We start from the raw sequence: 123889 nt of genomic DNA on the forward strand, positions 1-123889 counted from the left end.
TGCCTTCCGATCAGTCGCCGTTCGCTTACAGTGGCATGCAGCTTTTCTGCAATAACCAAAATGCCCATTTGACCTCAGTGGTGTTTCTTCTTCGTTACGAGGGCAGTGAAGCAATGTCAGTGTCACAGAGTTGGCTTAGATTGGTTGGTGCAGATTGCAGAAAACCCCAGCTAGCTAGCTACTTAATGAAGCTACTCTGAGATCCTAAACAATTGCAGTGATTAAAATGGACCCCTGGCCCTGCTGAAAACGACACTAGGATTGCTGCGTTAGATATTCGCAATCTAACGTCGAAATTCATCGATCTCCCCAAAATATAGCCACACTAGCTCCAAACCTACTGTTGTTTTCTTTGCCTACTTAATTTTTTTTTTTTGGTCTGATTTGCCTACTTGATTATGCCTTGCTTTGGTTTCAAGAATGGGATCATATTCTATTTGACTGCATTTTACTGGTCACTGTGTTTCAGTGATTGGTGTAATAGTGTAATGGGCTGCCAATCATCCAAGTAAATTTGAATCGTATCTTATCAAAAGAGGAAAATTGCTTTTTTGTTTGTTTATTGTGATAAGAGATTTAGAACACCGACGTGCACTTACTCTAACATAAATGGATGGTTGAATAATATTAAGTGTATTTTTTTGTTATTAAAAGAAAATTAACTACAAATATTAAGAGCTGAGATCACCTAATAAGTGTTAAGTCGTTTGTACTACACTACTACTGATGCATAGAAGAATTTTCGATTTTATTTTTACTGTGTAGACTTGACCTAAAAATGGATTCAAGGGAAGAGCGTATCTAAGTTCTAAGAGACCAGGATGCAACATGTTTTTTTATTTATTTTTTTAATTTTTTTATGCAACATGTTTGTATGCTTTTAAGTTAAAATGGAGGTGGAATGTACAAAATCATCTCTGCCAATTAACCTCCCCCACTATATTTCATGTCATGGTAGATTAAAGGGTCTCTCGGAATTAAAACATTAGTAAACCAAGTACTTCAAGCATTAGTAGTTCGCAGCACTTCACAAACATTCATAAATTGCAACTTGAAGATCTGACATCGAATTATCATTTTTTCATACCTCGACAAATTAGATTAGAAACCAACGAATGTTCAATTAGTGTCTTAAAGTAAGTTTTTATTGTCATTTAAATTGTTAATGGCTAAATATTATTTTATTACAGTAATGGTTAAATATTTCCATGTATATCTTTGCCATTATAAAAATAAAAAAAATAAAAAATAAAAAAGGGAAATGATGGAAAAGGTCATATTAGAGTGTGAAATGATAAAAAGATCACCTAGTTTCTCACTTGATAAAATGATCCAGTATGAATTGTTAATAATATTAATTTAGTCCTTATGAATAATGAGGTAATGTTAAGAAAGGTTAGTTTTCCATTTTTTTGATTCCGATTCTACCCTTAAAGCCTGATACACGTTTATAACTTTATATTGAAGAATCTCATAGCTCAAATCTTCTTCGTTTTGATCAGAAATCCCAAATAGAGCTCCGATTAGAAATCCAAAAGACTATTATCTGATCAAAACCTAAAACCTTGATCCGATTTTGATCGGAGCTTTTTTTTTTTTATCCCAACTCTCTCTGTCTCTCTCTCTCTCTCTCTCCAATGGCGTGCTTCTTCTTCTTCTCTGTTTCTCTGCCCTCGCTTCGCATCCGGAGCCGGACGACGTTGTTTGGATTTGAAATCGATTTCGAGCTCGGAAAATGTTGAAAATGGAGCACGCGGTCGTTCCCCTGAGAGGTGCTGGAGCACGTGTTCTCGTTCCTGCAGTCAGACGGCGACCAAAACTCGACCTCGATGGTGTGCAAGTCGTGGTAGATGATCGAGCGGTGAGTTGAAAATTCAGAGCTTTGGTTTTTGCATTATCGGTAATATGTGAGTGCTTCTTATCCTTTCTTCAATCGCATTGGAAATTTTCGTTTTTACTATTCTCGCTGTTCCTTTGTGTTTTGTATGATTATTGGTAACTTCTCTGTGAAACTGTGAAAGAGGAAAATGAAGCAACATGTTTGATCTAGAAGAATTTGTCTAGATGATTTAGCATCATGCGATTTTCTTTGGTTTGAGTAGTTTTGAATCATGAACACTTCGATGAAGCAATCCGATGAAGAATATGGCCGGAGGTTGCAGGAATTTCAGGCCGAATTAATTAAGCATAGATTTTTGTGCAGATAAGGTGTTTGATGAGATGCTTGTGAGAAATAGTAGTGACCGCGATTGTAGATTGACTCTGTTTTTCGGTTTCTGATTGTGTTTGTTTTGGTTTGGTGAAGGTAAGTTACCTTCATAATGATAATACTATGCTGGAGAACAAGCAAAAAGAGCTGAAGGGATACATAGCTTACTTCAGTCTATGGAAACTTTCGTGAATGCCTATGAGGTTTGTGTTTGTGTTTGCGTGCCGATTATTAATGCCTGTCAGTTTATGTATGTAGTTCAGGAACTTAATGTGAAGTGTTTGTAAACCCTAGGCTATTGTAGACATAATGTAGGAGCCATATATTTTTGGAAGGAATAAAGTTCAAACAAATGCTCAATGGCCATGAATGTGGGAGCCAATCACAAAGCTGTGCATCATGAAGATGGCAAAAAGATAACCAGGTTTGGATATGATATTATACGTTGAGATCTCTCTTTTGCATTCCTAACAAACCGAGTCTTTCACATTTATTTGTAATGCTTCTAACTGATGCGCTATTTTAAAAGAGGGACTGACCTGGAGAGTATGACCATAGTTCAACGTGATGCTTTACTGGTTTTCCGAACCCTGTGGTTTGTGTTTTTGTACACTATCTTCTAATTGTTGAGTTAATTAAGCAACTTGAAGCCTCCTATATGAATTTCGAAACTTGGTCTGCAGATGGGCATGAAGGAAGATAACAATGAAGTCACTTTTAAGACGAGGATTTTATCTCTTGAGCTTCTGCAGGTTATATTAAAGATTATTTGTGATTTTAAGTGCATGATTTTATGGCTAGATGCTTACATACAAAGCAGCTAATACTGTTAAATACCTTGAAAGTTTTATTTAAAAGTAATTTCTTGAACTTATTAAGTATGAGCTTCCTCTTTCTAAGACTATGGATGGAGAAAGGAAGATATGTATAATCCATGAAGATGACTTCCTATTCATTGACTTATATAAGGAGCTTTCCTTTTACTTATTTTCAGTGTTTTTTGAATAATATGATTTATTACTTGGTCTTTCAGGGTTTGTTGGAAGGAGTTGGTCATCCATTTACTAGGAATTTCCATTTTATTGATTCACTGAAAGCATACCTATCAATCTATCATATGCTTTGTTGCTAGCTTCAGTTTCACCGTCCCCTATCATATTACAGGTTTACATATATTCTTCATCGGATTTAGGTAGAATATTCTATGAGATTTTTGCTTTTGATCATTAGTTTCCTTCCTGCAGTATGCAACTGGAATTTTTTTGTAGTGCTTTTGTTGCGGTTTAGAGAAAGTCTCAAGGTGCGTCTATGATCTACACAAATAGTTACAGAAATTACATTGACATATTATGTTCTTTACGCCAACAATTTTTATTCAGGGTGAAATATGCATCTTCTTTCCTTTGATAGTTCTCCGGTCCCTGAATGGCTTGGATTTACCCATGAACCAAAAACTGAGTGTCCTTAGGTATTGCCTTTTCGGGTTATCACATTGCTAGTATCTTGAACATGTTACTCTCAGTTTTCACATGGCTAATGTGATCACTATGATTTTGAATTTCTTTTTGTGGTCGTCTAATGAGGTGTGGGCTTGCAGGATGGTTGAAAAGGTTTGCAAGGATCTTCATATACTTGTTGACATATTTGTGAACTATGACTGTGATCTTGAGGCACCGAACTTGTTTGAGCGGATGGTATAATTTACCTACTGTTTCCCAATGATGTTCTTCATACTTTCCAAATATGGTATTCTTGTACATCTAATACTGCAAGGTATTCTGACTCTTCATTTGGTTACAACTCTATCCAGAATATCTCAAGGGATGCAAAATGCAGATCCAATATGGCTGTTGCGTCCCAGACTACTTCAATAAAGGGTTTATCTCTTCTGGTAAGTTTAACGATTTACTCCTTTCTCAGTTTTGGCTAGTTCATCATATGCTTTCTTGCTGCTATATATTCATTGATGGTAGCACAGGTTGCTGGATGACCTCTTTTTCCTTGACCTTGCCAGTGTCTTGTGAATGTGCTTAAATCACTCGTAGATTAGGAAAAGTCATGTGGAGAATCAGATAGAATAAAAACACTCAGTCTCTGGAAGGAGATGCTTCAGCTAAAGAGTCTGTTGATGTGAAAAGCAGGCAAGATGCAACCACTAACTTTGAGAAGGCAAAAGCTCATAAGTCTACAGTGGAAGCTGCCATATCTGAGGTGGAATAAAGTGATGCTGTATTACTAATACTTTTGTATCTCAAGTGCATTTTTATAAATGGAATAAAGAGAGAAAACACCATAATTTTGTTGGTGGTTATATACTTTTTTGTTTGATTTATAATGAATGTAATGCAGCTGTTAGAACATATGTCTTGCAGTATTTGTCTAACTTTAGGTGAGAAATTCTTAGAAGAGGTTCATAGTCTGATGGTTAGACAATACAACAAGGTTCTTAGAAGATGATCAGTGACTTTGACAGTCACATGATCAGTGACATGTCAGTTACATGATCAGTGACATGTTCACGACTGTGACATGGCCAGTGACTTAAGGTTAATAATGACTTAACTAACTAGGTACCTGGCCTGACTAGTGAATTGGTCAGTGACATATGTATAACAGTGACATGGTCAGTGACGTACAATGTCACATAACTAATGTGACATAGATATAACAGTGACTTGGTAAGTGACAGTGATTTTGAGAGTTACATGATTACTGACATGGTCAGTGACATGACCAGTAACTTGGCCAGTGGCATAGCCAGTAACTTGGTCAGGAATTGACAGTGACATGGTCAGTGATGTGTATAACAATGACATGGTAAGTGACATGGTCAGTGACGTGTGTTAACCTCATGTCACAGATTATGTAACTGATCATGTAACTTACAACGTATGTAACTGAACATGTAACTAATCATGTAACTGAACATGTAACTGATCATGTAACTGAACATGTAACTGACCATGTAACTTACAATGTATGTAACTGAACATGTAACTGAACATGTAACTAACAATGATCAAAATTACTTTCACGGGTAAATTGGTTCAATTCTTGCTCCTCACTCAGATTCCTCTCGAGGAGATTTCTACTCACCTAGATTCACCTCGAGAGGATTATTCCTCACCCATATTGGTTTTGAGGTGATTTCTCCTAACACCCATATTAGCCTTGAGAGGATTTCTTCTCACACATATTCGTCTTTAGGGAATTACTTTACTCCTCACCCAAATTTTCTTTAAGAGGATATCTCCTCACCTAGATTTCCCTTGAGGGGATTACTCCTCACCCATATTAGCTTTGAGAGGATTTATTCTCACACAGATTAGCCTTTAGGGAATTACTTTACTCTTCACCCAAATTTTCTTTAAGGGGATATCTCCTCACCCAGATTTCCCTTGAGGAGATTACTCCTCACCCATATTAGCCTTGAGAGGATTTCTTCTCACACAGATTAGCCTTTAGGGAATTATTTTACTCCTCACCCAAATTTTACTTGAAGGGATATCCATCATCCAGATTTTCCTTAAGGAGATTACTCACTCATATTGGTCTTGAGGGGATATCTCCTCATTCAGATTTCCCTTGATGAGATTACTATATATGAATATGCAATGCAATATGACTTGGTCAGTGACAAGTGTATAACAGTGACATGGTCAATGATGCAATGTGACTTGGCCAGTGACTTGTATTACAGTGAAATGCAATATGACCTGACCAGTGACATGAATATAACAGTAACTTGGCAAGTGATATGCAATTGCAAGTGACTTGTCTACTGACTTGTGATCAACCTTGAACATGGTCAGTGACATTGACTTGTTGAATTCAAAAGATGCCGAAAATTAGAATGTGTTATAAAAGATCTATAAAAGTAATGTTTTATCAAGGAAAACTAAACATAACAGTGACATCATAAAAGATACAAAAAGCTAATTTATTTAATAAACTGGAGTTTACAATTCACCAGTGACTTGCATCCTAAGCCCTAGGCAAATTTCTAAAACTCTAAATCTGCAGAGATCCAATTGTGCCTATGTTCCGCAAATATCTTGATTATATGAGCTTTATATTGCAAAATATCCTTGCTGAGTTTCTTCTGAATCCCCTCCTCTTTCGAAAGTTTCTCCATGTAGTTCACCTCTGTCTTGGAAAAATCAAGTGCCGGTTGTGATATTTCAAGCCCTTCCTTTCGAACAATGGACACATACCGAGAAGTGTTGTAGAAGAAGAACAATATAGAGTTTGAGCAACAGAGTTTTACAATAGTTCAAATGCAAGCAAGCATCCTAACTTTGCTAAAAGGAAATGCAGCTACAGTACCGTTGAGGATTGAAATTGTCAACTCCAAGGTCCTCATCCCGTAGAAGAATGCGACTATATTGATCAACTATATCAGGATGTAAGAAACGCTTTGCGAACCACCTAGGCATCAAGAAAGCTATCACTCAGAAACGCATCTAAAATAAGCCAACTTCTAATACAAATGAAATGATTGAAGGCATGAAGATAAGTCCTGTGTACCATTTTGTTTGATTGACTGCAGACACATAAATGACAAGATCATTCCATTGAAATTGCTTCCACTCATCAACGTTACCATCATAATGAAAAAGCATCACAACAAAACCACTTGACAAAAACTGCATTACGGTGTATAAGATCAAACACAAAGCCAATTCAATAGAATGTCAATGCAATATAATCTATTAAATATCACATTCCAACTATGAAAAAGGCATGAAACATCAAATAACATAATTATAAAAATTTCAAATCAGCAACAGTAGTTTATTAGTTCAAGAACCTGGAAACTTTGAAACGTTCTTTATGAGTTTTCGTGCCAAAGCCAATGAGTCTAGAAGAAAAAAAAAACTTAGAAGTGGATCGAGTTTGGATTAATATTTTGAAGAGAATGAGAGAGTCAGAGCCTTTACTAAATTAGGGAGATTGGAGGGATTGGAATCGAAGAGCCAATGGATCTGCATGAGGCATTTTTTGTGAGAGAGGAGTTGGTTTCTTTATCTTCATATTACTTAAATATCTTCTAGCCTAGATGATCCTACTTGGTGATCAATAGCTAATGCAAGTCCAAAAGGCAACCATTGAAAAAGCTTTTGGAACAATATTCTTATAGATAGAAAAAGGCAACAAACCCATCGTTCATAGGGTTTGAAAGAACCACATACATATTTTCACATTTTTGAATTCAAGCTTCAAACTCGGATTCATAGAAAAAGGCAACAAACCAATCAACTTCAAGCATATTCAATGAAGTTCATAGAATTCAATCTCGGATTCAAAACAAAACAGATATTCAACTCCAAAACGATCAAATTCAAAGCTCGATAAGGAGAGAATCAACTTCGATTTCATTTAGAGAAATCGAGCGAGTAAGAATCGAAAATCAAAATCGCTTAAGCTATACGAGATTGAAATTTACCAATCGACGAGGCCGACTTGATCTTCGTAAAGCGAAAGAGTGAGATTTGTGAGAGATATCACATAAACAATAACAATCAAGCAAGGACAGTGCCGAAGGGGCTTTCATCAAATTTCAACAATCAAAGCACCACAGATAGTCAAATTCATCGCTAAACCATCAAAATTGAGAGAGCAAAAATCAGAAAGTGCCTTACATGTGCTTCGAACATGGTTGCGAATCGAACCGATGGACGATCGGCTGGATTATCACCTCAGCAAAGTACCAGATTTGACACAATCAGCAAAATGGTCTTCGGTGAGTACTTGGTGAGCGGAGGGATGATCTTGCGGAAGAGAGAGACATTCCTCTGTGGCAAGTTGAGCCTGGACTCGTCGTGGCCCCAGCGGTGACAATGCAGAGATCGGAGACGTACTGGACGCCATTGGAGAGAGAGAGAGATATTTTGGTTCAGATAAGGGTTCAGATGGGCTTGGATAACCGGAGGGGGAAGAGAGAGAGCTGCCAGTGGCAGTTTTTGTAATTAAGTTTAACTCTAGTGGTAGGTTGTAAAGAGGTGACCTTAATTATCATAGGGACATTTGTGTATTCTGAATTATAATAAGACACTTTAAAATGACCTCTTTTATCATTGGCCCAAATAAAAACCATGATTTGCAGAGATTTGTACAAAGTCATAAATGTCTTTATACAAAATTGGGTGAAATAAAAAATATCCTATTTTTCGAATCCACAACTATCCCTTACAAATATTTCCAAGGAATTAGGTTTTTTTGAGAATGTTTCCAAGGATTAGGTTAAAGGCTGATCACCTGAAGATTTTGTCCCCGCAATTGAAGGGTAAAACCATTATTACCACAGTTGATATTTTAGGAAACCAAGATCTACAAGAAACCTAAATATCGCTGAGAACATTAAAACCTCATAATTCTGATGCTAAATTTGGGACAGGAAAGCAAAACCCCACATTACAAGGTGGGTCCTACTAACGGCCCGGATGTTCCAACTCCAGAAGAGAAGAAAACTATCATGCTACGGCAGTCCGCCAGTCCACACACAATATCAAGTAGCCACGGCTCACATCAAAGAGCTTAAATTTTTTTTAAAACTATCGAAATTTTTGTCATTATTTTGAACCAATTATTCAAGTAACTTAAAAGTTATTCATTTTTTTTTGTCTACATCAATATTTGCTGATATCTATCAATATTTCAGTCAATAAATTTCCGCCAAGCTTAATATATTCAATTGAAGTAAACCTCCTCATGATGTTTACAAGTTAAATGTTGATGGCACAAGAAGTGGTATTTTTGAGAAGATTGGTGCTGGCGGTATTATAAGAAATTCTATAGGTGATTGGACCGAAGAATTAGTCCTTAAGCCTAAAATTTTATTTTTTTGATTACAAGGCCTAAAAGTTTTTTAAAATACCTTGACATTGTCAAACAAAAAATACAGAAATTTTCATGAAACTAATTGTATGATTGTATCCAACACAATAGAATACAGTGATGATGAGCTGGAGTGTAGTGACGGTGGTCCAAAGCCGTAATTACTCATATCTATATATAAATTTGTATACGTAACAATAATAACACACACTCACTTCCTTCCAACAGTCCAACAGAACTTTCTAAATATCGGTTACAGCTCACCCTCTTTGGCTCTTGCTTCCCGCACAAGCGTGGAGGAGGAGTGCAGGACATGGCTCCTCCCCATTAATAAATACAGCAGATTTAAAACAAAAGGAAAGGAAAAAACCCATTCCCCAACGCTTTATTAAATTATTATCTTTTAAAATTGAAAATGGTTTTTGGAGGGTCTTGCCTTTTAAGTGACACCTAAGTCCGAATATTTCACTCTCTCTAGTCTCTACTACGCTCGGTCTCTCGCAACCACAACCACAACCACCATCACCATCACCATCACCATCACCATTTCTCTCTCTCTAGCTTTTTTCTCTCTCTCTCTCTCTCCTCTTCCAGAACCTGCGACTCCGTCGGTCAGTTTCTCTCTCCGATAACCAAAACGAGCCGGAGCAACTGATTCTGACTTCGGATCTCCATTCCGGATAGTCGGTGAGTGCTCCGACTCCGATACTCGCTATCGGCTGCGACTGTTGCCGAAGCTGCATTTGCTCCGGTAAGCCGATTTCGCCGTCATTTGGTCGTCGCCGACTTGTTTACTAGAAGATTCTGAAATTAGAGAATGAAAAAGAAAAAAAAAATTCAAAAAGAAGAAATGCGGTTTTTGTGCTTTGAAAATTCGTTTGGTTTCTGTTTTCTGAAAGCAAACTCTGGATTTATTTGAGTTTTTTTTTTCTTTATCGAATTGGAATTTTATTATTCTATCTTTTTTCTGTCGGTGAGGTTTTGCTGCTAAAATTAGTGGATTCTTATTCCCTAGCTGTTCATCCTTGCTTTTGCTTCTGTGCTAATTTTTACTTTCTTTTGCTGTTTGGATTGCCAATTTGGCTAGCTATTTGAGGAAATAAACAGCTATAGGTTTTGTTGAGCTTTTCAGTGTCAGACTATTGCTTGTTGGTTAGCAGATTTTTGATGAAATTGGATCGAATGTGGCTCTAGAAGTTTTCTTTTATGGATGTTTATTTAGTTTTTCGTTATTTAAAGACTGGATTACTGTACCGGCGGTTTTCAAATCTATAGGATCTCCAGAAAACAAGAGATCTCGGCGTATTTTCTTTTGCATTAGTTGACATGTCGTTTTTTTTTTTTATATGATTTGTATGTGTAATTATGATGGTGCTATAATTTTCCTTGATCATGATATTAGTGGTCATTAAGTTCCTTGTAATTTGGTTTCCTAATCAGTGTTTTGTGTCAATAAATTCCTTTGTTTTAGTGTTTTCTCTCAACTGATCATCTCATTGTGGATTTTTGCAGAGCTTAGAGTCTAAATATGGACCGACGGAGTTGGCCGTGGAAGAAAAAATCATCATCAGACAAAGCTGCAACCGAGAAGGCCTTAGCAGTAGCAGAGTCTGTGCCGACGCCTCAGGCAGAGAAAGTATGTTCAGTAAAATAATTGAATCCTGGTTCTCTATTCCCTTTTGATAAATGCTGCATTTGCGTTAATTTGATGGAATTATCTAATATGTAGTATACGTGTTAGTGGGGAAAAGATTTTTTTATCTAGATGTTTGGCATTATTTTTGTCATCGAGCTTTCTAGTTTGTTGTTACTTTGGTGCAGTATATGTAGTAATCTTGTTTCTGGTTTTCCTCTTGTTGAATCAGGATAACTACAAGAAACCAAATTATGTTCAACTTTCGGTGGAGCAATATTCGCATCTCACTGGTTTGGAGGATCAAGTGAAGAATTATCAGAGTCAAGTGAAGAATTATGAGAATCAAGTGAATGCATATGAGGATCAAGTGAAGACGTACGAGGACCAATTTCAGACATTGGAGGATCAAATTACAGATTTGAATGAACAGCTGTCCACAGCCCACTCAGAGATCAGTACCCAGGAGGGCCTCGTTAAACAGCATGCTAAAGTTGCCGAAGAAGCTGTGTCAGGTACGACTGTGATGTAATCCTACTACGTGGAAGAATAAGGCTCTTGATCAAATGCTGATTGAAAGTTTCTTGATTTGAGACCTTTTAATTTAAGATACATATTTTACGCAGGTTGGGAAAAGGCTGAAGCCGAAGCTCTTGCGTTAAAAACTCATTTAGAATCTGTGACGCTTTTGAAGCTGACTGCTGAAGATCGGGCATCCCATTTAGATGGTGCTCTCAAAGAGTGCATGCGACAGATTAGAAATCTGAAGGAAGATCATGAACAGAAATTGCAAGAAGTTGTTTTCACCAAAACGAAGCAATGTGACAAAATCAAGCATGAGCTCGAAACAAGGATAGATAATTTAGACCAAGAGCTCCTAAGGTCTGCTGCTGAAAATGCTGCTATTTCAAGGTCTTTACAAGAGCGGTCAAACATGCTATACAAGATAAACGAAGAAAAGTCACAAGCTGAGGCAGAAATTGAGCGTTTCAAGAGCAACATTGAATCTTGTGAAAGGGAAATAAACTCTCTGAAATATGAACTTCATATTGCTTCCAAGGAGCTGGAAATTCGTACAGAGGAAAAGAACATGAGTGTGAGGTCTGCAGATGCAGCCAACAAGCAGCATATGGAGGGTGTGAAAAAAATAACTAAGCTAGAAGCAGAGTGCCAAAGATTACGTGGTCTTGTGCGGAAGAAGTTGCCTGGTCCTGCTGCACTTGCCCAAATGAAGCTTGAGGTTGAGAGTTTAGGCCGAGATTATGGAGAAACTCGATTGAAGAGATCTCCTGTTAAGGCTTCTAGTCCACATATGTCCCAAGTGACTGAGTTTTCCCTTGACAATGTACAGAAGTTTCAGAAGGAGAATGAATTTCTGACAGAACGGTTATTAGCAATGGAAGAAGAAACAAAAATGCTTAAAGAAGCTTTGTCAAAACGTAACAGCGAATTGCAGGCTTCTAGGAGTATTTGTGCGAAGACAGTCAGCAAGCTTCAAGCATTAGAAGCACAGCTTCAAATCAGTGGTCAACAGAAAGGTTCCCCAACATCTGTTGTTCACATCACCACTGAAGGTTCCTTGAGTCAGAATGCAAGCAATCCACCAAGTTTCACCTCCATGTCTGAAGATGGAAATGATGATGACAGAAGCTGTGCTGAGTCTTGGGGCACAACATTGACCTCTGATGTCTCACACATCAAGAAGGAGAAGAACAATGAAAAGTCGAGCAAAGCTGAAAATCAAAATCATTTGAATCTTATGGATGACTTTCTGGAGATGGAGAAGTTGGCTTGCTTGCCTAATGACTCAAATGGAGATCTCTCTGTTTCAGATAGTCCAAACAATAAGACATCTGAAATAGAGACCAATGATGCATCAGGAGAAGTCACTGCCGCAAAAGATATACAATCTGAGCAGCAGCATGATTCAAGTCCACTGGCAAAGCATCAAGCATCTTCCAACGGGAACCTGACAGTGCTCAGTCCTGGAGCTAATGAAAACAAGCTGCCTCTGGTGAAGCTCCGATCAAGAATCTCGGTGCTGTTAGAGTTATTATCCAAGGACACTGATTTTGGTAAAGTTATTGAGGATATCAAGCATGTGGTTCAGGAAGCACAAGCTACTCTGCACCCTCACACTGTAAACTGTGTTTCTGAAGAAATTCACAGCTCTGATGCCATATGTGATAGGCAGGCACACCCTGAGGGCTCTGTTCTAACTACAGAAAAGGAAACCATGACTGCAATAACTGAAGAACTAGCATTTGCCATATCCTTGATCCATGACTTTGTGCTGCTCTTAGGAAAAAAAGTGGTGGGAGTGCATGACACATTTCCTGATGGCAATGAATTAAGTCAGAAGATTGAAGAATTTTCTGGCACATATAGTAAAGTTATTCATGGGAACTTGAGTTTGGTTGATTTGGTTCTTGACCTTTCTCATGTGTTAGCAAATGCCAGTGAACTCAAGTTTAATGTTATAGGTTTCCAGGGTGTTGAAGCAGGAAGGAATAGTCCTGATTGTATTGACAAGGTAGCCTTACCAGAGAATAAGGTAGTTGAGAAGGATTCATCAGAAAGATATCAAAATCATTGTGTCGACATTTCTAATCATTCTAACCCTGAAGTTCCTGATGATGGAAATCTAGTCTCCAGCTTTGGGTCAAATGCCACCCCATGCAAAATCTCAGTGGAGGAGTTTGAGCAATTGAAATCAGAGAAAGATAACCTGTCTATAGATTTGGCAAGATGCGCGGAAAATCTGGAGATGAATACGTCCAAGTTACAGGAAACCGAGCAGCTTCTTGCAGAAGCTAAAACACAATTTGCTTCTGCTCAAAATTCAAACAGCTTAAATGAGACGCAGCTGAAATGTATGGCAGAATCATACAGGTCACTGGAATCACGAGCCCATGAGTTAGAAACTGAACTGAAGCTACTACAAGTCAGAACTGAAACTGTGGAGAAGGAGCTGCAAGAAGAAAAGAGGAATCATCAAGATGCTTTGGCTAGATGCACAGAACTTCAAGAAGAGTTGAAAAGGTTAGTTGCATTATTTGTTTAATAAGGTGGCATCTGCCATATGTCCTCTTGAAACTGATGAATCAGTCTAACATGCTATTGCCTTACCTCTCACATCAAAATTAGTAGTTTCAGGAATATTTTAGTTATTTCGTGGACTTGCATGAAACTGTTTCTTGAAAGCGACTGAAAAACATGCTATTGCATTACCTCTAACTTCTGCATCTCTCAATAATATTTCAGGCAGGAGACCTTAGCAGCCGAGACAGCAGCTGAGACGGAATTCAAGACCAAACAGGTTAGGCTACATTCACTTTGTCTAACATCCCATATTTTGAATAGGAAAATAAAAATAATAAGTCTTCCACCAAGGAACCCTGTGACTTCAACTAGATGTTGTGTTCAAAGTTCAAATGAACATATCTTTATTCCTAACTCCCAACTACTTTAAGTAAGCTGCGATGATCTACCCTGACATACTCCTAATAGTTGAACATTTCTTGTGTCATCACAGGACATGGAATTGGCGGATGCAGCAGAGAAGCTTGCCGAGTGTCAAGAAACCATATTTCTTCTCGGCAAGCAGTTGAAATCTTTGCATCCTCAACCAGAGACCATGGGATCTCCATACAGTGAGAGGAGTCAAAAGGTTGAAGGGTTCACTGAGGATGAACCCACCACTACCAAAGCCATGAATTTGCACGACTCGGATCAAGCTGAGATTGAAGGTGCTGCTTCTCCCAATGTTCTTAGAGCGGGTGGCGAGTCACCCATCTATCTGTACAATGCCCCATGCAGCCCATCTGATACAGATGGGAACAATCTCTTGAAATCTCCTGGCAATGCCAAAACCTCAAAACACAGGCCCACAAAGTCGAGTTCCTCATCTGGCGGCTCTTCTAACCCAACACCGGAGAAACATCCACGCGGATTCAGCAGGTTTTTCTCCTCCAAAGGAAAGAATGGTTACTAGGCTTGCAGCTCGAGAGCCTGGATCAATGTGAAAGACCGGTGAAAGTAATAATTAGAAGAAGCACCAAAGATGGAGACCTCCTTCATTCGTGTTATAGACATCATTTCTGGGAATTCCCAGGTGTGAAGAAGCTTTAATATGAGGGGGATGGATACTTGTGAAGAAGGTTAGGTGGTAATTTTGTAACTAGTGGCTGTATATGATATCCATATCTGTTAATTTGTTATTCTCTTCTGTATTTTGTTCAATTGAGAACGATGGCATAGTTTATGAAGTGTTTCGAAACAGCTTGAATACAATGTGTGTCACCGTTTTTTTATAAATGAACGTTTCCTTCTTCTCGGCAGGCTGTCTCCCAGTTATTTGCTTTCAATATATATTGAACCTCAGTTGTGATGGGCCTTTAGACTCACTAAACCACTTTATGAGGGAATCCCAAGCTCACTTCATCTTTCTTTCTTTCTCCTTTTTAAAATAATAATAATAATAATAAAATAAATTCAAGACAGGTGTTTGGGAATTTGCTAGAAGGTGAAATGTGGTAACTTAGGGAAATCCCAATTCATGGGCCTTTCGATACAATCAAATAGAAAGCTTCAAGGGCATCATATTCTAGGAGTTCAAACTATGTGATTGAATAAATCCTCCTCTATCTGTTGCAAGTCGAGGACTCCTCCTTCTTCCTCTTCTTCAAACTCAAACTTCGATTCGTATCGTCATATAAAAATCTCTGATTAACGATAGAACAAGACCAATTTTACATCATATCTAGGGTATTCCTTGGTTCGGGCTGAATAAGCAATGTCACTTGATCATTATTGGTTTTGCTCAGTTTGTACTATGTGAAAGAGGTGATTTTATTTAAATTATTATTATAATTTATAACAAACAACTAAATCCGTGAGTCTAGCTTCGGTTGTGACTTGGATAAGATAGGATTATGCCTGCTAGACCCTAAGGATGGCAATGGGGCGGGTTAGGGATGGGGATCACAATATCATCTCCATCCCCGAGGTCATTTTCCACCCCCATCCCTGCCCCAATCCCCAATAAAAATATATTGGGGATTCCCCGTCCCCATCTCCACTGGGGACTAAGCCTCCAAACCCGCCCCAAATCCCCAATAAGAATGTAATAAATAAAATATTTTTTTTCTCATATTGTCTTTTTTAAAATCAAAATCTACAACAAATAAAATTAAAACATGATTAAATTCATAAATCATAATTCAGTGAGTGCAAAAGTAAAAAAAAAAACTATTAAAGTAAAAGTGTAGTCATTAAAGTAAAGTAATAAATGTATATATTTGTGATTTATATAATAAAAAATAAATTTTTATATATATATATATATATCAGATCTTATCCAGAGCGAGGCCTCGCTCTGAAATTAAAGTGCGAGGTTGGAGTTTAGGGTCACTTTTCGGTCGCATATCCACATCTCGACCGTTCAGTTTTTAGGTACTAATGTATAGATCATCTCTGCAAAATTTCAGCTAAATTGATAGTCGTTAAGGCATTGATAACTGCCTTAAAGCTAGTACGGTTCAGGTTTGACAGATTCAGTTCGTCCATTGGTTTAAGCGAGTTAGATACCTTAAAGATCATCAATTTAGCTGAAATTTTGCAGAGATGATCTACACATTAGTACCTAAAAACTGAACGGTCGAGATGTGGATATGCGACCGAAAAGTGACCATAAACTCCAACCTTGCACTTTAATTTCAGAGCGATGCCTCGCTCTATATATATATATTCTTGGGGCGGGTTTGGGGATGGGGATCACAATACCATCCCCGCCCCATCCCCAATCTTAGATAGCGGGGATTGGGGATCCCCATCCCTATTTGTCCCTGAATTCTCCCCCCATTAGAGGCAGGTATCCAATGAAGCTCCGTCCCGTTGGCGATTTTTGTCATCCCTACTAGACCCTTTGGGTGTCATATTTTAGCCGTGTTTACCGTATCTCTGGCCCCCAATGTTACGCGACTGAAGTATTTTGTTATGTTCCACCACTTTTATGCAGGAAGGTAGAATGAGCTCCGGATGCCCTTCATCATCTAAGAATGTTTCAAAATTCTCTGCGAAATTGGAGGCTAATGCCATTAAGAACAAATAATACTGGGCTCTTCCTTTAGCCTCCGACTACATAACTGTTTTATGGGCTAGGCTTTTAGTTTGTCTATTTCACCTCTGTAAGCCCATGTTTTGTATGGCCGAACTGCCTTATTTTATGTTTGGTTATGGAACTTCCATGAAAATGGCTCTTCGATTTGCAGTACTATATATATATATATACAGTACAATACTACTCGCAGGTCTGAATTAGATATTAGCTTAATTAGCTCAAACAAGCAGATTAGACTCTCAGCACTCAGATTCTTTCATGATTGATCTCCACTCTGGTTTCGTACGTGTTGACTCTTCAAGAAATTAACATGTACGTCGGATTGAACAATTAGCTGCAAGAAGAAAAATTTGAGGTTTAAGATGGATGAATAATATATAGAAACGTGAATGTTTGGCAGGAACGCAGAAAATTAAGTTGAAATTGTGGATGGATCGAATCGATGATATTATCCAACATGCCTACCCTACTGCTTCGCCCACCTCCCAACATAGATGGCTCTCCTTGTCCAGCACCCACTGCGTCTATCAACCTCTCTCTGGATCTGACTCTTCCAATGGAAAACAATTAATCGAAATGTACGTGTTCATGTTAAGTCAATGACAGATATAAAGAGATCGACCGGCCACGTATTGATCACACAAGGTGCAAGCTAAAATCGATCATTGTCATGAATACTATTAGCCATGCACATTTATGATCGTGTACGTACTTGTTCAGCTCTGCCTCTTTTCATGTTGGGAGGAAGAGCATCTTCTTCATGTCAACCTCGATCTATTCAGCTTTGGACTCTGAGGGAAAATATCAGTAAATTAAAGAAAAAGATTTAAACAAAGAAAATATGTTTCTAGTAGACTTTGATAGTGGAGTGGACCTTTCTTTAATTATCAATGTCTCCTTTTTTCTTTCCTTTCAGAAGTGAAAAACATCTGAATCTGGGAAAAATGAGTACTGGAGTAAAATCTTTTACTCTTCACGCGAAAGATATCGCCTTTTCGAAGGCATGAAATTTATCTTTTAGCAAAAAAGTTCCTTGTCAATTCCAATCCATAATTGAATTATTAATCCCCTGATTAAAGAAAGTTTCTTTTTCTATTTGTTCAATCAATTATGAATTATGCTATGCATTAGCATGCTTGCTGGCTTCTGATGATGATCGATGCAATGCGTAATAATGCGACTTGATAACTACTTTGATTTGATCATGCTCACATGGATCATAATGGAGTATTAGACTGAAGGAATATTAATTTTGGCTATAATCTAGTTCAAAAAAGTACATGAAGACATGCATAATGCAAAAATCTAAAGACTAATAATAGAAACGGATAGATTATATATCATCATCAATAGCTAATTGGAACTTGGAATAGATCTAGTATGGTCGATTCTTGTTGGCTTGTTGCAGATAAGGACTGGTTCATATTGCTCAACAGTGGACCTTGTGAACTATTTGGGTTAGAGAAAGATTAAGATCTCATGCAGATTATGTAACTGGCCGTAAATTTTTACTCTTAATTTATTTCTAATCCTACTCTTTCCCAGATCATCCTCTCCTATTGCACATGTGAACTTTGTCGGCTTTTCAACACAAGGTTAGGGTCTCGATTAAGCTAGCTAGCCAATAAACTTCTCTTAATTTGGCTTTAGTACCGAATGATTAATTAAATCCGCAATCTATGGCTACCATGTTTTGCTAATGATCAGAGAAATTACTTGTTAGAGTAAAATTCACATCTTGATAAGGTCAGAAAGTCATGCATGTACTGCTGCTTGCTGACTCCTCCTCTTAGGCTGAAGAATATAGAAGAAGCTAGGTCCTGATTCATGGTTGAGATTAGTTGAATTAAAGGTAGCTTCTTAACTAATTAGAAGTAGTTAGTACGTGATACTATATGATAAAATTCATGTATGATTGGAATTGAATACAGCAGAAAACTTTGTGGATTCAGTGAATTAAGTCCATTCTTAATTCTCATGTTAGCTCAACTTGTTCATGCTTTCCTAGTAAACCTAGCTACTTCTCAGAAGAGTAGTCAGAGTCAGTCCTATTCCACTAGGCCAAGTAGCCATGTTCTTCACTGCTTAACATTGGAAGTTCTGCTGATTGAACAGTATGTATATATAATAATTACAGCTCCCTCCAGGTCAAAGATTTAAGAAGATCTTAGTTGGGGCCTGCGTTATATATCAGAGATTATGAAATTCAAATCCTTCAGGGACTTCTAGGCTTTGACCTTTTGTATTTTGGGTTTGAATAATTTACTCTTTTGTAAGACTGGTTATAGCCAAACCATGAGAATGATTATGTTCATAGAATATGTGTTTCCGTTCTCTAGTTGAGTTGTGTTGAACTTGAGATATGAATTGAGATAGCTCATTCTTAATTACTTGATGTATTTGCGACTCTTATTTTGTATATGTTTTTGTATTTCAGAAATGAAATTAATTCGAACACCTAACCTCATTTAACATTAATGAACTGGACTAATAAACGGCTATAAAAAATTGAAAAATTAAACCAATGGTTGTTGGATAATTTACGCTTTGCTTTGACTTTGTAGCCTAACCTAGCACTAGACCCAGTTTTTGGATTTCCTATACTTTCTATGTGGAGATGGAATCCTATCAACAGTATATTCCATTACCATCATCCTTCATCCATCTTTCCCCCATCAAAACTTATTTACCATATGAGAAATAATGGACAATGGATTCCTGGAAGATAAAATGAGTGACCCTCAGCTTTGAAGGAACTAAATTACCAACCATTCCTCTTCTCTTTAGTGAGATTTCTAAATATGGAGTGAAATAGTGAATGACTTCGTTTCTAGCATGAACTCGGTAGACTTTTGTATGAATGACTATGACGTGTTTACATTTTTATTTCCCGTAAATAAATAATAAAATACCACCTTTTACTTCAACTTTTGCTCTCTGCAAAAGCCAAAAATGAAAAGGATCAAAGAAACTTATGATTTTTTAAGATATTACAACAAAAAAGCAAACTTTTAATATCCAACAACTAGCAACATATATTCAGTTAGTTCAAGGGCACAAAAACTATATACTATCCATGTAAAAAAATACCAAGCATCTTTATAATTCTGGTCCTAGCACTAGGCAATGATAAGAAATCAGTATTTATTTGAGACTGACTCGTGGGTCTCAAACCATGAACCATCCAATTGGTGGGTCAGCAATTTAAGGTGCTATAATACAACTTACTTTTTGGACCAATATACAGCATGCTGATTGACCAGGGGGTAGTGTTCAGTAATTTGAAGACCCCATTGAATCTAAAACAGTAGAAGTAATTTATACCAAGAGCAAAGAGTAGTACTAATGCTTATTGAAATTTGTATAAATTAAGCTCCCAAAAGTGGCTTTTCTGGACGGTGCTTGTTGCAAAATTAGTATGTGGCTTTGGCTGCTTTGGAAAAAGGAAGTAATTTTCTTAAAAAATGAAGAAGAAAACAAGAGATCGAATGATATATTTCTTTTATCACCGTTAACATTGTGCAATTGTTAGTAGATTTTTGGAATATTCGCAGCATTAAAATTTCAAAAATATGAATCGCTAGATTAATTTGTAATATATATAGCAAGCACAACACAAACACATATGGTGAATACTGAATAGACCAACGACTCCCTCCCGTACTCAAGTACAGGGGCGGATCCACTTAGAGGGCTGTATGGGCTCAAGCCTAGACGAAATTTTGGGCTAAAAACCCGTAGGTATATATATATATCAGCCCATTCCAGCCCAAAGTAAAAAAAAAAAAAATTATAGTGTGAAGAGTTCAGTAACTCGTCGCGTGTTCCCAGTCGAACTGTTGAAGTACTCATCTTTCCTGGCTTCCTCTGCTTCCGCTGCGAGCCGCACTCTAGGGACTGGGTACACCGTACACGGCGCCAACAGTCCAACACAGGTATGATTGTATGAAGCTCTATGCATCTATCGATCTCCGATTCTTCGGTTCTTCCTGCTCGGTTTTTCCGATCTGGGATTTAGCAGTTTTCTGGGAATCTGGTATAAGTTGAGGATTGGGAGGGAGAGAGAGAGAGAGAGAGGTCTGACCAGTGGTGGCGGATTCAGATTTCGCCCCATTTTCGACCATCAAATTTCAACTTCTGAATTCTGATCTTATGCTTCTAGTGCTTTGTAGACTGTTATTGCTGATTTGCTGAAGAACCGGTCTAAACATTCTGAAACAGAGCAGAGAAGGAGGAGCAACTGAGCAAGATTAATGAGAGGCTGAGAGGCAAGCTTAAGCTCAATTACTGATGTTATTATGTTAATCATGTTATATATATATATATATATATTTTTTTTTTTCAGTTCTGATTTGTATTTGATTTTGTATTTAGAAATTAGAATATGTGTCGGGTTTAATATCCAAGATTGTATATGTGAAGGGTCTATGACTATGAGTAGTCACTGTCATATGAGTGTTATTTTAGTTTTTTGAATAAATGACACCTTGCAAACATTTTCACAGTGTTAGTGTGTTACTTGAATTGTTGGAGTTTTGGTACTCAAATTAGATGTTGTTTTACTGGTCTGAATCTTATTACTGCATATGTTGTGATTAGTTTTTATTTAAAGATGTGCATTTTGTGTAATTGTGTTGCAGATTTGCAGATTGGAGAATTTTTATTTGAGTCTTTTGGTGTGAGTGTCTGGATTTATGCATAATACCGAAATTTGAAAAAAAAAAAATTTGTGCCCTTGTAATTAGCCTAGACAAGAATTTTGTCCTGGATCCGCCACTGCTCAAGTACTCTACAAAGTACTACAGAACTTTACCCTAGAATCGAAGAAATGTATCTTCTGCAACCATAGAATCAAGACTAAAACATAAGTAGATCTGCTTCATTACAGAGGAGGAATTGCTTGCTCATCAGAATATTAATTCCGTATACAACAGCTGTCCCGTCCGTTGAAGAATCTCTGTTGGTATACAACAGTTTTAACCGTTAAACTGTTTGAGGAGTTATAATAATAACTTAACCAGAGAGTCACAGATTACCAGAAAATTTTATTTATATTGAATATATACACAGGCACACCAGACAAAACCCAGAAAACAAGAAGAAAGTTAGAGAGCAGAGACAAACAAAAGTGTGACACTGATAATAATAATTTTAAGACAAGCTCAGATATATTAATTATAAATATGATATTAGTTTCTTCCACAGGGTTACATTGGTACTACAAATCCCCACAACCACCACCGTGAGATGAGAATTCCTCAAACTTTGATATAACATTTACATTTCCAAACCCAGATAGTAATAGAATCATAGTATCCATCTGGGTTTTTGAATTTGTTCTCGGGTCAGAGTCAATTTTTGAATTCGCAAAGAGAAAATCTGAAAAAAGAAACAGAGAAGCAAGTAAAGCAGCTTCATCTTGTTCTTGAGCCATTTTCTCACAAAAAGGGTAGTAGATCAATCATGAAAAGCCTTCCTAAGCGCTGAGCATGGACGTTAGCGACTGAAAAACTTCTTCCTCGCAAGGAATGGTAAGGCCCATGTCGTGATCGAACCCGAACTCCTCCTCGGCTTGGTGAAGCAGGCTCTGGAACTCAGGTCGGGTCAGGAAAGAGATGGGTACTATGTACCTGCTTCTGTTTTCCCCAACATAAACCACAAAATGTCCCTTTGGCACGTCCAAAGGGTGCCCCTGTTCGTCATACTGCTGCTTCTTCCCCAAGCTGGAGCACCTCTTCAGAATCTGCTTCAGCACCGCAGTTTGCGTAAGCCGGTTGGCTTTTCTGATCGCCATTCCTCTCTAAGATTTGTGGGTTGAGAACTAAAAGCTATAGAGAAATGAAGAGGCTGTGAAGTGAAAAAATGAGGAGGTTAATTCTGAGGGGGGTTTGAAGGGGTATATAAAGGAGGGTGAGGACTGAGGAACAGAGTCATGTGGGGTTGTGGGGACAAAACGACCGGCGTAGGGTGTGTTTTGAGGTCTGAAACAAGTGAGAGCCTTGGGGTTTACATCCGCTTGTTCCACTCATAAAAGACAACTTGGTCCCTCTCTCTTCACTTGGTCATATTTCAAACCCTAATTTTTTTCATCAATTTTCAAGTAAGGGTTTTTGGTCTTCATGGTTATTGTACACTATGAACCTTGGATATTGAGAAACATCCCACCACTTTCCTACTATGCTAAATTAGTATTTTAGCTTCTTCCATTCAAATTTTCCCCAAGAGGATATAAAGGATTTAGTGAAATTTCCAGAAAATTGGTTGTAGTGGAATTTATATTTTTTCGGCGGTGTTTTTTCGGTTTAGCCAACATTGTAAAGGCTTTGTTTTCATTCATGAGATCTTTTTGGCCAACTAGGTATTGGTAAATATTACGTACAAGGATACGTTACGTATATATCTTTCCCTCAATTTCAACTACAAACACGCATATTTTTTTTGTTCTTATGTTATATCCGGTCAGTGAGATTTTACGCTTATCTTATGTGAAATCTGACACTAAACATATGGAAATAACTATATTTATTCTCAAAGGTAAACAAAAAAAACTAAGTTGGACGGCCCAGTACCATTTGGTCTAGTGACATAAGTCTCATCTTTGTAAGTGAGAGGTTGTGAGTTCGACTCACTCGACTCACAAAAAGACTAGTTGTTGATGTGATAAAAAAAAAAAAAAAAAAAAAACGAAGTTGGACGATAAGGTAATTAACCCAATTTCTGACTTTGTGACTGGCAGTTTAATTTTTGACTATAAAAGAGGGGTGAATTTAATTTTGACTGCCTGCTCTATATTGCAATGACTTTTGGCAGTTTACTACTTTACTAGCTAGGAGGCTATTGTCTAGCAACAACTTTTTTCATATGCATTGTTGAACTCAACTCAACTGGTCTGTTTGAACTCAACTTTTTTCATAAGATGCAGATTTTGGTTTGTCTCCTCTTTTTGGGTTGTTTGACACATAACTCTTTGTTTCATAATTGAGGCTTTTTTGGCTTTGGAATCCCCCCCCCCCCCTCCCAAAACCAGAAGAAGACTAGACTAGACTACTTATAGCTCTACTTTTACCACATTGCACAATAAGAAAATCCTCAACATCTTTATATATAATCCATCCACATTATATATCCGGACTATTGATTTAGGGAAAGTGCTTAATTAGCTGCTAAATTGTAGTTGTGTTAGATATCGAAAATTTTTGTATGCAAGTGATATTGCAACTATTATGTGATATCAGTCTTAATATTTATAGTCAACATTTTTTTAATAACAAAAAAATACATTTGATATTATCTAGTCGTCTATTTATGTTGGTGCAAGTGCATATCGGTGTTCTGAATGCCTTCTCGCTATATACTTTACTGTCTTAATTTGGAGGTCAATAAACAGTAAAATTAGTAACTATGTAAAATTAGACATTTGCAAGGTATTAAAACTCGATATTAATAAAGATGCAGTGGATGTGAAAATACAAAACTACGAAAAATTATTGACTAGACTTTGCATTATAATTATACTACTTTTTCGCATATGCACATGGCATTATCATCCACTGTAAAAATCACCTGCGCCCACTTTTCCCCCGTGACATTACTTACCGGCTATTCCAACAAATTCAATATTTTGATCATTGATATTGAGGTATCTATTAATTCAAGGTATCCCATGGATATATAGTAGTTGCTGGATCTATTAATTCTTCCTTGGAAATGATATATGCATGTGTTGAAGTGGTCCTTGTGCTGGTACGAACTCGTAGCAGCAGTACGTACAGATCGAGTGATCGAATAGGGAGGAGCATAGTCTTAATCACAAATAAATTCAAAAATTGAATGAGAGCCCCGGCCACCACCGCTAGCCTGGCATGGCTGGCTCTATCTATTATATACGATCCCCCCCCCCCCCCCCCCCCCTAATGTTCTGAGGCCAAGAAAACAAACGCTGTGGATCGAGTGTGGACGTGCTTCTTCTTCTAAATATTTATCTCTACCATCAATGCCCTATTTTCGCTTCTTCGTTCATTCACACCTTCATTCATTAATGCACGCTCGGGAAACATACGGCTCGATCTGTCCGGCAAACACGACCGACCTCTCGGAACATACATGCATATTGGTTCGAGTTCGACCATGGAGCGCGCGGCGCGGGTGAACATGTATGGCCATAATAGTCGAATTATAGTTGCATGGGTTTGTAATTAAATGCATGTATGGCCATAATAGTCGAATTATATATGATGTTCTTAATTATGTTACGTACCCTAGCCTGTACTTAACACACAACATACAGTTGATCGATTGGATTTGCTTTTGGATTTTGAGCCATATATATTTTGTTACAAACCGCGTTCATATTATCTGTCGAAGATTAGAAAGACTCCAAATTAAGTTTAGGCAGCTTAAATTAGCCGGTCCTTTTGGTGTTGATCCATCTGAATCAAGATGCTAACATTGCCGTGTTAGGGAGAAGCTAGCTCGATCAAGCTGGCCGGTGAGAAAATAAATTCAAGGCTATGGAGTATTGGTCAGTACTGCTTTATTTAACTGGGGCCAAATGATTACAGCTAGCTAGTCTTCCTTCAAAAGACTGTAAGGTACGGGGTACACCCATGTTCTACGATTCAAAATAAAGCTAAGGTTTACTGTTCTTTGCTTCTTCCTCTTCGAAATTGACCCGACTTCTGCACATGGCTTTGCCCCCATGAATTCAAATTCAGGACCTCTTTTTCTGTAATGGCAGCACTGCACGCTTTCAACCTCTTTGAGCAAACTGGTTCAGACATAACCCCAAGTACGTAAAGATCAAATTTATGTACGTAAGAGTTAGTGGAGATCATGAGAAATGAGATGGTGGTCGGTGCAGTGGAGTATGCGTGCCTCTTATATATGGTATGGGCGTGATAGAAAAAGTTTAAGAAAATCGAGCACAATCAAGCTTTTGCTGTTTTGCTCTCTTTTTACAAATTAGTTGAGGCATCCATTCAATACATGGTTTCTCTCTTTGTATAACGTGAGCTTGATCCAGAGAAGCATAGTGTGTGTCAACAAGCTAGAAAGTTGAGCATAGGCATGCCGTAGGCACACGTGCTATAACGCGCGTTCTCTTAGTTGAGACGTTTTCTTACAGACTTTTTATCATTTTTTCTTGAATATTTTGTCAATCATTAAATACCTTGGCTTAAAATATCCAATCATCATATCTTCCTTAACTTTATCTTAGTTGTGATATTTCATTAAATACACAAGCTTTAGAGCTAATTATTGGTTATTACCCTATGGTTTAGATCCAAAATTAATGCAGTCTCTGGACTACTAATTTCATCAAAAACACCCATGTACTCTCAATTTTAATTTAATAGGTCCAATCATTAATCTTCCACTAAGTGAGTCCGTTAACTTACTGCCGTGATTCATGTGGAGCCATTTTTGGTTGGGTTATTTGTTGAAAAACTTTTTATTTGATAGATTTCTAAAAGTTAAAAGTGAGACTCACTCCTAAGCTGACTATGCATGCCACCTCAACACAACATCATAAAATATAGGCCCCATATGAGCCACGACAGCAATTTAACAGACTCACTTAACGGAAGACTAACAGATTGGACTTATTATGTCAAAATTAAGAGTGCAGAGATGTTTTTGATGAAATTAGAAATTCAGGGATTGAATTAATTTTGAACCTAAACTACAGAGTATTAATCAGTATTTAGCCCTAAGCTTTATTTCCGTCTTAGAGAAAAAGTATCATTTCACCAACACATTGCTCATTTCCTTTGAAAGTAAAATTCTGTATGATTGCATAATGGAAAACAAAAGAAGTAAACTAGCTAGACCCCATGGCAGCTCCGCCATCCTAACTGCAACTTTAATTGAGGGCCTTGCCTAAGATGACCTATGAATCTATATATGGTCAAGAACTTGGTTGATGCAGATTGAATGGAAAACGATCCATCACAAAAAGTGAGTTATTATGCTCCAGACTAGTCCCTAGAAAATTGTCTTTCAATCGGTGCCAGTAGCTTAGCCATCTATTTCCCTTAAACACGAATAATCACACATAACTGAAAATAAAAAGAATAATCACACATCAATTAGCATCTACAAAAGTCATATAACAACCCTAAACTTCAAAACGGACCCATCACAGCTAAGCTTGGAAGGTCAAGAAGCAAAGGACGACCATTGATGTACCTGAACCATATGAAGGCGCACATGTACTGTATTTCTCATGGGGGGAAATTCTCTGGAGCTCAAATCAGTCTGAAACATAAGCGACCCACCACAACAACAGGGACAACATTGTTCTATTTTCAGGGGGTCCAAGCCAGGTTGGAGAATTATTTGGAGGCTCAATATATGGGAGCAATGAAATATAATGAAGAACCTTGTTTTTTCAGGGAGCTTGATTATGAAGTTGGGCAAAGTTTCATGGCCTAGCTAGGTAGATTTCAATGGGGACTACCCGTATAAGTTGGGGTTTAAATAGATGTGTCAACCACCTTTTGATTGAGGCAGGAAAGAAACAAAGGAAAAAGGAAAAGATTTCAACGCTTTTACAGTGGGATAATAGCTTCGGGTACACCAATAATGTACAAAATGTGAGTCTGTGATATGGTTTCTAGATCTGAAAACTGAGTAGGTATTGTTATCAACATGAACATGTGATAGGATTAGCATGTTTTTGGAAAAATATGCTACTTTTGTATCTCTGTTTCTCTTGTAATATAACGAATATTTCCAGTGTTCAATAATATCTCACGGTGGGAATATATAATGTCTACTCTGGTGCAAGGTTAATTCTGAGGACTTTTCAGTGAAACAATAGCCATCCAATATTTGTTCATGTTGATGAAATTTTATATTAACTTGGGCAAATAAAAGTGAAGCAAGTAATTAAGCAACCGCCTTGTTTTCTAATTCCGAGTCCATAAAGAAATTCAATTTGGTCTAATCCGTTTTGGAAGAATATTAAGGGCGTATTTTGGAAGATTTAATCTTTTGGCCCCTTCTTTGATTCCTTTAAGAGCCCAATATCCCTACCATTTCTTTCATTCCTTTCAAGTCATCCTGTTCATATAATCTCATAATCAGACCCAAAAAAAAACACGTAAAAAAATTGGAGGACCAAAAAAAATCAACTAGTTACAAGCATCTGATGCGATGCGGTTACCGGAATGAAAAACAGAGACCCTTGTGCTGGATCGGTTATAATTTGCCTAGTGACTAAGCTTTTCCCTGCTAGACCTCAATGACCTTAACCGAAGAGAATGCTCTGCAACTCATCATATACATCTAAGTAGATAAAACAGCTTGCTGCTGCGATGACTCTTCTGTTTGCAAGCTCTCGTAGTAGTTCACTAGAACCTTCCATCCTCCGGGACACATAAAACCATCAGGAGGGTTTTCGCCGGTCTTTGCATAAGTCCGCATCTGAAACACCAAGTGAGGTGTGAAACTATAGTAACAGGAAATGTGTAACCAATATGGTTCATTACTGATAAACCTATAGCAATTTCAATGAAGCAGGATACACTCCTGACATTGAATTGAAATTCAGTTCCTACCTTGGTCCCAGAGATGAAGAGGAAATCTTTTGCACGTGAAGGATCAAAAAATGCCATCTTCTTCTCCACAGTGTCATAAGCAGCCACCTGCCATTTATAAGTAAATCAAAGATTAATCAGCATGCAGAGCGGAGGATATTACAGTATCTGATATCAATTGTTGATTCCAGCAACCACTACTAAAAGTACCAAGTCATATTGGAAAAGATACAACAGTCTCAAAGGTCAAATCTACTTAACATGTAACTAAGTCTTGCAAGACAGACAACCCAAGTAAGAATTCATCAAATGTGAGTAAGTAGAAGTCTGATGTAACGCAATCATAGAAATTGCAGCAGAGATTAGAAATTGTGACAATTTCACCTACCCTGAATGGCAAAATATTGAGCTTCTCAAGGCCAGGTGCCATGCTCAACACCTTTTTCCCATGATCAGGGTCATACAAGTCTCTCTTCTCTGTTGGGTGTCCCATACCAGCAGGATCACGCCCCACAATGTAAAAATTTGCGCCTGCATTTATCCGTGCTTTTGCATGCCATTGTACCTCAGTTGGACCTGCATAGTGCATAGGTGATGGGAATATGCCCACAATGGTAGTTTCAGGGTCGAGAACTCCATCCTCTAGTACCTGAGCAGAAGCAAAACATTTAGTAACAAACACCCAATTTGGAGTTTGGACATCTACTGCTGCAATGATTTCAACAAATATATGGTTACTTGAGAGCAGAGGTGAAACAACGTAAACAGATAATTTGTAGGGTACAGAAAAAAAGACGGTTATATTCTATACTGATAGCTTGTCAGGTCATTTTGTTACTATAGCTTGGTCACCTTAGATCAAACTCAGAAGTTATTAACTGACATATATGTCACTGACCTTGCTATGTTGCTCCATCCGAACATCCAAGGGCACATCATCCGGCTTTGTGAAACCTCCTAAAGGATGAAGCAGTAGAATTGGATTCTTGTAACCCATTTCCAAGAGTCGCCGGCGTGTATCATTCATCAACAGAGCATGACCATTATGTACAGGATTTCTCAACTGAAACGCAAAAACTGCGTCCGCCTGGCGCCTATCAAATTCGTTTCGGAGTTGTTGAGGAGAGAGTCTGTAGTTATCGAGCCCATCATTGTATTTGATACGCTCTAGTACTTCTAAATCTCCGCCAATAAGCCAGTTTCCAGCTGGAGTGATGGCCTCTTCAACGTACGGCAATCCTGGTGCAGTTGACCCCCAAGTCCTGGCAATCCTTTCTTCTTTGTTATGCTTGTATATCTCAATGCTGCCACAAATAAGAAAAGCTCAAAGGTGAAGAAAATAATAAAGCTGATGAGCTTTTAGCCTTTTACGCCAAATGAAAATCTGGTTCCCATGAACGTGTAGAGTTTAGTCTTTAGAAGTACAGATACACAGTCAACCAAAGATTCAACACAGACTAGCATGAGCATGCACATTATGTGCGAGTCATGAAGTCGACAATCCGAAACTGAACATGATTAGTTCTGTTGCATAATATAAAATACAAGTAGAATTTCCACTGCGCTAATACATGTTATGAAATAAAATAAACCAGTTGACTTTCTATATATAAAATCAGAATCCAAGTCTATATATTCCATTCTGCTAAACTTACAGTAACTATGACAGTAATGAGTGATTACAAAATCATCTTTAACAAACAAAAAGCATATAATAAATTTAATCCAAACAGTATAAATTTCCATGTGCAGGTTTTCAGAAGTAGCACTGGGATTTCATCCGAATCAAGTGGAATATAGGAATCAAACATTTCAAACACTAAAAACAGTGATTAAACTACATTATCGAGTTTTTTTTATCATTGACTGACCTCCTTAATATCCCAATCAAATCTCCATTAGGTCCAACCAACCCCACATTCGGCGACGTCCCGATTCTCTCCCTGGTCTCGTCGTCAATGGCCAACACAATGGGAAGCGACATGTTGACCACAGACCCGTCCTTGACTCTCAACGAATTGAAGTGCAAGCTCTGCAAGTACTGGTCCTCCCTCATGAACCCTCTTAAAGGGCTAGCCCATCCCTCGCTGATCACATGCACCCACTCCAGATCAATCTTGGTCAGGCTCACCTTCGGCAGCGACTCGGCCTCGAGGGCCTTGCTCCCGCGCTCGCTTTCCGGCACCACGAGATCGACCAAGGCCCCGCCGTCCGGCTCGATCAGCGAGCTCTTGATGGTGGTGGATCGAGCCGGCTCATGCATTGTTGTGGGTTTCTGTTTATACACGAGGCACAATAATGAGTCAGAATGGTAAATGGGTTTGGTGGTGGTTCTTAACCTGGGGAGGGTTGGTCTTTTGATTGTGGTGATGTTGAGGTGGGAGGTGGTAACGTGAAGCTTAATAGTCAGAGACATGGTTTTGGGGAGTTGGGTTTTTGCTGGAAGTGGGTTCTGGAGATCCGGTTAATCTGGGAAACTCTAGTGTCGCTTCTACATTTGGCGAACATCTTGGTTGGTTATGGTGGTGTCATGGGAGTGTGAACTGTGAAGCAACAACAGCCTAGTTTTTGTTTGGACCGAGAGAGACCACACGTTAAAGCTTAGCCTTCATGGCTGGTGGTTCACAAGTGGTCCGGGGATTTAATATGGGCCTGGAGTTGAAAAAGCAACGGTGAGTGATGGTGAAATGAAGCCCAACCATCCACACAGAGAACGGGAAAAGCTTTTGACTTCATATTGGTCACTTTCTATTATTGTACTGTACTTGATTCTCTTATTGTTCCAGTGTAGAGTTTGTGCAAACGAATTGAGACCGCATTGTTGTATATGTACATTCTATTCATGTTCTGATTACAGAACTAGTCGTGATTCCTTGTTCTTGTAGTGGCAATTGGTGGTGGTGGGGGTGCGGAATGAGGATGATTAATCAAAGGAAGAAGGTACACCATTGTCATACAAGCTGTAAATGTCTTTAGAAATTTCAAATTTGATGGATCTGATTAATTTTTTTATTTCGTTCACTTCATGTCCAAACAAAGCGCAATTAGTCTTATCGCAAAATTGCTAGAAAAAATACATCATATTGCGTACAACTATCTCCACATGATCATCATCATTGTAGAAACTAAAGTATAAGGATTCAAAATCTATCATAGATTTAATGACTATCATCAATATGGATTAAAACTCTACTGTTGATGATCGGTTGAACGTTTAGAAAATAAAATAATGTTCAATCTTAAAAGGGCTGCTCAAGTGCTCACCTAATAGACAGTTTTTAAGGTATTGTGAGGGACAAACGAATCTGACAGCTAAAAACAAATACACTGTTTTAAATTGTTATAATTTTCAGCTTTTAAATTTAATACATGTGGTTGAAATGCATTTGTCTCCCATAGTCCCTTTAAACTGTCCCTTAAGTGAGCAAGACTACCACTATTAATGGTTCAATAAATCAGATCACATGCCTACGTATCTATCTATACTATTATTAAGAGAAGAGAGCTTGCTCTCCAAAACAGATTTTTTTTACCAATTTAACCTTTATATATTAAAAAACTATGAAGTATAATTAATCAATAAGAATAATATGGTAAATTGTAAAATAGAAAGAAAAAAAATTAAAAAGCAGAAAATGTGGTAGTTGTACGGAAAGTGTTTCCACTACTTTAACTTCTTTCCACACACATAGTGGGTGAGGCTTGCTAGTATATAAGTATATAACCACAATACCTTAAGGCTTGAATTTTTAACAAACTCATAGCCGCACAAACTGTGCTAGAGAGTGACGTCCAAAATCCTAACGACCTCGTCCGGCGGTGATCAACGATGTATGGGCGTGGGACTTATTGTTGTTGTGTTGCTGCCATACGGAAATTGTGCTATTGCTCCTAGTCTAGGATAGGTGGACTTGAAGTTGAGAGGGATTGATAAACAATGTTTATGGTGTAAAGTACCTCGGTGGCAAGGCTTTCGTTTAGCAGTGGTGCAAGACCTATGACTGGCAGCATGTTGGGTTTTGGGTGTGTTCCAACTTTACCAGACGACGGTGGAGGCAATTGGGGGATGGTGGGAGCAGTTTATGGGTTGGTGCGTCGAGGTCCGAATCTGTTTATGGATTTGTGACTGCTGCACTAATTATGAGGCGGTTCTCAGGTGATGGCATCGATGCAATATGGTGGCGGGTTTTGTGAGATCGTGATGGAGTGACGAGCCGTAATGATGGTGGAGCAGCGCATGTGAAGGCCTAGCGATAGGGAGTGGAAGCTGGAAGCTGGAATGGAATTGGGCTGAGCTAATCTTGCTAGACTTTGGGCTCTACCATTTTCTTTGGGCCTTGGGCTCCTATTTTAATTTAGTTTAGTTTAATTTTCTAATAATTCTCTGCTTTTTCAATGACCTATGCTCGTTAGTTCTCAGTGAGCACTAATGAGTATAGTTTTGGCCATAAAGAATTTAGGAGCAGGTTCCGATGATGAAATCCATTCACAAGAACCCAACCAAGTCACATATCTCCACCAATTCACCAAAGATTGGAACATCACAACTCTCGGCCAAATAAAACCTCCAATAAACGAACCCAAGCACTTTAGACAGACTCCAACAACAACCTCAACAAATCTTACGAGGCGGCCACGAAACCTTAGAAGCTATCTATCTTACCACGCTCGTTGCTAAACCCTATTGGAACTTTTGCAACTTTTTATTCAAAATTCTTCCAACATTTTACAATAAATATCAAATATTTGACTAGGCAGTAATAACCTGATAACCGTAAAAATACTAGCGCGAGAATAAATACACACATGTCTCTAACTAATGTCAGAAAAATAAATTTTCTCTAGACATATAAAATCAGTTCAGGGCCGATGGACATGCCCAAGTCCAACCCCTATAGGCTATAGGTATGTGCGTCCGAAGTCCGAACTCTGAAGTGAACATTCCCCCGCGGCAAAACACTCGAGCTTCTCATGATACATTCAGATATTTTGCTGTCGACCAAAGAAAAGATATAAAAAAAGAACTATTCCAAACAACAATATCCCTAACCGACCTTATTTCCGTGGTGTAAATACATAAACACCCCCATATACACCAACGATCCACACTTCTCTTGTATTGACCGGGGACAGTATCGCCATTCCCCACTTTCTTACCCTAATTCGGAGCGAACCATTTTGCTAAGCTGCCAAACAAAATCACACTCGGCGCGCGGTTTGTTCCTTCTCCTATTCAATTCAGAGTTTCAGTCTCAGCCTAGGGTTTCGATTCGGCCTCCGATTTCCGATAGAGAAACAGGGAGATCTGCTGGGCTCGGAGCTTAGCGCGATCGGCAATGGGAGTTCCAGCTTTCTACAGATGGCTAGCGGAGAAGTATCCACTCGTCGTCGTCGATGTGGTGGAAGAAGAACCAGTTGTAATCGACGACGTTTCGATTCCGGTCGACACCAGTAAGCCAAACCCTAACGGCGAGTATGACAATCTGTACCTCGACATGAATGGGATTATTCACCCCTGTTTTCACCCTGAGGATAGGGTACGCTTCTCTAATTTTCTTTTCCGTGCTGTTCATCTTATAGATATAACAATTGTGGTGCTTTCGAGGTTGTGAAATTTAATCAGGTGTTACTGTTTTTGTTACTGGATTCGCTTCGTGTGTGGAATTTAGTTTGTGAGTTTGTGAAATTTTAATCAGCTTTTACTGTATTCTATGAAGAAATCAATATGAGCTGCTCTGTTTGTTTCTGTTCAGAAATGGCATACCATGTATTATTGATTGTTTTCCCCTTGATTTGATGGACATTATGTATTGAGTCGGTCGGTGTCACATTCCTGTGATTAATTTTTGCTTGGACCTGTAAATTGTTAATCGATATCTATGTTATTCTTGAATGTGGTTTCTGCAAGTGTTATGCCTTTAACATTTTGTTTTACTTTGCAGCCTTCACCAACTACCTTTGATGAGGTATTTCAGTGCATGTTTGACTACATAGATAGGCTTTTTGTGATGGTGCGGCCTCGGAAGCTACTGTACATGGCAATTGGTGAGTGTTGGAATTGGCACTGAAATTTCCGTTAAGCTGCCATTTACCACTGAATTCAATGTTTTATGTAGTTTTTGCAATACTAATTGTTGGATTCAATTGATAGATGGTGTTGCCCCTAGGGCGAAAATGAATCAACAGAGATCCCGGCGGTTTAGAGCTGCTAAAGATGCAGCAGATGCGGTACGTCCTTTTGTGGATACTAGGTGGGTCCTCCATGTGTTTGCACGTGAAGGGCTTTGTGTTATTGGTCTCCAAGTATTATAACTCTTAACTTCGCATTCTTCTGCAAAATAAACTTCTACCTGTGGATGAATAAATCTGCTTTCGGGAATACACAGTAATTAAAACCATTTGTAGGACTCCGGGACACTATTCTCCATCTTATCATATCTATCTGTTTGATTGATTTGCCAAGTCCTTGCTTGCTGCACATGTCAAGTAATGTTTGCGTGCCTCCAAATTAAATAGAAAATAACCAATTCTTTCCATTATTGATTTTGCAGGCAGCTGAAGAAGAAAGGCTGCGTGAGGAGTTTGAAATGGAGGGAAGAAAGCTTCCACCTAAACTGCATTCGCAAACTTTTGATTCCAATGTCATTACTCCTGGAACTCCATTTATGGCTGTTTTGTCAATTGCATTGCAGTACTATATTCATCTTAGATTAAATAACGATCCTGGATGGAAAAATGTTAAGGTATTTTTCTTTTTGTTCATATTTCTTTTTCTAATTGCATTATGACTATTTTGCAGTTAGAGATTTTAGATTACTCCTTGGTTAAATTCTTAATGCTGATAAGTGTTTGTTACTAAATGTTTCAATTTTTGAAGGTCATTCTTTCCGATGCAAATGTTCCGGGTGAAGGGGAGCACAAGGTTATGTCATACATTCGTCTTCAAAGAAATCTTCCTGGTTATGATCCAAATACACGTCATTGCCTGTATGGTTTGGTATATATCTTTCCTTTCATTTATAAGTGAAGGTTACTCTTACCCCTTTCTGTATTGCCTTGAGACCACCCTGATTGTGGTATAAATTTATCTTCTCAATGACAGGATGCCGATTTAATTATGCTTGCCTTGGCCACCCATGAAGTTCATTTCTCCATTCTTCGAGAGGTTTGTATTTATGATTTTGTATTTTTTAATAAAACCGATTTTGCTTCTTTACAGTTACATTTTGTTAGAAGGTACTGATTCGAAGAATTGTGTGGATTGCATGTTGCTTCCCTACCGCAATACATTTGTTTTTTGTCAATTTGTTGTGTGGTTTCCTTGTTTCCAACTAATGATTTTGGCCTTTGGCAATACAATATTTCAGGTTGTTTTCGTCGCTGGACAGCAGGACAAGTGCTTCCTGTGTGGTCAGGTGGGTCATTTAGCTGCCAGTTGTGAAGGAAAGGCAAAACGGAAGGCTGGAGAGCTTGATGAGAAAGGTGATGCCGAGGCTGTGGCCAAGAAGCCGTACCAGGTTAGAATTTTTGCAATACATTTTTGGTAGCGTATCGAGAGGTTTATAAAAGAATCTTTGAAATTTATATATTTTCCAAAAGCCTCAGTTTGAAGGCTTTTCATTTTTGCAATCAATACAATTACTATATTTAATAATTGTTGATCTTTATATGTATATCTCATTATATATATCGGATGATTTATGAAAAATAATATATGATATATATATATTTTTTTGAGATCTTACATGTTGCACTTTTCGGCAGTTTCTCAATATTTGGACCCTTAGAGAATATTTGGAATATGAGATGCGGATTCCAGGTGCCCCATTTGAGATTGATATTGAGCGCATTGTGGATGACTTTATATTCCTTTGTTTCTTTGTCGGAAATGATTTCTTACCTCATATGCCTACACTGGAGATTCGGGAGGTATGTTGATGCATAGCAAATATGACATTCCTGGACACCTTTTTTTTTTCTTTCCATTTTATCTTGCAATGCACAAAAGTGTTTGCATCACACTTGGGGTTTTCTCCAAGAATGATCTTTAAAATATACTTGCAGAGGTAAATATGCTCAATTGTTGATTTTTCAGGGTGCAATCAACTTGCTTTTGGCTGTATATAAAAAGGAATTTAGGGGAATGGGGGGATATCTGACTAATGCAAGCAAGGTAATTATTGTTCTCTTGTTTACTTTGCTAGGATAATTTTGGCAGGTTTCTTTTAGAATATTGTTAGTGACTTCTTTTTGTTTCTTAGCCAAATTTGAGGCGGGTGGAGCATTTCATTCAGGCAGTTGGAAGTTATGAAGATAAAATATTCCAGAAAAGAGCTCAACTGCATCTGGTTTGTTCTCTTTTTTGAATAGACATTGTAAATCATTAAAAATCATTGTATGTTCTTTTCACTTGCCAAAATATAGAGATGATTTGTTTCATCATTTGCAGCTTTCATGATGGTGCCATCTATTCTTCTTCTTCTTATATTTTTTTTTTGTGGGAAGGAACTTAGTTTCCAAAAAAATTGTTTGCTTATTTTTCCAGTTAAATGGTCATTTACTATCTTTATCTGTGTTTTGGTGTGGGAGGTATTGTCTTTTTTAACTTTACTATAGTATGAAACATTTATATTTACTCAATTTTCTTCTATCTTCAGAAGCAAGCAGAAAGAATAAAGCGTCAAAAGGCACAAGCTCGAAGAGGAGATGACGCAGAGCCCCAAGTGCAACCAGATTCTTTAGTTGCAGTTAATCGGTTTCATGGTTCTCGTCTTGCTTCAGGTCCTTCACCTGTGCCGTTTCAACAATCTGGATCTGGTAGAGGAAATCCTCAAAAGGTTGCACGCTTGTCCAAAGAGGCATCAACTGTCGGTGCTGCTATTGTTGAAGCTGAGAACATTCTTGAAGATGTATGTTTTTATATATATTTTTCCTTCCGACTGATTTGTGACAGCTGTAAATATGAATCATTTATTGTACTATATGTTTGAGAGTTGCCTTAATAATTAACATTTAATTATGTGAGCTCTCTTTTTTTTTTTTTTTTGTTGGTCTCACAGGTTCATGAAAACAAAGAAGATTTGAAAATAAAGCTCAAGGAGGTTCTTCGTGAGAAATCTGATGCTTTTAACTCTAAAAATCCTGAAGAAGACAAGGTTTGTGATATGTGATGCTCAAGGCATTTTTTTTATTTGAATCGGTAGATAACATACTCATACCATATAAAGCATTTGAATGCAATTCTTGAGATATTATTGATTATTAATGTGGTCTTTATTGACATAAGGTTCTTGTTACTATTATTTTTTTAAGTGAATCTGATATGTTCAAATCATTTTAATGCATATTGCAAGGAATGTCTTTGATACAAATGGCTAAAAGTAAATGAAAAAACTGTGCTGCACTGAATGTTCACTTTCTTGTGTGACTAATTTTAGGTAGCTAAGGTTGTATTGATGATATGAGTGCTTTCAGTTTTACTATGGTATTCATAGTACTATTCAGTTGCATCATATTGGGTATGTTGAGAATTGGATATGTAGGGTTATTCTAAAGGTGTTGGTCTGTTCTTTATTTCATGACTTTCTGTTGTGTGTTTTCCATTCTGTTATTATTTTAAAACACTGCATGCAAGTCCTTATACTATCGTTAATTGCATTACTTATCAAGCAGCCTTGATATCCTAATTTTGCTAGGTTAAATTGGGTGAACCTGGATGGAGAGAGAGGTATTATGAAGAGAAGTTTAATGCAAAAACTCCCGAAGAACGTGAAGCAATTCGAAGAGATGTTGTAAGTTAATGACTATTACTGCTATTAGTTATTGCAGAACCATTTTTTCTGTCTTATATTTTGTGCTTTGTGGTTAGGTTTTGCGTTACACTGAAGGTCTGTGTTGGGTGATGCACTATTATTATGAAGGGGTTTGTTCATGGCAGTGGTGCGTATTTTGTTCAACCTTCCTTGACCATCTTGCTTATACTTTATTACGGCTAAAAGTTTCTGATTTTAATTGTGCTTTGAATTCTTTGTACGATCAGTAAAAGTAGGCACATGTTGAGTACATGCGATGGTTGTCCAACCATATAGCCTTTATATTGCAACCTTTTGTTGACTCCCAATTTTAAATTGGGCGTGCTCAAGTTGTTGTGCTCTATAAGGATTGGTATATGTACGTTCAGGGTCTGCTTAGCCTAGCAAAAAAAAAAGGAAATTTTAGCATATTGACTAGATTGACTTTGTTCATTTTTCTTGTAAAATGTTGTCTCGAATTACTAAGACGATAGTGTTCATATCTTGATCCCTTATGTTTGTTGTGTCACTGAAGAATCGTCTTTTCAGGTTTTACCCTTACCATTATGCGCCCTTTGCTTCTGATCTCAAGGACCTCGGTCAACTAGATATAAGTTTTGAATTGGGCAGTCCCTTTAAACCGTTCAATCAGCTGTTAGGGGTTTTTCCTGCTGCAAGGTATTCTGAAGAATAATTTTTTATGTGTAAATTGTCAAGCTACTAAGGTAGTAAGGTACTAATAAAAGTTCCTTTGCAGTGCCCATGCCCTTCCTGAGGCATACAGGAAGCTGATGACTGATCCAAACTCACCTCTTATTGATTTTTACCCTACTGGTATGCTCTATGTCTACTTGTTTTGGTGATCTAGATCTTATTTCGTTTCAACTTAGTGAGCTGCTGTTCTAAACCTTTCTTTTTGTCAGACTTTGAAGTGGATATGAATGGGAAACGATTTGCATGGCAGGTGGGTTTCTATAATATTCCATCTTGATTATGATGATGATGATGTATTTGTGATCATATAATGTGGATTCTTTGACATCATCTTTCTGTTCTTTAGGGTATTGCAAAACTCCCTTTCATTGATGAAGTCCGTCTTCTTTCTGAGGTTGAAAAACTTGAACATACATTAACGGTACGGTATTTTTTTTTAGTTTGCATTACATGAGAACACGTCCAATTTCACCTTTATACCCTCAATGTCTTCCTTTAATGAAAATTCAATTTCTGGGTGCAGGAGGAGGAATCACGCAGAAACAGTGTGATGTTTGAGATGCTCTTTGTTACATCTTCTCATCCTCTCTCTGTGTGCATATATTCTCTTGACAATCGCTGTAAACAATTGACAGACAAAGAGCGTGTTGAGTTTAAGGAACAAATTGATCCCAAATACAGGTTTGTGCAGTAATTCATTAGGTTTACTCTTAGCTTTGGAGCAACAACGGACGTTTATTCTCTTTAAGCTTTTGTTATAACAGAGGGGTCCCTTCCAAAATGTAATTTGACTTTTGCTCCATTTTAACGTGGGTGAATTCTCTTCCATCAAATTTGCACCCCAGAACTGTTCACTGCTAAAGCTTGCGCTTATCAGTGTCTGGTTTTGACTCTTTTGAATGCTTGATCTATCTGATTGGGAAAAACATGATTAATTATTCTGTTACTGCTGATAGCAGAATCATGATCTATTTGGGGCACTCTACTGTGTTTAAATATCAGTATTTATAATAAATCAAATATTTGGAATATGATGAACAAGTTTCTTTCGTCTTTATTTCTTATGTTGACCATACTTTTAAGAACTTGTTGGACTATTTTCTGATTTTATTTAGGGATACATGCAGTGAAGGGATGAACGGCTATCTATCTCCATGTGCTGGTGAGCCTTGTCCTCCCGTTTTCCGATCTCCTGTTGAAAGCATGGAGGATATAATGGACAACCAAGTCATGTATGTTTTTCAAAAGTTCATCTGCTCTATCTATATATATTTGTTGGGCACATTTTATTTTGCATCCCCAAGTAATTCCAGGATCATCATTGTTTTATCTGATAATGAAACAAGAATTTTGCTTTCTTTTAGAAAATGCATTTAAGGGAATTGTTATACACACCCTAAATTGTTACAAACAGAAGCCTTATAAAAAATAGGGGGAAATATTATTATTATTATTATTATTATTATCTTTTAATTGCAGGGATGTCGTGTAATGTATTAGAAATAGGAGAACCTGATTTGTGTGGTCTAATCTATGTTTCATGTTTGATATTCAGATGCGCAATATACAGACTACCAGATGTACATGAGCATATAACTCGACCACCAGCAGGGGTCATTTTCCCTAAGAAGGTATTTTTGTGACTACTAAGCTCTCTCTGCTTGTTGATTCTTTTATTTTTTTCACTTGAGCTTAACCTGCTTAATCAGGGTTTTGCTAGGTAAAAATAGTAAAATACACTTGCAATGGCCAATTCATCATTGAGGTCCAGTGGATATTATATAGCAATGGCCAGTTACTATTGTTTATTTCGTATGTAGTTTTGCTGTTGATGGTTATAGCCATTTTATGGAAAAGTGTTATGTGGTTCTGGAAGTCTAATGTTCTTGTAACAAATCGATTTACATCAAATTGTTATTTTCAGATTGTGTCATCGGGGGACATGAAGCCTGCACCTGTTTTGTGGCATGAGGATTCAGGGAGGAAGCCATGGCATGACAATTCGGGGAGGAGGCCATATGAAAGTTCTAGGTAAATCCTCTCTCTTTGTCCATATTCACTTTATCCAATTTCCTGTGCTTGTTCTTACATCTCTTCCTTTCTGCCCTCTGCATTCAGGCAGCACCCTCCTGGAGCCATTTCTGGAAGACAGCTTGGCGATGCCGCTCATCGACTTGTTGTTAATAGCTTACATGTTAAGGCAAACAGCAATGGGTATGGCAATCAGATGCCTGCCCATCAACCATATGCCGAACCTCCATATTACCCACCACGCGCTTCCTACGCAAGTAATGGAAGCTATGATCAGGGACACCACAGTATGGCACCACCTAGAACATTCCAGCATCCTCAAGTGCAACACCAAAATACCTACCACCCTCCGAATAGACCTCATTCTCAGCATTATGAAAGAAATTCTGGTCACTCATACTATCAGTCGGCCCGTCATCAGAATGGTGGAATTGCTTACCCCCAGAGACCAATTACACCAGCTCCACCAGGGGTCAATCCAGGTCCCTATCCAGTTGGTTATAACAACTATCAGAGTTTAGGGCCGCCTGGTTATCAAGGCATTGATGCCTGGGATCCACCGCCCCAGAATATGGGCAGAGGATATGGTCGTCCTCAGCAATCTGGAAACCCATACTCTGGATTGGACAGAAGAGGAAATAGGAGACCACCTCCATCCCAGCATGGCCGCAAGTAGAAGAGTGAGCTGCTTGTATAATATTGTTGTATTATAGTTGGGTCTTCATTCCTTAATGCCCTTGTATTCTTTATTGGTAAGTTGAGAGCGGATCGTTCAAGGGGATCTCCTCAGTCACATAAAAGAGGCGACGCAGAAGACTCCAGGATAAACGTTTCGAGCTTCAGGTTTCCAGGAGTAGTTTGGATTCATGTTTTCAATTGTACTGTAATTCAGTTTTGATTGACAGACTCATATTTATGTTCTTGTTGTAATAAAAACATATCAAGTTCCAATTCTCTTGCTCAAAATGTGGTCCACATAAAGGGCACCTTTACTTACTTGGAATGGAATGGAATGTAATGGAATGATTACGGAGTAAAAATACTCCTGTGTTTACAAACATATAAATGAATCGGAATGATTTCAGGTAAAAGAATTCCTGTGTTTATTAACACATGAAGGAATGAGAATTTGTGTAGGTCCCATCTATTTATCAGGAATCGATTCCTGAATACTCAGGAATTCGATTACGAAGAGGGGAGATGAGTTTAGGAATCATTCCTCCGGAATCAATACCGATTCTTTTCTTCTCTCATTCCACTTGTTTCCGATTTATGATTATTTTCCATTCCAATTAAGTAAACGTGCCAAAAAAATACTATCTAAACAACCCAACCAAACACGGTAACCAATTTATTTTTTTAAATATCGTTTTAGAAAAAATGAAATGGAGACAACAAAAGCCAGGTATAAAAGGAAAAGGAGCAAAAAAAAAACAGAATATACCATTATTGTTATAATTTCTAGATTCTTCTGTATTTTTTAATATATTTGATTGTCTTATATATGGTGCGTTATATTTACGCAACTCTGTGAAAGAAGGAACTAATCCAGTATTAGAGGCCCAGCTTAATTTTACCCAGAGCTGTCAGATCTACTTGTTCTCGAATGCTCTGGTCTTCCCCAGAGTCCATGTCTAATTCTATCTGGTAAGGCCTTCTCTATGCCTCCGCCATACCCGACTTGCGGCAATTTTCTCCGATCATCAACTCCAACATAACAACACGATCGTCTCGTGGTATAGGCTCAGCGAGGAGAAGGCTAGGCGGTCATAGCATAGGCCTGAACCGGTTGCAAAATCGCCGCTAAAGATCTCGGTACCGTCTAACCGGTGACTCTGGGAAAAAGGAGGTTTGATTGATTAAGTGAGTACTGATTTTTATTAGTTTCTGGTGATGAAGCTTTCTGTATTTGGAGAAATGTTTTATTCCTTTGTACATGTAAGTAGTATTTTTACTGTCATGATAGGTAATGGTAATCCCGAATTTTGGTCAGAGATCCATAACAACATGATGTTATCTCATTTCATTTCATATTTGGATTGAATATCAGTGTACAGATTCCGCATCGGATGTACCTCTTATTTGTTATTCATTGTTAGCGCACAAGCTTGAATTTGAATGTCAATTTTTCGCCCCTATCCCCACTGTTTTCAGGTACCGGCCTCTACAACATTGCTATTTCTGGTCTCAATGATGCCTTGTGGGAAAGAATTCATTGCCTGGTAAGCTTTAGTTATTTAATATTGATTGTATTAGCTAGTGTGAGTTGTTTCTGTTCTATCTTTAGCTTAGTATCTTGTAATGCTTACATTCAGGTTGGTTATCATGGTGTGAAGAAATCCCCAATTTGTTTGGTAGGTACATCTTACTTCATATTTAAGCAGAGAACATTGTATTTTGGTGCTTAAGATTCTGTAGATGTATTTGTGCCTCAAGTTTGAAGTTTTCACTACAAAGTGAAACTGCTTCATTGATAAAAAAATGTAGGTTAGGTTTATTTTCGACAAGTAGAACATATGAATGTGGTATTGGAATATCTAAAAATAGTTTAAATTTACTCACCAAATTCAAATGTTTTTATAATTTGTCTCGTTTTCTTGATGGAACTACTGAGAGTGTTATGATTGCTGCAGTATGTTTGTTCTCATTGTTTGCTTCTTTGTTTGTTGTTTTTGTTTTGGTGTGGACAGTGCTTCTGCATAAGCTGTCATTGATAATCCTGACAATTGAAGAGTTGAGGGACAAAACTTGTTGTTTGTACCATATTAGTTTGGAATAGGAGACCATGTCAAGCGGTCGAAACACCCATTGGTGTTACGAATGCAGGCGGCCAACTCAGCTGCAAGGGCGAGATGCAGTTTGCCGAAACTGCAGTGGAGGATTTGTTCAAGAACTTGATGACATGGTTCATATCAGCCCACTGGATTTCTTTGGACCTCACAATGATGAGGATCGTGATAGGAGGTTTGGATTCATGGATGCCTTTTCAGCTTGGCAGCAGTTAACAGACAGAAGAGGTAGCGATAATATAAGGGGTAGATCAGATTTAGTTCCTGAACATTCCCCGGCGTTTTCTCCTTTGTTGATTTTTGGTGGCCAAATTCCTGTTCGATTTGGGAATGGTGCATTTGAAGCTCTGTTCAATGGGTCTCCTGGAATAGGTGTAACACGGGGTAATGTGGGTGATTATTTTGTTGGTCCTGGCTTGGAAGAATTGTTTGAGCAGCTTTCAGCAAATGATAGGAGGGGCCCTCCCCCTGCATCGAGGCTTTCAATCGATGCAATGCCAACTATTAAGATCTCGAATAAGCATCTTCGTTCTGATTCGCATTGCCCTGTTTGCCAAGACAAATTTGAGCTGGGATCTGAAGCAAGGCAAATGCCATGTAAGCATGTATATCACTCAGATTGTATTGTACCATGGCTAGTCCAGCACAACTCATGCCCTGTTTGCCGCCAAGAACTGCATCCACAAGGATCTGGAAGTGGTCGTAGCTCAAACATTAGAAGTGGTGGTTTTGGTAGTAATACCGGTGGAAGGGAAAGCCAAGGAAGACGAAATCCTTTTTCTTCTCTGTGGCCGTTTCGCTCGTCTAGTTCTAGCTCTAGTTCTAACCGTAACCCATCACATGAAAGTAGCCCGCCAACTACGCGTGAAAATAGCAATCAAATGGGGTATTCAGGATGGCCCTTTGACTAAGATTACAATGTTGCTATGTTGCTTGCTTTCCTTGGATCATAATCTAAAGCTTTGCAGTTATACTGCAATTTGTATCTGGTGAGTTTGGTTTTAGACTCCATTATGATGTTTTTTTTTTTCCTCTCTTGTTTTTCGTTTCCAAAAGGGTGTATGATGGTCGTTTGGTGTTTAAACATACCTCTTTCCATGTGAATAACTATTTTTCTTCTACTATGTATGTGTATGCTTCTAAGATATGATATACATATATTTTCCTCTTGTATGATGCGGTTATATATGCTTGAAGTTATTTCTGGAGATAGCCTCGGGCCCTCGGTGGTTATAAAATTAGTCACAAACGCGGCCCCAATATATGTGCGGGTGACTGGGTGGGTCATTAGTTTCTGTTAAAGTGAATGAATTTAGCATAACTGGGTTTGATTTGCTGTTTAACAGATTTGCTGGATAACAAAATTATCCAAAACAATAGGATTGCCAACTTTATGAAGCAAGTGGAACTCGTTTAAGAAAGTAGCATCTTGTTATTTTTTTTTTTTTGAGAAAAAGCATCTTGTTATTTAGATTTGCCAAATTTTAATGCTTTAAAAAGTTTTTCCAATTGAGACAACTGGAGGTATGCCAATGAATGCCCAAACAAGTGAGGCTAAGGACATCAATAAATGTTGTATGTTTTTCCAACACCGTGTGTACCAATCCTAGAATTTTCTCTTAAAAAACAACTTTGTTTTTTGCCGAAAATTGTGGATTACACACAAATTTGCTCACCCCAAAATTATAATTTTAAAGCTATTTTAAGACTGACAGAACTCAGTTTGATCTAAATTTTATTTTCAAAATTTTAAAGTCTGCAAACTCAGAAAATCATAAACAGTATTTGAGTCGATAATTTTGCAGTCTGTCACTTGGAGGCTTGGAGTAGCTCTTAAAAATCATGTTTGACCTATAGTAAGATTGTGACAAAGGAGAATTTCAATAAGAAAAATGTATTGATGAGGTTTCACATATGTCGGCATGCCACGATCGATACATTTAAACTTGTCAAACCATGCCAAGACCTCTTTTGTTCAAAGAGTTTGATGTTATAATCTCACTCTTGGTATAACCTGATTTTTAGGACATGTTCTAAGTGATAAAACTCAAAAATATCAACGTTTCGACTTTAGAAAATAAAAATAAACATTGTCAGGAGTTTGTAAATTTTGATTTTTTTTTTCACGGTTCCTGACATTATCTTTAGTGTTTCTTATAAAACAAAAAAATCACAACTTTAACCTAATAATGATCAAGTCATCTCTTAGGACATGTTGATATATCACCCTGCCTTATAAAAGAGTGTCGCTTGCTTGATTTTTGTGCCCTATAGGAAATGAATACAGAGTACTGACGTGTACTTGCACCAATATGAATGAACGGCTAGATAACATTGAGTGCACTTATTGGTTATTACAAAAAAAAATTTGACTACAAATATCAAGGGCTGAGATCATCTAATAGGTTCTGGGTCACTTGCACTGCCGGTGCGTAGAAGAATTTTTAAAATTGTATTTATGAGGAAGATATAAGTCAACTACTCTTTCATTGGAAAATGTACTGTTTCTTTTTCTATTTTTCTTTATGAAGTATATATCTATCTCTACTAAATACATGACCAATTTAGTTCCCATAGTTCATTAATTAAAAGCCCAAGAGGAGCCACTAATATATGAGAATTAAAATTGTTTAACAAAGTTATTAAATTCATGGATAAGTAATGAAATTATGTATTCTTAAAAAAAAAATAAAGTTATTAAATTGAAAAATATATTAATGATTAAGTAGGGCTGCACACAGATTGGGTTGGATCGGTTTTGACTCCAAACCGTCTCTATGTCAAAGTGAGCGGTTTAGGCATTTTGGAAAACCGGTCACAAAAAAAAAAAAACTCAATCCGACCAAATCCAATCCAATTAAAGATGGTTTGGTTTGGTCGGTTAGGCGGTTTTCACCTATATAATATTAACATGCTATTTATGAAAAAAATCATAGTAAAAATTCAATCTCAACAATTGAAATTATGTTAAATTATCTAAATTTAAAATTCAATAATTAAAATCCAAAACATATATATAGTCCAAAACTAAAACCTAAATTAGATTCAAAGTGATTCACTTATGTAACGACTAGCCATCAATACTAGCTTAATATGATAATATTAAAGGTCAAAGAATGAGGGATTGAGAGATCAGAGATGTGATATGAAAGGATTAAAAAAATTGTAGCGATTATATACTAAGGTTTTAGGCCTTTGAGCCTTGAATTCAATATGATAGTATATCATTTGAGAATAAAGTTATAACTGGAGATTTAGAACTTACTTAGAACAAACCGGACAAATGAATATATATTTATTATGTGTATATATATAAAAAAAAAAGTGGTTAGAGCACCCACTACCTATGTACGAAGTTATGGGTTCGAGTCATTATGGGAGCAGAAGTGAAACCCTTTGATCTTCTTTTAAAAAATAAAATAAAATAAAATAAAAACTTTTTCTCCTATGTTTCAAACATACCGGTCGGTTCGGGTTCCGCGGTTTAAGTATAAGAGAAGCCAAACCAACCCAGTTCATAAATGGTTTGGTTCGGTACGTATTGAACCAATTTTCAATTTTTAAAGTTAAAAAACCTTAACCAAACCATATTTATTGGTCAGTTTTGGCCGGTTTGTACCATATTTTGCACACCCCTATGATTAAGTTATGACCCATTATAACTTTTGGTCCATGTTGATGTTTCAGAATTTCAGCTTTGCCGAGTGTGAGTTAGTAGATATATCCTAGTACTTGCTTGGTTTCTACCCTCCTTGGTTGCAAGGTATTTGTCCAAATGACATGGGTTCACTTGGGAAGGGCCTTGATTAGCAATACTTTCCTATATATATGAAGGAATCTGAGCATCATGCAGACTACTGGAAATTGATCGATGGATCATGCATGGGTCATCCTGAAGTCATGTATGACGCATTTACGGTATAGTAACGGCATGTGACTTGCACTACACGTAATAGATAAATAGAGAATCGACTAGACTGATCACATCACAAATTATAATAAAGAGACATCACAGTAATCGTGACCATTATACAAATGCCTCTATTATCTTCCAGAATTCTGAATCTACAACATTATATATATCTCATCGAATAAACTATCTTTATGCAAACTGGTGGCTGAAACTTCTTTATTGCCCAGTTCCCACTCACCAGCTCCTAAAGCTTAGACTCTAACATGGGGGGAAAGCAATTTACATGTCACTCTCTAATCTCTCTTTCTTAGTAGGACTACTTTCCATTGCTACGTGGATCGTGGTTTACATAGTCTGATAGTCATAAAAGTCGGCGGTCGGCGGTCGACGACAACTCCATCGATCGATCTCTAATTCTCCATCTGTTCTCTCAGAGTAGAGAGATATGACTTGCCAACTAAAACCGGAAAGTAAAAGAACTTGGCATTATATATATGAACTGATTGATACAGTTGAGATTAGACTCGAAAAGGTCATACAAATCCAAAAGAAGCAAGCACGTCATTGACTCCCATAACCTAACCAGAATAATTATATAGTTTCGATATTTCTAGATGCATGCATGAATGTTATTAGGTCATTCCTTTTCATTCTTCTTACGTGAGGCAGGTCGCTTCGTCTTGCCACTTTTTCCAGATCAAACCCCCTTAATTTGGAGACGTGTTCATCTCTAAACCGTACGATTATATATATATATATTAACCACCTACCGAACCCTAGGAAATCCATTTGTTAGTCAAAAGACGCCAAAAATTACCTTTTTGTGCAGACTAACTGATTAAAAACAACACGTAGAAATAAAGAATGAAACTTGTCTCGTATAGTCAACTAAGCAATGTTCCATTCAAGATAATGAGCCGGATCGGAGTTGCAGAGACAGGTATATATGTAGACATAATATGGCCGTTATATGCAATTTGCAGTTCTTTTAAGCTTAATTAGAAATAGGCAACTGGGGTTGCGAAGAAATGAAGGGAAGAATATTATAAATGATCTGATTGGAGAAATAAGAACCCTAACACGAGGCCACCAATATATTTGAGACAGATTAGATTAGCTAGCTTGTGGGAAACCTCTTTGATTGGAGTAGAGCCTTTAAATATTCGTCTGCAAGATTCATATATATCTTTTGTTATATATGTGGATGTTCCCTTGTGTGCAAGATTCATATTTGTAGGCCTTTTTCTTTTTTTCCTATTAATTAATTAAGCCTAATTTTATCTTAGAGGGTTTTTTTTTCGTTTTTTTTTTTATAATTATTTTGGTCAAAAAGAGAAAGAGCAAGGGGTTAAAATAAAAATGTGCGACTTATTGGGAGAGAGATGGCACCAACATAACACATCATACGTAAGCACAAACCTTTCTCCTTTTGTATGTGGAGAATTATCATGATCCACATGGCATATAATTATTCCTTTAAATAAATGAAGATAATGAATGACTTGCTACTAATTATAATGCTTTCTTAAACCGGCTGTTAATTTGCTATTTGACCAAGTTATGCTTTTCCGACTTGTGATTTTTGACTTGTGAAAGTTGTGAGAGTTTTGTAAGCCTGGTGTTCACACAAATCGGTGACAAATTTGTTAGGGAGAAACTAAACAAATTCGAGTACAACATATTATGGTTCGTTAAATAATTGTTACCGTTCAAGTAGACCGACTGTAACTAAGAAATTACTATCAATAACTTGACATTCATTGTTAAAATGTATCATTTTACTGTAAACAAAAGTTGAAAGGTTATACTAGTTGATAAAAAAATTAGAACTTCCTATACGTAATAGTGACATATAAACAACACTTACTTATATAGTGTAAAATGTAATTAGCCTTGATATATACTAAATTAGTTCTTTTAGGAATTAAGAAGCAAAATGGAATGGAATTGAGATAAAGTCACAGCAGGTGTTAAAAATGTTAATTAGAGAGAAACCAAGAAGAGCCATTTACGGCCCAAAATTAAAGGAAATCATCACTTTTTCAGTTTTCTTTGCTTAAACTTCAAAAGTTACTTTGGAACTTTCATCGTCAAAAGATCAAAACGAAACTTTGGAACATTCTAAAGACAAAGCAATCGAAGGTCCCTCAATGTGTCTTTCACATTGAAGTTGGATTGATTGATTGTGAAGGAATATTCTAAATAGAAGTCCTTGCATTGCATTGAAAAATTGTTCTAAGCTGGTATAAGGTATTGATCATGTTACATTCTATGGGAAAAAGACATGGCAGCTAATCTGCTAATTCACATTCACAAACATGACAATTCTAGTCATTTCATGTATTGTGCTTTGTCTAAAATAATGTTTTCATTGAAAACTCTAACAACTTTGTTTCTTTAATTTGTCGGTAATATTTTTCAAATGATTGATCGACCAATTTATCTAAATGAGTAAAACCTACTGAAATACTTATAACTGAACATATATTCTAATCTAATGAAAGTGATTGTCTCTACATACATACGTACATATATCTGTGACTTGCATGGACTTTTTTTTCTTTGTCACAACTTACAACAGATGAATTAAAAAAAATTCACCTGGTTGAACAATGATACATGACTTGTATGACATGACTCACATAGTCAAATGAGTTATATACAGTAAAATATATGGAATGCATGATAAACATATGGAATGGACGGGATTCGTCCACTACATCAATTTATTGCCACCTAATGAATTCCTATTATTAAAAGTGTCAAAACCATCACGAAATTAAATAAATGATCGAACATAATGGCTCTTATTGAGTAAAATATAATTCATACGTATAATATAATTTCTATCAACACCATTGAAGGGTTGGAAGGATCTTGGAAACCGTACTCTTAGGGTTTCATGTTAATGAATTACCTAGCTACATATATAATTATATAGATCTAGGATTCAATATTAATAGGCAGGCTTACTACTCATATTCTACTACTTGTAGTTAATTACATGTCTAGCAGATCCCTATTTTAATTTGCAAGTGGAAGAACAACATTGCACGAAAAACCATCTGGCTACTATAGCATACTAGTATTTTTTTCTAATTACATGATTAACAAATGGGTTATGTCATAATTAATAATAAGCAATAAGTCACTTCCTAATGTACTAAGAGAATCTTCCAAGCATATTGCATGTCCTCGTGACTGTATACTATAACATTATTAACATAGTTGATGTGGCCTAACAAATTGCTATACATGGAGCTCAACTATTTGCCAAGTGGATTCTTATTATAACCTTTTATTATCATTATTGTCAGCTAAATTTTAAACATAAAGAGATTTATTTAGAGTTTAAACCATGCAGGCCATGATGTGTATGAGGTAAAGGGAAGGGAAGGTCTACCTGGGGAGCTTTCATCAAGAACTGCAAGTTGACGGTTTTGGCCGTGATTTATAGTTGAAATGAGCGATGGCTAGTGATAATTAAGCATGTGAATCAATAATGAATTTTGATTTCAAATCCGATACTAATTAAGCTTAGATACAATTATGATTTTCGTACTAGTTTTTTATAAGAGCTTCAATAATATCTATAGTTTTGTGTTAGTTAGTTGAAGGAAGTCACAAGATTTACCCTAAAGACACTAACCACGATTAAGGGCCGGATATTTTGGTTCTGAGATTTATAGAGGAAAGGTTGTGGAGTATGGATTGGACTGTTGGAGGAAGGTGGTAGGAATTCGATTTGGTGCGGAGGTGAGTTAACGTGGGTGTGCGTTGCAAGTAAATGAGAAAAGCGTTGTCAAATAACCTACAAAGTAATCGATGACAATTTCAGAAATTGAAACATTAAGTTTCAATAGTTTTTTGCTCCGTTATGTTTTTTTATTTTATTTTAATAAATGATTATTTCATTGATAAAACTCGTGCTAAGAACGCCATTACATACTCTCCTGTTGTCTCGCAATAGACAGAACAAGGATTCGTGGTGAATACCACATTGGTATATAGGATAGACAAACTATATTCGAACTTATCGCTCAATTATTTCAAGCTAGTCTATAACTATAACATTAATTATCTATTAGACCAATACATAGTTCATAGGCAAAAAAACATAAAAGAGACTACATCTTCTCTTTGCCCTTCAAGCTAGGGCTAGAAGGTTTTCCTGAGTACAACATGCTCAGGACTTCATCAACTGGTACTGTTTGGACCCAAAATGAGCATTTTGGCCTGATAAGGCACGTCTTTGAGAAATTGAGCCAATGTCAGTGGCTCAATCTATATATTGTCGACAAGTTCGAAATATATATTTAGAGGCTAAATAAAGCCTACTATGGAAGCATGGAAGCATGAAAAGTCAACTTTAGCACATTTTCCTACTTCGGCTAGGAGAAACCAAGCTAAACAAGGAAGGAGGAGGGGCGGCAGACTAACCAAACGAAATCTAAATGAGCTAAAACTGTCCCGATTAAATCTAGACATCCCAAGGATCATTTCTTATGAAGAGTGCCAGAGCTAGTTTTGAGTGGAAGGCCTTCAAACAATCAGTCCAATCTTTTGCAGAAGCAAAACTGGAAAACTGGACCTGTAAGAGGTCCAACAGCATTTCCGGCCCAACCACTAAATCAAAAGCTCTGAAATTTGACCAGGATGATCTACACTCATAGTGGAACATTTGTTATGAAGAAGTCACGGTCAAAATCTGAATGCTTGATGGAGATATAATTGAAGGAATAAAGGAACCGAAAGTGCTTCCTTATCTCCAAAATTCATCATTCTTTATCTCCAATTATGCCTCCTTATCTCATTATCTCCGAAATTCATCATTCTTTATCTCCAATTATGCTTCCTTATCTCCAAAATTCATCATTTCGTATCTCCAATTAATGCTCCACTATCATTTGTTTAATGCTAAACACTTTGGCATGGTAGCCTATAAATAGAGGTTACAATGAAACACTTAAAGACACAATTCACTCATCAATACATCTCTAAGATGATCTAAGTCTCTCTAGAGAAAACCTCTCTAAGAGCAACTCCTCTCCTTCTCTTTCTCTTATCGGTGATCACACTCCTAGTCCTAGTCTTCTCAGAAGCCGACTTTCAGTGCCACCAACCCTCTGTCAACGTACTTCGGTCCTAGTCTCCTCGGGAGCCGATTGTAGTACCACAACCACAACGGTTACGGAACCAGTCAAGAAAGGGTAACGCCCTCGCAAATCAGCCAAGCTAAAGTCACACTTTAGCAAATTCTCTCTACTTCCCAGTGGTTCTCGCTCTGCTCGATCTACAACATCGAGTATCGATTGTGATTTTCAAGAAGATTAGCAAAAGTCCTCACCACGAGGCATAAAGAATCTCACGACGAGGTTGGTGCTCTCCTCGTCTACAATCGCTTGAAAGAAGTTAGGTCAAGGGACACCCCCAACGACCGCACCCAAACGGTGCTGGCACGCCCGCGCAGAAAAGAGACTGTTGACCAGCTGCAGTAAAATTGGAGCCAAACAGGTACCTTTTTGGATTTAGGCAAACTTGACTGTAATCGAGGGTCACCGTGCAATTCTTGGGAGTACCAAAGTGCTGCCTCTCCACCGTAGAGCCGACTCCTAGTAGCGCCGCCTAAACAGCGTTACCAATCACCAAATCTGATTGAAATCAAATTGACGAGGGGAGCCTCGTTTTGGGGATGATCGTTCTTGATCCATCCATAGCGTGCCTTCAGCGACACCAAATACACAGAATTCAGACCAAAACATCGTCGCTGGAGCGATTGAAGGCTTAAAAACAGTATTTTGGGAGCGCAAGACGTTGTATTGCTCCATGGAGAATATGTTGTTGATGATGGAGAACCAAAGCAAGGAATTGAAGCGATAGCCAAAGATGGACATCGCGATAAGGGAGCTGAACGGAGGCTGAAGCCGTCGCCGCCTCTTAGATGAAAGAGAGGTTGAGGGCTAGGAAACCCTAGCAGATGCATCCTTTTTTTCTTGTGCATGTCGATATGGCTTTTCTGCTCCATTATGTAAGAATATTTTATAATTTTGAATCGAGTTACCATTTTTTATACCGAGTTATATATTAAAATGTGCGTATTTAAGTCATCATAATTGTCTAATACTTTAAAAGCTATTTCCAACATATATTTACTTATTTTTATATTATCCTTTTCTTTTTTCTGCTTAAATAAATCGGTCATTAAAGCAGAAATTGGTTGCTCAAAAATAAAAATAAGAAGAAAGAGAGATTGGAAAAAAAATCCCACCACCGCCATTCGGTTCCAAAAATTAAGGAGCAAACAACACAATAACTCGACGTCAATTTCAATGTCAAATCCAATGTGGAATTATCACGAGACGAAAAATTGAAAGAGATGTGAAGTGTCACTTGTGGTGTGGGTCATTCGATATTTTTTTTTAATTCATTTCTTCTATATAAAACAGGATCCAATAGGACCAATTTTCATTCCCTGATCTTTTGCCCAAGGCAAAATCCTTTTTGGTAATGGCTTTCCTAGCCATGGCTCGTTTCTGAGTGTTGAGCATAACATACATATTCACTCTCTCTCTCTCTGTCAAGCTTAGAACGATTCCCAGTTTGAAGCAAACCATATTGGTCCACTCCAGGCCTCAATTTCCTCTAATGGAGATGATTCAAGAACAACAACAACAACAACAACAAGAGGGTGTAATGAAATCTTCAAGATTCAAGCGTATCTGTGTTTTCTGTGGTAGCAGTGCTGGAAAGAACCCAAGTTATCAGCTTGCTGCTGTTCAACTTGGAAAACAACTGGTACTACACCTACTCTCACTTAATCTCACTCTTTCATTTGTAAAGCTTCCATCTTTATTTGCAAAAGCTTCCATCTTTAGTTCCCCTCTTCATTTTCAATGAAGCCCAACATGTGAATATCAAGATTTCTGTGTCATTCATGAAGTTTGTTAGGTTTACTATTCTAGGATTCACTTATCCAGTCACACCCAAAAGCATTTTCACTTGTAACCCCAAAAAGAAAGCATCTTTCACTGAGGTATTGTTGGTATGAAAGTTCAGTATTTCAATGGATAAGCCATTTGTCTTTGAGTAGTTCTACCATTCTATGATTCTGATCCCAAATTCAAGTAGTATTACTAAATTTTGGATCAGGGTCTGGTTAAAGACCTGTTTATCATGCTTGTTGTTTTGAACTTTTGATTGCGGGGATGAATGGATGATGAATAATTGAGTAAAGTAATGATTGAAATTTGGTCAGAAAGAATCATTGAATAAAGTGGCGTGATTATAGTGTTCTTTGATGGCGTAAATGTTGGGTTTTTATAATGTAATTATGCAATGTTTGAACTAAGCACGTCAGGTACCTAATATAAAAAAGGTTTACAGGTTGAAAGGAACATTGACTTGGTCTATGGAGGAGGGAGCATTGGTTTGATGGGTCAGGTCTCCCAAGCTGTTTATGATGGTGGTCGCCACGTGTTGGGGTAACTCATATACTTTCCCTTGCTCCGTTTCAAGCTCTCATCATCATCAGCAAGATTTGTTTATTAATCTCTTTTTGTTTCACTATGCAGAGTAATTCCCAGAACTCTCATGCCAAGAGAGGTACTTGAAGTGTCCTACTTTTATTTACAGTTACTAGTTACTGATAGATTCATAATTTCCTCAAACTCATAAAGTTCATTGTGTAATGTAATCTCAGATCACTGGAGAGCCTGTGGGAGAAGTAAGAGCTGTATCTGGTATGCACCAGCGCAAAGCGGAAATGGCTCGCCAAGCTGATGCCTTCGTTGCCTTGCCAGGTACCCAATTTCCCCTACTAATAGTAACGTACAAGTCATCGAAAAGTAGCTATGTCGTAACAAGCACTTTCCGGTTAAGCTAAACGCCGTTTTTGGTCTTACTGCAGGTGGCTATGGTACCTTAGAAGAACTCTTGGAAGTGATCACTTGGGCTCAGTTGGGAATTCATGAGAAACCAGTGAGTTACAGTCTTTAGTTTCAGACAGGAAACTATTCAACCTTGTGCTTAATAGTACATTTTCTGTTGCAGGTGGGGTTGTTAAATGTTGATGGGTACTACAACTCACTTTTAACCTTCATAGACAACGCTGTGGATGAAGGTTTCATTGACCCTGCAGCTAGGCACATTATTGTGTCTGCCCCAACCGCTCAGGAACTCATGTGCAAACTAGAGGTACATTACATTACATTACATTCCCCTCTTTACATGGTATAATGATGATCAATGCCGTCGATTAATCGATGATGGGTTTGAACAGGAATATACTCCTAAGCATTCTGGGCTAAGTTGGGAGAAAGAGCAACAACTGGAATACACTGCAAAGTCAGACATTGCTCGTTGACAAAGAAAAGGATCCAACGGTTCATTATCAAGTTGAAGTTGAATTGTATACATAACACACGGCAATGCCAATGTCGTGGAGGATTTATAACCCTAGATTACAACAGGTTTCTCTAAAATACACTAAACCAGTCAACCCTTGTAGATCAGATGTGAGCTCCATTAGACAAAGTATTAGTGCCTACCTATACAGTTGTTTTAATTAGATGTGAAATCATGCTTCATTTTAATTCTCTTTCTTTTATTAATTTTCCCCTTTGTTTAGTTTGTCAATTTAGAATCTGACCTGGATCACTATGGCGGTGATTTCATTAACTAGTTCCTCGTGTGTCGGTGATTTATCATCCTGTATATTTTATCAAACTTGTTCCATATAGTTTTTTCAACAAATTGATGGGCTGTTGCAAGTTGTTTTCACGATAAGAAGACTGATAGTGATGGAGAGAATCCAAGTACATAAACAAGAAAAACAAGGTGTAAATTTTGATTTCTTGCTTGAATGTTATATCAGTAAAAAAAAGTTATTTTACTGGCAGCAAAGTATTTAATAAAAATATACTTAATAAAAATTGTTAAGGAGCAAAAAAGACTGATAGAGACTAACGTAGAGAAATTTATGTATTTTAAAACAATCTCTAGAAATTGGTAAGAGACAGTTTTTATGAGATGAATATTGTGAAACTTTATTATTCAAATACGAGGTTGTAATGTTTCGTTGACAATAAAGATTGAATAGGACGAAATTTTTGCACGAGATGGTACTATTTCATTTGATTGAACACTTGTGAGGGATTAGGACTCTAGGGTTGGAGTGGTAGGTTGGTTGGAGGGGTGACTAAAGAGAGTCTAATAATGTCTAAATTGATGATTATCGATCACTTACGTATACAAAAGGACATGTGTCCTGCACCGTACAATTTACAGACTGCCATTGGAGGTGGCAGTGTACAAAAGGAATGAGAAAGAGAAGTCCACGGTCGAAACCGAGTGGAGGGGAGGTGGCCCCTGGTTTTGAACTTTTTGATGGTCTTATTGGCCATTGTGAGGTTGAAGAAGATGAGATGATAGAGAGGCTAGCTCGCTAGCCATAGGCCATAGGCCATAGGCCATAGGCCATAGGGACAATGTCACCGTTTGAGCCCCCGTGGCCATCGCATTCTGCAGCTAAACCCTAAAGGCAGTTGATTGAGACCTACAAGTAGGAAAGTTGCTTGGAGCTTCCTTTGGTTATTGGCTTTGCTTGACCCCTTTGTGTGGTTATGTCTAAATCTGGATAAGCATAACCCTGTTATCATGTGACTCCCTATTATTATTTTTTTTTTTATGACAATGTGACTCTCCCTATTTGTGATCCCTGTCTTTTGCGATAATGCAGTGCTGCCCGCGTCACCAATCACCCTCAACTCCGACTCTATACTCTCTCCACTTGACATTTTCCTCACGCAAGAACTAGGAGTCTAAAACCAAAATGCCTTCAGCCCAGATATATCTAATTCGGGCTAGGTACATTTTCATTAAGATTCCTTAAGTTACATTTTGATTAAGTTATGAAAGACTTTTAGGGAGGGTTTTGAATGAGGGCCATTAAAATGAAAACTTTATAATCAACGGTTTGAGAGACTAATTTTTCGATTACATTAATGCAAATCAACCGTTTCATGTTTATGTATGCATGGATATATCATTTCTGAAATTTTTCTTCCACATTGCTAATCATTAAGTTATCGAACTACATCAAATCAATGGACGAACCAAATCTGTCAAACTTGAACCGTTTATGTTCATTAATGATAAATCACGATTATGAATGCCTTAACAATTTTTAATTTAATTGAAAAATTGCATAAATAATCTACACATGAATATCTAAACATCTAACGGTTGATATGCGAAAATGTGATCAAAAATGAATCTCACAAGAAATTCATCTTTTTAATGGTTCTCAAAAGTTGTGAATTTCATTAAAGCGGACTGAGCAGCATGTTTCATGTTCTATCAGTATTACAGGTTTCTGAGTTGATTAATTTTCTAAATATCAAATTCTTTGGCTACACGCCTACATGGATGAAAATTGCACCTGTCCCATCCAGAGCTGCAGGGGATCAAGTTTTTTTTGGCTCAGAAAATATCTCCATGCTGAACTTTCAAGGAATCAGAGAAAATGTTCCATAGCTCCGACATTTACAGAAAACAAGTAACGCAAAATTACAAAGATAATTTCTGAGCGAAGAACCCAAATCAGAAATCATGCATTCACTTTGTAAAGCAGAACTACTACAGCACTAAATTTTCTATTGAAACATACAGGTCGCGCACACAGGTACATCAATATATAATACAAACGTGTTTTGAATAGTAGTGTTACATAGGACTAAATCTAGGAGGTGAATGATTCAACTACTGAAGAGGTGGTGACCAAACTTGATAAAAGGCCAACTATAAGGGCGCTATTATATGTGGTAGGCTCCCCTTGCATGGCATTGTCACGGACATCGTTGTAAGTTCCATTTAGGAATGGGCCCCCTACAAGTGCTCCAGTAGCTACATTAGGATTGGGGTCACTTGATTTGAAGTACTTGAAGCCGTCACTGCAGCTAGGCTTTGCATCAGCTGGGATTGAAGCTCCTCTATGGTGGACGTATTTTGGATATTTATCCCCATACCCAACAAGAAAGCTCATTTTCAAAGGATTGTTGCCCAAGACATATTCAACCTATTAAAAGTAGAGATATATTAGGACGGAACGGCAGTTAGTGGCTAACATCTATTGCTATTGCATCTATGCAACATTGCAACATACTGCAAGCAAAACTAACCAGAGATCATACCTGAGATATAGCAAATTTCCGAATATCAGCTGGCTTAAAGGAATCTCCGTTACAAGTTATTTTGGCTGTCCTAGAGGAGAGCATATAGTCACTGTAAACAACAGCCAGGAATGCAGAAGCAACGGGATGCTGCAGAGCATTCCATTCACTGATAAATATCATACCATCTGCATTGTAGAGATCAGGATGGTAAATGAAGGAGAACGAGAGATACCAGAAACAGAACTGAAAAATCCAACTCAAAATCATCCAGATAGCCCAATTGATCTGAGCGTGGTGCGCATATAGGTTAACAAGATTGAAAAGAAAACAAATGTTTTCAACTTCGGACATGCACTTGATAGCTTGGAAATGTTTGAAATCGTAGTGTTCATAGCTACTGTGCAAGTCTGAGAACAATATCATTATCTTCTGTAATATGAAGTAATTTATTAATTCCCCTATTCACTTTAAAGTTTAAAGCAGCAATCAATTATTGTGTAACACGGCAACAGGTTGTAGAATTCGTTTAGGAGGCTCAAAAACATTAGGATTTAGAAGAAGACTTGATATGGTTCTGTCTTCTGTGTGCACATCAAACGCTTTTGGTATTAAGAACTAATCTTGAGGCAGGGCTTCAGGAGGAAATCTATTGCCTTAAACTAACAAAGAAACATATACATGAATATCCATGTAATAAGATAGTCAAGAAGAAGCATACTCTTTGTTCTGCTGCTGGTGGCAGTTGGAGACTTTGGCAGGAGGCCGCACATAACAGCCTCAGCTGTTTTCTTGTACTTTTGAAGGACAGAATTGTCTTTGCTTCCACCAAAGAAGGTCAACCTGGATAGCAAAACCTGCAGGAAAATTGCAAATTGCTCACATAACTAAGCAAAGAATTTCACTAGCAGCAATGACAATGTATCTGGCACATGTAAATCCCCACGAGTATAGGTATTCTAAATAGTTCAGGAAGAACAACACATGTTAAATCAAACGCTGATTCCATTAGAATGGCACAAATTAAAAAGGAGGATTATGCATACCTGGGCTCCTGCAAGCTTGTTATCCCAACTGAACCACGATGGCTTATCAAATTCAGCAAACTCTTGTCCATCCCCTGTCACGAAGTCGAGGTAAGTCTTATCCCCAGTTGCATGATAAAGCCATCCAGCTGCCCACAGAAGCTCATCTCCATACCCTGTGGAATTGTAAAACTTCTGAACATCGGGGATGCTCTCACTGTAAGACCCTCTATTTTCGTTGGCAAAAGTAAATAACTGCTTGGCATGCTTAAGAAGACTGTCTGAATACGTGGGATTGCTCTTCTTAAACACCAGAGATGCGGAAGCCATAGCAGCAGCGGTTTCGGCAGCAACCTCAGTCCCCGGAGCAGATGTGTTCACCTGGGTGAGTGGCCTCTTCTCAGTCATGTCTTCAGGCCTATTCCAACACTGATGGTCCGCTTTAGGGTCACCCACCTGCCCCATAATTCAGATTCAGTAACTAACACACATCCTATAAACATAGCTCATCCAACCCACATTCCCATAACAAACAGTAATCAAATTCAAACTCGAACTCGTTTGAACAGCAAGTAACTAACGAACCTGAATGTAGAGCACATTGTCCTTAGGATGAGCATTGACAAGAAAGTCAGTGATCCACTTAAGCGAATCTTGAGCCTCTTCTAACTGATCCACCTTATCCATATGATCACCATACTCGAGAATCGACCAAGACAACACCGAGGCAGTGAACGCCATCGGAAGACCAAACTTCATGTGATCTCCGGCGTCGTACATTCCTTTAGACAAGTCCAATTTCGCATCGCTCCCATCCTTCAAAGCCGAATCGCCTCGCCACGAAATCTTGTTATCCACCAACTTACCCGCTAGATACACACACAAACCATCAATTAATTAATCACATATCTAAATATTTACAACATTGCGGAGTTGAAAATTACATTTTTGGATGTCGAAGAATTGCATAGCGGTTTTGAGGGCGTCGGAGTATTTCTGGGTGACGGGGCCGGGAGGGCCCGGGACCGGAGCCGGCTCATTGTCGGACTCGTTTTGCTTCTTTTTGATGAGGACGAGAGCGACGGCGCCGGCGATGATGGCCAAGACGACGAAGACGATGAACCAACTCAACCATTTGCAACCCTTGGAGTCCGATTTGGCTCCCATTTCGATGACCTAAAACGACCACCGACAGATCAAAGTTGTTGCAGATCTACCACATTAAGGTTCTGAGGTTTTTATTGGCGGGTTCGGAAACACTCCCGCCGCTCTGTGTTTCTTTTTTCAAGCACCGACAGCGAAATAAGCTCTTTCTTCTTTATTTTGCGCTCTCTTTGTTTTTGAGTGTGGTTAGGGGGGTGTTGTAGTTGAAATGACGGAACTGCCCTTCTGCAGGCTGGCAACTGAGGCTGGGATTGTGCGGATTTGGGGGTGGGGGAGGTTGGGATGCCTGGATCGGGGGGTGACCCGTGACCGAGTCAATTCGCACGCGCCGTTGATTTGAGGGAATTGACTGCGTGACGGATGATAAGAACTGGGCACCGACAGAAGGGTGAAAACAAATTGACTGTGGATCAGATCGATTGGTAAAGCTAGGCCTGGTTGTTGGGTTTTTAGGGCTTTAATAAGGTGAGGGCATCTAACGTGGGCCAAATTTCTGGTGGGAAGATCCAGTTTCGGTTAGAGTGTTGTGTCAGATACATTTTGTATGTATAAAGAAATATCTTCGTTTTTTAAAAAAAATTAAAAATATCTTGGCATAAAATTTTAGTAATTTTTTTTTTTTTTGAGCAATGGTTAAAGAAAATAACATTTACTGATCAGGTGAATATTATTTTAGATTAAAAATAATTAAATTTAATTTCAAAGTATCAACGATAAGTATAGTCAATGTTTTATTTTTAGCTGTCCATTTTAACATTTTCTTTTTCATTTTTTTTAGGAAAATAGAATTAAGTTCCATTAATAATATCAAACGACCCCACTCTATTAAACTAGAGGGATTCATAAATCTATGATATTACAAATTTATGCTTAATTATTCAAAAATAGAAAGAAAAAAAGCAAAAACTAAAGTTCAAAAATAAATTGCAGAAAAGATTACACCCAAAGTTTTGGTTGTTTCTTTAGTACATTGAAAATGATATATCTCTAGCACTTAATGTAAGAGAATTCGATTCCTTAGTCCATGATTTATATTCATTTTTCATGATAATTATCATGGATTTACCTCAACGTTCTAATTTTTTGTGAAATTAATGGACGAGTCCCATACTTCAATAGTATTGTACAAATCAACATAAGATACAATGTTCTTTTATTTCATCAAATGAGAACACATTTACCTCGTATCAATAAAGCGAGATTCGTCTTATTTGTCCATAGTTGAATTTGAAACCTTTATCAACTTTTTATTGAAAAAAAAAAATTCCATTACTACACTAGATGCTAATTGAATTTGTATTTCTGTTGATTTCTAGATGCAAGTTTACTTTTTGACTCTTTTAAGGATGATTTATGCTTTTGAATAATTGTTTAAATGAAAAAACACCGTTTCGAAAATGAAACCAGAAAACACAAAAAAAGTCCGGTTGAGTCGTGTTAAAAAAGACTTTGCCCAAGAAACCGCGGCCTCCTAGAAAACTGTTCGTTTAATTGTAAACGCTTCAAGCATCAAACAAACCCGTTGATCGTTTATCAGTTACCCAAGTTATTTTCACACTCTCTTCCACTCTTGACTCTCTGTGTTTCTGAAGTCTTGTACTACAGTGTTCTTGTGCTCGGAATCAAGAACAGCTTTTGATTCTGATCAGGTATGTTCTTCCCTCAAGTTTTCTACTTTTGAACTCCGATCATGTAATCAATGCCAATGCACCATTTTTCTTTTTTCTTTTTTCTTTTTTCTTTTTTGCTCAAAGAAATAGACCAACTATTAATTTTCTGCTTCGAGATTTCATTTTTAAGGGTTTAAAGCTAGCATGACTGTGTTGATTGTCAAGAGTTTTAGTTAAGATGTTATTTACTGAGTTTAGTTAACTGTGATATTAAGTTGAGGTTCTGAAGCTGAAGTTGCTTTTGAATCTGAGTAGGGTGTTTTATCAAATCCAATGGTTGAGTGTGTGTCAGATCAAGATCAATCAAGGGCCAAATGGACTACATTTTCGACTAAGATATTTGCGGATTTGCTGGTTGAGCAAATCCGCAAAGGAAATAGGGGTAGTGGTGCTTTTTCAAAGTTGGCTTGGAAGATTATAAGAGATGAGTTCAATAAGCAGACTGGTCTCAATTTTGACAAGCAGCAATTGAAGAACCACCTTGATGTTCTTAGGAAGAGGTATAATTCGGTGAAGGCGATTCTCATTCACACTGGTTTTAGTTGGGATGTTGATCAGTATACGGTGCTAGCTGAAGATGATGTATGGCAAGAGTACATTGAGGTATGGTTTCTAGATGCTTCTGACTTTGATGTTAGTTTTATTAATTCTATTAGGCTACTAATTAAGTTTGCAATGATATATATAGGCACATCCTGAGGCTGACATTATCAGAAAAAGGGGCTGTGATATATATGAACAGCTTTGCATTATATTCTCATCAGATTCCGGAATCAATGAGAAACATACCATTGCTGTTTCAGGAACAGCCTCACATCAGGTTAGATTTCATGGGTTTTAGAAGGTCTACATTACATCCTTCACTTTTTTCTGACCAAATAGAGTTAGTGTTTAGACGAATGAGGAGCAATCCAGAGCTAAATGGACTATGCCGCTGGAGAAGGTATTTGCAGATTTGATGCTTGAGCAGGTTGCTCAAGGGAATAGGTTGAACAATGCTTTTAGTAATAAAGCATGGAAGTATATACACCGTGAGTTTAATAGACAAACAGGGTTAAATTACGATAAGCAGCAGTTGAAAAATCATCACGGAGTGTTGAGAAGGTGTTACCATAGTGTAAAGTCACTGCTTGATCAGGATGGCTTTAGCTGGGACAAGTCTCGGTGCATGGTAATTGCAGAGAGCGATGTGTGGGCAAATTACATCGAGGTTAGATTCTCTCCATTCAACTCATACTTTCATTCACTGTTCCTTCTATTTGCATACTATGATTCTAAAGAATTTTAATTAACAGAAGCATCCTGAAATTGAGGCAGTAAGAGTCAAAGGCTGCCCACTGTACGAACAGTTGGACAGCATATTTTCCGAGCCAGGCAGTGCTGGAAATTGTGCAGTGCCTCAAGTCCCTCAACCACAAATAGCTGCTTTCCAGGTAGCTTTGTGCTGTCATTCATTTTTAGTTATTGGTGGCTTGGTGACATGACCTGTCCGTGTTTTAGCTTACTCACTTTGCTTATTTCAATATATTTTAGATGGATACTCTTCCTGGTGAAGATCAATCCAAGCAAGATCAATCAAGAGCAAAGTGGACTGTGGCACTGGATAAAATACTCTTAAACTTGTTGATGGAGCAAACTCGACAGAATAAGATGTCTAATAAGAAGGCATGGAAACATATACAAAATGAATTCAATTACAGAACTGGTTTAACGTTTGATGGTGAACAGTTGAGGAATCACCAAAATGTTCTTAGAAGGGTGTATAATAACATAAAGACGGTTATTGATCAAGGCGGTTTTAGTTGGGATGACTGTCGCCATGTGGTAGTGGCTGATGATGAAGTGTGGGAGAAGTACATCGTGGTAAGTCCTCTATATATCTGAAGTTAATCTGCACTACATCATTGCTGCAGTGTTGATGCTCTTATTGGATTCTACTTGCAGGCACATCCCGAGGCTGAAACAGTCAGAAACAAGGAGTGTCCGATTTTTAAAGATTTATGCACATTATTTTCAGATCCAAGAGCAGAGGGAAGATACGTTCAATCAAGTCATGATGTGAAGTTGGGTCAACAAAAAGTGGAAATGGATGACACTCCTGAAACTGCTAGTGTATCTGCTGAACCTGCAGTAGACGAGGCAACGTCGCGCCTATCTGAGGAAGTGAATATGTCTAGTGGAAGGAACAAGCGCCGGAGTTTGATAAAACCACTAATAAGTTCAACTCGCCAGAGGAGGCGAGTGTGTAGGGAAACTAGTCAGACTGGCGTCAATGATGTTTCCCGGCATGAGGAGGGAAACAAGACAGCAGCTGCAGCAGTAGTAGCAGCCCAAAGTGGTGACCGATTCTCGATATCTAGTTGCATTGAAGTGTTGAATGAGATGGGAGGGGTGGATCAAGAGGTTTATTTGGCTGCTTTGGATTTGTTCCAGGATCCTGACCGCAGAGAAACATTCATATGTATCAAAAGTGATATCAAATTGGCATGGCTCAAGGCCAAGTGTACAAGAGATGTATAAGTGTAGTTTTCCTTCCATCATATGTTGTATTATGGTCAATGTATAAGATAATTGCTCACTTTCTGCAATTTGTCAACATTGAATTACCCTGTACTATATCAACTTGTATACAATATGAAAATGCTGTCCAATTTAGCCAATGATTTTACAAATTCAGGTTAAGGTTTTGAATTTGGAGCACATATTGTTCAAACACTTTCTGCAATTTTACATATTTATTTTTACGACAACTAATACTAATAGACGAAATAGTCCAACTCATAAGGATTTCCCAAAATTAAGAAGAAAGTTTCTGGGTGAAACGGCACCGTTTTATTGAGCCACTATGTAGACGCGCGCCAATAACGTCCCGCCACGTTGCCGCTCTTCTTCACTTTGAGCATTGACCAGACCACCCAAGAGCATTTCTCCAACGAAAATTAAGAGACTGTAAAAAACGCAGAGGCAACTCTCTCTCCGGCGATATCTGACTCCGGTGAACCTCTCTTCTTTCACTATTTGCTTTCCTCCTCATTATCTATTATATAATCTTCCCTTTGCACTCTTACCCTTATTTCGCTTTTTCATTTTTTTTGTTCGAATGGTTATCGCTGAATTCTCCAATTTCTTAGTGTTATATATATATATATATATAATCAGATTGTTTTGAAGGGCTTGTTTTTATGGTTATTATCGATAATAGCAAATTGGGTTTTGTTTTCTTTAGGCTGGATTGTTTTTCTTTCTTTCTTTTAGGGTTTTAATTTGCAGCCATTTTGATTGAATATGGGGAATTTGATCAAATTACAGACGAAGAGATCTTTAGCTAAAAAGGCATAAAATTTCACTAATTTCGGTGCTGAATGTGAGATTTCTATATTACAATGATGAATTTATGTTCTTGTTCAGTATCAAATACATTCATACTAAGTGGAATAGTATTGATTCAATGTAATGTTTGAATAACAAAGGTTTAAGCTTTACCTAAAAGGCATATAATTTCACTAATTGTGGTGCTGAATGTGAGATTTCTATATTACGATGATGAATTTCTGTTCTTGTTTAGTATCAAATACATTGATACTGAGTGGAATAGTATTGATTCAATGTAATGTTTGAATCGTGTTATTGCAGATAGATTGGTAGTTGTAGATGGATAATGAAGGTGGTGTTCAACCTAAGCAAGAACGTTCGAGGACTAGGTGGACACCGGCCCTTGACAAGACATTTGCAGACTTGGTTATTAAGCAGATTCAATTGGGGAACAGGCCAAACAATGTTTTTGACAAGAAAACGTGGAATAGTATCCGCGATGAGTTTAACAAGCAAACGGATCTCAACTTCAACAACAATCAATTGAGGAAGCACCTGGATGTTCTAAGGACGCGCTTCTACAATCTCAAGTCGGCTTATGATCAAACTAATGACTATGCTTTGGAAGATCCGTGTTGTATCGAGTTTGATCATCTATGGGCAGACCTAGGGGTATAGTTTGTTTCTTCTGGAGGTTATCTTTTTTGGGGGTCACTTTTCCATCTTCTAGCATTTATATGTTGAGTTCTTGATAGATTTCTTTTTGCAGGTACAGCAGCCGAGGCCTGAAACTACTAAAGTGAAGGATTGCCCCATATATGATCAGCTGTGCACAATATTCACAGACTCAGCAGCCGATGGGAAATACGCTGAATCTAGTCATTATGAAGGGTTGGACAAATCTGCAGGAACGGACAATGTAGTTCTGAGTTCCTGTCCTGACAGTGGAGCCCCTCAGTCTGAAAACCCACCATCCTCAAGACCTGTGCAAGGAAATGCATTATTAGCAGAGAAGGTGGCCAAGGTTGTAGTAGAGAGAAAAAGGAAGCGAACATCTGATACACAGTCTTCTGAGGGTCAAAGCAGAAGGGATCAAGAAACATGTGATGCCATGGCAAAAGCCCTACAAGATATGATTGCTGCCTCAAAGCTGAGGACAGCGGCAACAATGCCTAGAGACGACAAGTTTAGCATAACTAATTGTATAAGAGCACTGGATGAGATAAAAGACATTGACGAACAGCTTTACTTTGCTGCAGTTGACCTGTTTGATAACCCTAATTTAAGGGAGACATTCATCTCTCTAAAAGGTGATCAAATACGGTTGAGATGGTTGCAAGGGAAGTGCAGTAAAGCTGCCTACAGTTAGGTTAGGGCATGAACTTTCAGAAATTTTTGGTAGTATAGAACTTATCTTCATGGCCAATTTTGTTTTGGACGTACAGTTAACTAACTTGTTCATAATATGGCTTGGTTCAGGAGAAAGAAATAGTGAAACTACGTTGTTCATAGATATTTTCTTCACTGGCTTACCTTTGTATTTGCAATTTGGAACCACCAGCATCGAAAACATCAGCATCGAAAACATGGATGTACTATCAATGTAAGGCCGTTTCGCTTGTCTTCAGGAAGACCATGGGACTGAAAAAATTAGGAGACTAGAACCAGTAGGCTGCTGTGGCCTTTTAAGATGAAAGTCTCAGCATGTTTGTGCTTTATATCCCAGATAGTTCTATATCGACTGGTCTTATGAAGTTGGATCCAACCATTTACTTTAATTTACACTTTGGCTAGTCAATGTTAAACAGACGAATATACCATCAAATATCGGAGAGAATTCTACAGAAAAAGTGTACAACAGAACAGAACATGAAATGTACTGAATCAACTGATCAACTTCCATTGGAAAACTTAAACGGATTGTAACATTATACAACATGCTTTCATCATCGACATCAAATCTGGAGATTATAAAGTATGGTATTGTTGCTGGTGCCTCTTCAGTTGCACCTCAAAAGAAAAGAAAAGAAATCCAATATATCTTCTGAACTTTCTTCAATGCTAGTAAAGAATAACTCCTCTTCTGTCTCTGCTACACTTAGTACAAGCACTTCACTGTAGAAAGATAGATCAGGTGAAGGTCCATTTAGTAATTGAATAACCAGAAGATGCACAATAATGATAAAAACTTAAATCCAAACACTTGCCTGCATATAAAAGTAGAGCTGCTCCTATCAAAGATATAGACAATTAATCATACAGTTCTGTAGAAGTCCAGCATTTCTTCTTCCACTGGGTGGGTCTTGCCTACTATGACAAGGCAATGAAGAGGTGCTCCAAAATCAACTGACTCCAGTTGCCTCATTGTGCCAGCAACTATCATCTGATCCTCACTTCCAAGCCGAGCAAACCCAACACACATGGTGTCTTCGCTGTAGGCTGCAACATAATCAAAGAATCAAATTACAGTGATTGTAAGTAGTCTTAAGTAGTATACAAGCCAGAAAGGAGAGAACATTTATGCCTTACCAGATTCTCCTCGGTTTTGCTCAACCTCCAAAAGCTGTTCAATTGCAGTGTTTACTGACATATATCTAGGTGGTTCATACTGCTTCTTTCCTCTGAAAGGTTTAAGGGAGGCGGAGAAGCAATAATTAGTCTATGCGATGTCCGAAGCACACAAAAACTAGAAAAAGAAAACACCAGAGTAAACCTGTAGCCGATGAAATGAAAGAGAAGCTAATCAATTATTAGATACATACCTGCATAAGGATTCCAGGGTGGGTTCTTTCACGCGTATATCTACAATGAAAGGTAACATTTAATGAGTTTATTAGTAAGATAAGCATCAGTTAGGCAACACTTTGAATCAGAAAGTTTCTAAAACCAAACCTAACAAGCAGAGAGTATGTAGTCCAAGCCCACGATTTTTCTGAATCTTCTCATAAAAGCTATCAGGTCTCCATGTATCGGTAAAGAATGGTATTGAAACTGTCTCTCCATAGTGGTAGAGCTGTAAGCCACAGACTCCAACAGCATTCATAACCGATGCATTATGCACCACTTTGACATCAATCCCCAACTTCTTAGCACGAACTACAAGATCAGTGTGAGTTGTAGCTCTGCATTCCACATCAACTTAAGTAAGGAAACTCCCAATTATCCAAGATTTATACTAAACGGGCATTATTTCAATCATAATTCACATATTCTACTTCAAAGTAATCTTCCTTACAATTTACAACAAAGCCAGTGTTAGATTGTGACATACCCAAAAGGATCCCCAACTACAAGAAAAGCCACGTCAGACTCAGCAGCTGCACTTAAAATTTCATCGGCCTTTTCCTCCACGGTTTCTCTATCTGCAAGTATAACCGGTTTCCCATACAACTTTTCCTGCAATGAATATATATATATATATATATATTTTTTCAAAAACTAAACTAGCTCTGCAAACAAAGAAATACCCAAACACACGAAAATGGAGATTTACCAGTGTGGAAAGACCATCGGAAGAGAGACCAAAAGAGAGGAGGGAAGTGTAGGCTTCAATGAAAACCTTGTCACATTTCTGAACTGCTTCTAAACCTCTCAAAGTGATGTCTTTCTCGTTCCCCAATCCAAGTCCTACTATGTACAACATCTTAGAGTCAGCTTTCGATTACAAGTTGGAAGTCTGCAAAACCCTAGTTGTAAACCAGTTGCCACCAACTCACTTGCCAAGTTCTGAACACGCAGAGCCGACCGCGGTTCCAACTTTCAATGGGTTGGGCTGGGCTGGGCTGGGCTGGGTTAGGCGGATGGTGTTTGATGGAGGCCCAACCCATATTTTTTTCTGAATTATTTTCTAATAGGAAACCGAAAAGGACACACGGATATAGGAATAAGGACACGCCTTTCCGGTTCTTCTTCTAATTCCTATAGGAATAAGGACACCGCTTTCCGTTTCTTTTTCTATTTCGTCTAGGAGTAGGATTCCCGTGCGTTTAGTATATATACTAATGATGACATTACCACATTCCACTCAAATTCGTACACAACACTCTCCCCTCATAAACACTGTTGCCGATCTCTCCATAGGACCAACCATGGCTCAACTGAATCTTGCAATTGTTGGACATGTCGATTCGGGAAAATCGACACTTTCAGGTAGATTGCTTCATCTATTGGGAAGGATATCCAAAAAAGAAATGCACAAAAATGAGAAAGAGGCAAAGTCACAGGGCAAGGGGTCATTTGCATATGCGTGGGCATTGGATGAGAGCGTAGAAGAAAGAGAGAGAGGAATAACTATGAGTGTAGCTGTTGCATATTTTGACTCCAAAAAATACAAGGTTGTTGTGCTGGACTCTCCTGGCCACAGAGACTTTGTCCCGAACATGATCTCCGGCGCAACACAAGCCGATGCTGCAGTACTTGTTGTTGATGGTTCACATGGTGCATTTGAAGCCGGTATGAAGGGAGGACAGACTAAGGAGCATGCACAGATCATCAAAAGCTTCGGCGTCAAGCAGATTATAGTTGCTGTTAACAAGATGGACGTTGTTGGCTACTCCAAGGATAGATTTGATGAAATCAAACACACACTAGGAACATTTCTCTGGCGTTCCTGTCGTTTCGAAAATTCTTCGGTGTGTTGGGTTCCATTGAGTGCCATGGAGAATCAGAACTTGGTGTCAGCTCCTTCTGATGACCGTTTGTCTTGGTATAGCGGACTTTGCTTCTTGGATGCAGTTGATTCCCTTCAACCTCCGAAGAGAGAGTCTGAGAAGTCACTGCTCATGCCTATATGTGATGTCATTAAATCTTCTAAAGGGCAGGTTTCTGCTTGTGGTAAATTGCAAGCTGGAGCTCTTCAAAATGGACTTAAGGTTCGGGTTATGCCTTTGGGGGAATTAGGGACTGTCCGGTCTTTAGAACGTGACGGCTCTCAGTCATGCTCAACTGCCACAGCTGGTGACAATGTGGCTGTTACTCTACAAGGGATTGATGATCGTCATGTGATGGCAGGAGGCGTGCTATGTGACCCTGATGTTCCAGTTGCATTTGCGAAACATTTGGAATTGAATGTGCAACTTTTGGACGGGGCAAAGCCTATGTTGGTTGGCTCTCAGCTGGAGTTTCACATACACCACGCAAAGGAGGCAGCAAGAGTCGTGAAAATAGCTTCATTACTTGATCCGAAGACTCTTAAAGTGGCGAAAAGGTTTCCTCGCTGTCTTCTCGCAAAGCAGGTAGCTGTTATAGAGGTAGTTCTGCAAGGGCCAGTTTGTGTGGTGGAGTACTCCATGTGTAGAGCTCTAGGGAACGTTTCTTTGAGAGCGTTAGGAAACACTGTGGCCCTCGGCAAGGTAACACGAATAATCGAGAAGCAGAAGTAGTTCCGAGCAGGCTCATTGTTTAGGCCAGTTTTGGCTGAGTGGTGGTTTGTTTTGGGTTTTATACTATCATTGTTGTATGTACATTAAGCAGTTCATCCTTTTAATAAAGCTGTTCATCCTTTTAAGCCAATATTTCTCTGTACAGGGCCAATATTTAAGTAATAAATAGTCTGCACAATTAAAACTAAGCACCAGTCTGTCATTTTCCTCAATATAAAAAATTGAACAATTCTTTTTATGTTTTATGAAATACAACAAACACCATGAGAAGAAGGAGAAGATGAATAAGAAAACAGGTTAGACCGTTCCTTCATATGTGGGTTTGGAAGAAGGCATGAAAGCAATTTGACAAATGTAGTAAAGGTGTGTACAAAAGAGATCCAAAAAAGTGAAAATTTCTTAACATTAACTCCTCTTTTAAGTTAAGCAGCCTCGACGCGAAGAGCTACTTGTTCCAGCACATAGACTTCAGTCATCGTCTTTGAATTCTCTGTTCAAAACAAAGCACAAGCATCCTGTCAATTCTACACTTTTCAATCTTTCAATCCCTTCTAGTACTCTAATGTGTCCCTATCTAATCAACTAAATGCACATATATAGTTGCCATTTTGTAAGAACACTATGCATAAAACCTACACTTGTATCTTCCAATAAGAACCTAATTTCCCAATACATTTCTAGTTGCTGCAAGACGATGACACTTCCCAATACATACCTGCGATCAAGGTATCGAGGTTGAATCCCAGAACCTTGACATGTGGTGCATGTAAATGATCCAAACCCTTCACAGTTAATGCATTTAGACACATCTTTCTCATCCCCACCAAGCTCTACCGTGACCGTGCCACTTCCAGTGCAAAATCGGCATCTTTCTGGGACAAAAAAGGTCCTCCATTTTCATCAAAATAGCCAAAGACTAAACAGCATGAGCATAAACATGAATATGAATGGTCTAATGTAAACAGGAACATGAATGCTTCCATGATTTTCCTTACAAGCTACTATGAATCTAGCTTTTACTATATCAATTCCAAACCATTTGATAAAAACAAAGCTGTAATATTGCTAAATAGTATATACAAGTTACTAGTTACTTACGTGCGCCTGTTCCATTGCAAGGGAAGCAGGGCTGAGTATTGTCTCGCTTGGACTGCATTTAACATTTTCCTCAATAACATTAAACTAGCACGTACCAAATATAAATCTTATAAGATAATTGACTAGAGGGAGAGAACTAACAGCATTATCGATTTGAGATTCGTAGAAAACCGGAATGCCTATCCCAACCGCAACACTCACCAGCCCTACTGAGATTGCCACTACCTGATCAAATTTTGATGCTAAATTAATACCAACTTCATGCACATCAAACCCACACAAAAAGAAGTAAGTCTGATGAAGATTTAGAAGGAAGAAGAACCGTGTTTTGATCAAGATCAACAGCTCTGATGCATGGATATAACTTGAGCGAGCGTTGAGCCAACTTGTGGGAAAGACAAGGAGAGGTAGAAGAAAGCTTGAGCGGGCAACATAGGAAAGGAGAGTGTAGACGAGGGAGTGAGGGTGCTATTGACATTTCCACAGCTTGAACTCCTTCCTACCCAGAAGGCCAAGAGAATTGTAGCAGCATTTTTAGTGAAGAAGAATATGGATATGTTTGTGGGGTTGGCAGTATCAACAACCAGACAGTTTGATAGATAGCTTCTCTCCTATCACAGCCACGTTGCTCCCTCACTGTGCCTATCAATTGGTTTGGACAAGTGGAGAGGTTTATTGGGCTTTTATGACGGATTAAAGATTCAGATGGGCTCATGTTCACCAGCCCAATCATGAAGATGTGATAACTATCGTCTAGATTTGGATTAAATGAAGGCCCAAAAGATAAATAAAAATTGAATGTCTGATTTAAATTATGAGAAATTTTAAATACACACCCCTAAGAGCATCTCCCATGGTAGGCTAAAAGCCAAATGATTTTAGCCTACCAAAAACATAATATTCCCTTTAATATGCTTTTTTGGCCTACCAACAAAAAACATTGCTACCACCGTAGGCCAAATTCCGTAGGCCAAAAATCAAATATCATCACAACCAATGGCTATAATTTGAAAATGACAAAAATCAAATCAAATATCTTGAAGTAGTTGATTAATGTTTACATTTGCGTTAATAAAACTAGTCGATTTAGTTAAATGGAAATAAGTATATCATAAAAATTAATGATTACACATTTAAAAATTCTAAACATATCAAATATTGGGCTCATATTGAAAATCTCAACAAGATAATTATAATGATGTAATTTTAATATTTAATAACATTATAAATAACCCATGTATATAGGTAACATAATTTTTCTTAAATGTAAAATTCATGTTCTTAAAGAAATATAAAAAAAATAATTCAGTAGGCCTTACCATTCGGCTTACCAAAACTGAGCCCAAATTTGGCCTACAAAATTTTGGTAGGCCAAATATTTTTCTTGGTCCTTGGGAAATAGCCTACGGTGGGAGGAAGTTTTTGGCCATAAATGAGATTATGGCCTACCGTGGGAGATGACCTAATTACTTAATACACATCCCTATTATTTTATATTTAAAATCAAATTTTATAGGTAGGTTAAATGTCCATAACGGACATCTATATATTAGAAGAAGAAAAAAATTGAATCACGCCTATATTCTTTTTTACGTCTCTTCTTCTAAACCCTGGATGCTGTAATACATCTTTCTTCTCCACACTTCATCATATCAATTTCGACCATTGACATGGATTCTTAAGACCTCGCTCAACGATCTTCAATTATGTCGTGTTTGGATGAAATAATTATAAATTCTTGAGAAATTTTAAAACGATGGAATCTACCACTCCATCAATTAGAATTCCATAAATTGCAATTTCCATTGTTTGGTTGTATTTATTCAGAATTTGAAATGTGTAATAAATTAAGAAGATTTAAAACAAGTTAAAATATTGAAAACGAAAATGACCTTGTTTTGGAAACTAATAAAGTCAGAAAAGTAAACTTTTGTAAGGAAATTCGAAATGATACATATTTTGATGGAAATTGAAGTGAAAAATTCGGACAATCAATTCATCCATTTCTTTCCATAGAGAAATTCATAATTTCCAAGTATAGAATGTCAAATGAGATAATTCATGTTAAGAAGTTATGAACTGCTTATTTTTATTTTAAATATCATCTCTTTTTCCTCCATCCAAACACACTATTGAGGTGTGTGTTATTCATCTTGTTTATTATTCTCATGTTTAAAGATTTGAAGGGATTTGAAGGGAACAGTAATAAATCTTTAAGGATTTCCCAATATTTATTAACACAAGTAATCAATATGGGTATTTACAAAACGTCAACCTATATTGATCATACTAAATAGTAGCCTTAATATAGTCAAATAATAGAATATTTCATGATTTTTATTACCAATATTGAAAGTAAAACCATCAAGATCAAGTTTGGAAACAGAAATTAAATTCCGAGAACAAGTCGGAACATAAAGAGTTTGAAACAAATCCAAATAATGGCTGGTATCTAAAATCAAACGAAAAGTTCCAATGGCTTCAACTGGTGCTTTCACTCGATTCCCCATATAGATAAAATTTTCATTTGGATTTAGCCTTTGGGTTGTAAGGAATCCCTGCATCGAATTAGAAACATGAACAGTAGCACCTGAGTCAGCCCACCAAGTATTATAAGGAACTTCAACTAAATTTGATTCGAATAATACATAAGCCAAAGGCTTACCTTTCTTTTTGAACCATGCCTTACGTTTTGGGCAATCATACTGATAATGTCCATCCTTTCTACAGAAATGACATTTGTCATTCAGTCCCTTATTAGGAGCCTGAGCAGCATCAGCAGGTCCATTGTTCTTTGGTGGTCTTTTCTTAGCACCATTTCCAGGTTTTCTTCCAAATTTTCTTTCAACTCCATGACCTACAAGATGAATGGAATTTTGTTCTTGTTGCTTAAGCCTTTCTTCCTCTTGAACAAGCATACTAGACAATTCATTAACATTCCACTTATCCTTAATAGTTTTATAGTTAATCTGAAATGCCTCATACTGAGGAGGTAAGGAATTCAAAATAAATTGAACAAGAAAGAACTCATCCACATTCATTCCCAGGGCCTTCAACTTTACTGCCAGATTAGTCATTTCAAGAACATGATCATGCGTGCTTCTCCTGCCATCAAATTTCTTGGTGGTAAGTTCAGCCATTAATGTCCCTGCAAGAGACTTGTCAGCACTCTTGAAACGATCCTCAATGTTCTTCAAGAATTCCTTAGCAATTTCAGCTTTCAGAAGTGTAGTCTTTATGTTGTTTGCTATAGTTATTCGCATCAGCATAATGCTCAGTTTATTCGACTTTTCCCAAGCCTTATGGAAAGCCTTTTCTTCATTTGTGCTTTCATTAGTTAGAGCAGCAGGTTTCTCGGTTTGGAGTGCCAAATCCAGATCTAGAACACCTAAGTGAAACTGAACTTGTTCACACCATTCCGAGAAATTCAGTCCATTAAGCACTGGAATTAATAGATGAAGCATGTGAATGAAGCGAAACATGAGCTGCAACACAATAATACAAGGGCTCACAACATTAATTCTTTGAGTCACTAAACACGTATAAACAGTAAATATATCAACACAATACTCCTTTGGGTAGTTATCATGCAGATATTTAACTAAAATGATGCATTTATCGTCATTTGAGCAATGAGTATATTCCTAATCAGTCAAGCTTGTAATCTTTGGATCTCCAAAACTAATCTAACAGGAAATATATCAAAAAACTTCATTCTATTCATTAATCATACGAATGGTTAATCTACCTTTGGGTGATTCTTAAATTCTTATGAATAATGAAAATCAATATGCTTATGAGTAAACCTTAAAACTTTACAAGGCAATTTTTCATTTCATATGCATCAATGTCATAAGCAATTGATAATTATCTAATTTGATATTCATGAGACCTTACTGGTTTGACCACTTTGGTGACTAACAAACCACCATACTATGAATTCAAAAGGTTAGATGAAATAAACAATCAAAATTGACATTCATAAAACTAGCAAAGCCAAATTGCTAGCGTTATGCCATTATTTCATTTGTGCTTACAGTACCATATTCATAATCATATATCATAATACATAAGATGCAAGTCTGATAAAAAACAAACAGCTACAGATGAACAACATATGACCAAACCAGATTAATCATATAACTAGCGAAACGTTCATATAAATATATTTTGTTGTAAATAAATTCATATGCATATATAAATGCGCATGAAATATATGAACAACAATATATATTCCATTAACGGAGAATCATGAAAGCTCTATTACTGAGCTCTGATACCACATGTAAGAGTTTAAATACATAAAACCAAGATCAGGAACTTACATGATCTCACAACATTAACCGTAAGGCGGAAAACATAAACTACATACCTTGTTCCATTGGAGCAATATGTAGTATACTAAGACGCAGCGATTCGGCGAAGTCGTCAATCAAAGGAAATTGTTTCTCTCTCAGGCCTTGCACCTCAAACTCTCATACGTGTTTTAAGTACTTTATGTGTGTACATAAGATGGAATTGTGCATTGATTATATAGGGTGAGAGAGGACCAATTTCCATCAATGACTTAGGTGATTTCCATCCATCATGGAAATAGATATAGGAAATTCTCTCTGATTGATCAATTAGGATCCATCAATTAGTCTATTAAATCATATATGAAATATACACCATAAACACCAATTACTTCATATGATCCACAATTAAAGGAGTATATTTCATTTGGGCTGAAACGATTTTGAGGCAAACAATAATGAAACTGCAACAACGTGATGAGACGAGCTACTATACTCCAGATCTTCTGCTGGTCTGGTTACTCTACATATACGAATAATCAACTCAAAACGGAGGAGATATATGAACAAAAAAGAATGTTGAGTTCTTATTAACTTAACTACTACTGAGAATTAATTAATTTGAGACCAATAACACGTGCATTATTAAGAAGGAATCACAATAGCCCACATGCATCTCCAACACCTGATGCCCTGGGCATTAAAAACGCACCAAAACTCGATCCGACTATGGTCCACAACTTGGTGTAAATAGTGGTCTCGGGGAAGTGTTTTTTTTCTTTTAGTCCAGTATCCATGAGACATGAACTGTAATTAATTTATAATTTTTAACCTTTTAATTTTCTTATCAGGGAGAATTCCACAAATGGTCACTTAACTATGACTCATTCGACACTTTAGTTACTCAACTTTTAAATATATCACTTTGGTCACTCAACTATTACTCTATCAATCACTTTAGTCACCCAATGACCATTTTATCTCACTTTAATCACTTCTCTCAATCATTCTAATACATATTTCTCAATTTTTCACAATTGGTTGGACGAAAATATCATTAATATTGTGACAAATAAATTTTTTTTAATTAAAAAAATTAACGAAGTGACTAAAGTGATATATTTAAAAGGTGAGTGACCAAAGTGTCGAATAAGTAATAGTTGAGTGACCATTTATGATATTCTCCCTTCTTATCAGTTTGAGAATAAATAAACAGTTCATTATTATAAGTTACTAACAAGTTAAAAGATACTTGGGAGTCCCTTCTTGCTCTCGAGTTAGGGTTTCAGGACTCTAGATTTCTTGTTGTCGGTTTCTTCAGTAGTTCCGTCTAGATCTCAACTGCTTGAGTCAAGCTTGCCGCATGTGGGGGAAGGTTTTGGGCTTGAGAAAGGCTATTAAATATCGTTTACTCTCTGTGGTTGTTCATGGAGGAAGTGGTCGATGGACTTGCTTCTAAGTTGGTGATTTCAGAAACAAAAGATCTTAAGGTATCAAACTTGATGATATTGAGCAACTAGCGCTTAAGAAATTTTGGCTAGTTGGAAGATTGTTGACGACGGTGAATTATAACAGTGATGCTTTGAGTTTTCCGATGAAGAGGATTTGGAAGATTCAAGGAGAAGTTGTAATTTCAAGGTGGGGAGGCTCTGATCGTTTGCTTTTTTCCTTTCAATGTGACTATGACAGAAGAAGGGTTATGAAAGGAAGTCATTGGACTTTTGATAATGCTCTGCTTTTGCTCTCTACCATGGATGGAAGAACAGATCCGATGAAGGTGCCGCTCGAGTTCCGCACTTCTGGACACGAGGTGGAGGTCTTCCGTCGGATTTGATGTCACAGAAAATGAGAAGACGGACCAGTAACATTCTGGGAAATTTTGTGGATAATGATCAAGAGGCAAATGAAGATTGTACTAACACGTGGAAAATTCTATAATACATACCCGTATCTCATACACACATTTATAAATGTGACAACAAATTTGTTGTCAGAGTGGTAATGTTTAGTCATATTTTGTGTAATCTTAGTTCTAATAATGGTAATTACACCTCCTACGATATTGTTACAAGCTTTTGAACAAATTCGTTGTCAATGTTGTAATTTTTGTTTAACTATATGTAAATAGTGTAAATGAATATGGTAACTTTGTTCTCAATGTTGTAATTTTGATTCAAATACTTGTAATTTTTGTTCAAATAGATATAAAATGAGTGTATGATAAACATCACAGTACCATAACTTGTCTCCTAACACGTAGCAGTGTTTGAAGATTTACATCTCTGTTTCATTTCCATTCAAGAGTTCTTAAATGATTAACATAATATTTCAAAAAAAAAAAAATTAACATAAATCAAATTTCAACGTTTGGACGAGTAAATGGATGTTAATCACCTGATAAAGATATAGGCTCACATTTTACTAGTACAACTATAAAACTGACTCATCCTAATTCCAATAAATTGAAATCCTAAAATTTGCGAGTCATTGGTATTGTTCTTCCGATGCCCCAACTACAGATCAATTTAGTTTCACCTATAAAGAATGTGTTGGCTAAATGTAGTTGTACCATTGTAGTAATTGGGATATGGTAACTAGGTAGCTAGGACGGTCACGGAATAAGGCATTGGGGGTGTAAATATGATGTGAAGGAGTCTATTGATTAGTCAAAACTACGCACATTTAGGGGTTGAGGTCCAAACTTGGAGCTAGGAGGGAGGTGCAATACCATCATGATGCACCAAAATAGTAAGTGGCAACGTTGGTGGTAGAGGTAGTTTCATAATTTCATTACACAATTCCGTAAGAAAAAGGTAGGCAGATAGATAGAAAAAGAGTGAAAATGAATGGTGGGTGACCTTCGACTTATTATTGAGAATGACAGGCCAACAAACAGTTATTATTACAATTAAGCACACATGATTTGGTCGATCGATCGATATGAGTAAGTGAGCAACCAAGCAGGGGAGGGACTCTAGTCCTTCCATAGTGTCCCCCCAAAAACGTGGACCATTTTCAAGTACTAGTTCAACCTTTTTCGTAACAGAGAAAAGAGAAAACGTGGAATCCAAGGCAAGATCCATAGGCAGGCTTATTGGAACCTCCATCAATCCCACTTCCACATGCGTCTTGGCTAATTAGGCTTATTGGATCCATTGCTTCATTTCCTCTTTCTGCATCATCCTATGTATATGGGCATGCCAGGGTCCATTGTGGTTTCCAAAACAGAGCTTACTCTCCACTAGCTTTTCTCAGTTTGTCTTTCTTTTCTTCTTTAGCTTGTTTCTAATCCTTTTTCAGCCTTCTTCTTGTTGACGAAAACACACGTGTAAAACACTTATTTGTAATTTACTAATTACCTTAGGATGATTTTTGTCACTCGATTCTTAATTATGTACACACCCGGACTTGTTAATCGTCGAAGTCAATTAAAAAGGTAAAAGTGAGCCTAAACTCAGAATCCCATTTATCTGCAGATTTACACTTTATAGCTTTAATAATTGGTCGGATTGCAACTTCTTCTCTACGTCAGGGAACACCATAAAGCATTAAAGCTAGCTCGAAGCACGCTCCTTTTCTCATTATTAATGATCATCATAGAGGCCTCTAGCGACCAACTCAAGGCCCCCATATTTATCTTGAGCCCACTTTCCAAGGCCCAGAGTTCCCACCACTTTAATTAATCATAGGTTATAACTAATCCATACATTTTTAAGTTCACCTACGTACTGTAAGTCCCGTTCTTATATCAAAATTGTTCACTAACAAGGCTTCTTTTATTTAGATTCCGTTTCTAAATTGGAACAACTTCAGGGGGGTGAACTATTTTAACTATTTATACGAGTAGTTTATGGACACGTATGCAAGCATTATTAATGTTATTATTAAGGCAGTACACAAGTGAGCGGCCCCTTTTAGCTACGCTTTTACTACACGTATCCACCCATCCTGATTGGTGGAGCTCAATCTACCACTATATTATGATTCTTTTGCTTGATTCATCACATTGACAAGTGCTTTTACTCCACTTTTGTTGATGTAAAATAGTGAAGAACAATTACTTTTGGAGATTTAGGTCTTAAAATTCAAAGAAATCCAATGGTAAGGTTACCGTTATTCTATAGACCCCACCGCACTGTATAATTAACTTTGACAGCGTTATCCATCTTATCCACACGTCAGATACTTTACACTCCAACACAGAATCATAACCATCCACTTTATCTTAAGCCCGCGGTGAAAATGTCCTTGGTCACGCCTCATGTCATGTCAATTGACGAAATTGCCACTCCTTACTCATATAATACCAAAAACAACGCTGAATATCACGATGAAATTTAAAAGGGCAAGAGCGTCAACCCGAATATGCGGTCCGTGAAGCTGATCCGTCACTATTTGTTGGAAAAAAAGAAGAAGGAGAAACGTGAGCCGTGTGTTTGAGATTAAACGGTGATTAGGGTCTAATGTGTATGGCGTGCTATGCACCCTAGATACACGCAAGACATTTCGCTCTGGTTTATACGGAACCCAAGACCCAGTTTATAATAGTGAGAGCCTGTTAATCAAAATCAAAATCAAAATCCAAATCCGACGCCAAAATTACAAAAACAAATTTAAACTCTCTCTCTCTCTCTCTCTCTCTCGCCGCCGACACCGAGACTCTTGGCCGTGGCGTTTCGGCGGCGATTCGCGTTCTCTTAACACACGCTATTCGTTTTTCCTATTCTTAATCCAATAAAAGCTTCAGAATAATCTTCGAGAGGTACTCATCGGCTTCTCACTGACGCTCTGAGACTAGTTCAATTTTCAATGTTTTTGTGTATTTGTTTAATCTAAACTGAGATTCGTTATCTGCATCCGATTGTTTATTTAGTGAGTTTTTTGTTTTTCAAAATTGTGAGGGGGGTAATGAATGTTGAGAATGCCTATATCTCGTGTTGACATTTTAATTAGGGCAGTGATCGCGAACTTCAGTGTTTTGTTGTGGTTTTGATGAATCTGGTGTTAACCTGTGTTTTTTTGCTCGGAAAGGGAGAAGTTATGGAGGAAAATCGAGGGAATAAGTTTGCTTTTCAAGGGCTTCCTGAATCCAATTCAGTGAAGGTGCTTTGAGAAATTAAGCTCAGCTGAATGTATCCGAAACCAACATTTTATGATTTATGAACAGGAGAAAGGGAACATTGACAAATAGAAATAGGGTGTTTGATTTTTGTTTTTCGGGAGTCCAATTCTGGTTCATCAATCTCGTCTATTGTGATTTTAACTGCTTTTTTTTTTGTTATTTTTTAGTTCATATTATGTATTCAACCGAAATTTTTGTGTCTGCTACTAAATTTTTAGGAGTATGGGTTGAATTTTATATGATTGTAAGAATAAAAATTTGCAGTTGCTTGGTATGGATGTAAGCTGTTTTGTTCTATTGTATTGTGTACTTTTCCAGATTGTTGATTTGACTCAGTGGCTAATTAACTTCTTCTTCTTTTTTTTTTTTTTCTTTCTATTGTTAGGTATACAAGATGATTGGATCATTTCTTACCAGAGGACTTGTGTATGTCATTAAATGACCCTCCCTATCTGATTGCTTGAAACATACATATGATTATCTTCAGATTATTATGCCCCCTATTGAAACATTTGCAGGATGATCCTTGGCTATGCTTATCCAGCCTATGAGTGCTACAAAACTGTTGAAAAGAACAAGCCGGAGATCGAACAACTTCGCTTTTGGTGTCAGTATTGGTATAGTTATATACTTTTGTCTGAAATAGTCTTTGATGGTTCCTAATTAATGTATCTTTTTTAATTTTCTTTTCTTCTCGAGTTGCAGGATTTTGGTGGCTGTTTTGACGGTATGTGAGAGAGTTGGTGATGCTTTCGTTTCATGGTAAGGAATTTGTGTTTGACTGCTGAGTGAATTCAGATATTATTTACCGTGCCAGTTCCTTGTCTCATTCTAGGTGTTCTTATTTCTTGAAGGGTTCCAATGTATAGTGAAGCTAAGTTGCTCTTCATCATATATCTGTGGTTTCCTAAAACAAAGGTATAGGATCCCTCACAGTGTGGACTGACCATGAGCTTGCTTAACTGTCTGTTTGCATTATTATTAGTATACTCCTTTCATTGTGTACTGACAGCTATTTTATATTTCAGGGAACGACTTATGTGTACGATTCCTTCTTTAGACCATATCTTGCAAAGCATGAGAATGATATTGATAGGAACTTGTTGGAACTAAGAACTAGGGCTGGTGATTTTGCTATTTTATATTGGCAAAGAGCTGCAAGCTACGGTCAGACAAGAGTATTTGATATTTTGCAGTATGTTGCTGCTCAATCAACACCAAGGCCTCGCCCTGTTCAGGTGTGTAACATGAATCAGACTTGATATTATGGTATTACCTTTTTCCAGTGTCCAATACACCATACCTGTTTTAAGGAGATGTCATATAGTTCCTTTTCAAGTAGTTATGCTTCATGGGGCTTTGGAGCCATAGTAATTTCTTATATATTTAGATTAAAAGTCAAAACCTCTAAGTGCTGATCTTTAATTTGGCGAAGCCTCATACAAACAGATGGACAATTCTAATTTAGAAAAACAATTAGTTATTTGCTTAGTTTGTTTTTTCCTTTCCTTTCTCCCCATCACTGCAGTGGATCATTCCTCACTCCTTAGATAAGATTGATCTGTGGGTGTCAGGGTCTTAGTAATACTGGATTGAGAGTAAAGCTATGTTAATTAAATTGCTTTTCCCTTACTGTCGTGAATTATTGATTGTACATTATATACCCTGAATACCATATGCATGTGTCATCTGATCCTTTAATGTTTATAGTTACTGTAGGCTTGCATGTGTATTTTGCTACCTTGCATTTAAGTTTTTTGGGCCTCTGCTAAGAAAGGTGTTACTCTTCAAATTGCAGCCACAACCAGGTGTTAGGGGTCGCCAACCCCCTGCTGCTCGCCAGCCTGCTCCAGCTCCAAATCGCCAACCGGCTACAACAACGCAATCCCAACCCGAAGAACCACCATCTCCCACTTCCAGTACATCTTCTAGTAAGGACCAAAGAGAGATAGCAGAAGCGTTGGCTCCTTTACCAAAGGCTAAAGCTGCCCCCCAAGCAGCAAGTTCCAATACTCAAAAAGCACCAGCTCCACCTGAATCATCTGGCCAATCTACACCAATTGAAGAGGTGGAGGCAATGCAGACTGAAGCAGTGACATCCTCAGCAGCAACTGAAAATACAAATCTGCCCCCGAAAGATACACTAATGGAAGGTCCCATTCGGCAAACACGAGCATCATTAAGGAAAACCCGTTCTGCATCTGCAGCAAACCGTTGAAGCAGTCTGTCTTTCAAAATTCAGCTTCTAAAGCTAGCTAAACAGTAGTTGGAGAAATGATGCTCATTAAACTGTTGATGTAGACACTGACACTGATGTAAATTTGTGGTGTCCACTAGTTTCTATTCCATTCGTTTTATTAATTGGACGTCATTTAGCAGATCAAAGGGTTCTGATTTTGTGGGAGTTGATTAACTGATGCAGTACTCCGAAATAACGTAGCGAAGTTGCATCTCATGCCTGAATGGGTGTTGACACTGAGTCGTAAATATGAGTGTCAATCTTACCTTCTGTCGTGTAGAGCGACTAGAGCCTATGTAAGTAGGTGTTTATATTTATCATCTGAGTACTACGTGAGTTTGAGGCAAACGAACATGTTGCCCCAAGAAATTTCGTTGGCAATTATAATGTTGCCTATGAAATTTTGGTAGAATTGTAGAAAAAAAGTTTTTATTTAAATTAAATTAGAAAATACCTTTGCCGATGATTTATTCGTTGGGAAATTTCGGTGGGAAGAAAGTTTCTATTTAAACTAGAAAATACCTTTTTTGCTGACGAGTAGAGAGTTTTTATTTAAATAAAATTAGAAAATGTCGGTAGTGGAACCAGAAAATTGGTATACAAATAAGGTAATGGATAAGAGAACTGGGTGTTGATCGACTTGATTCCATTCTGTTTCCAGCAAAAACCTAACCGGCTACGCCAATCTAACTACTGTAAGTGTCGATAAGAAATTAGGTGAAATTATGATTATCCAATAAACGAGTTTTAGTGAAAGCTTATCAAACTCTTGCTACTCGCTAGTTGTGTATGTTCTACAATCTACATCATCAGTTTTAATAATAGTTAGGCAGGTTGTTGGATTACTTGTAGCCTAAAATTGCCAAAAATAGCATTATTTCTCAGAAAATAATGTAACGTCTTGTTTGATTGTAACCGGTATAAATGCTTTAGATGGCTTAAGCAGCCATGGAAAAAACACTAGCTTCCTCGCTGTATATCTGTCCGACCTTTCAGGTGGTATAACTATGGATTGTTAGTAAAAAGAAACAAAAAAACTTGATACACGATTTGCATCTGGAACACGAAAGAGCGCTGTCCTTCGTGTCATCTGGAACAATTAACAGCCTTGTACCTATTTACAATTAGGTTACAGCCAAACCCAAACCTGACACTGCAGCACCATTCACAGACTTGTCTACAAGGAGGTTGTTTAATTAGTTGCTGCAAGTGAACAAGAAGAGAAGAGTCTTTTACTACATGAGCATTTCCAATTGTAAACCGAATGTATAGATGTCCTAGTAAGTAGTAACAAGGACTCTAGAGAGAATATTGCTGCTTACCCCAGAGATCTGTAAGGCTGACTTCAGGTTCTGATCTAAACCAATAGTCATCGTTGGCCTGCAAACAGAAGTACATAGTTTGGTTAAGCAATGACCAGTGACAGAAAAGTAACATCAACGAGTGAAAAGCATCTTGTAAGAGATCAAGAACTTACATCCAAGTGCGAAAGAACAATCTTCTGCATCCCAGAAGATGCCTCTGCGCCTGGTAAGCTATGAATTTCTGGTGACATCCCTCCATCTTCCATTCTGCAATAGCCAGTGTTATTGCAAGGGGATGAACCTGTTGAGTTTTCTTGCTTAACGGTAATGCCTTCTTGTTGGCCTTGGTAATTACTACAATTATTAAGCATAAAGGTGTTACACGACAAAACATCATGCATGTAAACATCAGGAAAAGAAAAAAAATCTACAAATAAACATTTACACCTACATCTCTACCGAGACTATGCAATATAAAGAGCAAACCTTAAGAGGTAACAATCTATCTGTCCTGTGGCGCTTCTGACCGTCATTCTGTACTGTCCTTGGGGAAAATCAATATCCTGATCAAGTAAAAAACCATCAGATGTTAATACTATTCGCAAATTCCGAAACCACATCTACCCATGATACCCACCTCATCAGGATCAAGAACTTCAATAGTACTAGCATGAGGAGCTTTTATTGCAATGAGAGTTTGATTCTGTGACAACATCAATAATATAATAGTGAGATTGAAGTTAATTAGATAAAGCGTCAACTTTAATGAAAATTTCAGAGGACAAGAAAATACAAATACATATAGACCTGGAAGCAGGGAAGGCTCAAGATATCTCCCTCCGTCAAAAAGAGGTACCTGAAAAAGTTGATGTATGTTTTAAAAGAAAATACACAAAAATAAAAATAAAAGGAGAGATCATCCTGGATGCAGAAAATAACATAAGTGATTTCAGGATATACTTTTTATTGTTCCTATCTTCCTTCACAGTCCTTATAAGCTCTCGTCTTTCCCTGAAAAATCAACATCATGACAGCTTAACACACGAAAAAGATAAAGCATCTCAAATTCTCACTTTAAATTCTAAATTGAGCAACCTTATAGCGTCATTAAGCCTGCATTCTTCAGCACATAAATATTCAACCTCCTCCTGAAAGAAACCAAACGCTCTGCATGGTTAAAGATATTAGAAACTACTTTTAGCTTAACAAAAGAAATCTGAAAATTTCTAAAACCCTGAATTAAATTATGATATAACACCACTAACAACTGGTTAGACAAACCTCAGTTCAGGTTTGAAATTGCTTATCTAACCTGACCAACAACTACTCAAGAACTCATAGAATGCTTCTGAGCAACAGTGAGATAAGATGACACTTTCTTCAATTCTTTTCTATGAAAACTCCATCCCCAAACAGATCATTCAATACTGAAGATAACAATGGGTCATGTACTCCATGTCCATTATGACTCAATTATATTTTCCAACACAGAAACTCAGTCTACACCATAATTAAATGCATTGACAAGAGAGTGCCATCAGTCCAGTTGGCACAAGACCAACATCAGTACTCTTTCAACATTGTCTTTCCAAGTTGGCATACGTAAGCACAATATGCAACAAGATATGAAAGAGATCCAAGTGATTAGAATTTACGTGTACCTTTAATTTAAAAACTTGATCATCCAGTTCCCCTGGCACATCATGTCCCCTGCTCATTAAGGTGCAGTAGTCATGTAAACTGATAAATTGCAAGTCAATGAAAGAAAAGAGAAGGTTGACATAATTACTTCCAGCGGACGTGGTTCTTTGAAACTTTTACTAACAAATTTATTCCTTCAAGAACGTTTGTAATATCATATATCCTCCTCTTTTGAACCTGTAACAAATATGGCATAAATACAAGGAACGTACAATAAGTTATATATTTCAGACATAAGAGCATGGCATTTTAAACTCTCAATAGGGATTTGATATCAACGACATTTGATATACCTCCAACACCTTTGCTGCTTTGTTTAAATCAAGAGTTCTATCCTTGGTATCCTGAAGTAATCTGACAAATTTCTTAGTTAACAAGCCTGCAAACAACAAGTACACTCCATATTAACCATGACCGGAGGATTCAATACTCATCAACGCATAACGGATAAAATTCGGTAATGAAATAAGTTCTCAAATGTGTGTGCAGAGTAAGATGGAGGTAGAGAGATAACTTAAAATCAATATAACCCTATCTTAATCTCAACTTACCTAAAGAACTGTCAAAACGGCAAGTAGTAACTGGAGTCACGCCATTTTGTTGAGACTCTGCATTTACAGTCTCAGATTTGATAGGCTTAGCAACCCTTGATTTACTGATCTTCTGTACACCTCTCCAGGACTTTGGTATAGTGGATACAGGATCATTAAGTACTTTCTTTTGGTCAGCAGCAGTTGCCTGCCCACTAGTCTGAGCCTCACAGTCATCCGCTTCTTCTTTAATCCTCCCCAACTGCAGTAATTACATATATATCAAGGTGCTTAAACTGTAGAAGTAGTTTCTAGGAATCCTAGAAACTACAACCTTCTTGGATATCAAATCAAAGAGAACAATTCATGTAACTGCCATGCAGATGAATCACTCTACAACCACAAAACAAATCAAAATTGCACTCATACTGTCATACGCAACAGCGAGTCAGCGAGTGTGAGCAACTAGGCGATGCCAATTGTAAAATAAACCTGCCATCACGACTAGTGCTACATACTGAAATGAACAGCTGACACTATTTACTCAAGAGATAGAAAAACACTGACTCGAGATATGATTGTAGCGAAATTCTATAGCTGACATCATTGATCTTATGTAACAACCAGCTAAGATTTTCGGTACCGAAATAAATCCACCATAGTCACTAATACTAGGACAAATTACTGCTACGAAATCACGAAATTGAAAATCTCAAACAAGCACAAAGCCAAATCACTAACTGCTAAAATCACCAACCTAATCATCAACATCACAGAAGCAAGCAACCATCAAGACCTCTACAGATTTGACAATGCTAACGAGACTTCAAATCAATCAAAACCTAACAAGCAAATAAATCCAAAAAAAATAAAAATAAATAAATAATAAAACGAAATCAAGATAAGGCGGTGGAGGAGCTGAGGCAGACCTCAAGCTTAGAAAAAGCGGCGTAGGCGTCGGCGCGTGAACTGAGAGGCTTATCGGAGAGGCTTAAAGGTTTGGAATCTTCATCGTCCGGCGGCGGAGTGAAGTGGCGAACACGGCGTGGATTCGACGGCAGAGATGATGAGGTCGGAGCCTGGAGCGAGTGAGAATGTAGACGATGGTACTGGAATTGAGTCGGGCGAGGTAGGCGACTCGGATCCTCCATATCTGAGTTTGAGAGAACCAGAAACGCACAAAATGTGTGAGAGAGAGAGAAGAGAAAGAGGGGTAGGTTATTTTTTGAGTGTGGAGGGAAAACAATTTTGGGTAATTAATTACTCAATTTCCTGCGTGCTTCTGTTTTTATGGGGATTCCGAGAAAATTAAAAAATTAGAAAAAAAAAGGGAGAATCGTATCAAAGTAGAGTGATAGGCGGAGGTGACGCAGCAGCGGGAAATTGTAGGCGGGTCGGTTCGAATCTGTGTCGTGTCAACTAATCAGGCCGGGCCTTTTTGAGTTTTCCTTGAACTTGGGCTTTTTTATGGTTCTGTTTCGTTGGCCCAATGTTATCATTACATTTTATTGTGAGAATTTCTAGTTTCAAGTTTCAACCGGAGCATCACATGATTAGGCATGATTTTATTTTTCTTTTAAATTATGGAAAAATAAATAAAAGACTGTGCAAATAGGAACAACTTTTCTAAACACCTATTGGAAGCAAATAGCATCTGTTTTTTTTTTTTTTTTTTGACTTTGTCAAAGCCTTCGAGGCATGTGAAATGCTCTAACTGTGCATTGCAGCACAGTGCCTGGCCACTTTGACAGCTTCGGGGTTCGAAGCTAGGTTGGGGAGCACACCCAACTAGGCAAGAACCACTAGACCACTTGCAGTGGTTGCAAATAGCATCCCTTAGGTTACTCTAATTAGTAAAGCACAGGGGCTAGTAATGTTCATCAAAAGAAAATTTAACCAATTAAGTTCACAGTCACAGAATGAAGGCCAAATTAAGGATGGATGAACAAGAGAAAGAAAAGTATGGATATGCATGTCTTAATCATGTACCCCAACACAGAAAACAGAAGGGGATTATTTGTCTTCAGTCAGATATTTTATTAAATAAGAAGAGACTTTTAAACAATATACGATTAAGACCGCAGACGATGTAAGACTGCAATTAAGGCAGACAAAAACAGATCGATAATTAAAGAAAACAACAATCTAGTTGCTTAAGGCGAAGAAATCAAATCTACCAAAGTCCTAAAATCTTCCACAGCACTTCCGGAAGGCCCAGCAGCCTCTGCTAGAACCTCTTTGAGCATTCGTGCTTTACCTCTCATCTTCTTCCCCTCTTCATTTGCCAAAATGAGCTCAAAGCTCTTGAGTACTCCACTTCTCGTAAATACTCCACCCTCAATGCTCACTCCAACACCCCATACTTCCTCTATCAACCGCCCCGTCATTCGGTGATCTCCGAAAAACGGCCTGCAGATCATCGGCACACCATTTGCAATACTTTCATACACCGAATTGCACCCGCAGTGTGTTACAAACAACCCGATTGAAGCATGTCCCAGAACTTGAGTTTGGGGTGCCCATGCCACTATTTTACCCTGCTTGTTAGTCCTTTCGACGAATCCATCCGGCAATAGCTGCTTTATGTTGTCACGAAGAGACCAAAGAAATGGCATTCCACTCTCTTCCAATGCCTCAGCCAAAGCAATCAACTCGTGCGGAGGTGGGGCTGCCACAGTTCCGAAACTAATATACGCCACAGACGATGATGCTTCTTGCTCATCCAACCACGTAAGACAGCCGCTGGCATCGGAGTTTGACGCTGGAAGCGGCTGCAGTGGTAATGAGAGGGAGAGAAACCCTACATTAAGCACCTTCCTAAATTTGGATTTCAGATCATTGTTGAGAGCTGTGGAACTTAGTTCTTCGTACGAGTTCATGACAACGGCTGCCGGCTGCAGAAGCACATGCTCGAGTTTACTCAGTGTGTTGGCAAATACCGACTCGCTAGGAAGTACTTCATCGGGCACGTCCGCAATGAGCATGGCAGACAATCCTGGAATGACTTCCAGCCTTTTGTGCTGACGCCAATCTTCATTACCACCGTTTGCAATGGCTTCTTCGGCACAGATCTGGCGAATCAAATCTGTATATATATGAGCGGATAGGGTGTAGGCCAAGGGCAACCAAACAGGAAACCATGGAATGCCCAAACTCTCAGCAATCTCTCCACCAAAGACCAGGAATCCATCTGTGATCAGGGAACTGATCCGCCTCTCGCTTCTCTCCGCCACGGCCTTGTCTATACCTGCTTTGAACATTTCGGGTGCCGGCTTGAGGAATATGTCCACGGCATCCAGTGGATTTCCTGACATGACATAATCTTTGGGCAGAGCGTCCGGGACATTATAGGGTTTTATGTTGTCTGGAATGGCCTCTGATTTTGGCTTCGAGAAAAGGGAAGCGTTCGATTTCTCTGTGTTGAAGAAGGAAAACAACACGTCCGGGGCAGCGCTGGCCAGCTTGCACACCAAGGTCAGCAATGGATTTGCATGGTTTCCAAATGGAAATGCGAGGACCAAGACATGCCCTGCTTTCTGCGAGCTGTTGACTACTGCCATCATACATAAACTTAATTTCAATCTGTGGAATAATGATCGATGTGTTGGGTGTTGTTAATTTATGAAGAAAAGATTGCCGGTAGCTTGGCATATGAATATTAATTACACCTACCACTAGTATCTAATAAGTGGTGGTGGGAAGAAGAAGATAATTTGTGATGTGCATCGATCGGAATCACCAGGTTCTTACCTAGTAAGTAGCTAGGTTGGTGCGGGCACCATATTTCTTTATATATGTTGTCTTAATGGTACCTAGACTTGAGGGTAGAGAGATTTTTGTGTCCACCAAAAATATCCTCCACCACTCATTTAATACATTTTTTTTTTCACGTTACAAATTTCGTAAGCGGTAGCACAGTAATGATTGAAATTGATAAGCTCATTCGTAAAAGAGAGGAAAAAACCCTAGGTTCTGCTAGTGTTTTCTTTCTTTCAGCAGACAACGGGGACGATCTTTGGGCTTTTCTCGTAGAGGTTAGAGAGGACTGACTAGCTCTTCGTGTTTCGTCGCTTCTGTGGGACAGATTAGTTTGATTGTGTAGGAGGACGGATTGGAATTGTTGAAGGACGCATCTGACCACCGGAGAGTGCGGTGTGGCTGATAGGCTATACTTCTACCTTATTTCCTGGGTCGATTTAGGTGGGAAGAGGCTCTCTCAAAAAAAAAAAAAAGGTGGGAAGTGGGAACGGAATTTGGGCTTGGGCCGCTAGGCCTGGAGTCTTAAACCTTTTCTTTTTTCTTTTTTGCAGATCCATAATGTGTCTTCTAGTAATCTAGTATGTCCTTCTTCTTCAGATCTCCCATGCGTTTTTGTGAATATAACATAATCTACCACCTTTGCGAACCAACAATGTAGAAGAAAAAGAAATTGTTATTTCAACCCTTGGATATGATTAAAGTGAAGCAAAATCCCTATATCAGAAAAATTGGTTTCCCAGTTGTTTTGACCAAAATACCCCTACCAGTACGAATAGCATAGCCTCACAGCGGCCAGTAATGTTCATTTAAAGAAAATTTAACTAGGTTCACAATCACAGAATGAAGGACAAGGAATTGCCATAAGAAATACATAAAGACGAGAAACCAGAATGCAAACCCTGCAAGGGAAAAAGAATTGCAGTTGCAGGTTTACAGATTAAAAAATGGAATACTAGTGTACAATTGGAAGCCAGTGGTTTTGCCAGCGAACGTCCATGTAACAAGTACTCAAGTAGTCACCATTCGCAGCGTGGTTATTCGTATAATGAGCTGCTTTTTCCTTTGCTTGGTGGCAAAATAACTCCATTCTCTCGTTATCGACTTTATTGTATAGAATAAATCAGTTGTTGGTACATATCTTGGTCCCACTGAGAATGTACCCACCAAATCCATTCATCTGCATACATGGATGGGTTCTTGATGGAAGTACCTGTATATATAGTTATAATCAGCATCAACCTCTTATAACTCTGAAAGTGTGTGGGTTATCAGACTTCCACAAAATGGAGGTCTGATCCATTAGATCTGTACAAGGATATAGAAAAGGAGACCAAACAAAACCTGATATTCACGTAACCAAGGTTCTGAAATTTGCAAGCCAACTGCCATTTTCCCCACTTGTAGATTGTGCATGCATGTTGCGAGCGGCTACATTTAAACAGAACAAAAGTTTTACATTAATCTTCTATCAATCGGTGAAAACTTGCCAAGCAACCAATTTCTAACATGCAGTAAAGTTTAAAACATTCAGAATGGCTGCTTAGACAGTCTACGAAGGAGTCTGGTAGGTGGCTAGATATATGCCCACATACCTGAAGATACTGGTGATAAATAGCAAAAGGAGCAGAATTTGACAGAAGTGGCAATATCTCTTTAACTAGACTCCACGTATCCAGCTCTGGTGCTGCTATTATTAAACTGCAGAAAGAATGTAGAATAACTATCAAGTATCAAAACGGATGCAATTTTCAACTAGTAAACTGAGTATACAACAACATTAGTTACCTAGTGAAGCCATTCCCTTTCCACAAGCTGATGATTTCATGCGGTGCTTTTTCTCCTAGTTTTGCAGATTTGCTCGGTTTTCTTTCTACAGAATAGGTAGTTTCAGGAATAAGATCTGATATCATACTCTCAGACACAAGAGAAACTTCTTCCGTGCCAGCCGTTGAAGATATTTGTTCCTGGAAAAATCAGTATCAGACACAATGAAGAAACTCTGAAACAATCTTTCATTAAGTATTGCTTACATTTGATTCAATTTCCATGCTACAAGAGTCCCCATTGTGACTCGAGACTTTTGACTTTTCAGTCTGGACGGAGAAAAGGTCAGCCAGAGGAGACCTCACAATCCTGGAACAAATGCATATAGTTTAGCATTCCTTAATTGCTTTCATAACCAGAAGAAGGTTTTCATCCAACTGCATTTCCTATAATGATGTAACTAGAAAGCAGATCTACCTCTTGCAAATTTCTACTCCAAAGTTGAATATCCTCGCTATATCCATAGGATAAGGTGAGCCACCAGGATATGTATTGCAGACATAACCTGTACCTGTCAAACATATAAGGTAATTCAACATAAGAATTGTTAAAACTACAAAATCAAACGATAAGAAACTTGCATTCTCACAAAACTCCAATACTAATCAACTTTAAAATAAATAAATAAATAAATAAACACACACACACACATCATGTACAAATAGAAAAGTTGCCACATCAAGAACTTCTTGTTTTATGTAGGTTTTACAGAATTATGCTCAAGTTTCACTACTTCAATACCCCCAAATCTCATTTTACACTTTAATTTAATCAACTCAAAGCAGCACATAGTAAAGTGCTTGTATAGCAGACCTCCTAAACGCTCTGCCACAGCACCAGTAAGAAGCCCTCCAACCATGTCGACTACAAGGACATCGGAATTAGCAGAAACATTAGCCATGGAAAGCAGCAGACATAACGTATCCATCCGCAAGAATCTGAATCATAGGGAAACTGAAAGACTTAAATACTGGGCAAATAATGTACAGAGCGCATCAAGAGTAAAGGAATCAACTGACTTGTTAACAGTGATGTATACGTTTATCAAGATGGTGCGATTGCATTTCGAAAATAATGACAAAATTGGCATTTAAAAGGCATGGAAATCCATAAGTGGCAAGTCATTACCCAATTCTAACCGGATATTTCTTCAAGTACGCCTCACATATACTGAGAAAAGACAACAAGAAAGATATGTCAGTGGATAGAAATTCAGATTTTACAATTATAGTTGTACATCAGCATGTACTTACTAGCTTAGCTTCAATCGCTGTGACAATGTGCCTTCCTTTCTAATTTCTACTTCTATTGAGTACCCTCAAAAATATTCTTAGTAAGTGCTAATTAAAATTCTAAGTAACCACCCTATGTTCTCCATAACATTATGCAAATTCACAGTGTGAACATTCCGGATTTGCGCTAACCAATATGCCAAATTTCACCGAACTGTTCCACAAATTGTAACTATGACATATTTCAGATAGTTTTGTCAAGTCATCAAATTTCCAGTTAAGGCTCATGATTCCAAGATAAGGTTACCTTCTAGTGAAAGGCCGCCTGAGAAGTACAATGGGAGCATACTTTTTTTGCTTCTTAAGCCTATATTTCTCCTGCGGATAGAAAGAAAGAGGAAATTAGCTCACTTCAAACAAACACTATGTACCTCTCACATGCTCTAAATTACCTGTGAGAACACAGTCTTTTTCTCAAACGTCGCACTGTTGGCAATGAGAGCTTCAACTATTTCATCACCACTTGCGCCCTGTCTGCATTAAGAAGAATAGCACTCATAAGCATTACTCAGAAGAAGATAGTATTCAATTTTCCTTAGCATACAACTAGCAACATAATAACATAAGTATTCGAACACAAAAACCGTGCAACAGATGTTGTCACATTTACTGCAACGCAAATAGTTTCCTGACAAGATGAAAATGCGCACTTATGGTTCAATGTAATGGATCAAAATATAATTAAATCTCCTCTTCATAGTTAGTTAGTTCTCACCGTCGCATCTCATTGATGGCATCCCCCGTTAGGCTTTGCGCTTTATTGTTATCAACCAATGCTCGATTATCTCTTAGCTCGTCTTTCGATTGGCAATCCCCTTGTTCTTGAATACTATTACCTGGAATTCAAAACATAATGAACAATGAACAATGAATTCCAGAAGCGGCATTGCAATTCAATTAACAGAAAATAAACCAAACCTTCATTGGAGGGAGTATATCTTGACAAATAAGGCCCTTCTGCTCCGTTTTCGACTCGAAAAAAGGAACCGAAGGGGCAGCCAATCAAGGGCTGCAGGGAGCAATTCTTATTCCCAATTTTCAATTTTCTGCAAAATCCATAAATCGCATTTAGCTCTGTATCCTTTACTAAGCAAATTGTGAAAAGAAAAAAAAAATGAAATCGAAATTGGGACTTACGCTCCGGCGGAGAGGCGCGAGAAAACCAAACGGTCGCCGTCGTTGATGTCAAGCAAGACGCTGCAGCCGTCCCAGGTGAGTCTAGGGTTTTCCACAGCATCGCCGTGGAGCTTATTTTCAGACATCTCCGATTTATTACTCAGAAAACTCTGGCGCGCTCCGAGATTCCAGAATTTGAAACAAAAGCTGTAAATAAGTATTTAAGCCCAAAACCCCAACTCCACTGTCAATTAGGGTTTAGTGGAGAACATCGATGGTTAACGATCGGCGGTTTTTACCCGCGCACTCGCGCAGAGACAGAGATCGACCCGAATTTGTTTGGGCCTAATATTTAGACCAAACATTAAGTCCAATACGTTATTTTATTCCAGCCCAAAATGGTTACAGCGTCCGAGTTCCGATCAAATCTCTTCTCCCTTTTTTTTATTGTTATGATATATTAAGAGCCAACATTACACATGATGTGTTACATATGGTGCTGGCAACCTATAACCTTACATTATGAAAATTTGAACTCAAGACTCAATCCAACTGTTGTCCCTTCACTCACTTGATGGACGATAGCCTTTCACTTTTTAGACCTAGAAGACGTACTTTTTTTTTTTTTTGGTCAGTTGGATCAATCAGTTACTTCACAGATATTAAGACGGACACAAATGAGAATGTCGATTGTCTTGAGCAACATTGACCTCATCAGAGTTAGACTCAAGCCTAGCCCATTTATTTTCCTTCCAATGTAAGGATTGAAGTACGTAACTATCCGACTCTGCCAATCAGGAAGTCAGAACAAGTACCGTTCCCTTTATCAGTGAACTTCAGATATATTGACCAAATTTTCAAGTCTAAACATTTCATATAAGTGGGAGAATATACTAGTATTATCTTCAACTCTTCAAGGTGATTAAAGAAATAAATATGAGGCATGTCACATGGCCCCATAAGTTGGAAGACAACAATATCGAAGTAGTTGACATGAAGCATATAAGACCTAGGTCAAGAATTAAGAACTATATAGGCCAGTACAAACCCAAAATATGAGGCATATGCCCTGCAGCCCTAGCTCGTGGAGAAGGTGACCGTAATTTCTACATTGCGTTTTCTTAGTCAACCTGTACATGTCAAAGCATGATCAATGATAATCAGAGATCTATAAGAAGAAAGAACTTTCCCGATAAAACAAAATGTGAAAAACCGAGATTAATATTAGTTTCATGTACTTAAAATTTATGGTCACAATTCACAAATCACAATAATTGGTTAGAAAGATGAAGCCACACTTAAATTTGAAGAACCAACGATGTATTAGCTACGTAGTGCGTAATTTTCGAATTAATTCCTTGTTGGGGTTTGAATTGTTTAATGCTTGATAATTTGGTATTGAACCACGATGGATGAGATGTAGAGCGATGGGGAACAAGAACAACGAAATATATTTAAGGCAGTGGTTGGCCAAATCCCATCTCAAATCCAACTACTCTCACACAAAATATAATATATAGAGGACATTTATATAATTCCCCTTTAAGTTTTAATTTATGATTATTAAAACTTAATTTGACACTGCCTTAATTTATAATTCCCCTTTAAGTTTTAATTTGACACACACACACTGATCCATGCCACGCGTGGGGAGCTAGAGCAACTGCCTAACTGGGCTCGCCATGCATGATTGTCTTTACCATTTTAACAATTAATTTTCCATGCGCAAATTTATATATGCATTAAGGGGAAGTGTATTCCATGCACCGTCAGTGCATGGGTACTTACAATATGAATGGATGTAATTTTTTTGATATTAAAATATATAAAGGAGTAGATTAGATGAGTGGCTGTTATTTTTTTAGAGATTAAAATAACTGACAGTGCACTTGCACTGTCGGTGCATACAATCCTCTTCCGCATTAAGGACCTCGTGATTTATGATTCAAATGGACTAATCATCAAATCTCTTTTTCTACTTTGGGTAATGAATCATATGGAAATTATTCTATGCACCGACGGTGCAAGTGACCCAACCCTTATAAAATAATCTCAACCCTTGATATTTATTATCAACTTTATTTTTAATAAACAAAAAGTGTATTTAATGCAATCTAACCATTCATTTATGTTGGTGCAAGTGCACGGCGGTGCTCTGAATAATCTCTCTGAATCATAACACTGTTTTTACTCCTTAAAATGACGGATATACGCACAGTAATTTATTCGAATACTAAAAACGATTATTAATTTTAACTTTTTGGAAAATCTTTTGTCAGATCGAAGTAATTTATGCTGAATCAAAGTACATATGGTAGAGGACGAGATGCATACGACACAATATATATTAGTGCTTGTATTATTGTTTTTGTGTAGTGGATGGGTCTATAGGTCTAAAAGTATCGGAGACTTTGATATCAATATAATAGAAAGAGATGAATAGGTTTGTTCATTTCATAATTCAGGTCATGCAGTCGTAGTATAGATGAATTAATGGATGCATCGAACTAGCTAGCTAGTGGGAAACATTGGAAGATGGAAAGGGGTTGGACCAGTACTAGTAGTAGTTCTATTCTTTCTCGATCTGCATGTTTTATATGATGTCGATCCCTTTGGCCCTTGGCACTTTTCCTTTTCCTTCCTTTAAGATTCTGGACCCCCATTACATTATCATTATGTTTTAGTTCGTATCATGTAACAACGGAAATATCCACAACTTATACCCTATGTTTCCACTCACCCTACGAAACATGAACATCGATTAAGGCAACTAATTCATAATCTTTTTCTTATAAATGACCGTCAATCGGAGATTCTCATGAGTTGTATCTCTCAGTAAATTACATTCACTTTCGTTATTAATTAGTCAAACCAAACAAGTTTTATACACACGATTTGAATCGGATGAACCACTTACAATTCTAAGCTTAAATTCTACAATATTTAATATAATACGAGTTTGTTCACCGACAGCTAGCCCTTTCTACCATCAAAATCGATGCTTTGATGCTCGCTAGCTATAAACTTGATCCTTCCCCAATTTGGATACATGCTGTGGAAATTCTTATACTCGAGATAACACCAAATATAGCTCCTAGGTTCCCTTTGTTGCACCTATGCAGATGGCTTCTACCGCAAGACCGGCCAAAATTAACAAAGAACAAAACTTTCAACTTCACTGCAAAAAGAAGTCGTAGAGAATAATCATAAGGCAAAGGACAGCACAAGAGCATAGTTCCAATATAAGACAGCGTGCAAAGCACATTTGATCTGCATAACCACGACATGCCGTATATCTAACCAGTGACCACATTACATGATTACATAACATGTTCTCCTAGCTACTTCAAACACTTCTCGTTAGGACTAAAATACAAAAACAAGATGAAAATTTTATATAAATTTACAAAAAATCATCTAAATTCCAATATGAAAACAACATTGCATCAATAATTTCAAGATATTGATAGATAACCATCTCGTGTGAGAAGATTGGTCGAGCGACCTATCAAAGAACTCCATGTCTAGCGTTCAAATCTCAACTCCCACTAATTTATAGTTAGCATGTTTGAGCGGCAGTGGCGTAGCCAAAAATCTCTCTTAGGAGGGTCAAACTTTATAAACTAACAAATTATATTCATTTCTAGTCGTCCTCTAAAAATAACACAATCTTTTGCCCAACAAAAAAAATATATATTAATATAATTAAGAAAATTTAGGTGTAAAGATAATAGGGTCTAATAAAAAAAAACTCTAGGAGGCGCGGCTAGTCTTCCGGCAAGAGTTTATGCCCGGTCCGACGGCACGCCCTTGCGGCGGCGTCGTCGGACGGGCCAAATGGGACCTTGTGTCCGGTGTTTGGTGGCTCTGGAGTAAGCCCAGTCGAAATGCAGGTTTGGCAGTGGTATGGGTGGTTTCGCTATCTGGCTTGCTGGGAGGCCTAGTCAGGGATCGGTGGCGGCAGTTATGTGGGAAGTGGGTGGCGCTGATGTCGCTCCACCCTCGATCGGAGCGTGGACGGTGGTCGCCTGGTAGGAACAAGTTGGTGGCGGCGAGATTTGGTACGGATGGACTCAGATCGGATCGGATTGCTCCGATCTGGTATGGGTTATTTGGAGCAGTCCCGTCGAGGGGGGCGGTTTGGAGGAGCGGCGATGCTTGTTGGCGTGATGGGAAGGATGGAGGGATGGAGGCGCGGCCTGCTTCTGCTTGGTCTGGTGGTTATGCCGCCGGTGATGGGAGTCATGGGACGGCGAAGGCTTGGCAGGTGAGATGGTGGTCGGTTGACACGTACAGGCTGTATTCTTGGCTTGGGCTTGATGGTTTTTGGACCGGGGCTTGGGCTTTGGCATGGGCCTTGGTTCCAATCTGCTTTTATTTTACTTCTTTTATGTTTTATTGTATTTTATTTTTAATAAGATGTGGCTTTATGCCAGCAATTAGTCCCTGTCTTTTGGTAGGGAGACGTGGGTTTGGTCCCGGTATGCGCACTCAGTGTGCCTTGTCTGGCCTAGCGAGGAGGCGAGCTATTTGCTTGATCAAATGGACGCAACCTCCTAGTGGCAGGATGAAATTATGTGTCGCCGGATTGATTTCCGTGCGGCAACATAGTAGGAAAGCTGTGTTATTTGTAATGATGCTTCTTCCTGTGAGAGTTATCTTTCCGGTATGTCACTGCAATGTCAAAGCAAATGGAGTAGCCATTCGTGCACTCTTTGCTAATTGGTGCTTGTTAGAATACATAGGTTTTGAGGAGAGTCTTGGTATTGTTTCAGGATCTTCTCTTTATGCTTATTGTAATATGGGGTTCAGGCTTTACGTCCCCCCCTTGTATTCTGCAATTTCATTAATCAAGGTTTGAGGGCAGCCGCACCAGCCCTTTTCAAAAAAAAAAAAAAAAAAAAAATTTAGGTGTAATATTTCTTGTACTAATGCTGAAATTGAAAGATCCTTAAATCATGTTGAATAAATTTTGGGATTTAAGATGAATGATAAATATAGAAAAACTTATGTGTTACTTCAATTTAGCATATTAATAAGGAATCGTAAATATGCGCATATGGGCTATGATCAATAGGGTAAGAAAACCTTGAAAAGATTCGTATTAATTAGATATATGTAGTGTATTAATAGTGTAAAATATTATTTCATTCCATTAAAGTTCAAGGATAATTAAAACTAATTAAAATAAATTTGTATTGAATTTTAAAAATTGAGACTAATTAGGGATTTTTCAAAAATTGAGAAGGGTCAATTTTATTTCATTCCATTAAGATTCATAGATCATTAACACTAATTAAGGATTTTCTAAAAATTGAGAAGGGTCAATTGACCCTTTTCGCCCTAGACTAGCTAGGCCCTTGGTTTGAGGGGTCTTTGAGATCGTGCGCCATCTGAATATTAAATGGTGGGTGCGTTACTAACTCACTAATGCAACCAAAACTTTGTTACCTCACATGTGATAAAAAAAAAATATTAAGAGATAATTTAAACGTTGAATGTACCTTCTTTTTAACCTGTAATTTTTTGATCGACCGGTCAATCAAAAGTCAACTCTTTACTGGTGCAAAGGTTCAACTTCCATATACGTAAGACAAACACAGTAGTTAATATCCATAAACCAAAAGAAATAAAATAATAAAAAAAACCTAAAAGAAAACAAATAAATAGCAATTTCTCAAGAAACGATGGAAAGACCCACTATAGTTCCATTAGACCTCCCGCTTTGCCTTCCTTATTAGTTATTACACATCTCGGATCCCTCTCCCACCACCAGTCTGGCTCTCTCTCTTTCTCTCTCTTTTCCATATGAAAAAGAGAGGTGAGCTAGCTAGTTGCTAACCACCTTGCTCTGCAATATCCTCTCCCTCTGTTTTGATCTGCTTTTCTTTATGGCTCTTCTCACTTTCCAACCAGAGGCCACAGAGCCCAAGAAGAAGAAGAAACAAGTCCAACCACAACCACCACCACCACCACCATCAAAACGCAGCCACCAAAAGCACTCCTCAAAAAAGCAGCAGCCACCTCCACAAAAGCCACCCTCCTCCTCATGGGACCATTTCAAGAACCTCCTCACCTGCAAGCAGATCGAGGGGTCGAGAGTCCACGACCCGTCCAAAAATGCAATCGGCTACTCCAAGCTCGGGTCCTCTTGCGGCTCCATATGCAGCTTCAGAGACGTTGTTCACGGCAACACTACTAGCCGGGTTGTTCACAGAGCCGATAACTCGCCGGACAGTAGCTCGCTGGGTCAGGAAACCGGGTTGCTCAGTCGGAAAGTTACAAACCGGTCCGAGTCAGGGTCAGGTACTAGATCCAACCGCGGTGGCGGTGCTGCTTATACGTCATCTAATTCGTCTAGAGGGATGCAATTCAGAAAGCTGTCGGGGTGTTACGAGTGCCATTACATCGTTGACCCTAGCAGGTCTATATTTATTTATTTATTTCATATAAACTAATTACTATAAGTTTGCAATTATTTCTTCCATGATTCATGGTAGTTCACTAGTTCATACATAGCTAGAAAAATGGGTAATTAAGTAATTAACGACATGGTTATGTTAATTAGGTACCCAGTTCCAAGGTCTACTATCTGTGCTTGCCCTCAGTGCGGAGAGATCTTCCCCAAATTGGAGAGCTTGGAACTTCACCAATCAATTCGCCATGCTGGTACTTATTTCTAATCACATTAAATTGTTATTAATTTTGCCTGCTGTTTTATTGGCATTATAATTACCAATCTATATTATCCTTGAAATTTTGTCTTCTGATTTCTTTTTTTGGGGTCTAAAATTGTTAGCAGAAAGATCATTTATATTTATGTTTGACATTGATTTTTACCGCAACTCTAGGGTAGTCTTGTATACAATAATTAAGACGGTCCCGTTGAAGTGTATAAACCACAGCTGTCCATGCACGAACAAAATAAATGACTCTGATATTGTAAGGTGGACTGTCTTAATTGGATATTTATACTACTACCCACCCTCTATGAGTCCATGACGTTAATACTGTCACTGCCGACAGCTAGAAATTAATTTCTGGTGGGAGAGGAACATTGATATTTTTCGTATTTAAATTTGTAAAATGGAAAATAAATAATATCTGAAATATCTGTTGCACAGTATCGGAGCTAGGCGTGGAAGATTCCGGCAGAAACATTGTGGAGATAATCTTCAAATCGAGCTGGCTGAAGAAGGACAGTCCCATTTGCAGGATCGAACGGATACTGAAGGTCCAGAACACGCAGCGGACCATCCAACGTTTCGAGGACTGCCGCGACGCAGTGAAAAACCGTGCCCTGAACAGCACTAGAAAGAATCCCAGGTGCGCCGCCGACGGCAACGAGCTGCTGCGGTTCCACTGCACCAGCATCTCGTGCACGCTCGGCGCGCGTGGCTCTACAAACCTCTGCGGCTCCATCCCGGGCTGCGGGGTCTGCACGACCATCCGGCACGGCTTCCAAGGCGGTGGAGGATTAGAAGTTGGCAAGGGAGTGCGCACCACTGCCAGCAGCGGTAGGGCCCACGACTCGTTGCATTGTACGGACGGGCGCAGGGCCATGCTGGTGTGCCGCGTGATTGCCGGCAGGGTCAGGCACATTGCGGACGATGCGGCGGCTGAGGAGGAGGCTGCTGCCACCGCATCAGCTGGTGGGTCGTACGATTCCGTCGCCGGATACGCCGGAGTGTACTCGAATCTCGAGGAGCTGGTTGTGTTTAATCCGAGGGCGATCCTCCCGTGTTTCGTAGTTATTTACAAAGCTCTTGACTCTTAAATAGATGCCCTAGTTTCTGTGCCAGTTGCTTAGAGCAACTCCAACCGATTTCCTATATTTTGATTTTTCTCTACTTTAGGGAAAAAAAGCAGAAAAAAATAAGCCTCTTTTGCTCCAACAGACCCCTATAACTATTCATATTTTAGGGAAAGAGAAAACCAAATTCCCTATATTTACAGCAAACTCTAAAATTTTAATGAAGAATATGGAGATTTTAGAGATTGTTGTAAAATAGGGAATCTATTAGAGTTGGAGAAGAAAAAGAGGCTAAAATTTTAACTTTTACTTCCCTATAATACAGAAATTATAGAGAAGCTGTTGGAGTTGCTCTTACTATGTATTCATTTCAAGATAGGATTTTTTTATCCCACCAAAAATGAAAAATCCTATATTGTATTTCATTGTTTAGGTGCCAGTAGTATCAACTAAATTAATTTCGGTGTGTTGGTGTATATACCATCTTTTCTGTCTAGTTTATTTGGTTTATCTAGCTCAACTGCTCGATCAACTGCAGGTGCATGTGTTTGTTAAACTGATTTATATTTTCTTGTTTTATGTAATCATTTATTTTAATTAGATATGAACACTGAAAACATTGAAGATTCTTTCATGTGAGGAAGAAGATGGCATAGGGTATCTACTATATCCAAGAATAGATAGTACTAGACTACTAGTAGACAGAGCAAATACGTACGGCAAAGTTTGAAGTGGGAGTAGTTGCAGATAGCAGACGAAACGTAGGCATGCATTCATGTTCTGTCATCTTCAATGGTCTTTCACTGTCTAAATCGCACACACCTAATCCTCTTTATTTTGCAAGTGTGGGCTTCATATCGATCCCCATATGCATGAGAGGTCAGACTCGAGCATACGCAGGCACAACTTGATAATAATGCATTATAAGATTTTTTTCCTAACTTGCTTTTCTTTCCCCCTTTTTCACCTGGGAATAATTCCAGGCAGAATAGAAGAAGAAAACACATGGTAAAATGATACCTGGTCAAAGTTAATCTCGCCTTTTGTTACAGCAGTTGCATGATGAGCTAGAGAAAAAGAGAGTAAAAAGAAAGGGCGAAATGAACATGTACGTTTGACTTTGACCATACCGTTTCGCCTTCAATCACTAATTCACTGTATAGTTGACAGATGGTATATAATTGCATGCACATGCCTGCACTATTTTTCATCGTTTCTGGTGTTTTTGAACGAGGAGAAAGACCGATTATATATAATTAATTTCAATTTGCAGCATATAGTATTGTTATGGATAGATAGAGCGTATAATTAGAATAAATAAGTCTCGTAATGAAAATCTTACACGTAAAACTGTGTTATATAACTAGTAATTAAACCATACTAGTCTTACTTATACTTGGTGATAATTAGCAGACACTGAGAATCAGAATCTTATAGGTAATTCGTAATTGCTAAAGTCTATACTCTGTAGCATGCATTGACTAGTTGATAAATCATAATTATTGATCGTCTACCGATCGTTGTCTTTCTACTCGTCAACTAAGTACTCCTCTAATTTATTTAACATAATTATACACGGAGAAATTGTCTAGGGGATAAGAGAGACAAACCGTAGCCAACAAATTAATGTTTCATTAATATTGGTTGAGAACTTGAGATTGTGTGTTTATATCTCTGAACAGGTACGTCTTTTATTTAAAAAAGGAAAAAAAAGGTACTCATTGATAAGATAGGCATAAGTACCCATCTAAAATTAATTCAATCAAGCACAATGCTATAGGAAAATAAGTACACATTGTCTAAGACCGACCGATTTAACTCTAAGGTGCTTAAAAAAGTTGTTTAGTGCATAATTTAAGTAGCAACTTTCTCTGTTACTAAGTTTGACGTTCTCAACTTTTTCTGTTATTAATTAGTCGTCACAATTTCTTGTATTTTTGTATTATTTTTTTCAATTATGAGTGCGAATTCTCTTGCATTTCTGTGTATAGGCATTTCACTCCATTAACCGAACTAATTTCACATCTGGATGCTGTTCTGATACTTGCTAGCTGGCTAGGGTTTCATTAGCCAAAAATAAATTTAAAAAAGAGCTAGCTTTTCAATTTTTGGAATTAGCTCCAGCTTATGGTATAGCAGTTATGTTAATTGATTACTTTTGTAAATGTCAGCCGCTTAAGCCCATTGCCTAGCGTGGGGCAGCCGCACCGCCACGTGGTGCGGCAGGCCAATCATTCCCCTAGCAGGGGGGTATTTTGGGTATTTCACATTTAAAAATCAGGGACAATTTCGGAACAAAGAAAAAAAATTCTGAGATTTGATTGGGCAGCCGCACCGTACACGTGGTGCGGCTACCCGCACCTAAGAATTGGCCCCTGTCAAATGGCTAAGGTCCACCGGAGATAAGTCTTGGTTAAATTTCTGGTTTAGTTTTCTCTTGATTGGGTGAGGTCTTGTTCCAAGCCTATAAGCATATTATAGATGGGTTTGTCCAAAAGCCCATTGTGGGGGTGGTCAATTAATTTGACCATGCAATCAAGGCAATTAAAGAAAAGTAATGGCAGTAGTTAGTACAACAGTTAATGTAGCCGTAAATGCGACGGTTAATACGACATTCAGTATGACAATCATGGCCGCCAATAAGTAACGGTTATTGCAGGAGTGAATATGGCCTTAATGGTGGTGTGTCGCTCAAGTCACTGAGACTTGCTGTGCAAGTTTACTTGCAGCCCACGCCGAAATGCATCTATAAATAGGCGGCTCGACATCGAGGTAAAACATCGAATTCCAATTCTCTCTACTCCACTACTAAGAAACGTACTGACTTAGGCATCAGAGGGTTTTCTGCAGGAGCCGACGGTCAAACTCCAGGTCAACGCTCGAGGGAAGCTTCTCGATTGTTCCCGATCAGCTCTTGCTCCAGTCCGCATTCATTGGTGAGTCAAACTCCTCTAAGGAATTTTTCATCACCAACAAGTGGCGCCGTCTGTGGGTAACACTTATCCCTAAAAAGTGATGGCGGGAGCTGCCCCTGACGGGATTCCATTTCTGTCACTGAGGACTGGTAGTGAAGAAATTCCTCCCCACCAGCCGCCGAGTGGATCCATCCCGAGCCCCATCGGCAACCTGAACTTGCCTCCAGCTGACGAGACGTAGAGGCTGAGGCAGGAACTCGAGCAATTTCGGAAGGAAAAGCGGGACCACGAGGCTCGTCGTAAACGAAAACTTGAAAGGTTCCTACAACTTGACAGTGATTCGTCAGACGACGATGCCATCGGCGATCTCCACCAAACCAACAACGTAGTAGCAAACGCAGGCGCCAACGGCGTTATCAGGGGAATCTCTGGTGGACCCCTCGTCGAGGGGGCGGGAGGCACGTTGAATGGGGGGCAGAACGGCGGAGCCGGATTAGGCCAATCCAAAAGGGCGCGCAACGAATCGTGGCGCGAGAAGATGGAAAAAATAATTGATGCATGCAAGCGTGCCGGCCCACGAGAACTGGCGGCGGAAATCTCAAGGGACGTCGGTAAGTCTCCGTTTACCGACGACATTTTGAATCCGGCAAAACCCCGCCGGTATTCCACAAATACGACGGAACGACCGGCCCGGTGGACCATATCAAAGGGTACAAACAATAGATGTCCATCGAGACAACTGACGAGAAATTAATGTGCAAGATCTTCCCTTCCAGTCTCACAGGGCCAGCGTCGACATGGTTCCAAGACCTCAAGCCGCATTCCATACCGGATTTCGACACGTTGAGCCGCGCTTTCATTTCACAATACTTCTGCAATCGTAAGCAAAAGAAGGATATGGCGACTCTATTCAGTACCAAGCAGAAGCCGGGAGAAAAGGTAGGAAAATTTTTCGAAAGGTTTAAAGCTGAAATGCGCCATGTTAACTGTGATCCCCAATTTGCTGCGATCGCCTTCCGAGCGGGGTTGCTTTTGGGGACACCATTATACGAAAGTTTATTGCGGGATCCGCCAAAGGACATGGACGACATCATCACAAGGGTTGAGGGAGAGATCAGAATTGAAAGAGCCAAAGAAGCACGCGAGGCCCGATACACCAGTGTCGTTGCCTCCGGTGATGACAGAAGGAAAAATCGAGGCAGTCACCCCGGCGTGAGGCCACACAACCGACACCACTACGAGGCAAAGCCTCGAGCTTGTCTACCTAAGGAATGGTTCACCCTAAGCCCTACGGCCATATTACGAAAACACCAACATGAAGGGCTCTTCACGAAACCCCCACCTCAACCAGAGTCAAGAGACGCATTCGAACGGACCAAATATTGCCCCCTCCATGAGGCGTTCTGGCACGAGTTGTCTAAGTGCGAGGCATTGCGGCCAGCCATCTCAGAGTTGATAAAGGCATGGAAGTTACGTCTGTTAATGTTTAAAGTTCAGCGGTAGCTAAACCTTTGTTAACGCTGGTCCGATGGGCGAACCGCTACTTGTGATACTCTCAGAGCTTCCGCTACCTGTCAAGTAAAATACAGAGGGCGTCAGAGGGAGACCGCGTTGGGCGGTCTTCTCTTCTCCGATGCCTAAGTTAGTCAATGTATTTATGTTGACAAAGTAACAGTAGGTAAGTATTGAATGCGTAATTAATTAGGAGAGAAGAGAGAACCTTTTATAGGTGAGGAATAAGCTGATCTTGTTCATGTTTTCGATGTGGGACTGACATGCTTCAGTCCCCAGCTTCTGGAGCTTCTGATGCTGTCTTGGCCCGGCGCGTGGCGGCGCGTCAGCGGTGATCTGGGGACAAGCCGGGGCTCAGGCGGTATCTTGCTTGGCTGTGTTCCCGTAGGTCACCCATTTGGAGGGAGTCGGTACCGCTGGCGGTAGCATGAGCGTGGCCCATTATAGCTAATTATGCTTGCAAATGCCTATGTAAGTACAAGTCCCCCAAGTCCCCAGTCCAGGAGGTCAATCTTGGTTGGGGAGTTGCCTAGCGGTTCGAAGCGTTACTTCCGCCAGTCTTGCCAAAGCATAATTAGCGTCAGTGCGTTGTCAACCATGGACTTACTGAACAAACGCTTTAAACCCTTTCGGGTGGGTCCCTGTTAGGTCCCCCGCTCCCCGGCTAAGATAGACCTTCATTTGGTCGGTGTATTGTTTGTTGAGGGGATCTGCGCGGAGCAGAGGGTGTTGGGTAGCGAGCCCAATCTTTGATACCCGAGTGATGGGGGTCAACATGCCTGATCAGGGCCGTCGTAGACTGTTGACAAGTCCCCATGTCCCGTAGGGACGTAGTTTCTGCTACGCCGCGTGGCGGTCGTCGTAGGTTTGACTGTAACGCCGCGTGGTGGTCGTCATCAGAATGAGGCGTTACCTCGGGAATTGCCGTTGGCGGAATTTTCTCTGCTGATAGTAAGCGGCAAGAAGTGTTGCGGGGACCTGGCTGGTTGCCGTTCAGCGGACTGTATTGCTTGCAGGAGGGAGGGGTTCCGCTAGCGGAGTTGCGCTTAGCGGAGACAAGGGAGAAGTCCCGCTAGCGGAGACTATCTCGCTTGCAAGAAGAAAATGGAGAAGTTCCGCTAGCGGAGTTGCGCTTAGCGGAGACTCTGTCGATTCATAGTCTTCCTCCTTAGTGGTTACTTCGGGTAGACGCTTCGTTTGACAATGCCTGACACGTGGTCGTGACAAATTGGGTTAGCATGTGTGATAACATCTCTTCAACACGCCCGTCTCTTCGCCATTAATGCGAGTAATTATTGATTTTGTAACTGAGGCAATCCGGAGAGTAAGTGCGTTTGCGGGGCATGTGTACGGTTGTGGTGCGATGTCGTTGTTCAGCGGACGGTCAAGATTGGGTTGATGTTGACATAAAAGAGAGGGAAACATGGAGGTTTGACACTTTGTACTTTTTACCTAGTATCGTCGTCTTCAAGCTTCGCCTTGCGTTCCGAGAAGAAGATTGCTACGATTCCGTGAAGTTATCGATCTTTGAAGCACGAAAATCTCCTACAGTGAAGACAAGCGCCCTCGATCGCACCAAAGATTTCACTTTTGAGGTTGGTATTTTGAATCCTATCCCTGTTTTATTGGATTTCTGTGTGTTTGCTTCTGTTAGTTTCTGGGTTTTCGATTTGTAGTGCTCTGTTCCTCCCCGGTGCGCTCTGAGGGTGTAAAGCGAGTTTTGGGGATGGGTTTTGGTGTTTGATAGAGAGTTGGGGTTTAGGGATTTACTAGATGGTCGAATCTGGGTTGAGTATATGGGTGCGTTTTGTTCTTGTTTTGGCTTTTTCTGGGCAATTGTTCTTGGATGCAACTGATAAAGGGATAGCCTAGATCTTGTGCAAACTGACTGGTTTGGGTTTTAGGGTTTTGGGATGGCTAGCGTCGTAGATTTATCGAGCGGTGAGGAATCCGGGTCTGAAGAGTCGCTCAACGTGGCGGATAGGGTGTTTATTGACTCGTTGCGTCTGTCTGCCCCTGCAGGAACCTCATTGTCCGAACCGCTAGACATTGTGCCGCTACATACCATACCCTGGGAAGTTGCCATGGGTCGTGCTGGTCGTCCCGAGAGTTCTAGGGCAAGAGAAGATGCCGCTACTCGCAAAACGTGGGAAGAGAGGCTGGCGAGTAATAGCGCCGCTAGCGGCTCCGCTGATGGGGTGAGAGAGGGTGGCGGGGAAAAGGTTGAGTCAGCCTGGTTTCTTGGCGACGGCACAGCGGTTGACTAGGCTGGAAGACCGATGACGGTGGCTGTCGTCAACCGTGTGAAGCGGGTGTTCCGCCTGCCCGGTGTAGTGAAGCTGCGACCGCCGCTGACGGGTGAGAGAGCGTCGTTCTTGCCAGCGGGGCATGCCGCCGTGCATGAGGCGATCTTCCGCCAGGGAGTGACATTCTCGCTGCTGCCAATTCTCTAGCTTTTGGTTTGTGAATTTGGCCTCGCCTTTGGGCAAATTTGACCTAATATGTGGCTGTTGCTGATGACGCTAAACTCGCTTTGGCGCCTGTCTGGTTGTGAAGGTCCAACCGTGGTGGAGGTGATGCACTTCTACGAGTTGGTGTACGTGAAGCGCCATGGATGCAGCGGGCAAGTGAATCTGACTCGCCGCCAGGGGGCACCCAAGCTAATCGAGAACTTGAAGGACTCCATGTCACCCTAGCGGGGGACCTTCTGTGTTGCCACCTCCGGATGGGAGTATCAAGCGGGGTCGAATGAGGGGGAGCCGACATTTAGGATTAAGTTGGAATTCCAACCTATCCGAGGTTGTCGCTGGCCCCCGCTACTCATGGTTTTTGTTGTACAATAATTCCTTCTGTTGTAACGATTGTTCCGTTTTTTTATTGTGTAGCGGGCCTGCGGTATAACCTGACGCGTGAAGAAGAGTGCCGCGTGGCAAGAATTCGAGGCTGTTGGCAGAACCGCAACCTGCTAGATCTTTGCCTACTCACCGGGTGGGAGTTGTTGGTCGATCAACAGTTAACACAAGCCCTTGGTAAGTATCTTCCGTTGATGTGTCTTTTAGTTCGGTTTTCGTCGGGCTAACCCGTTTTTTTTTTTTTTTTTTGCATAGATTCTCCGCCGGGAAATAGAGCGAGTCGTGAGGCGTTTGAGAAAGCCATGGACCGTGCCGAGGTTAACAACTTCCTAGAGAGCATGTACGCCTCTGGGCTGGCGGACCAGAAGACCGTCGTTGATCCCGAGACACTAGCGTTGAGTCAGTCTGAGACTCCCGTGGTGCTACCGATGCCGCACCACTCTCACCTTGATGCTGATGGTTCGCCCGTCGTTCAGGCTGGCGTGGACCGTAGGGCTGCCGGCGGGAGTAAGGCCCCTACTGCAACTGTGCAACAAAAAGATAGAATGCTCGCTAACTGGCGTGGGCAGCAGAAGGAGAAAGTGGTGCCTCCGGCGGCAACAGTCACCGTTGCAGGGCCGGAGCCGCAGAAGGGATCGAGGACTGGCGCCGTTGGATCCACACGGGTTGTGCTTTAGAGGAGGCGTCGCCAAAATGACTTCGATGGAGAGGAGGAAGGGGACGACGCGGAGACCATCGGGGCCCGCCAGCAGAAGAGGGCAAGACAGGCTCCGCCCAAGGTGCCCGTGGTTGCCGACAGGGAGGTGCAAGGGAGCGACCTGGACTCGTTTGCCGCGTATGTAGAGTTCCTGACCGATCATGAGCGGGAATTTCTGTTCCACCTCTGCGAGCGAGCTTTGGCGGCCTAGAGGAGATTGTGCGCTCGACTGCCGTTGATCAATCGCCTTTTAGCTCGGCCTTCGGGCATCTCTCCGTTGGGCTGCATGAGGTGTTCCTAGCGCTGTCGAAACAGCCCCGGGTTGAGCGGCAACTTAGGGAGGAGATCAAGGGTCTCCAGAGGGAGCTTGGGGAGACCAAAGACAGGCTGGCGGATGTGGAGCGGCGCCTGACCAAGACAGAATGTGATGCAGCGGATGCCCGCGACAAGTTGGCCGTCGCCGTTGAGCGGGACCTGGAGTGGAATGACTAGGGGTGGCTGAAAATGCCGGACCTGCCGAAACCAGCCGGAAACCGGCCGAACCGCCTCCATCGGCGCCGAAGGAAGTGGTAGCCGGAGCAACGTTTTCAGCTCGGTAGTGGTACTGCCAATTGCGTAGGGTTCGGTATCACCGAACCAGCCGAGATAGATATTTCTGGGTTTAATTCCAAAAAACACTACCCTCATGCGCCTGCCAAGGATCGAACCTTTGCCACTCTTGCTACAAACTCGAGCCACTTACCACTAGGCCACCAGCTTGCATGTTAATGGTTGCGCATAAATAAACAAATATACTTGAATCAGAAAACAGAAAACAGAAAATTAAAAACTCTTTCTTGTCTTCTACTTCGAGACAAGTATGATTGAATGATTCTCTCTCTTCTTCATTCTTTCTCAGTCTCTTCCTCCTCTGTTTTTTCTCTTTCTGCACTCTCTCTCTCTCTCTCTCTCATTTCTGACTTTTGTTCTTCTCATATTCTTGTTCTTCTTCCTCCATTTTCTCATCATTTTTCTTCTTTTCTCTATTCTTCCACCTCTGTACTCTTCCTTCTTTCTGTTTCTTCTTCCTCCTCATACTGCAATCCTCATCTCCTTCGCCGGATTTTATCTCAGCAGTTCTCCAAATTCCGATGATTGGAATTTTCAAATACCGGCCAAAACCAACCGTTGAAAGCGGTAACCGAAAGCTCCGGCACCGCTACGGCAACACATTTGGCGAAACCGACATGTTCCGGTCGGTAGTCGGCTCAGCCACAAAAACCCGGTAACCGTACCAGGGCCAGGCCTAGGAATGACCACGTCTCCAAGCTAGAGCAAGATATAGCCTTGCTGAAGGATCGAGTGGCGGCTAAGGATAAGAAAGTTGAAATCCTTCAGCGGGATTCTACCGCCAAATCCGCTGAGGTGAAGAGACTGGAGGGCGAGGTTGCTCGCATGGGAGCTGAGGGGGACTGTGCGGCAGCCGCCGCTGTGGAGGCGTTTAAGCAGTCGGCGGAATACAAGAAAGCGATGATTGAGGTGGCGAAGGCTGGTGCCGCCGCCAACGTGGAACTGCTGAATCAGAAGGGCGCCATCGACTGGGTCAAGGCGCCCCAGCCCGCTGGGCCGTCAGGTCAAAAAGCACCGCCCGCGAAGGGTGTGGTTCCCGTTCAGACTGAGGGTGCCCGCTCAGGTAGTGGAGAGAGCGGTGTGCGTCCGGCGGACAACTCTCAGCGTACCCCACCTCCTACTCAGTCCGAGGTCTCCCGTGCTGGCTTTCTTGCCGCCCACACCCAAGAGGATGGTACTATTATAACGCCAAGCCCTACCGCTCGTGGGTCCAATCAGATGAGCCGTCAGTCCGAGCAACAACCGCCGCCGGAGGGCGAGGATGTTGCTGCTGCCTCCTAGAATCCATGAAGATACCTCCATAGCATTATGTAGTGCCGTTGAGGCTTGTTTTCTTTTGTGGGCCGCTAAGGTCTTTTTTGTAGTTTGACAATATATTTGGGCGGGGAGTCCCGACCCGTAATATACAGATGGTTTTTCTTTGCTTTTGAGATGAATGTGTTTACCGATTGTATTGTTTGAATATTTATGGACCGCTAGAGTTTTGACTGCTGTTTTGTGACTCAATGAAACATCAAAGGGATTAAAATTGTTCCAAGTGCACGATGTAGCGGACGTAGTCCGCCGAATATTGTTGGCGTTGCCAGTTGATTCTTGTGCTTGGACTTGGCGACAATGGTTTGAATAATTCCTCGTTTCATTGATAGCTGATATATCAGCGTTTACAAAAAGCGGGGTTGTACCTGTTGGGTAGCTTCCCTTAGCTAAATATTGAGTCAAAAATTTAGCTAAGTCAAGATGCTCTAGGGTAGCGGCATGACTATTTATAGTAATACCGAAGGTGTTCGGTATTCCAAGGGTGGGTCGTTGTGACGCCATCCTTGTCCATTAGGTAGAAGGTACCGGGGCTAACGACTTCCACAATTTTGTATGGTCCTTCCCAAGTTGGGCGGAGTGCCGTTGGCGGTGGAATGACCTATTTCATTACCCAGTCCCCTAGTTGGAGGTTTCGGGCCTTGACCCTGGCGTTGTAGAAACGCGATACCCGTTGTTTGTTTTGCAAATTGTGCAGATGGGCCTTGTGTCGTTTCTCCTTTAGGAGGACCCTGTCGAGATTGACGCCTTCGCCGTTGGTCTCGGGGCAGTAGCCTTCGATTCTAGCGGTAGGTTGAGTTACCTCAACAGGTAGAATGGCTTCAGTTCCGAACATCATACAAAATGGTGTTTCACCAGTGGCGGAAGTTGGGGTAGTCCTGATGGCCCACAGAACTTCCGGAAACTTCTCCACCCATAAACCCTTGGCGTCGTCGAGCTTCTTTTTTAGCAGCTTCTTGATTATCTTGTTTGCTGCTTCGACCTGGCCGTTGGTTTGGGGGTGAGCGACAGATGCGAAACTCATCTTGGTGCCCAGGTTAGCGGTGAAAGATATGAGTTCCTTATTGTTGAACTGTGTGCCGTTGTCCGTGATGATTGTGTGGGGGACACCATAGCGGCAATAGATGTTCTTCCAGAGGAAGTGAGTTACCTTGGCGGTAGTTATTGCTGTCAGTGGCTCCGCCTCTATCCACTTGCTGTTGTAGTCGATGGCAACAATGATACTTGAACTGACCTTTGGCGGTTTGGAATTTTCCCATCAAGTCCAGGCTCCACGTGGAGTGAATCCATGGACCAATGATGATCGACAGTGGTTCCGCTGGGGCATGCGAGAGATCAGTATATTGTTGATTTGTGGCAAGATCTTGATACCCTCCTGGCGTCGTCACCGAGCGTAGGCCAAAAGTAGCCTTGTCGCATTGTGCGATTGGCCAAGGATCTGGCGCCCGAGTGGTTTCCACATTCCCCGCCTTGTATCATTGCCAGAACGACCTTTCCCTCCTTTGGGGTTAGACACCAGAGGTTGGGGTGGGTGAACCCCTGGCGGTAAAGCTTGCCATTCTGGATGTTGTAGCGGGTTGCTCTCCGCTTGAGCTGTCGTGCTTCGACTTTGTCCTCTGGCAGTGTCCCATTGCGCTTGTATTCAATGATCTCATCCATCCAACTGGAGTTGACCTCAATGTTGAAGATCTCCACTAGGGTTTTTGTAATGCTTGGCTTGTCAAGATATTCCACCCTTGTGTCCGCTGGATTTTGGTGTGGCTGGGCGGTTGCTAGTCTTGCCAGTGAATCAGCCTTGGCATTCTTTTCCTTGAGGATCTGAGTGATGGTGTGAAATTTGAATTTTTTGAGAAGCGCTTTGACGTACCCCAAGTATGCCGCTAACTGTTGGTCCTTGGCCTGGAAACTGTCATTGACCTGGTTAACGACAAGCTGGGAGTCGCTGAATATGTTGACACTGTCAGCTCCTGAGTCGATGGCGAGGAGTAAGCCGGCAATGAGCGCTTCATACTCCGCCATATTGTTTGAGGCTTTGAAATTGAACTTTAACACGTATTCCACGTTCAGTCCCCCTGGACCTGTCAAGATGACTCCGGCGCCACTAGCCTTGGCACAAGCGAAGCCGTCCACGTGTAGGTTCCAGTCCGATTGCTGGGGGGCTGGTTCTTCAGCGGTTATCATTTCTGTGCTGGGCTCTGCCCCTATGTTGGGTTCAACCTGACGCTCGGTGAGCTCAGCCATGAAGTCCGCCACCGCCTGGCCCTTCATGGCGGTTCTTGGTTTGTAGTCAATGTCGAACTCGCTGAGCTCGATGGCCCACTTGCTGAGGCGCCCCGAGTGTTCAGGGTTCTTCATTACTTGCCTCAGCGGTTGATTTGTTAAGACATGAATTGTGTGGGCTTGAAAGTATTGGTGGAGGCGTCTAGCGGAGACGATGAGTGCGAGAGCGAGCTGTTCCAGGGGGGATATCTTGTTTCAGTGCCGCTCATCCTGGCCTTCCCTCCGGACAATGGCGCAGCTTACCGTAGCCTGCTTGGCTGTTCTGGGTTGAGGCCGAAGAAGCATTTTTCTGGGTTGAGGCGCATACCATAAGCCAAGAGAATGGCGAATATGATTCTGAGGTTTGCCACGTGTCCGCTGGCCTTTATGCTTTTTACCGTAGCCTGCTTGGCTGTTCCAGTAGGTCACTCCTTTGGCGGGAGTCGGTACCGCTGGCGGTAGCATGAGCGTGGCCCATTATTGCTAATTATGCTTGCAAATGCCTGTGTAATTAGTACAACGTCAATATCAATCTGACGGCCAGGTCGATGGAGGTCGGGCAGCAGACAAGGTTGAAAGCATAATCCCGGAAAAAGGCACGGAACCGATCATCAGAGAAATATTGGCCATCCATGGAGCCCCTTATATCGCTATGGAGCAGGAAATACGCTTGAGGTCAGAAACCCGCCAGGCAGAGAAGATTCGTAGAGTATGCCAGATCGCGGGTAGCCCCTCGGCGGGGCAGAGCTCGTCCCCCACGCCGGTAATTAGTTTCTCCGCGGCAGATACCATTGGCATCTAGTTTCCCCACCGGGACGCCTTGGTCGTGTCTACCCAAATCGCGAACGCCCTCGTGCGGCGGATAATGGTTGACGTCGGGAGCAGCGCCGATGTCATATTCTGGGAATCGTTTGAGTAGCTCGGATTAGACAAGACACTTATTCATCCCAACAAAGCCCCGTTGACGGCCTTTGAAGGTTTCGAAACATGGCATGTGGGCTAGATTTCTTTACCAGTGACGACGGGAGAGAAAATTGTGGAGGTCGATTTCGTCATTGTCAAGAAGCCATCGGCCTACAACGCCATTCTAGGCCAGGATTGGCTCTATAGGATGGGAGCCGAGGCTTCGACTAGGTGTCAGGTACTGAAATTTATTTCCGACGACGGCCAGTAGGTGATATCGGTTCAAGGCGATCAGCTGCTCTCCAAAAAGTTGTATGCCATGGAAATCAAGCGCTCTCCGCCGGCGAATAAAGGCGAGGAGGGTCCGTCGGCATAGCAATTAACGGAGGACCTACCAGAAGATGAGGAGCTTGAACCCGAACCCGAACCGGCGACCACTGAGCTGATTCAGGAGGAAGCCCTCGACGCTTCTGGCGAGAGGAAGGTCCTGGTAGGCACCCTCCAAACTGAAGAGGAACGAGCTCGCTTATTGCAATTCCTGAGCGAAAATGAAGACGTGTTCGCATGGTCACACAAGGATATGCCTGGAATCGACCCAGGTGTCACATGTCACAAGTTAAATATAGACCCAAGCTTCAGACCTTATAGGCAGCGTCAACGACGTTTCACCCCCGAGAGGAATAAGATTATCAGCGACGAGATTGACCGCCACCTTGAGGTAGGCTTTATACGTGAAGTTTGGTGCCCAACCTGGATCTCGAACGTGGTCGTGGTAAGAAGGAAGAATGGAAAATGGCGAGTGTGTGTGGATTATTCGAATCTAAACAAGGCATGCCCAAAAGATTGTTATCCATTCCCCAAGATTGACCAACTCGTGAACGCCACTGTCGGGTGCGAACGTTTATCTTTCTTGGACGCGTACTCCGGTTATAATCAGATACCTATGGCCCCAGAAGACCAGGTGAAAACAACGTTCATCTCAGAACGAGGCCTGTATTGCTATACGTTCATCTCACCAACGCCGGCGCGACCTATCAGAGGCTCGTCAACCACATGTTCAAAGACTTACTTAGGAAGACCATGGAAGTTTACATTGATGACATGGTGGTTAAAAGTAAGCATCGGAAGGACCACATAGAGCATCTAAGGGAAGCATTAGAGATATTAAGGCGGTATGGCATGAGGCTCAATCCAACCAAATGCGCGTTCGGGGTATCATCTGGATAGTTTTTGGGACATCTTGTGAGTAAAAGAGGGATCGAGCCAAATCCGGAGAAGGTAGAAGCCATCATGCAAATGCGACCCAGAGATGAAAGAGGATATACAAGTGTTAACCGGTCGCATTGCCGCGTTGAGTCGCTTTATTTCTCGGCTAACTGACCGATGTAAACCTTTCTTCCGCGCATTAGCCAATTTTTGGGGCCCGGAGCAGTCTGAAGCGTTGGCTAATTTGAAAAAAATACTTATCCGGCAGACAGTTTCTCTCTGTACCCCGCGACAGCGAGCCCCTCTGCATATACTTGGCAATATCAGATGCGGCAACCAGCGCCGCCTTGTTCAGGGAAGAGGGACATCGGCAGGAACCCATAGCCTATACGAGCCGCAGCCTCCTGGATGCCGAGACAAGGTATTCCCCGTCCGAAAAGGAAATCCTCGCCCTGGTTACTGCGAAAAGGAAGTTGCGGCAATACTTCGAGGGGCATAGCATCACAGTATACACCAATTTGCCAATTCGTGCCATCCTGTCAAAACCAGACACATCCGGAAGGATGGCCAAATAGGCAATCGAGCTAAGTGAATTTGACATTACATATAAGCCGAGATCGGCACTCAAGGGCCAAGTGTTAGCAGATTTCTTGGTCGAGTGTCACTTCCTAGCACCGATCCCCGAGGTTTCATGGCAGGACCCATCCTGGGAAATGCACGTCGACGGCGCATCCAATTTCTCAGGAGCGGGGGCAGGTATTTTAATTCAAAGTTCCGAGGATGTCCAGATCGAGTGCGCGGTTCATCTCGATTTTCCGGCATTAAACAACGTGGCTGAATATGAAGCTTTGGTGACGGGCTTAACCCTGGCAAAGAAGCTACAGATCCAAAGCTTGCAGGTATATTCTGACTCGCAGCTAGTTGTCGGGTTGTCTAATGATGACTATGCCGCCAAGGACGAACGCATATCCAGGTATCAGGACTTGGTTCGAGATTTGATGTGCGGGTTCAAGCAACTTTCACTGGTCAAGGTACCTCGCGAGAAGAATTCCCGTGCAGACGAGTTGGCTAAAGCCGCTTCTGGTTGCATGGCGGTCATCAACATCGTTAAGATCGAGGTGCTCAAAAGACCAAGCATTGAAGGTAACAGGCCGCACCGACGGGTCATGGCGGTCGAGTCAATTCCGAACGACTGGATAGGTCAAATTGTCAATTACCTCGAATTTGGCATACAGCCCGACGATCCAATTGAGGCCAGAAAGCTTAGGATAAAGGCTGCACAATACCTAGTTATCGAGGAAGAACTTTTTAGGCGCTCATTTGCCGGACCCCATCTTAGATGCTTGGGACCTTCTCAGGCAAAGCTCGTCCTCGAAGAAGTTCACGAAGGGTCATGCGGGGCGCACCTCGGCGGCAGGACCCTTGCACATAAGATACTCTCTCAAGGATACTATTGGCCATATCTCTCGCGGGAGGCCGAACAATATGCCAAGAAATGTAAGCAATGCCAATGGCACGCGCCAGTAAGCCATTCGCCAGCCGAAGAACTTCATACATCAGCCGGTCCATGGCCTTTCGCCAGATGGGGAATGGATATAGTCGGCCCCTTACCGACGGCACCTGACGGACTTAAGTACGCGCTACTTGCTACGGACTACCACACAAAATGGGTCGAAGCAGATTCATATGCCACGGTTACGGGAGAGACCGTGGCAACATTCACATGGCGGAACATTATATGTCGATTCGGTATCCCGCGGTATATCATATGCGACAACGGAACGCAATTCAATGACCAGAAGTTTAGAGCTTTCTGTAACCGACATGGAATTACGTTGCATTTCTCATCAAGGAGTTACCCACAAGGTAATGGCCAAGCCGAAATAACGAACCGTACTATTTTTGACAGAGTGAAGAGGCGATTGGAGCGTAAACGAGGCAAGTGGAGTGACGAGTTGCAACATGTTCTCTGGCCTTATCGCACTACTCGTCGGAAGCCAACCGACGAGACTCCATATGCCTTGACTTATGGAATGGAGGCTGTCATCCCTACCGAAATCATTCTCCGTACGGTTATGACTCTTACCGTTGAGAGGGGAAATAACAAGGAGCAAATAGCAAGGCACATGGATCTTCTTGATGAAAGGCGGGAAGCCGCCGCCATTCACCTTGCCAATTATCAGAATAAAGTGGCAAGATATTTCAACAAAGGTGTCCGGCCGCGTGCGTTCCGGGTGGGAGAGCTCGTTTTGAAAAGAGTGGTCGAGGATATCAAAGTCCACGGCGCGGGAAAATTTAAACCTGTTTGGGAAGGGCCTTACGAGATAACGGAGGTCTACAGCAAGGGAGCATACCGACTCCGGAATGTAGGCACTGGACGTGCGCTACCCCGCCCGTGGAATGCCATCTATTTGAAAAAATATTATAGTTAAGGTGGGCCGCGGCCAGGGTGGCGACATGGGTAACATAGTTTCCTTCTTTTATCTCGTTGTATACCAAATGCTGTTAGTGATTTTTCGTTCCTGGTTGTATTCGAACTACGTTTTGTGGCCGCAGGCCGGGATAATGCGATGTCGTTTGTTTCAACTTGTGTGATCACACGTGCCTCACCCCTCGCCGTGGGCGGGGGTGGGATGGCTTGCCTCACCCTTCACCGTGGGCGGGGGTGGGATAATGGACCACACCCTCGTTGCATGTGGGGGTGGGATGGCATGCCTCACCCCTCGCCGAGAGCGGGGGTGGGACGATGGACCACACCCTCGTTGCAGGCGGGGGTGGGATGGCGTGACAAATTTTACATGTGCAGGATCGGGTGGTTATGCAATCAGTTCTGTACGGGGAGTGGGGGCAATCCCATCCCCGGATGTTGTTAAGACGCAATGTGTGGCGGATGCCCCTCCATTACAGTTTGGTTTCCTTTCTTCCATTGTTTTGCACGGCTTCATGCCCCGAATATTTTACTTTTGTTTTGTTTTTCTTTCTGAGCGTCTGCGAGTTCAGACCAGAAAAACAAGGGGGCAAATAGGAAATAGGAGAATGTAATACATATCCAATCCATGACGGTCGTTGCGGCAGTCGTCGTCATCACCTAGGCTGACGTTAAGATTGATGCTGATGAGATTGGCACCGACGTCGAGACGCCCTCGTCGAGAGGGACGTCGACGCCGACGTTGAGGCGCCCTCGTCGAAATGGACACAGACGTCGAGGCACCCTTGTCGAAGCTGACGTCGAGGCACCCTCGTTGAGAGGGACGCCGACGCCGACGACAAGACGCCGACGACGAGACGCCGACGTCGAGGCACCCTCGTCGAAATGGACACCGACGTCGAGGCACCCTTGTCGAAGTGGACACCTACGCCGACGTCGAGACGCCCTTGCCTTCATTAAAATAGACGCTTACGCTGACCCGAGGTTGACACCCTCGACGTCAGGGCGCCCTCGTCGAAGTGAACACCGGCATAGAAATTGGCACTAAAGGCATTGAGAAAGACGTCACCGACGTCGAGATCGACACAGACGTCGAGGTCGACATCGACATCGAGGTCGAGGTCGAGGTCGGCGCTGAGGTGAGGTTATTGAGGAAAACGCCTACGCCGACGTCGAGGTCAACACTGAGGTTATTGCGAAAGACATTACCGACGTCTGTGTCGCCAACGTCGAGGTAGACACCGACGTCTGTGTCGCCAACGTCGAGGTCAACACTGATGTTATAGTGAAAGACGTCACCGACGTAGAGGTTGACGCCGAGGTTATTGAGAAAGATCTCACCGACGTCGAGATCGACACCGACGTCGAGGTCGACACCGACATCGAGGTCGAGGTCGGCGCTGAGATGAGGTTATTGAGGAAAACACCTACATTGACGTCGAGACGCCAACGTCGAGGTCGACACTGAGGTTATTGCGAAAGACTTCACCGACATCGAGGTCGACGCTGAGGTTATTGTGAAAGACGTCACCGACATCGAGATCGAGACGCTAATGTCGAGGTTGACACCGACATCGAGGTCGAGGTCGGCGATAAGGTGAGTTTATTGAGAAAAATGCCTACTCCGACGACGAGACGCCGACGTCGAGGTTGACGCCAAGGACCGACGACGAGACGCCAACGTAGAGGTCGACACTGAGGTTATTGCGAAAGACGTCGAGGTTAGCGTCGAAGTCGAGGTTGACGCTGAGGTTATTGAGAAAAATGTCACCGACTTCGAGGTTGGCGCCGACGTCGAGGTTGACACCGACGTGGAGGTTAGCGCCAAGGTTATTGAGAGTGACATCATCGACGTCGAGCCTGGCATCGTAGTTATTGAGAAGGATGTCACCGACGTCGAGGCTGGTGTCGAGGTTATTGAGGAAAAGTCACCACCGTCGAGGTTGACGCCGCAAAAATTAAAGAAGACGTCATCAACGCCTACGTCGATGTCGTGGTCATTGTGAAGGAGACGTCGCAGAATGTTTCGCAGCAGGGTACCTCAGGCTCGGAGTCTGGTTTGAACTGCGCTGGGGGCACGGCTTAGGAATGAAGCAGCTTAGCGGGGGCACCGAGCGCAGGCGAGACTAGAAACTAGGCTTCGATGCAGTGGGCGAGGCATCGGAGACGCCACAAGCATACGAGTCCGCGATGCGAAGACCCGACACTAGAATGGCTACAAGACAAAGGCAGATTTGAGTCCTGATTTGGGCACGTCGGCGTCAGCGTCGTCGACTAGATGAGACGCCGACTCTAAACAAGGAACGAGGATCTTCTTATACGGGCATCTACATTTTCAACACGAGGAAGGCCTGGATGAAATTCAAAGAGGGGTGCCCAAAGAGAAACATAAAGATGTGGAGCCCATAGAGAAATTTGAGCTTTGGAAATTTTCTCTTGGGATGAATTCCCAAGGAGAAAATTTGGGGGCATTGTGGGGGTGGTCAATGAATTTGACCATGCAATCAAGGCAATTAAAGAAAAGTAATGGCAGTAGTTAGTACGACAGTTAATGTAGCCATAAATGCGACGGTTAATACGACATTTAGTATGGCAATCATGGCCGCCAATAAGTGACAGTTATTGCAGGAGTGAATATGGCCTTAATGGTGGTGTGCCGCTCAAGTCACTACGACTTGTTGTGCAAGTTTACTTGCAGCCGACGCCGAAATGCATCTATAAATAGGCGGCTCGACATCGAGGTAAAACATCGAATTCCAATTCTCTCTACTTCACTACTAAGAAACGTACTGACTTAGGCATCAGAGGGTTTTCTGTAGGTACCCCCCCTTCTCCTTGAGCCGACGATCAAACTCCAGGTCAACGCTCGAGGGTAGCTTCTCGATTGTTCTCGGTCAGCTCTCGCTCCAGTCTGCATTCATTGGTGAGTCAAACTCCTCTAAGGAATTTTTCATCACCAACACCCATCCATAATATTTGTCTTTATATTTTTCTGTAAAGAAAAAGGTTTTTTTTTTTTTGATAAAAAAACTACTACAACTTTAGATACAAAAGCCTCTAGCACAGCACAACCCTAAACCGTCAAAAAGAAGGGTTTTAGACACTTGACAAGGAATAACATTTTTCCATAGCTTATCTTTATATATAGTTGCCCAAAATTGGCTAAGACATCGACAACAAAGTTTGCTTCTCGAAAAATATGTTTGAATAAGATGGATTAATCAAAGAAACCACCAATGTGTTTGATGTCTCTAATAACTTACAAGTTGCAACAGCCTCCAAGCTGGAGTTATTTTGCCATTCACCGAATCAATAACTAGCTTTGAGTTGCCTTCTACCAGAATATTTTTCATACCCTTTTGTTTTAATCAGTAGTAGATTGTCTCATAGGGCAAGAGCTTATGTTGTAGGAATAGATTTGTAAAAGAAAAAGGTTAGGAAATAGGTTCTGTTCATGAACCAGAGAAAATTAAAATAAATAAAAGCTGGAAACACAGCATAATTAACTCCGACTTTCAATTCTTTTTCTCTTGTAATTATGACAATAATTTGAAACTTAATTAGTTTAATTAAACATGGGATGGATGACTTCACCTAGTCCGGTTAATGAGTTCATATATGAGCCAGGTGCTTACTTCATGATTAACACATTTTCTTAACCCCCTTTCATAAGGAAAGAACTAAAACACAATCATGATGTCCTACAAATTAAGATCATTAGAACAAGCTTGGCCCTCATCCACTTTTAACATTAACACAAAAGATTATTTAAATCTCTTCACAATCTCATTTCCATTTGTTAATTACTCCTACCCATTTTTCCAGGGCACAATTAGGCTGAGAATTGGAAACACATACAACTT

At 39.8% G+C, this 123889-nt stretch overlaps 17 protein-coding genes and 2 long non-coding RNA genes across 24 annotated transcripts; 10 read left to right on the top strand and 9 right to left on the bottom strand.

Moving 5' to 3' along the window:
• Window positions 1-6133: 6133 nt before the first annotated feature.
• On the bottom strand, window positions 6134-8090 carry LOC133735134 (uncharacterized). The gene is made up of 2 exons (XR_009858769.1): window positions 6737-8090; window positions 6134-6637 (listed from the first exon to the last, which is right to left on the bottom strand). It is a non-coding gene; the product is annotated as an uncharacterized LOC133735134 (long non-coding RNA).
• Window positions 8091-9428: 1338 nt separating this feature from the next.
• On the top strand, window positions 9429-15019 carry LOC133735467 (filament-like plant protein 4). The gene is made up of 6 exons (XM_062162871.1): window positions 9429-9797; window positions 10559-10682; window positions 10912-11194; window positions 11306-13721; window positions 13944-13998; window positions 14215-15019. The coding sequence occupies exons 2-6, from the start codon at window positions 10575-10577 to the stop codon at window positions 14671-14673; spliced, it is 3321 nt and encodes a 1106-aa protein (XP_062018855.1). The 5' UTR covers window positions 9429-9797; window positions 10559-10574; the 3' UTR covers window positions 14674-15019.
• A 5551-nt stretch (window positions 15020-20570) lies between these two features.
• On the top strand, window positions 20571-21296 carry LOC133735909 (uncharacterized). The gene is made up of 2 exons (XR_009859339.1): window positions 20571-20735; window positions 20973-21296. It is a non-coding gene; the product is annotated as an uncharacterized LOC133735909 (long non-coding RNA).
• Window positions 21297-21946: 650 nt separating this feature from the next.
• Window positions 21947-22686, bottom strand: LOC133739048 (protein SMALL AUXIN UP-REGULATED RNA 51-like). Its single transcript, XM_062166759.1, has one exon. It carries the CDS (start codon window positions 22592-22594, stop codon window positions 22277-22279), a length of 318 nt encoding a protein of 105 aa, XP_062022743.1. The 5' UTR covers window positions 22595-22686; the 3' UTR covers window positions 21947-22276.
• Window positions 22687-27815: 5129 nt separating this feature from the next.
• Window positions 27816-30951, bottom strand: LOC133736322 (ATP sulfurylase 2). The gene is made up of 5 exons (XM_062163779.1): window positions 30212-30951; window positions 29239-29644; window positions 28729-28989; window positions 28362-28448; window positions 27816-28227 (listed from the first exon to the last, which is right to left on the bottom strand). The coding sequence occupies exons 1-5, from the start codon at window positions 30754-30756 to the stop codon at window positions 28090-28092; spliced, it is 1437 nt and encodes a 478-aa protein (XP_062019763.1). The 5' UTR covers window positions 30757-30951; the 3' UTR covers window positions 27816-28089.
• Window positions 30952-33480: 2529 nt separating this feature from the next.
• LOC133736321 (5'-3' exoribonuclease 3) lies at window positions 33481-41827 on the top strand. Of its 3 annotated transcripts, none has more exons than XM_062163776.1 (23): window positions 33481-33877; window positions 34283-34385; window positions 34492-34568; window positions 34892-35083; window positions 35218-35337; window positions 35443-35505; window positions 35708-35857; window positions 36105-36269; window positions 36436-36513; window positions 36602-36688; window positions 36998-37249; window positions 37400-37495; window positions 38036-38131; window positions 38209-38279; window positions 38681-38809; window positions 38889-38965; window positions 39055-39095; window positions 39192-39266; window positions 39369-39526; window positions 39961-40077; window positions 40401-40476; window positions 40770-40876; window positions 40964-41827. In XM_062163776.1, the coding sequence occupies exons 1-23, from the start codon at window positions 33677-33679 to the stop codon at window positions 41550-41552; spliced, it is 3120 nt and encodes a 1039-aa protein (XP_062019760.1). In that variant the 5' UTR covers window positions 33481-33676; the 3' UTR covers window positions 41553-41827. The 3 variants fall into 3 exon arrangements, with proteins under 3 accessions (XP_062019760.1, XP_062019761.1, XP_062019762.1); XM_062163777.1 differs by having other exon boundaries at window positions 39973-40077; XM_062163778.1 differs by lacking the exons at window positions 33481-33877; window positions 34283-34385 and having other exon boundaries at window positions 34503-34591.
• A 579-nt stretch (window positions 41828-42406) lies between these two features.
• LOC133736323 (probable E3 ubiquitin-protein ligase RHC1A) lies at window positions 42407-44838 on the top strand. 2 transcript variants are annotated; one of them, XM_062163782.1, is made up of 4 exons: window positions 42407-42739; window positions 43031-43098; window positions 43192-43230; window positions 43567-44838. In XM_062163782.1, exon 4 carries the CDS (start codon window positions 43662-43664, stop codon window positions 44574-44576), a length of 915 nt encoding a protein of 304 aa, XP_062019766.1. In that variant the 5' UTR covers window positions 42407-42739; window positions 43031-43098; window positions 43192-43230; window positions 43567-43661; the 3' UTR covers window positions 44577-44838. The 2 variants fall into 2 exon arrangements, with proteins under 2 accessions (XP_062019766.1, XP_062019765.1); XM_062163781.1 differs by lacking the exon at window positions 43192-43230.
• A 9196-nt stretch (window positions 44839-54034) lies between these two features.
• Window positions 54035-56169, top strand: LOC133738498 (probable cytokinin riboside 5'-monophosphate phosphoribohydrolase LOGL3). The gene is made up of 7 exons (XM_062166056.1): window positions 54035-54373; window positions 54962-55059; window positions 55150-55180; window positions 55278-55377; window positions 55485-55555; window positions 55628-55771; window positions 55857-56169. The coding sequence occupies exons 1-7, from the start codon at window positions 54224-54226 to the stop codon at window positions 55938-55940; spliced, it is 678 nt and encodes a 225-aa protein (XP_062022040.1). The 5' UTR covers window positions 54035-54223; the 3' UTR covers window positions 55941-56169.
• Window positions 56170-58168: 1999 nt separating this feature from the next.
• LOC133739046 (endoglucanase 10-like) lies at window positions 58169-61085 on the bottom strand. Its single transcript, XM_062166755.1, has 6 exons — window positions 60716-61085; window positions 60357-60640; window positions 59793-60227; window positions 59468-59603; window positions 58768-58934; window positions 58169-58652 (listed from the first exon to the last, which is right to left on the bottom strand). The coding sequence occupies exons 1-6, from the start codon at window positions 60936-60938 to the stop codon at window positions 58317-58319; spliced, it is 1581 nt and encodes a 526-aa protein (XP_062022739.1). The 5' UTR covers window positions 60939-61085; the 3' UTR covers window positions 58169-58316.
• A 1248-nt stretch (window positions 61086-62333) lies between these two features.
• Window positions 62334-65281, top strand: LOC133738276 (L10-interacting MYB domain-containing protein-like). Its single transcript, XM_062165777.1, has 7 exons — window positions 62334-62584; window positions 62861-63208; window positions 63294-63425; window positions 63501-63815; window positions 63901-64038; window positions 64139-64468; window positions 64550-65281. Exons 2-7 carry the CDS (start codon window positions 62879-62881, stop codon window positions 65123-65125), a joined length of 1821 nt encoding a protein of 606 aa, XP_062021761.1. The 5' UTR covers window positions 62334-62584; window positions 62861-62878; the 3' UTR covers window positions 65126-65281.
• Window positions 65282-65464: 183 nt separating this feature from the next.
• Window positions 65465-67441, top strand: LOC133739882 (L10-interacting MYB domain-containing protein-like). 3 transcript variants are annotated; one of them, XM_062167701.1, is made up of 3 exons: window positions 65465-65600; window positions 66239-66589; window positions 66687-67441. In XM_062167701.1, the coding sequence occupies exons 2-3, from the start codon at window positions 66257-66259 to the stop codon at window positions 67284-67286; spliced, it is 933 nt and encodes a 310-aa protein (XP_062023685.1). In that variant the 5' UTR covers window positions 65465-65600; window positions 66239-66256; the 3' UTR covers window positions 67287-67441. The 3 variants fall into 3 exon arrangements, with proteins under 3 accessions (XP_062023685.1, XP_062023686.1, XP_062023684.1); XM_062167702.1 differs by lacking the exon at window positions 65465-65600 and having other exon boundaries at window positions 65623-66589; window positions 66687-67286; window positions 67397-67441; XM_062167700.1 differs by lacking the exon at window positions 65465-65600 and having other exon boundaries at window positions 65623-66589.
• A 351-nt stretch (window positions 67442-67792) lies between these two features.
• Window positions 67793-69649, bottom strand: LOC133739883 (probable diphthine methyl ester synthase). The gene is made up of 7 exons (XM_062167703.1): window positions 69411-69649; window positions 69189-69313; window positions 68810-69039; window positions 68680-68719; window positions 68447-68538; window positions 68125-68356; window positions 67793-68032 (listed from the first exon to the last, which is right to left on the bottom strand). The coding sequence occupies exons 1-6, from the start codon at window positions 69558-69560 to the stop codon at window positions 68172-68174; spliced, it is 822 nt and encodes a 273-aa protein (XP_062023687.1). The 5' UTR covers window positions 69561-69649; the 3' UTR covers window positions 67793-68032; window positions 68125-68171.
• Window positions 69650-70005: 356 nt separating this feature from the next.
• LOC133736039 (uncharacterized) lies at window positions 70006-71298 on the top strand. The gene has a single exon (XM_062163475.1). The coding sequence runs from the start codon at window positions 70006-70008 to the stop codon at window positions 71296-71298; it is 1293 nt and encodes a 430-aa protein (XP_062019459.1).
• Window positions 71299-71476: 178 nt separating this feature from the next.
• LOC133739768 (protein SPA, chloroplastic) lies at window positions 71477-72982 on the bottom strand. Its single transcript, XM_062167568.1, has 5 exons — window positions 72719-72982; window positions 72538-72621; window positions 72397-72448; window positions 72014-72170; window positions 71477-71788 (listed from the first exon to the last, which is right to left on the bottom strand). The coding sequence occupies exons 1-5, from the start codon at window positions 72872-72874 to the stop codon at window positions 71767-71769; spliced, it is 471 nt and encodes a 156-aa protein (XP_062023552.1). The 5' UTR covers window positions 72875-72982; the 3' UTR covers window positions 71477-71766.
• An 8262-nt stretch (window positions 72983-81244) lies between these two features.
• LOC133740408 (putative HVA22-like protein g) lies at window positions 81245-84191 on the top strand. Its single transcript, XM_062168356.1, has 7 exons — window positions 81245-81453; window positions 82199-82239; window positions 82332-82430; window positions 82519-82575; window positions 82668-82731; window positions 82842-83051; window positions 83612-84191. The coding sequence occupies exons 2-7, from the start codon at window positions 82208-82210 to the stop codon at window positions 84029-84031; spliced, it is 882 nt and encodes a 293-aa protein (XP_062024340.1). The 5' UTR covers window positions 81245-81453; window positions 82199-82207; the 3' UTR covers window positions 84032-84191.
• A 730-nt stretch (window positions 84192-84921) lies between these two features.
• On the bottom strand, window positions 84922-88876 carry LOC133739936 (transcription factor E2FC). Its single transcript, XM_062167762.1, has 13 exons — window positions 88517-88876; window positions 87609-87849; window positions 87351-87436; window positions 87146-87234; window positions 87018-87066; window positions 86452-86504; window positions 86317-86367; window positions 86164-86212; window positions 85994-86059; window positions 85843-85919; window positions 85530-85710; window positions 85375-85432; window positions 84922-85255 (listed from the first exon to the last, which is right to left on the bottom strand). The coding sequence occupies exons 1-13, from the start codon at window positions 88736-88738 to the stop codon at window positions 85245-85247; spliced, it is 1233 nt and encodes a 410-aa protein (XP_062023746.1). The 5' UTR covers window positions 88739-88876; the 3' UTR covers window positions 84922-85244.
• Window positions 88877-89592: 716 nt separating this feature from the next.
• LOC133738930 (anthocyanidin 3-O-glucosyltransferase 7-like) lies at window positions 89593-91326 on the bottom strand. The gene has a single exon (XM_062166616.1). It carries the CDS (start codon window positions 91148-91150, stop codon window positions 89741-89743), a length of 1410 nt encoding a protein of 469 aa, XP_062022600.1. The 5' UTR covers window positions 91151-91326; the 3' UTR covers window positions 89593-89740.
• Window positions 91327-92038: 712 nt separating this feature from the next.
• On the bottom strand, window positions 92039-95899 carry LOC133738245 (uncharacterized). Its single transcript, XM_062165723.1, has 13 exons — window positions 95600-95899; window positions 95381-95508; window positions 95178-95298; window positions 94855-94936; window positions 94710-94780; window positions 94299-94340; window positions 93984-94108; window positions 93588-93681; window positions 93377-93479; window positions 93132-93310; window positions 92939-93044; window positions 92688-92774; window positions 92039-92556 (listed from the first exon to the last, which is right to left on the bottom strand). Exons 1-13 carry the CDS (start codon window positions 95722-95724, stop codon window positions 92467-92469), a joined length of 1353 nt encoding a protein of 450 aa, XP_062021707.1. The 5' UTR covers window positions 95725-95899; the 3' UTR covers window positions 92039-92466.
• A 5366-nt stretch (window positions 95900-101265) lies between these two features.
• Window positions 101266-103807, top strand: LOC133740018 (uncharacterized). Its single transcript, XM_062167847.1, has 3 exons — window positions 101266-102002; window positions 102147-102247; window positions 102703-103807. Exons 1-3 carry the CDS (start codon window positions 101470-101472, stop codon window positions 103353-103355), a joined length of 1287 nt encoding a protein of 428 aa, XP_062023831.1. The 5' UTR covers window positions 101266-101469; the 3' UTR covers window positions 103356-103807.
• Window positions 103808-123889: the final 20082 nt, after the last annotated feature.

Source organism: Rosa rugosa, chromosome 3 (genome assembly GCF_958449725.1).
Source record: "Rosa rugosa chromosome 3, drRosRugo1.1, whole genome shotgun sequence".
NCBI classification, from domain to species: domain Eukaryota; kingdom Viridiplantae; phylum Streptophyta; class Magnoliopsida; order Rosales; family Rosaceae; genus Rosa; species Rosa rugosa.

Bases quoted from the DNA above. Each gene is read 5' to 3' on its own strand.
- LOC133736039 (XM_062163475.1), top strand. From the start codon at position 70,006: ATGGCTCAACTGAATCTTGCAATTGTTGGACATGTCGATTCGGGAAAA.
- LOC133738498 (XM_062166056.1), top strand. From the start codon at position 54,224: ATGGAGATGATTCAAGAACAACAACAACAACAACAACAAGAGGGTGTA. The intron at 55,181-55,277 runs GTACTTGAAGTG...ATGTAATCTCAG, and splicing joins GAACTCTCATGCCAAGAGAG to ATCACTGGAGAGCCTGTGGG. The intron at 55,378-55,484 runs GTACCCAATTTC...GTCTTACTGCAG, and splicing joins TGCCTTCGTTGCCTTGCCAG to GTGGCTATGGTACCTTAGAA.
- LOC133739883 (XM_062167703.1), bottom strand. From the start codon at position 69,560: ATGTTGTACATAGTAGGACTTGGATTGGGGAACGAGAAAGACATCACT. The intron at 69,314-69,410 runs GTAAATCTCCAT...TATTCATTGCAG, and splicing joins CCGATGGTCTTTCCACACTG to GAAAAGTTGTATGGGAAACC. The intron at 68,539-68,679 runs GTATGTATCTAA...TAAACCTTTCAG, and splicing joins ACCCTGGAATCCTTATGCAG to AGGAAAGAAGCAGTATGAAC.
- LOC133736321 (XM_062163776.1), top strand. From the start codon at position 33,677: ATGGGAGTTCCAGCTTTCTACAGATGGCTAGCGGAGAAGTATCCACTC. The intron at 35,858-36,104 runs GTTAGAATTTTT...ACTTTTCGGCAG, and splicing joins TGGCCAAGAAGCCGTACCAG to TTTCTCAATATTTGGACCCT. The intron at 36,270-36,435 runs GTATGTTGATGC...TTGATTTTTCAG, and splicing joins CTACACTGGAGATTCGGGAG to GGTGCAATCAACTTGCTTTT.
- LOC133738245 (XM_062165723.1), bottom strand. From the start codon at position 95,724: ATGTCTGAAAATAAGCTCCACGGCGATGCTGTGGAAAACCCTAGACTC. The intron at 94,781-94,854 runs GTAATTTAGAGC...TTCTATCCGCAG, and splicing joins AAAAGACTGTGTTCTCACAG to GAGAAATATAGGCTTAAGAA. The intron at 93,682-93,983 runs GTCTGCTATACA...TATGTTTGACAG, and splicing joins TGTGGCAGAGCGTTTAGGAG to GTACAGGTTATGTCTGCAAT.
- LOC133738930 (XM_062166616.1), bottom strand. From the start codon at position 91,150: ATGATGGCAGTAGTCAACAGCTCGCAGAAAGCAGGGCATGTCTTGGTC.
- LOC133740408 (XM_062168356.1), top strand. From the start codon at position 82,208: ATGATTGGATCATTTCTTACCAGAGGACTTGT. The intron at 82,576-82,667 runs GTAAGGAATTTG...TATTTCTTGAAG, and splicing joins GGTGATGCTTTCGTTTCATG to GGTTCCAATGTATAGTGAAG. The intron at 83,052-83,611 runs GTGTGTAACATG...TTCAAATTGCAG, and splicing joins CAAGGCCTCGCCCTGTTCAG to CCACAACCAGGTGTTAGGGG.
- LOC133739936 (XM_062167762.1), bottom strand. From the start codon at position 88,738: ATGGAGGATCCGAGTCGCCTACCTCGCCCGACTCAATTCCAGTACCAT. The intron at 86,505-87,017 runs GTACACGTAAAT...GGTTTCTTTCAG, and splicing joins ATCAAGTTTTTAAATTAAAG to GAGGAGGTTGAATATTTATG. The intron at 86,060-86,163 runs GTCTATATGTAT...ATGTTGTCACAG, and splicing joins TGAGCCTTCCCTGCTTCCAG to AATCAAACTCTCATTGCAAT.
- LOC133739768 (XM_062167568.1), bottom strand. From the start codon at position 72,874: ATGTCAATAGCACCCTCACTCCCTCGTCTACACTCTCCTTTCCTATGT. The intron at 72,449-72,537 runs GTTAGTTCTCTC...TGTTAAATGCAG, and splicing joins AATCTCAAATCGATAATGCT to TCCAAGCGAGACAATACTCA. The intron at 71,789-72,013 runs GTATGTATTGGG...TGTTTTGAACAG, and splicing joins CCTCGATACCTTGATCGCAG to AGAATTCAAAGACGATGACT.
- LOC133740018 (XM_062167847.1), top strand. From the start codon at position 101,470: ATGGCTCTTCTCACTTTCCAACCAGAGGCCACAGAGCCCAAGAAGAAG. The intron at 102,003-102,146 runs GTCTATATTTAT...TATGTTAATTAG, and splicing joins TACATCGTTGACCCTAGCAG to GTACCCAGTTCCAAGGTCTA. The intron at 102,248-102,702 runs GTACTTATTTCT...TCTGTTGCACAG, and splicing joins CCAATCAATTCGCCATGCTG to TATCGGAGCTAGGCGTGGAA.
- LOC133736322 (XM_062163779.1), bottom strand. From the start codon at position 30,756: ATGTCTCTGACTATTAAGCTTCACGTTACCACCTCCCACCTCAACATC. The intron at 29,645-30,211 runs GTCAGTCAATGA...TATTTGTGGCAG, and splicing joins TTGATTGGGATATTAAGGAG to CATTGAGATATACAAGCATA. The intron at 28,449-28,728 runs GTAGGTGAAATT...TATAAATGGCAG, and splicing joins TCAATATTTTGCCATTCAGG to GTGGCTGCTTATGACACTGT.
- LOC133735467 (XM_062162871.1), top strand. From the start codon at position 10,575: ATGGACCGACGGAGTTGGCCGTGGAAGAAAAAATCATCATCAGACAAA. The intron at 10,683-10,911 runs GTATGTTCAGTA...TTGTTGAATCAG, and splicing joins CGACGCCTCAGGCAGAGAAA to GATAACTACAAGAAACCAAA. The intron at 11,195-11,305 runs GTACGACTGTGA...TATTTTACGCAG, and splicing joins TGCCGAAGAAGCTGTGTCAG to GTTGGGAAAAGGCTGAAGCC.
- LOC133739046 (XM_062166755.1), bottom strand. From the start codon at position 60,938: ATGGGAGCCAAATCGGACTCCAAGGGTTGCAAATGGTTGAGTTGGTTC. The intron at 60,228-60,356 runs GTTCGTTAGTTA...ATTATGGGGCAG, and splicing joins ACAATGTGCTCTACATTCAG to GTGGGTGACCCTAAAGCGGA. The intron at 59,604-59,792 runs GTATGCATAATC...ATTTTCCTGCAG, and splicing joins ACAAGCTTGCAGGAGCCCAG to GTTTTGCTATCCAGGTTGAC.
- LOC133738276 (XM_062165777.1), top strand. From the start codon at position 62,879: ATGGTTGAGTGTGTGTCAGATCAAGATCAATCAAGGGCCAAATGGACT. The intron at 63,426-63,500 runs GTTAGATTTCAT...GTTAGTGTTTAG, and splicing joins CAGGAACAGCCTCACATCAG to ACGAATGAGGAGCAATCCAG. The intron at 64,039-64,138 runs GTAGCTTTGTGC...AATATATTTTAG, and splicing joins CACAAATAGCTGCTTTCCAG to ATGGATACTCTTCCTGGTGA.
- LOC133739048 (XM_062166759.1), bottom strand. From the start codon at position 22,594: ATGGCGATCAGAAAAGCCAACCGGCTTACGCAAACTGCGGTGCTGAAG.
- LOC133739882 (XM_062167701.1), top strand. From the start codon at position 66,257: ATGGATAATGAAGGTGGTGTTCAACCTAAGCAAGAACGTTCGAGGACT. The intron at 66,590-66,686 runs GTATAGTTTGTT...TTCTTTTTGCAG, and splicing joins ATCTATGGGCAGACCTAGGG to GTACAGCAGCCGAGGCCTGA.
- LOC133736323 (XM_062163782.1), top strand. From the start codon at position 43,662: ATGTCAAGCGGTCGAAACACCCATTGGTGTTACGAATGCAGGCGGCCA.